This window comes from Camponotus vicinus, unplaced genomic scaffold (assembly GCF_025532165.1).
Source record: "Camponotus vicinus isolate PSW18456_S1 unplaced genomic scaffold, iyCamVici1.0 SCAF_6, whole genome shotgun sequence".
NCBI classification, from domain to species: domain Eukaryota; kingdom Metazoa; phylum Arthropoda; class Insecta; order Hymenoptera; family Formicidae; genus Camponotus; species Camponotus vicinus.
In genome coordinates, this window is record NW_028141978.1 from 18,617,464 (window position 1) to 18,736,989 (window position 119,526).

The 119,526-nt window shown below is 34.2% G+C and overlaps 8 protein-coding genes, 1 long non-coding RNA gene and 2 pseudogenes across 9 annotated transcripts; 4 read left to right on the plus strand and 7 right to left on the minus strand.

Annotated features, from left to right (window-relative positions):
• The first annotated feature begins 19,114 nt into the window (after positions 1 to 19,114).
• LOC145973790 (uncharacterized) lies at positions 19,115 to 24,042 on the plus strand. The gene is made up of 3 exons (XM_083103364.1): positions 19,115 to 19,666; positions 19,846 to 23,716; positions 23,834 to 24,042. The coding sequence occupies exons 1-3, from the start codon at positions 19,115 to 19,117 to the stop codon at positions 24,040 to 24,042; spliced, it is 4,632 nt and encodes a 1,543-aa protein (XP_082959490.1).
• A 7,159-nt stretch (positions 24,043 to 31,201) lies between these two features.
• On the minus strand, positions 31,202 to 33,728 carry LOC145973791 (uncharacterized; annotated as a pseudogene).
• A 2,914-nt stretch (positions 33,729 to 36,642) lies between these two features.
• LOC145973792 (uncharacterized) lies at positions 36,643 to 37,483 on the plus strand (annotated as a pseudogene).
• Positions 37,484 to 47,374: 9,891 nt separating this feature from the next.
• LOC145973107 (uncharacterized) lies at positions 47,375 to 49,703 on the plus strand. The gene has a single exon (XM_083102300.1). The coding sequence runs from the start codon at positions 47,538 to 47,540 to the stop codon at positions 49,701 to 49,703; it is 2,166 nt and encodes a 721-aa protein (XP_082958426.1). The 5' UTR covers positions 47,375 to 47,537.
• Positions 49,663 to 53,807, plus strand: LOC145973108 (uncharacterized). The gene is made up of 8 exons (XM_083102301.1): positions 49,663 to 49,787; positions 49,870 to 49,943; positions 50,402 to 51,187; positions 51,288 to 51,329; positions 51,427 to 51,574; positions 52,145 to 52,307; positions 52,383 to 52,582; positions 53,279 to 53,807. The coding sequence occupies exons 1-7, from the start codon at positions 49,773 to 49,775 to the stop codon at positions 52,580 to 52,582; spliced, it is 1,428 nt and encodes a 475-aa protein (XP_082958427.1). The 5' UTR covers positions 49,663 to 49,772; the 3' UTR covers positions 53,279 to 53,807.
• A 5,463-nt stretch (positions 53,808 to 59,270) lies between these two features.
• Positions 59,271 to 61,809, minus strand: LOC145973793 (uncharacterized). Its single transcript, XM_083103365.1, has 6 exons — positions 61,739 to 61,809; positions 61,184 to 61,394; positions 60,774 to 61,092; positions 60,021 to 60,212; positions 59,898 to 59,906; positions 59,271 to 59,782 (listed from the first exon to the last, which is right to left on the minus strand). Exons 1-6 carry the CDS (start codon positions 61,807 to 61,809, stop codon positions 59,271 to 59,273), a joined length of 1,314 nt encoding a protein of 437 aa, XP_082959491.1.
• Positions 61,810 to 61,851: 42 nt separating this feature from the next.
• LOC145973109 (uncharacterized) lies at positions 61,852 to 63,528 on the minus strand. The gene is made up of 5 exons (XM_083102302.1): positions 63,237 to 63,528; positions 62,768 to 63,160; positions 62,444 to 62,645; positions 62,171 to 62,342; positions 61,852 to 62,094 (listed from the first exon to the last, which is right to left on the minus strand). The coding sequence occupies exons 1-3, from the start codon at positions 63,490 to 63,492 to the stop codon at positions 62,599 to 62,601; spliced, it is 696 nt and encodes a 231-aa protein (XP_082958428.1). The 5' UTR covers positions 63,493 to 63,528; the 3' UTR covers positions 61,852 to 62,094; positions 62,171 to 62,342; positions 62,444 to 62,598.
• A 3,768-nt stretch (positions 63,529 to 67,296) lies between these two features.
• On the minus strand, positions 67,297 to 69,178 carry LOC145973794 (uncharacterized). Its single transcript, XM_083103366.1, has 3 exons — positions 69,128 to 69,178; positions 68,737 to 68,940; positions 67,297 to 68,479 (listed from the first exon to the last, which is right to left on the minus strand). The coding sequence occupies exons 1-3, from the start codon at positions 69,176 to 69,178 to the stop codon at positions 67,397 to 67,399; spliced, it is 1,338 nt and encodes a 445-aa protein (XP_082959492.1). The 3' UTR covers positions 67,297 to 67,396.
• Positions 69,179 to 77,128: 7,950 nt separating this feature from the next.
• LOC145973795 (uncharacterized) lies at positions 77,129 to 81,463 on the minus strand. Its single transcript, XM_083103367.1, has 5 exons — positions 79,903 to 81,463; positions 79,483 to 79,644; positions 79,231 to 79,347; positions 78,454 to 78,870; positions 77,129 to 78,243 (listed from the first exon to the last, which is right to left on the minus strand). Exons 1-5 carry the CDS (start codon positions 81,461 to 81,463, stop codon positions 77,129 to 77,131), a joined length of 3,372 nt encoding a protein of 1,123 aa, XP_082959493.1.
• A 658-nt stretch (positions 81,464 to 82,121) lies between these two features.
• Positions 82,122 to 103,909, minus strand: LOC145973111 (uncharacterized). The gene is made up of 3 exons (XR_014439365.1): positions 103,785 to 103,909; positions 100,208 to 100,347; positions 82,122 to 82,163 (listed from the first exon to the last, which is right to left on the minus strand). It is a non-coding gene; the product is annotated as an uncharacterized LOC145973111 (long non-coding RNA).
• Positions 90,466 to 91,221, minus strand: LOC145973110 (uncharacterized). The gene has a single exon (XM_083102304.1). It carries the CDS (start codon positions 91,183 to 91,185, stop codon positions 90,541 to 90,543), a length of 645 nt encoding a protein of 214 aa, XP_082958430.1. The 5' UTR covers positions 91,186 to 91,221; the 3' UTR covers positions 90,466 to 90,540.
• Positions 103,910 to 119,526: the final 15,617 nt, after the last annotated feature.

A 119,526-nucleotide genomic window follows, 5' to 3' on the forward strand; every position in this document is an offset into this window, starting at 1 on the left:
GAAGGAAGGCGAGTTATTCTAGTTGGTTATACACCTATGGGATATCAATTCTTAAGACTGGAGGAAGGAAAATATTACGAAAGTAGAGATGTAAGATTTAACGAAAAATTAGTATACCGAGACAAATTTGTTAAAAACAGTATTAAAGACTTCCCACAACCGAATGAAGATCTTAATAAAGAAAAGTGGTTCGTTCAGTTTGATAAAGGTGAGAATGAGTTAACAGAACTGTCAAAAACGGAGGGAGAGATTAAGAGGAAAAGGGATAGACCGAGGAAATCAGAAACAGAACACAAGAAAGCTAAATCAAATAAAGTGGACGAGACCATGAACGATAATAGCTTTGACAATTTATAGATCGATGAGAAATTAAAAACAAGTGCATTATTTACAAATTTAAGACACGGTGAGATAGAAACAGAGATCGATCAAACAAACGATGAAGTTTTCCATGCTATGCTAGCTAACATAAATTCTGATCCACTGAATTACCAAGATGCTATGCACACTAAAGATAACAAACTTTGGCAGGATGCTATTGATGATGAGTTAAGATCTGAAGAAAAACAAAGTATGGAAATTAGTTAAACGTCCAGTTCTAATGGAAAATGGTCAGAGAGTAAATATATTAGATTCTAGGTCTTTAAACGTAAAACTGAAGCCGATGGAAAGATGAGATACAAGGCACGCTTAGTTATTCGAGGATTCAAAGATAACAATAATTATGAATTGAGAGAAACGTATGCACCTGTGTCAAGACTCACCTTGGTTCGAGCTGTATTGGTTATTATCAACAAATACAATCTAATAACGTGTCAACTAGACGTTAAAACAGCATTTTTAAATGGTGAGATTAAAGAAGAAATTTACATGGAAATACCAGAAGGAACGTGTCACACAAACAAGGAGAGAGATGAGTACGTATGTAAATTACAACGAGCGATGTATGGGTTACGTATCAGTCCAAAACGTTGAAACGAAAAATTCACAGAGGTGGGACTAAGCTTAGGCGTAGAAAACTCAGACTTGGAACCTTGCTTATTTACGTGGCGAGAAGGAGAGAAATTTTTAATATTGTTACTATATGTAGATGATATTCTAGCTGCAAGCAATGATGAAGTCAAATTAGGTGAGGTAATTAAAAAACTGAATAAAGAATTTGAGATGTCTATTTTAGGTGAGACAAAAACGAAAGAAAAGGCTCCCTATAGAGAAGCTGTTGGAAGTTTACTATATTTGGCAGGTGCGACAAGGCCGGATATAATATATGCTGTCAATGTTTTGAGTAGACACCAACTAAATCCCACACAAAATGAATGGACTATGATCAAAAGAGTTTTTAGATACTTAAAGGGTACAAAAACAATGAGGTTAGTTTTTCGAGGTGAGATTGATGATATCCAAACTTACTCAGATGCGAGCTTCGGAGACTGTAAGAATGCACTAACAACTTGTGGATATGCGATTAAACTTTTTGGTGATACGATAAGTTGGCGTACTCACAAACAGCCATATATTGCTTTGTCAACGTGTCATGCGGAATACGTAGCTATGAGCGAGGCGAGTCAAGAAATGCTCTCTACGTATAACTCCTTGAAATTGATTTTAATCAAGCCCTTTCTCCCTATGATTCTATGGTGCGATAACAAGGCTGCATTAGCTAGTGCAGAAACTAACGGGGGAAATAAACTTAGACATATAATTGAAATTAAAGAACATCATATTAAAGAATGTGTAAACAGAGGGTTAATTAAGATAAAATGGATAAAATCTAAAGAACAGTTGGCTGATGTGTTCACAAAACCTCTGTCATTTGAATTACATAAATATTTAGTAGACAAACTAATGAATACTAACACTTGATTTCTTATGTTTACAGAAAATAAATAAATAAAGCAGCTGAACCGGGTGGAGTCAGAGGCACGGTGATTAAAGAAAAAAAAAAATGTGTAATTAAGAGAGCTCAAATAGATGACAATAGAACGGTCGGGAGGGAGTGTCAAAAAGAGATAGAATAATAAGACAGAAACCAAACAGATTGTGACGCCCGTCTATGTCCTCTTCTTTTAATTTTTTTTTATTTAATCATTATATATATACATGTGTGTGTGCTTCTTTGTCTAGGCGAGCGAGCGCTCTGCGAGCGCCCTCTCTTGTTCCTCACTCTGGCTCCGCGCGCTCAAGAGTGAAGACGTGTCTATAAGGCGTGATTAATAAAGCTATAACATTTTATATAGTAAAAGTGTCTCTTATTGCATCTAAAACCTTAAAACCTTTAACATGCAACAAATTCCACGTTGAAAAGGGCAACACTATTTGATTGCCTCGATTATCACCGAGAATCAGTTCCACGTAGGATACAGCTCCAACGCTTATTCCAATGTCCAAATACTTGTACGACGTTGGGGTTAGAGCGTATCTTCTTCCAAGTATGCGAGTCGCACGACGAGATTGAATACTATACAATATAAATAATTAGACCAATATTTTAAAAAATTTTAAACAAATAGAAAAATTTTTAAACGATCGAAACTTACGTGTCATATTTTTGCTTCTTACACGATGGAGTTTCACCGTTTCGAATCGGAACGTAAAAATTCATATCGATTTCTTCAACAGTGAACCTTTTACACGCGCGATTGATGTAATACTGATCGTATTAGAATTAATATCAATTCAAATAGTATCTCAAATTGCGATGTAGAGGGGATTATTACCGACGCATCATTTTAATTTCCTCTAAAATTTTGTCGCGCCGATGTACGGCTGCGATGACATCATCCTCAGAACAAAGATTTAGCTGAATATAACAAAAATTTTCAAGCGCCGATGTACGGCTGCTCTTGATGCAATCACGTTAGATTTTTCAAATGTACGTGACAAAACATGAAATTATCAAGGTTAAATTGCACACGCTACTCCGGGGAATTTTTTGTAAGATGAAATCATTCTAGAATGTTCGATGATAAAACAATGCATGAGACGGTATATAAATCATGATAAAGAGGCACACCCCGCCATTATTTTCGCTAAAGTACATCAGAATCATTGGAAACGCTAAATTTCGCAAGTGTGTTACAATATGGAGGAACAAAATTTGCAATCTATTTTGGTGAATTCATTGGAAGATTACATTGTGTGGGAACAACGATGTGATACGTATATCGAGTCGTTGGAAGAGCAAAGTCGAATCAAACGACCGCGATTATCGATCGGAAATCGACAATCGCTGATTGTTCGGATCGCGCGCCTCAAAGGGTTGAAAAATTCGGTACGTAGACGTTTCGTACACGCGGGTGCCGGATGTAGCGCGCGTCAAAATGGACCTGTGTGGCGCGAGATTGATACGGCGTTCGAGAGTCGCGTATCGACTGGTGCGGTGATAAACTATAATCACATCGAACCTCGTCAATTTCTCGAGGACGCCAAAGACATTGTGATAGAACATGTACAGGACGTTATAGAGAAACATTATAATGTGAAAGTGAACACTATATTTAACGGTGAATTCGTGACCGGAGATAAATGTGCCAACAAAAGTATCAATACGAGAAACTATGAACTCTTTCGCACGTCTGATTTACGCGAGTGGTACGAACGGTGCGTCATCGAGCCCACCCTAGCATTGCTGGAAGAGTTTCAGGAACGCGATAGCGGGTGGGCTTTGTCGCGAATACTAAATTTAACTGTAAATATAAATAAGTATAATCCTATGCGCGCGGGATGTCATATTAAATTGTCGCGGAACATTATGATGAAAAGAGCGGTGATTAACGTGCAATCAAAGGACAATGCGTGTTTCGCGTGGGCAGTGGTCGCCGCACTATATCCCGCTGAAAGAAAGACGGAACGGGAATCATCGTACCCGCATTACGCGACAGTGCTGAATCTCCGGGACATTGAGTTTCCGGTGACTGTGAACCAAATAAAAAATTTTGAACTTGTTAATGACATTTCTATAAATGTGTATAGCATCGAAGACAAGAACAGTATTGTCCCGATACGTCTTTCGCAGCAGAAGCGGGACAAGCATGTCAACTTGCTGTACATTGAAGACGACAACAGCGTCGGACAATTTGCGTGGATCAAGAATTTATCCCGGTTAGTGAGCTCGCATTGAGCAAACACAAGAATCCAAAATATATCTGCGATCGGTAAGTTTAATTTATATTATTTGAATAATTATAGGTTATACACTTTGTTATATAAATCTTAATTAAAATTTTTCTTTTACAGATGCTTACATTATTTTAATTCGGACGCCAAGTTGCAGTCGCATACGGTCGACTGCGGAAAGATGAACGATTGCGCTGTCCGATTGCCGAGCGATAAGGACAAGTGGTTATCATTCAACAACTTTAATCGGAAGGAGCGGCTTCCATTCATCGTGTACGCCGACTTGGAGTGCGTTCTGGTCAAGACGGAGGAAGAACAACAAAATGTGTACCAACATCACCAAGTATTTAGCATAGCTTACTATGTACATTGTTCATACGACGAATCTTTATCGGCGTATCATTCGCGTCGCAGTGCCGATTGTATAGCATGGTTCGCCGAAGACCTCAAAAATTTAGCAATTCGCGTTAAGAATATTTTAAAAACAAATGTCCCCCTGGTAAATTTGACGTCCGAAGAGTGGGAGAAATTCCATAGCGCCACTCAATGTCATATATGCGAAAAACCGTTCGCGGAAGACGATACACGCGTTCGCGATCATTGCCATCTGACTGGGCGGTACAGAGGTCTCGCACACTCAAATTGCAATTTAAATTATAAGGAATCTTTTTGTATTCCGATAGTTTTTTACAATTTATCCGGTTACGATTCGCACTTTATTATCGAGGAAATAGCTACAGCGTTCGAAGGGAGAATCGATTTACTTCCGATACAAAAGAGAAATATATTTCGTTTACCAAAAATGTTTGTATGGAAGAAGAATCAAAAACTCATGTAAAATTACGTTTCATCGATTCATTCAAATTTCTCGCATCGAGTCTCGACAAATTGGCATCATTTTTGGACAAAGACAATCTCAAAATTTTAAAATCAGAATTTCAAAATTTATCAACAGAAAATTTCAATTTGTTAACGCGAAAAGGTGTATTTCCGTACGAATACATCGATTCCGTTGACAAATTGCAAGATACGTGTTTACCACCGCGCGAATCATTTTACAGTTCCTTGACCGGTGACACTGTATCCGAAAGCGATTACACGCACGCCGAGAACATCTGGACGCGATTCTCCATTCGGACGCTAGGCGAATATAGCGACTTGTATCTCAAAATCGATGTCTTGTTATTAGCCGATATTTTTTAAAACTTTCGAGATAAATGTATCGAAAATTACGGACTCGACCCCGCGTATTACTATACTCTCCCCGGATACACGTGGGACGCCATGTTGAAGCATACGAAAATTACGTTCGAGTTCCTTACTGACATCGACATGGTTATGTTCATCGAACGTGGTATACGCGGCGGTCTGAGTCAATGTTCGGGTAGATACGCTCGTGCTAATAACAAGTACATGGAGTCGTACGATCCATCGAAACCATCATTGTACTTGATGTACTTTGATGTAAATAATTTGTATGGATGGGCAATGTGTCAACTGTTGCCTTACGCCGATTTTCGATGGGTCGATGACGTGACCAATTTTAACATATCATCCATCACGCTAGATTCGCCTACAGGCTATATCCTCGAAGTCGATCTCGAGTACCCGCAACATCTTTTCGATGCGCACACTGACCTACCGTTTTGCCCGACACGCGACAAACCACCTGGCAAGCGAGAGCTCAAACTGCTTGCAACGCTATACGATAAGAAACGTTACGTGATACACTATCGCAACCTGCAGCAGTGTACGCGTCACGGTCTTCGCATCACAAAAATACATAGAATTTTACAGTTTTCTCAATCTCCATGGCTTCGAAATTACATAGAACTAAATACACATTTTAGAACATTGGCTAAAAATGATTTCGAAAAAAATTTATACAAATTGATGAACAATGTGGTATTTGGCAAAACGACGGAAAATGTGCGGAATTGTGTAGATGTTAGGCTCATAACGCACTGGGACGGGCGGTACGGCGCAGAGGCAATGATCGCAAAGCCAAATTTCCACAGCAGAAGCGTCTTTTCGGAAAACTTAATAGCTGTGGAATTGCGCAAACTCGAGGTGAAATTCTACAAACCGATTTACGTGGGTATGTGTATACTCGACATATCCAAGACATGTTTGTACGAATTTCATCACGAGTATATGACGCCAATGTATCGCGACAAATGCCGGGTAATGTACATCGATACGGATAGTCTCATATATCACATTGAGTGCGCAGATGTGTATGAGAATATGAAGTGTGATATCGTCAGATTCGACACGAGCGATTATGCGGTGGATAATGCGTACAGTATACCGCTTGTAAATAAAAAGGTACCGGGCCTGATAAAGGACGAAAACAACGGCGCCATAATGACCGAATTCGTCGGGCTTAGAGCAAAGATGTACGCGTTACGAGTGAATGGGAAAAAGGACACGAAGAAAGTTAAAGGTATCAAGAGTAACGTTGTCGCGAGAACGATAACGTTTGACGATTACACGCGGTGTTTAAACGAAGAAATTGAAATGACGCGTCAGCAGTCGTGTATACAATCTAAACTGCACCAAGTATACACGATCTGCGAGACGAAAATTGCTCTGAGTCCGTACGACGATATGCGGTATATCGTACCCGAAACCACCGATACATTACCGTGAGGACATTATAGAATACCTTTGTAAATAAATGTATATTTTGTTTATTATTAATTGTATATTTTGTACATAACCATGTATATATTTTTATATTTTATACATTTTACATATTTTATATATTTTAATAAATATTTACAATACATTATTTTTATGTTTCCAAGAGTTGTGTGATTTATCCATTCCCAACCATTTCACGTATACGTCATCACCCTTTTCCCGCAAAATTTTTTCCACGAGATATACGTCGGGATTAGCGACGCGTTGTAATTCGTATTCGTAGAATCCTCCAGCGACGGGATTTCCACGCGAATCTTCGAGTATGAATGTCGCGGGATTAGTTTTCTGCACCTCGACAATCTTAAAAACTTCAGTCGTCCAATTAGGTATGAAACCTTTCTCAAAGATGGTCTTGTATTTGCTCACGCGTACCGAATCGCCTACTTTAAATTTTGCCGGAGCCGCAATTTTTACGTTGCTATACACCGTATTTATAAGTTTTTTGGCGATCGCCGGAGTGACGTCGACAGGTCTCATACCGATGGTGCGATGTTTTCGCGTATTGTACTCTGCAACGAGTTGAGATAGCTCGTCGATCCATTTGTAATTTCCATTAAACGTAAACATTTTCCACATATTGTTTTTCAAAGTACGATTGAATCGTTCCACGACCGAGGCTTTCATAACGGAATATGTCGAGTAATGATTAATGTTGTGTTTCTTCATGAGTTTCTGCACACTCGCGTTGTAAAATTCTTTTCCTCTGTCGGTTTGAAAATTTTTCGGACACCTTTTATCATCTCCAATAATCTTTGCGATCGTTTCGGACATTTCGTTTCCGCTCTTACTCTTAAGCGGTACGGCCCACGCATACTTGCTCAACACATCGATAACTGTAAGTATGTATTTATGACCCTTGTTGAGTCGAGAGTACGAACGCATGTCGACCACGTCCGCCTGCCACAGATCGTCGTATCCGCGTACAATGACGCGTCTTCGTGGAAAATTTCTTCTCGCCGGAGTATGTAATTCTTCGAGTACTAGTTGTCGCTTTTCGGAGGTGTTTTTCTTCTTTCGCACGTTTGATTGAGGCATAATTAATATTGCGATATTAGTATATCTCGTTTACTGTGCCGAGTCAGATGTTGCATATCTCAAGCACATTCTTTATCTCGTCCATCATTATTCGTAGCGCCTGCACGTTTGTTTCGAGCGCGATAATTTTTTGCTCAATTTCTCCCTGTCGATCTCTCAAAAGTTTATCCACGTATCGTTTGTTGACGGCGTCAGTATCAGCTTCCGGTTGCGCTACGCGTTAAATCTTGCGCGACCTTGCGTCAAAGCTGTTAGTAGTCTGGCAGAGAGCGTTATCGCGAACGTATTTTCTCAATAATCCATTGCATTAATAGTACAAATTATTCGACGTTCCGAGCGATAATCCAAATTTATTAATCGACATTTCGGTACCGAGAACTTTGACCGAATGACACGTATCGTCGACGCATAGTTTAATTTATAATAATGCCGGCCTCGCGAAGTTCTTCGATAATTGACAAGATTTCATTGCCGTGAACATTGTTGCCGGCTCGACGCGAGGCGTCCAGCAATCGCAAACGATCTACCAATTCGTTGGGATCGTTCTGTTGCGTCCGGTGGACTCCACGATTCTTTTCTTTCCTCGAAACGATTTCGTGGAAGAAAGAAATCAAGGATCGACTTGCATTTGGAATGTAAAGCGATTCTTCTTAGGAATAAAGATAACGCGTAGAAGAACGCAACCTAACCCGCGTGTATCGCCATTAAACTTTAACAAATCTAATTCAGAGAATGGCCAGTCGAGATAGCGCTAACGGAACTCTAAATAAATTCGTGAATTATAAGACGAAAAGTTGTTATAAGAAACTTCAACTGTCCCGTATCTATTGGTACGGCTTTATGTTCGAAGCCTCTCTATCTAAAGAATTTTTAAAATAAAGATCTGGTTCTCGGGAAGATTGTCAAAATCGAAACATACAGCAATATTCTTGAAATTGATAGTGCACGTGCGCTCGTTCGACAAGCCACCCTCAAGCGTTCTCCGAATCGTTAAATCATCAAGAACGATAAGCTAATCAACTTACTCCCACTCTCTACTGGATGGAGCTAAGTCTCGAACCAAAGGGCTTAACCAATAAAAATCTTAAGAAACGCCTCTCCTCCCAAAAATCAGCCTCCTTGTCCTTAAGAAGGGAGTATTAAAATTATTACAAAAGATTCCTACCATCCAGTAAGGAGGAGGAGTAATAACTTTAAAATGCAAGCGCAAGGCGCGACGCGGCGCTATTAACACTACAGTTGACAGTTCAGTACGCTAATTCTTCCAACGAGCAGCAGTGCAATTGACAGTTCAGTTCACAGTTCGAGTCAAGATTCAGTCATTCAATTTTAAAATTATATAGAATCGGGGATCCTTTTTTCTTGCATTATGCAATTGAGTTATTAATCTGTTTTATATCACAGTGAAAATGATTTTGTTAACATTTAATTGTGCATCGTGTGAATTTTCTGATGAACATCTCCATTACCCAGCTCTTCATAATTTATAACTAACTTCATAATTTATAACTAACTTCATAATTTATAACTATAAATTTAGTTATAAACCTCCGACCTCAGCCATTGCAATTTTATCAACGCACTCATTTTTGTGATGCCAACGAGTTGTGAGTAAAATTGAGTAATTTTTATTTTCTCCCTTTCCCATATCTTACTATCTCACAATTTAAAATCTATGTCTGACAAATAAATTTAAACAGTTTAATAACCATTAAATTTTTACTAATTACTATCAATCAATCAATCCTTGTCTCACCTCTCCTCCAGTCTCATTCCTTGTTCTTCCTAATTCGCATGGAATCTCCGTAAGGTGATTCGCAAACAATTCCCCGTTCGCCGGGAATCTCCGCAAGGCGATTCGCGAACAATTCCCCGTTCGCCGGGAATCTCCGTAAGGCGATTCGCGAACAATTCCCCGTTCGCCAGGAATGTCCGTAAGGCGATTCGCGAACAATTCCCCGTTCGCCGGGAATCTCCGTAAGGCGATTCGCGAACAATTCCTTTCTCTTTATTAGCTCTTTCTGATTTATTTACCGAGAATTTATATTGTTTTCTATCTTTATATCTCGTTTCAGCCCTTCTTTATATACATATATCTTTTCATTTCTACTTTTTCTTGACTCCCTTTCGTTTTCTTTTAATTTCCCATCCTTATATTATAATTTTTATTATTATTTTTTATTTTCTCTTTATATTATTTTCCTTTGAATTATCATTACTTTTGGGAGAAACCGTTGAAATAGATCAATAATTTTCGAACTTAGACTTGGCGAATCTCTTATCTTAATTTTATTATTGTATTTTAATTTAGACCTGTGTTTCAGCGAATTTAGAAAATTTTAATTCTAACTATAACACATATGCGCAAGCGACGAATTCTATACTTCCCTTAATGAATAAGCGTTATTCATATTTTTATTACACATTCACTTTTTATTTTGTTTTATTTCTTATATTACATTAATTATATGTATATTGTATTAACCAGTCAGAATTTAATTCTTAACGTAAATTCTTCCCTGTATATTCTGACTGATGACTTCCGAACGATTGTAACACCCGCGAGCATATATATATACACATACAGATACCCACTCACGCATACCTACAACTGCTAAGATGTATTTTTCTTTCATTATTTTTTTTTATAATATATGTTTTTTTAATTTAATGTATAATTTAATTATTTAAACCGTTCTCTTCCCTAAATCCTGAGATCGCACTAGGTCCCATCCCGCGTAACAAGGATTAAATTCCTTTACCGAAAAGGGGCCACCGAACGAATAGGTTTAAAAACGCAGTGTTAAAGAGACCTTCGGTCGCTGACCTGTGTCAGGCCCTTCACATTCGTTCGACCCGATCCATACACACGCCCGAATAAAGTGTGTCACGGGGTAAGTAAGTTGCGTCCTTCCATACGGCCCATCCATTCCAGGGTCTGGACGTAACATACTGATAAATTTTGGGGGCTCGTCCGGGATTGAAAAGTGCGATCTTGGAAATGGGAAAAAATGTAAAAATCTCGATAAAAATTAAAAAATCCTTTTAAAAGACAATTCTTTGAGAGTAAAATATATTCAAATTAAATTTAAACCCAAATTTATATCAGATAGTATTCAGATTTATATCAGATTTATATCTTTGAATTATATACACTATACACATCTATTCCGATAGCAACTCCTAAATCTATTTCAAAACAAATCTATTTTAGTTTGTGGATATTAGAAACAAACACTTTTTTTTATTTATTCATAATGTCAATATACATCCTAGCCAAAGTCTGATGATTTTCTCGATATAATTATTAATCAAAAACTAAAAAAAAAATTAAATCAAATTTGTATTACAGAAATTTATATTAAATTCGCATTAACGAAATAGGAAGTGATTCCAAAACAATGTCTTATCAAAATCCTTTCGCTACGCTAAAATACGCTGTTGAAACTGTTCCTTTCTTTGACGGCAATAACATTCCACTAAATTATTTCATTGAAGGATGTGAAGAAGCAAAATCTATGTTACCTGAAGAAGTAGAATCGCAATTTACTAAAATCATAAGAACCAGAATAATCGGAGAAGCTCGCCGAACTATACAAGATCAATTTTTTAATAGCATATCGCAATTAACGTCCTATTTAAAACGAATTTACGGTCCTTCGAAAAATGTTTATCAATTGCAAGGGGAATTAGGATGTATTTACCAAAAAGACGAAGAAGACGTAATTAGTTATGCTAGTAGAATTAAAACTCTTGGAAAACAAATCTTAGAAACATATCAATATCTAGAAAAAGTTTTGCCTGATGAAAATATTAAAATGTCATTAGAAAAGAACATGTGTGAATGTTTCATAAGAGGGTTAAAGCCTAACATAGAACAAAAAATTACCAGAAATCTAAACATAGAAGACGCCATTGCCGACGCTTTGAGGATTGAACGAGAACTTCGAGAGATAGTAAACTTACGACAGAAGCAAGGCGCTAATTCAAGTCAAAACGAGCTACATTATATTAAGTGGTTGCAGGAAACATGTCAAATCTGTTTTAAAAAGGGACATATAGCCAATAACTGTAGGAAACTCACTCAATTTTCTCCGCAAATTTACAATGGGACAAATTTGAAAACCGAAATATTAATATGTCAAATTTGCAAAAAACGCGGACATGGCGCTGATAATTGTCGCCTACATAATCTTTGATATCGTCAATCCATAAATATAATACGAGAGGAAGTTATCTCGTGTCAATTATGTTCGAAATCAGGTCATAATGCAAAGTCGTGTCTGCAAAACGATATTAATAATCAAACTAATAAAATTTCTATAATCTGTCAGTGGTGTGAAAGGCCTGGCCACTTAGTTAAAAATTGTTGGAGGAAACAGAATGAAGAGTATAATTTAAAAGATAAACAACAAATTATTTGTCAAATTTGTAATAATTTTGGACATACTGCCAAAAATTGTTGTTCTAAAGTAAGCCAAATTTCAACCTCTAAAGATAATTCATTTTGTCGATATTGCAAAGAACAAGGTCATCTCCTTAAAAATTGTCAATTACGAATTGCAACGAATAATTACCGAGAGAAAAATAATCAGAAAAATTACAATAACTTCTCGATGTCGGATATAGAGGAAGCTCAAATAGATTTCCCCGTCCTAAAGAATCAAGTAGATTATCGAATAATAAACGCACGGCCTGTAACAATAAATCTTGATAAACGCGGTCGCGTGCCTACTGTCCAAGTTAACATTAATGATAAACCCACTCAAACCATTTTTATGATAGATAAAGGAGTCCAAATTTAATTAAAGAAAATTTTATACCTAAAAATATAAACATTAATTATACAAAAATATTGCAATTAAATGGCATAAATAATTATCCAGTATATACGTTCGGGAAGATCATATTAAATCTTTTTAAGATATCTGTGCCTTTTCATATAGTATCTCACGATTTCCCAATCCCAGAAGCTGGAATATTAGGGAATGATTTTTTAAAACAAACTTCCTCAAAGTTAGACTACGCACAAGGATGTCTGGCCATATCTGAAATTAATAATATACCTTTCTTCACGCCGGAAATGATCACAGTGCCTCCACGGTCAGAGTCACTATTTTATGTAAGAGTGAAAAATCCTGAAATAAAAGTAGGATATATACCAAAATTAAAAATAGCACATGGAATCTATTTAGGAGATACCATCGTGGAAAACATCGCTGGAAAGGCATATTTAAACGTCCTAAGTACATTGAATGAAGAAATGGACGTCCACGTTGCTATTATACGTCTAACATCTTTGAATAATCTACTTGGTAATCAAGAAAAAGATTTTGAAGTTCTAAGGAATCAGGAACAACCAACGGATAAAAAGGAAGAAACCACGCACGAAGTATTTAATAAAATACTTAATGAGCTCGATGATCGTGAAAGTAAAGTAGAAATTGAAGACAAAACCAAGAACCATCAAAACGAAGATCATCAAGATAATATTATTACTAAAGAAGCTCGGAACGAAGATAAGAAAGAAATATTAAATCAAGAAGAGAATAAAAATATGACTCAAACCCAAAATAAAACCAAAATTAATTGTGAAAACAAAATAATGAATAAAAATGAGAAGAAAAATAAAGATTATCTAAACAATTTGAATAACTCCGAGTTCCTTGGAGGGGGAAATTACCAAACCCCTCCTGAAAATATTAATAATCCAAAAATCCTCGGAGGGGGAAATTACCAAACCCCTCCTGAAAATATTAATAATCCAAAAATTCTCGGAGGGGGAAATTACCAAACTCCTCATGAAAATATTAATAATCCAAAAATCCTTGGAGGGGGAAATTACCAAACTCCGCCTGAAAATATTAATAATCCAAAAATCCTTAAGGAGGGAAGCTTCCAAGCTCCCCCTAAAAGAAAAAATTCTAGAATTTCAGAGGGAAATTTCCAAACCTCTTTAGAAAATTCTAGCTCCGTCGATTGCGAGGAGGGAAGTTACCAAACCTCACTACGCAACTCGGCACGTTTCAAACCTAAAAATTTTAAGGAGAGAAGACGAATATCCTCTCTAAATATTAATTTTCCAAGGATTGGATTATCCACAAGAAATCTCAAGAATAAATTTAAATCTTCTCATGTCACAACTGATGACGTTATTGAAAGGGCTCTTTATGATCTAAGAATAAAACATTTTCGAAGCAAAAATAAGCCTTCTTCCAAACTCCTTTATTCCTCTCAAATTAAAACACAAGAAGTTATAGAAAAATTTATGCGAAAACGCAAATCACAGGAAGAGAAAAATATAGAAAATCGGATAATTAATCCCAATAATTGTAAATTGCAGCAATGTTTAATAATCTCCGAAGAAACGAAGGAGGATCAACCCAAGAAGATTATGGAGCTGCTATGATTGAAACATTCAAATGAAAAACAATACAGTATTGGAGACACGTTATCCAAAAAACCTGTGTTTCGAAGAGGTGAAATATAAAATGATGACAACCAAGAAAATTTTAAATCTAAACAACCCAGAAGACACAAAAGCAACCTACAAAACATTGACAGGAATTGATAACAAGAAAGAAGAAAATGATTATTTTTATTTGTGTTTTTCGAATACTGAGAAAATTGAAAATATCGTACCTAAAGGCAATTTATTCAATATTAATATTGATTCTTCATCATTTACATTCGGAGAACTAAGCAAATTTTTTGGATTACAAATATCAGAACAACCTTTAATTCACAGTTTTCTTAAACGAAACAAAATACAAACAAGGAGCCAAACAGTGAAATTAAAGGATAATATTAAAGAACTTAAAAAAAGAAACGACCCGCCGGATAAAAACTATCACGTAAGAAAAAAGGATGAGAAAAGAAAAGAAATGACAGAAGAGGAAGCAGTTGGAGTCAAAATAAAGCAGCCTATAATAATCACCGATATATTAAAATTTTCTTTCAACAAAATAACTGGAAACATCGTGGAATCTTCACCAAAAACCGGGAGAAATAGCAAAAATATTTTAACACTTCAAGATCAGTTGACAAAATTTTGCATGAGAATATCTCTATCACATCAGAAATCTAAAATCACCGCAAGGATTTTTGCAGTCCGATTTACTCGTACACTGGAAGCATCGGAAACGATATTAATATATTCAGAAAAAATTTCCGCTAATAATTTAATGAAGGAAATTTCTAAATCATTGAAAATTTACAAATTTTGTACCTCTTATCTACAATCAAATGAATTATTAGAAAGATCTGATCATATAATAGAACATTTTAAACAATGTACAAATGAGAAGAAACAATGGAATAGATGGATCGATTTCACAACGTTCAATTATAATATCAACATATACGAAACAATTAAACATACTCCATATGAAATGAGTTTTCATAAAATAGCACGAGTTTCATCACACGAGTTTTTCGTCCCAGAAGATAACTTAATAAACTACGATAAATACTTAATAAATTCTGTAATATATCTTTCAAGAAAGTCTTTTTACGCAATTCAAGAAAATATCAAGGCAGAACTCAGATCTGAAGAGCATTATCAGACCACTCAAAATTTTAAATCAGAAAATCAAGTATTTTTATTGAAGAGATCGAAAGCGAGAAGATTCAGAGATCAGTATACAAGACTTCATAAAACATTCAAGAAATTAAAAAAGAATAATGCAAAAATTAAAATAAAAATAAACAATCTAATTGCGCACTTTAACCGTTTATGGATTTTCTACATTAAATCCAAATCCAACGAGATAATCTTCAAAGAATTAAAGGAGTACTGCTCTTTAACGCTGAAGATAATAAATAAATCTAGTTCAACGCATAGACGAAAACAATTCTCAGAATCAGGAGATCCTTATCTTTCACCACCTTTAAAGGAAACTTCTATCTACACTACAATCCAAGGACTGAAAACTATAAAGTATGACCAGCTAAATATAAGCCATGACGAGAATACTTTCTATTAATTATGCTTATATATAAATAAGATCTCTAGCGTTATTAATTGTAATCGTAACCACCACTCTTACATATATGTATACTTTCTATTATATTTTATATTTCCCCTTTATTATATAGGTTATTATATATTGTTATACTTCCCCGTACAAATAATTTTTAAGAAATGTTTAAATATTACGATATATTAAGATAATATATATACATATTCTGAGAATTATCTCAAATTTTTTCCTTTTCCAATATATATGTATAAAAAAAAACGTAAAAAAAAAATTTATATACCAAATATATATTATATTATACATATACAATATAACTATCATATGAAGAGAAATTTCTTTTAAAACTTTCTATCATTATTAACATTATTTTTATATATATTATCTTAACTTCTTATTTTTCCTTTTACTATAGATAAATTTAAATATATAGTTATAATAATATTAAGAAATATTAGTTATATGTATATTGAGAAAGAGGGAATAGAGAACTATTTTTCCTTGCATTGCTTTTTTCTATCTTATTTAAAGTCGAGTGAAGACAACTTGATCATCAATATAATATAGAAATGTTAGCATATCATCGTCGTATCCAGTGAAGTCTCGTAATAAAAAAGGGGTAAATATCTCTTACATACATGGATAATACATAGATCAACGGTATGCAGCATGCATGAAAAATTCACTTCGAAACCGTTAGAAAATCTAATGAAAATGCATCATGACCATTAGATCTGCTATTAATATCATCCCAACACGTAAACAGGATGGAATCCGGATATCCAACTATTCTATAACCTACTTTACATAAAATTTCTGCTCATACTAAAAAATAAGCTGTATATAAAAATTACGGCATAATAAAACTAACTCTGCAAACAAATGCGGAAACTGCATTGAAAAAATATCCATATGTCAACAAGTCATTCTCAATTGAAGTAGTGCCGAAAATCGCAAAACGAATGGAAAAAGAAAACAGGTTCTTCAACAATCCCTTTGACACTCAACATACAGGGTGACCCATTTTAACTTAGGCAGCCAAATAACTCGAAAAATAAGCAAGATAGAGAAAAATGTTTTAGACAAAAGTTGTATGGTTTCGAGGGGGCCATAAGATGGTATCATTGGTTTGACCTTGAAGAGTCATTTGAAGGTCACGTGAAGGTCACTTCAATTTTTTTAAATGGAACATCCTATATATTTTTGTACATTCTTGTAGCTCATCTCGAGAGCTTTCCAAAACACTATAATTAAGTACATTTTCGTTAAGTACTTTTTGAGTTATGAGGCTTGAAATAATTTCTTAATTTTACATAAACCGTAAAATATCTTGTAAAATATTCATTTTTCGATTACCTTACCTTAATAGTTTTATGTACAAAATAATGAGAGGAATCAATTGGTGTAAAGAAAACACATAGTTGTTTCGAAGAAAAAATATGTAATTTGCAATTAACAATTCCATATTTTTTCTTAAAAACAACTATGTGTTTTCTTTACACCAATTGATTCCTCTCATTATTTTGTACATAAAAGTATTAAGGTAAGATAATCGAAAAATGAATATTTTACAAGATATTTTACGGTTTATGTAAAATTAAGAAATTATTTCAAGCATCATAACTCAAAAAGTACTTAACGGAAAGGTACTTAATTATAGTGTTTTGGAAAGCTCTCGAAATAAGCTACAAGAATGTACAAAAATATATAGGGTATTCCATTTAAAAAAATTGAAGTGACCTTCACGTGACCTTCAAATGACTCTTCAAGGTCAAACCAATGATACCATCTTATGGCCCCCTCGAAACCATACAACTTTTGTCTAAAACATTTTTCTCTATCTTGCTTATTTTTCGAGTTATTTGGCTGCCTAAGTTAAAATGGGTCACCCTGTATATATTTTTTTTATCATTGATGATCAAGTAGCTATAATTATGTATATTCTTTAGTTTTATTTCTTCACATGTTAACGAAGAGGAAAAAGAGTTCTATAAAATTTTTATTACGTAATTATGTATAATATTACATATATACACAGATTTCTACTGATATCCATATGATATAAAATAAGTCAGAGAATTAAAATTCTTTTTATGCTCGAACTTATAAAGGAAAGATGAAAAAATTAAGATAGCAGTTCTGTTAAGGATTCAAATTATATCACGTGACGATCTCCGAAATTCTAGATTAAAAGCGCCATCGCATATGAAATATTGTAAGTACTCAAATTCCACCGGTCTCCGGCAGTCTAAGTCGAACGCGGCATGTGTGTACATCGCCTATGCATAAATTGTTAGCATTTAAAATCACGTGCGCAATTAATTGAATTTGAGAGAAACTATGTACAAGTGTGAAAGCATTGTGTGGATGTGCGAGTAAGAGTGCAGCTTTGGCTAATTAATAAATTCAAGACATTTAAGTGAATAGTGTTGTATCTAATTTGCGTTTTATGACGCAAATTATCCTGCTATTCCTTTCTCCAGTAGATAAAAACTGGGATCCTGAAGACCATTTCATCATCTATTCCTCTACAAAAATTTGGCGATCCTGCCAGGATCAAAGGGAACTGCATCATCAATTTTCTTTCGACTGCAACGCTATTCAAAGAACAAAGGAAAAATTCCAATCTCGTGACATCACAACGAAGCAGCCATCGTTATTTGCTTCTTCATACGACGAACCGCTCATACTCTTCGAAACGATATGCGCACACACACAATCAACGCTTAAACCAAAACATACCGAACAAATAGACATTTTCGATAGACTCGACCTACCAGAGTTTACACTATTATGTAACGCATTGCCGCCCAATATGATATTCAGTACGAGTCGACAATAGAATGTCCCATCTTTCGCTCAATCAATCTGGATCATCGTTCGACCAAACAATTATAGAAAAAAGCTTCAAACAAGAAAATATATCAACCAATATGGAAGAATTCCAGGATATGGATTTAGCAGACTTGCTCTCTGATCAAATGCAAGATTTTGAATCTCTGAAACGCCAGATAGAACAAATTGCATCTCTTATACAAAATAACAAACCAAGCTCAGTTCTTTCATGTAGAGAAGGATACATGAAACACTTGTGGATTAAATGTCAACATCGAAATTCTCAAGCATATCGCATCGCCACTGACGAAGAGAAAAAGGCACTCACATACTTCACTAGGAAAGAATTTGCCACCATGGAAAACCTCATCTTCGAGGCCTTCGACTCTCTTGCTGAACACGCAGAGCTACAACCACGGGATGTTCCAGCAGCGACACCTCCCATGGCAGCTACAAGCCTCGGCGAATCTTATGTAAGGTTAGCTCGTATCGAAATACCGAAATTTTCCGGCAAACAAACCGAATGGCAATCTTATCGTGATACTTTTACCGCACTTGTAAAGAATAATCGCACATATGACAATGTAACAAAATTGTGGCATTTACGCACTTCTCTCAATGGAGAAGCCTTTGATCTGATTTCTACTATGGATGTAACTAATGCGAATTTCGAAGTAGCATGGGATTTACTTGTTCGACAATATAATAATACAATTGCATTAACAAATGCTCACTTGAATGCGTTATTCGCTATTGATCCTATAAAAAAGGAATCGCCTGCACTACTTAGAAATTTGCGTAACTCAATTACAAAGCATCTTGGAGCGTTGAAACAATTAGGCCGCAATACGGATGGCTACGACGACATTTTGATTAATCGCGCTGTTGTTTTGTTAGATTCACGCACCAAACGTGATTGGGAACTCTCGCTTACTTCCAATACAGAGTATCCAAAATTCGATGATCTTGATAAATTTCTCTTAGCTCGTATACAAGTACTAGAGTCACTCGAAACATCGTCGTCCGAATCAATACATGTAAACAATCAAATGATTTCGAAGTCGAAAACAAAATTCCAATCATCATCGATCAAATCACATTTAGCTTCTAATACAGAAGATTCCTGTCAATTATGCAAAGAAAATCATAAGTTATTCAAATGTAAAAATTCAAGCAAATTAGTCCAACAGAACGATTTGACTTAGTGAAAACGCATAAATGGTGCATCAATTGTTTGAAACCAAATCATAAAGTAACAGATTGCAAAAGCGATAAAAGTTGTTATAAATGTCAAAAACGTCATCATACATGGTTACATAGAGATGTAGAAATTAAATCAAAAGACGATAACTCAAACGCGACACAGCAACTATCTTGCGAAAGCGGTATGCAGATCGTAAACAAATCTCCAACTTTGTCACACTTGTCTTGCTCGACAACAATATCACATACAAATATTCAGCTCGGAACAGCTCGCGTTTGGTGTTTAAGTCCGTCGCAAAGAGCAATAAGAGTTCGAGCATTAATCGATCCTGGATCAACGTGGTCGTTCATATCCCACGATCTCGCACGCGCGCTTGGCGTAAAGACGGAACGAATTTCAGAATCACTCTCTAGCGTTGGAGAATCCAACGCTGGGCCTGTCTCATCAGCCGCGCATATTCGCATTTCCGCTAATCATCATGGCCACTCATCTGTTCATACTACTACTATGATATTGCAAAAAATTACTTCATACAAACCTCAATACACGGGTGATTTATCCTCGTGGTCCCACTTGTCGAACCTCGATTTTGCAGATGACTTTTTTAATGATGATCCAATACATGTACTAATTGGTGCTAATCTTTATGGAGCATTTCTTCTCGATGGCGTACGCAAAGGTAAAATTGATGAACCCATTGCACAAAAAACAATCTTCGGTTGGGTTGTATCTGGTAATATGCAATGCCCAACCAAAGGTTTGAATAATGCAATTACTATTAATCATGTAATTACAAACTCAATGTTGAATTCAAATTTACAACGATTTTGGGAAATCGAGGAATTTCCACAGTCCAAATTACTTTCAGTAGAGGATGAAAATTGTGAAACCCATTTTCGACAAACGCATAGACGGACTGATGACGGACGTTATATTGTACAGATTCCATTTAATTCGGATCTTCCACTGCCAATCGGCAAATCTCGATATGTCGCTGAATCATCTCTGAAAACTCTCGAATCTCGTCTAGCAAAAAATGATACTTATCGCCTAATGTACTCGGAATTTATGAAAGAATACGGAACTATGAATCATATGAGAGAAGTTCTCCCGTATACACAACCATCTAAGTTATCAGTCGAACCTGTGTACTTACCACACCATGCCGTTTTCAGAGAGAGCAGTCAAACGACCAAATTAAGAGTGGTTTTCAATGCATCCTCGAAAACTTCAAATGGCATGTCATTAAACGACTTCATGTACAAAGGCCCTGCTTTGCAGGCAGACCTAATAACAATAATGATCAATTGGCGTTCATATAAATTTGTATTTACTGCGGATCTCGCTCGAATGTATCGCAATATCTTATTAGATGAAAATCATGTAGACTTTCAACGCATTTTATGGCGTTATTCTCATACTGAGCCTGTGAAAGAGTATCAACTCATGACTGTCACGTATGGAACACGTTCAGCGCCGTTCCTCGCGCTTCGTGTTGTCAAACAATTAGTAGAGGACGAAGGAAAGAGTTTTCCTCTCGCTTCACCAATACTTCTACACGATACATTTGTCGACGATCTTCTTTTTGGAGCACATAACAAGTGCAATGCGTTAGCCGCTCAAAATGAACTAATTCTATTACTCGATAGAGGAAAATTCCAAGCTCGCAAATGGACAAGCAACTCGCATGATTTACTTTTTGGTATAGATTCATCAGATTACGGACTTGCCTGGACAGCGCCTACAGGTGAAAATGATGGCATTAAATTACTTGGGATTAATTGGAATCCATCTAATGACATGTTCGGATTTAAAGTAATTATTGACATTCCAAAGCGAATTACTAAACGCACTACACTTTCGTTAATCGCAAAGCTATTTGACCCTATGGGCTGGCTATCACCTATCATCATTATTGGAAAATGCTTCATTCAAAACTTATTCCGTGAAAATTATTCATGGGATGATCCATTGCCGAAAAACCTAACTCAATCCATTCTCGATTATTTCCATTCACTGAATCAAATAACTTCAATTTCTATTCAACGATGGACTGGCTTTTCACCAAGTGTCCGTTCTGTACAAACCCACGGATTCTCTGATGCGTCAAAAATAGCTTACGGAGCTGCAATTTATTTACGAGTTGAAGATTACAACGGCCAAATCACTGTTACTTTATTAATGAGCAAATCAAAAGTCGCTCCAATAAAATCACAAAGCATTCCTAGACTTGAGCTTCAAGCAGCCTTACTGCTAGCTCGATGTTTAACTTCAATTCGAAATGCAAGAGCCCTAACTCATGTACCCTTTCAATGTTGGACTGATGCAAGTATTGTTCTCACTTGGCTCAGTCAACATCCAGCAAAATGGAAAACGTTCATCGCAAATAGAGTGTCTGAAATACACTCATTACTTCCTGACCATACATGGCGGCATGTTCCTACTAAAACTAACCCTGCTGATCTTGTCTCTCGAGGAATGTCCGTCAGTCAACTGATTGACTCATCACTCTGGTGGCAAGGACCACCGTGGCTATCACATTCACAATCTGACTGGCCCGAAAATTTAATTCAATTGCCCTCTAATATAGATCTCGAAGAGAATAGAAAAATTCATGTCACTTTCACTGTATTCGTTTTCGATCAATTATCCGAATTGTATGAACGTTGCTCTAAATGGAGTAAAATTCTCCGAGCAGTAGCTTACATTCTAAAAGCAAAAGAAATTCTTTCTCACAAAGTAAACAAACATACGAGTGATACAAAGCTCCTTACGGCAAGCGACATCAACGCAGCAGAACAACTAGTTCTAAAACATTTACAAAACATCCTATTTCCACTTGAATTATCAAGTCTTCAAAACAATTTACCATGTCCAAAGAAAAGTAAGCTCCCGTCTCTCACTCCATATTTGACAGATTCTCTTATTCGAGTCGGCGGTCGCTTAGAGAACGCTGACCTCACTTTCGACAATCGGCATCCAATTATTCTAGCTAAGCATAGAGTTACAAAATTGATAATCGAAGATGTTCATAGAAGATGCCTGCATGGAGGCGTACGTTTAACTTTGAGTACTCTACGTGAAAATTATTGGGTGATCAATGCGAGAACTCTTGTGAAGTCTGTTGTTTACAATTGTTTGGAATGCGCAAAAGTAAGAGCGAAATTATCGCATCAAATTATGGTAAACTTGCCAAAGAGACGAATCACTCGACCTCCGCGTGCATTTATTGATTGCGGAATCGACTATGCAGGTCCGCTTCAGGTACGTCTTAGTTCTGGTCGCGGCCATAAATCCCAACCCTGCTACATTGCTCTCTTCATTTGTTTCGCAGTTAAAGCAATTCATCTAGAATTAGTATCGAATTATTCATCTGATGCGTTTATCGCGGCCTTCAAACGCTTTACTTCGCGTCGAGGATTGCCCGAGAGAATGTACAGCGACTGCGGTACGAATCTTCGTGGCGCTGATAGACTTATGAGAACTGCATACGACGAGGCAATCTCAAATACCGAGTTTCGAACTTTATTAACTAACGATCGAATTATGTGGATTTATAATCCACTTGCAGCCCCTCATTTTGGAGGATTATGGGAAGCGGGCGTGCGCAGCGTTAAAGGACATCTTACGAAAATCTTGAAAAATCGAACTCCAACGTTTGAGGAACTAACAACAATACTTTGTCAAATTGAAGGTGTTTTAAATTCACGTCCACTTGGACCCTTAACTGACGATATAGAAAGCTTTGAAGCTCTAACTCCTGGTCATTTCTTGACAGGCAGTAGCTTGATATCAATTCCTCAACCTTCTCTAATCTATTTAAATGAAAATCGTTTATCACGTTGGGAGGCCATGCAACAATGTTTTGAAATTTTTTGACGTAAATGGTCTACTGATTATCTAAACTCACTTCAGCAACGCACAAAATGGCGTCTTGAACAACCTAATATAAAACTAGGACAACTAGTTTTGTTGAAACAACCAAACCTTCCAGCCTCGAAATGGCTTTTAGGAAGAATTATCGAATGCATTCCGGGTCGCGATGATAAAGTTCGCACTGTTCGAGTAAAAACTGAGAACTCAACCTTTCTACGTCCAATAACTGAGATTGCACAATTGCCAGTAGCTTTAGAGTCTGATAACACCGATTCCGAATGCACTCGTTAATATAATATCGATAAGTTAAATTTATAAAGGTTCACAAAGAATTATACTTATGAATCATTATTGTACGATTGATTGATCAGAATTCACCTTTATCTTCTGTCTATGTAATTAACTTTCACTGAAATTCTATCTGTTCAATCAACTTCGATGAACTTGAATAATTAGTCACAAACAGCGAAACTCATTGTATTATGTACCGCACCGTAATATGTAACGAAAGTAAGCAACTACATGTAATATTCATCGAATCGTCCTATATTATTCGTTACTTTGATAATTATTTGAACCAGACGGTTCAAGGCGGGCGGTTTGTTAAGGATTCAAATTATATCACGTGACGATCTCCGAAATTCTAGATTAAAAGCGCCATCGCATATGAAATATTGTAAGTACTCAAATTCCACCGGTCTCCGGCAGTCTAAGTCGAACGCGGCATGTGTGTACATCGCCTATGCATAAATTGTTAGCATTTAAAATCACGTGCGCAATTAATTGAATTTGAGAGAAACTATGTACAAGTGTGAAAGCATTGTGTGGATGTGCGAGTAAGAGTGCAGCTTTGGCTAATTAATAAATTCAAGACATTTAAGTGAATAGTGTTGTATCTAATTTGCGTTTTATGACGCAAATTATCCTGCTATTCCTTTCTCCAGTAGATAAAAACTGGGATCCTGAAGACCATTTCATCATCTATTCCTCTACAAGTTCTGAAATTAAGATTTCCTTCCTCCATTTTAAATAAAAAATATATAGGATACATGTATAATACAAATAAAAGATAATTAATAAAGGTTTAAGAAAGAATAATTAATCATAAATAAAAAGAGAAAAAATATAATCATTACATAATCATATATTCTAATCATTATATGCTCTAATCATTAAACATTATTATCATTTAAGAATATGTTATAAGAAAATCTGTACAAGAAGGATGAGAGAACAAAGAAATAGTTTTGGAAGTTGCCTATTCTTTTCTCCTTCTTTAAATAATAAAAGAGAACTAACTTATACTATTATAATTACACTATACAGGGTTTACCAAAAGTGTGGAAACCCCTTAATATTTCGAAAAATACGCATTTAAAAAAAAATGTTTCATACAAAAGTTATAGGGTTTTATGTGGCGCATTACACAGCAACATTATTATGACCTCGAATAGCGTTGTCAAGGTTATGTGAAGGTCACCTCCAACTTTTTAAATGGGACACCCTATATGCTTTTGCATATTCTTGTAGCTTATCTCGAGAGCTTTCCAAAACACTATAATTAAGTTAGTTTTCATTAAGTACTTTCCGAGTTATGAGGTTTGAAATCATTTCTTAATTTTACATAAACCGTAAAATATCTAGTAAAATATTCATTTTTCGATTATCTTACCTTAATACTTTTATGTACAAAATAATGAGAGGAATCAATTGGTGTAAAGAAAACACAAAATTGTTTCGAAAAAAAAAATGTAGTTTGCAATTAACAATTACATTTTTTTTTTGCTATATGGGAAAGGATGCATAATGCGATTTATTTATGTATAATAAAGAATAATTTTTTACATACGATTAAATTAGGTCAAAATCCATACATAATTATATCTACACAATTATACATAATTAAATATAAACTTTTTTCTGAGTTTATAAATTTTTGATGTTTATTTCAACAATAATTTGGAAGAGTAGGGCACTGAAAATGACGTCCATTTTAGGTCCTTTTTTGAGTATTATTTTGAACGTCCGAAGTTGTGACAAACCGACGCCTTATGGGCGTTCAATGGATGTCCGTCGAACTTAATTCACACATCTTTTGGATGTCCAATGTCCGAACTCGGACATCTACTGGACGTCAATAGGACGTCCATGTGCCATTTGGGTACTAATATACAATGCTCTCTTTATATGCTTATTTTGCTTAAAATAATTTTTTTAACAAAGAATGATTATATATTTTCATATTTGTTCAAAGATTTATAAACATAAAATATACGTAATAATAAATATATAAATGTATGTAATAGTAATTGTAAATATATATAATAAACATAAACTGCATCAATCTAATTAAAATAAATTTAACACTGTGTATCTAATAAATTACAGCTTATAAAATATGAAACGTTTTAAAGAAAGAAGAATCAGGCTTTTAGTATTATTTTTGTAGTTAAATTATTTCTTATATCAAAAGTTGTGCATCTGTAAAAATGTCATAAAATGATATATATACAGGGTGACCCATTTTAACTTAGGCAGCCAAATAACTCGAAAAATAAGCAAGATAGAGAAAAATGTTTTAGACAAAAGTTGTATGGTTTCGAGGGGGCCATAAGATGGTATCATTGGTTTGACCTTGAAGAGTCATTTGAAGGTCACGTGAAGGTCACTTCAATTTTTTTAAATGGAACATCCTATATATTTTTGTACATTCTTGTAGCTCATCTCGAGAGCTTTCCAAAACACTATAATTAAGTACATTTTCGTTAAGTACTTTTTGAGTTATGAGGCTTGAAATAATTTCTTAATTTTACATAAACCGTAAAATATCTTGTAAAATATTCATTTTTCGATTACCTTACCTTAATAGTTTTATGTACAAAATAATGAGAGGAATCAATTGGTGTAAAGAAAACACATAGTTGTTTCGAAGAAAAAATATGTAATTTGCAATTAACAATTCCATATTTTTTCTTAAAAACAACTATGTGTTTTCTTTACACCAATTGATTCCTCTCATTATTTTGTACATAAAAGTATTAAGGTAAGATAATCGAAAAATGAATATTTTACAAGATATTTTACGGTTTATGTAAAATTAAGAAATTATTTCAAGCATCATAACTCAAAAAGTACTTAACGGAAAGGTACTTAATTATAGTGTTTTGGAAAGCTCTCGAAATAAGCTACAAGAATGTACAAAAATATATAGGGTATTCCATTTAAAAAAATTGAAGTGACCTTCACGTGACCTTCAAATGACTCTTCAAGGTCAAACCAATGATACCATCTTATGGCCCCCTCGAAACCATACAACTTTTGTCTAAAACATTTTTCTCTATCTTGCTTATTTTTCGAGTTATTTGGCTGCCTAAGTTAAAATGGGTCACCCTGTATATATGTATATATATATATATATATATATATATATATCATCAGCAAATCTGATCTGAAATGTATAATACTAACTGTTACTTGGTGTTTGCTGGGATATATACCCAGCAAAATGTTAGCAGGTTGGCAGCAGATTGGCAGCAAATTCGATCAGAATCCCACACCAGAATCGTAGCATCTGTGTCTGCATTAAGGTGAAAGCATATAAAATTGCATAGGCGCATAACCATAAGCATAAAGAAATTGATCCACAAATATACCCACAAATTGGTCCACAAATATACCCACACAGCACATTATACTAAAAGATAACGAAAAGATGTTTTTTTAAGTTATCTTTTCGACAAAACGAAAAGATGTCTATAAAGACATCTTTTCGCTTTGTCGAAAAAGATGACATAAAAAAGATATAATAGTATGTGGCACGTGTTTCTTCGCTTGCCGCTACGCGGCGAGCCATTCTTAACTTATCTCGTATTTAATATTTATCACGAAATGTATATAAAGAATTAGTAATTAATATAAGATCTGAAGCATATTTTTGCCTTTTACGAGCAGTAATGCCAGAAAGAGGATACTGCTCGCACGCATCAATCAGAGAGAGCCACATACATGTGCTACGCAGAATGATTGTATGCGTGTGAGCCAGATTCTTTTCCTGACATTACTGTTTATCTGTTTAATTTCTGACAAATTGAATTTAAAATAATTTATTTAATAATCTGGATTTCTTGTTGGGATTCAGAATATTAAACAGATTATTAGAAATTAGGTGGATAAATGGGAGAAATAGCCCATTTATTGCGTGTATTGAAGTATTCCTACTACCGAATGTCGATAATCTATATAGAATGAATCAAGTCATCTTTTAGTCATCATATGGACAAGACTAAAAAGTCACTGAATCGGGTCATGAGATGACTTTTAGCCATCTTTCCGTCGGCTTAACGATGTCAGTAAAAGATGTCTGTGACAAAAAAATGTCCAGTTAGGGTGTCCCATTTAAAAAGTTGGAGGTGATCTTTACATAACCTTGACAACGCTATTCGAGGTCATAATAATGTTGCTGTGTAATGCGCCACATAAGACCCTATAACTTTTGTATAAAACATTTTTTTTTAAATGCGTATTTTTCGAAATATTAAGGGGTTTCCACACTTTTGGTAAACCCTGTATACTTATATTATACTATTACACATTACCATAAGTACATAAAAATGCGTATAGTAATTCTTCTTTTTCAGAAAGAAAAGAATCGAATATATCTATTATTTGCAAATGTTGTGTACCCCCAACATTTGTCTAAGGCGGGGGGTGTTACAGTAGGTACAAGGCGGGTTCTAACCCTGGGATCTCAGGGGGGTGAGGGGCGAGGGGAACCGGGGGGAGGGGTAATGACGTCACGCGGGGGGTTGATGACGTCACGCGGGGGGGTTGATGACGTCACGCGGGGGGGTGACGTCACGCGGGGTGGGGTAATGACGTCACGCGGGGAGGGGGTAATGACGTCACGCGGGGAGGTAATGACGTAACGCGGGGGAGGGGTAATGACGTCACGCGGGGGAGAGGGACCTCCCCGGTACACCCCTCACCCCTCACCCCAATATAAGTAACAGCTCTCGCGGTAGCCCACCCCCTCACCCCCTCACCCCAAATCGCAAGTAATATTATATTACATGCCCGGTTATCGCAATGATAAGTAATTTTATCGCAATGATAAGTAATATTATATTACCCGGTTATCGCAAGTATAAGTAATATTATATTACATACCCGGTTATCGCAATGATAAGTAATTTTATCGCAATGATAAGTAATATTATATTACATACCCTAACGCGTCGGGACATGTTTTCGCAAACAAATGGCGACCCCCAGAATCATCTTCCACGATTTTTTCTCGGAAGGAATGCAACGCGTATCAGCGCCGATGTTCGGCTGCTTCGCGCCTTTGTTTCAAAGATAAGAAAGGATTAGATGAAATTTATATAAGGAGAATTGGATGTTTTATCGCAAGTATAAGTAATATTATATTACATACCCGGTTATCGCAATGATAAGTAATTTTATCGCAATGATAAGTAATATTATATTACATACCCTAACGCGTCGGGACATGTTTCTTCGTGGATATTACATTACGGTGAGCGCCGATGTTCGGCTGCTGGAATTTATAAACAATATAAAATAGATAGTGCCTGATTTCATTACTGTGATATTACTTCATGGAAGTTTTGAGAGGAATGGGGGCTGAAACTTATGGAGAGGGTCTGTCTCCACGTCAAAAAGTCTTCAGCTTTCGTGCAGTGAACGTAAGAGTAAAGTGCATAAAATGAATATAGAAGAAGAGGTTATTATCGTCGAAGATAGTGATGAAAATGTGGAGGTTGTGGATGTTGAAGACTCATCTGATGATGAAAATATGGAAATAGATGTTGAAAATGTGGAGGTTGTGGATGTTGAAGACTCATCTGATGATGAAAATATCGAAATAGATGTTGAAAATGTGGAGGTTGTGGATGTTGAAGACTCATCTGATGATGAGATAGGACATTTGGAAGACTTTGGCTACGACAGCGAGTGCAATGAGGAACTAAGTGAGGAACTAAGTGAGATACAGGTGCGAGCGTTAAAACGAGCTGACATTCGCGATATCGACTTAATTCAAAAAATGTGCTGCATCTTCTTTTATTATGAAACACTTAACAGTGAAACACTTAACAGTGAAAAATTTTGCACAGCGTGTTTTCTACGAGTAACAGACTTGTTTTCACGTGCTCGTGCTGTGCGTATACATGAGACTCAACGATACGTTTTCCTATTAGGAGAAAGATGCTGCGAATGTAAAGCCTCAGTGTCTCAAATAGTTTCATGCGGTCTGTGTCCTATTTGCATTCAATAAACTTTCAAAGATTGTGCTGGCACAGTGGACATTTATGAATGTGAAAATTCAGCAAGTGTTGTAAAAATGGTAGCTAAAAAAAAATCAATGAACATGTCTTCGGTGTTGCAATATTTAAGAAATCGCGAACTTGGTGTAGGAAATTCTCCAACCGCAACCTCCAATCTACAATGTTATATACGGATTACAGAGAGGAATAGATTAGAGGCAGCCATTTGCAAAGATTGCTGTTTGCCAGGCGGGAATCGACAAGCGTGTTCTAAAAGGATGCAAGAAATCCATCAACATATCCATTGGTTGCTATATCTAGAATATACCATCGGTTATGATTCTGATTCTGATTCTAATACGGATGCTGATCATTAATTGGAGGTAGGTCGCATGTGTAGGTATTTATTTTCAAATTATTAAAATAATTAATAAATTTTTTTATGTGCAGAAGGAGTCACCGACCATCACCCCGCGCCGTCACCTCTCTTCCACCACCCAGCCGCCCCACCATCGCCTCTCATCGACACCACCACATCGCCGTTGTCGTTGCCCTCCTATTCATTTATATTTTTATATTTTAAATCCTTTTAAATTTTTCTTACATTATCTTTTACACACACACACACACACACACACACACACACACACACACACACACACACACACACACACACACATTGTATAATACACATTTTATTTTTATTAAAAAAGTATTAATATAAAAAAAAATCTTATTTATTTTCAAAATTCCTCTCTCTTTCCTTTGCTCCATTTATTACTAAACTATAAAAAACTATTAAACAGAAAAATTATATTAAATTATCAAAAATAATTTCATTGCGCTATATCTCTCACCGCGCTCTTGCCGCGTGCGCTTCTTTCTCACCGCGCCGTATCTCTCGCCGCGTGCGCCTCTCTCTCGCCGCGCCGCGCTATCTCTTCTCTCGCGTGCGCCGTATCACTCCTTCGCGCTGTCTCTTTCTTTCTTTCCTAGTGTTTGCTCTCTCATGATAACTCTCTCGCAAAGAGTTATGCATGAAAGCTGGGACGGGAGAGCGCGCCAAACGCAAAGAAAGTACACCATGACATAGACTTATAACTATTTATTCTGCTTATATTTAGTATACAAATATAATTTTTGTCTTACATATTAAGAATTAAAAGCTAAAGCTGCCAGCTCGCAATCGACGAGTTGATGCTTGTTGAAGGTGTCGCTAGCGCGTATTACGTCGATACTTCTTTCGGATCCGTTACAGTGGACGCGATATTGGAGAATAGCGTAAATTTGACATCAACTGTCTCGGTCACTCTAACCAATCGAGCAAAAGTTACATCTATACATTGATCGAGATCGAACATAGGGTGTAACGTCGATTCGATCATCATCATGCGTACGTCTGAAGATTCGAGACTTATGAGTTTAGCGTCGTTAATCGTATGAACTCGCACTGTTAGCGGTCCAACACTTATAAAATTGTAGATGTCTTGAGAGCCGTTCCGAAGGAGATTTAGAATGTTATGACGTTGCTCACAGAGTCCCTTCCACGTTTCGAGAGATAATATCAGTTCCTTTCCCCGATGATCTTTTATGGCAATTACCACGTAACTCGGCGGACCCACGTTGATACCAATTTCGAGGAATTTGAATTCCGTAGCAGTCAATGCGTATCGTCTACCTAGTATACGAACCGCACGACGCTCCAACGAAATGCTACGGGAAAAATTAAAATTAAATAATAGTAATAATAATAAAATGTGTAAAAACAGAAAAAATAGAAAGAAGTTAAACGAAACTTACTCGTCACATTTCTTCTCAAACAATGGAGTTTTATCACGACTCGGCACGTAATTATTCACGTGTCTTCCGATGCCGCCGCCGCCGCTGCTGCTGCTGCTTCTTTCGACGTAGTACATTTCTCTGGGGGGTTATGAAAAGTGAACCACCAAGTGAACGGTTAACGCGACACTGATCGTACAGGAATTAACCGAGTATACGTGACGCTCATCTTCCAAAAGTATAATGTGGTGGGGGATCAATGCTTCTAACGCTTTGAAATTTAGGAGAAGGAGGAGACGGCGCTCGGACAAAAGAATTCTTAGAAACGCAAGGAAAGGATTAGGGTGGGGAAATAAGAGATAACACATATTAATGTTTACATATTTTATTTTTCTTGCAATTCTTTCTGGCGTTGCGACCACCAGTTAAATATTTTGAATATATTTTGTAATGCGCAATTCTTAACATGTTTTCCACATCGCTTACTATTGGTAATATCTAATTTATTTAGAGAATCAATATCTTCGTAATCTGGATCCAAGGTTTCAATGATATAGCCGTTTCCCGCATCGTCTAGTATATCGGTCAGCCATTCTCGCTTTTCAAGTCCTTTAACGTACACGACAGACGATTCTTCTTCTTCTTCTTCTTCTTCTTCGTGTATCGTACCAACGACAGCTGTTGTAATTACACGCTGAGCCAAGCCATACGGAACGTTTCCGTCTTCCCATTGTAATCCGTGATGATTTCTAATCAGCCATGAGACTTGACATCGCTCAGATTTTGTAAGCACTCTCCACGGTACGGGACTTGCGAAAAAGTAATGCGAGAGAACATATCCCTTTCTCAGGATTGCCGCTTCCTTAACGACAAAATTTCTCCCGACAATAAATCCTTGCAGATCCACAAACGTTGGTACGGACATGACGAGATCTCTCTCTCTCGTCGCGAGGAATGACTACACTCTAAAACCAACGCCTCGCAACACTTTGATTTATATATCCTGCTCCTCTTCCCCTCTCTCTCTTGTGTCGCGAACACTTAGGTGATTTTGCGTACAACGTTGGTCAACGGATTGTACTGGATCACGCGATCGTGTATGATGAGACAGTACGCAGTGGTATTCGTCGGCACGTTCTCCTTACACTCGAATTCCAATCTCACATCCACGGTTGCGCTCTTGACCGATTCGTTTTGTCGAGAACAATCGAACGCCAACGAACGGGCTAGGAACGTCTATCGAAAGTCTATCAAACGTCTATCGAACGCCAACGGACGCCAACGAATGGTTCAAGAACGGCAGTGAACGACTATCAAACGTGTAAGGAACGTCTATCGAACGCCAGCGAACATCCATTGAACATCTATCAAACGCCAATGAACGCCAACGAACGGGCCAGGAACGTCTATCGAATGTCTATCGAACGTCTATCGAACGCCAACGGTGAAACACTACCGGATAGCAAACTAGGCAAAATTTCATGTCCTGAACCCGTCCGGGCATTTCTAAAACGCGACCATAGACCTTAAAGCACATTGCATTACGCAATCCGCGGAGTAGCGGGTCGAACCGCGGGGCGGGTCTATATAGCACTGGGGGGCACATGCTAATATGAAAAAGATAAATAATATCATTATCCTTTGTATTATTTCTTGTTCCTTATTTTCTTTTTCTTTATTTCTTACCTTCCTTCTTTTCTTTTTTTTTTATAATCTATTTAATCCGATATATAAGACTTCCTTCTGTTCGCTCGACACTCTTTTCAACCGTTCGCTCGACACTCGCTCGATACTCTTTTCAACCGTTCGCTCGACACTCTTTTCACTGCTATCCAATTCGATACTGACAGTTGCTCTGTTTCTTAAACGCTCATCACCTTCATCTCTACCATAGACCCTTTCCACTGATTTCATTCCAATGTGATACTTGAAACGTGCTTACTCTCATATATTTATTCTAATTATCATCCATCGCTATCCATCTCTCTTTCTCTCTTACAATATTTCACGATTGTGTGTGTGTGTGTGTGTGTGTACTATTAGAAGAAATATTAATAAAGATTTTTGTATTTTTTCATATATATATGTATTTCATATTTCATATATTGTATTATATACGATTATTGGGAAGGATGTATTAATAAAGATTTTTGTATTTTATATATTTCATGTATATTTTTATATGCTGTACATATTTTTTCTTGAAAATGAAAAATAAACACTGTATGATTAATTAATCACATTGTCCTTATGTATCCAAGAGTTGTGCGAATTGTCAAATCCCAGCCATTTCACGTAAACCTCGTCACCCCTCCTGCGCAGTACTTTCTCCACGAGATATACGTCCGGATAATTCGCGCGATGCAACTCGTGCTCGTAGAACGCTCCGGCGATAGATGTTTTGCGATAGTCCTCGAGTAAATAGCTTACGGGATTAGTATGCTGCACTTTTACAATTTTAAACACCTCGGTTGTCCAATTTGGCGTGTAACCCTTCTCGAAAATTGTCTTGTACTTGCTAACGCGTACCGAGTCACCTACTTTGAATTTCGCCGGACCCGCGATATTTACGCGGTTGTACACCGTAGTCATGAGTCTTTCAGCGATCGCGGGGGTAACGTCGACGGGTTGCATACCGATCGTTCGATGCTTGCGCGCGTTGTAATCCGATACGAGTCGCGGCAACGCGTGGATCCACTTGTAAGATCCGTTCAGCGTAAACATCTTCCACATGTCGTTTTTCAGCGTGCGATTGAATCGCTCAACGATCGATGCCTTCAATACCGAATACGTAGAATAGTGATTGATGTTATATTTTCGCACGAGCTGTTGCACGTCGGCATTATAAAATTCCTTTCCTTTATCGGTCTGTATGTTTTTCGGACATCTCTTGCTATCTCGAATTATCTCGGCGATAGCGTCAGCTGTCTCGCTTCCGCCTTTACTCTTGAGTGGTACGGCCCACGCGTGCTTGCTCAACGCATCGATGACTGTGAGTATGTAGCGGTAACCTCTGTTGAAACGAGAGTACGGACACATCTCGACGATGTCAGCTTGCCACAGGTCATCGTATCCCCGCACTATGACGTATCTTCGGGGAAAATTTTTTCTCGCCGATGCGTGCAGTTCGTTCACCAACTGCCATTTCTCTAAACTATGTTGTTTCTTCGCTTCCCCGGTTATTCCCGATCGCCGATCCATCGTTGACGTTCGATAGTCGTTCGATAGACGTTCGATAGACGTTCCTGACCCGTTCGTTGGCGTTCGATAGACGTTCGATAGACGTTCTTTGGCGTTCGATAGACGTTCGATAGACGTTCCTGGCCCGTTCGTTGGCGTTCGATAGACGTTCCTCACACGTTCGATAGTCGTTCACTGCCGTTCTTGACCCATTCGTTGGCGTCCGTTGGCGTTCGATAGACGTTCGATAGACGTTCCTGGCCCGTTCGTTGGCGTTCTTTGGCGTTCGATAGACGTTCGATAGACGTTTCTGACCCGTTCGTTGGCGTTCGATAGACGTTCGATAGACGTTCCTGGCCCGTTCGTTGGCGTTCGATAGACGTTCCTCACACGTTTGATAGTCGTTCACTGCCGTTCTTGACCCATTCGTTGGCGTCCGTTGGCGTTCGATAGACGTTCGATAGACATTCGATAGACGTTCCTGGCCCGTTCGTTGGCGTTCATTGGCGTTTGATAGATGTTCAATGGATGTTCGCTGGCGTTCGATAGACGTTCCTTACACGTTTGATAGTCGTTCACTGCCGTTCTTGAACCATTCGTTGTCGTCCGTTGGCGTTCGATAGACGTTTGATAGACTTTCGATAGACGTTCCTAGCCCGTTCGTTGGCGTTCGATTGTTCTCGACAAAACGAATCGGTCAAGAGCGCAACCGTGGATGTGAGATTGGAATTCGAGTGTAAGGAGAACGTGCCGACGAATACCACTGCGTACTGTCTCATCATACACGATCGCGTGAGTACAATCCGTTGACCAACGTTGTACGCAAAATCACCTAAGTGTTCGCGACACAAGAGAGAGAGGGGAAGAAGAGCAGGATATATAAATCAAAGTGTTGCGAGGCGTTGGTTTTAGAGTGTAGCCATTCCTCGCGACGAGAGAGAGAGATCTCGTCATGTCCGTACCAACGTTTGTGGATCTGCAAGGATTTATTGTCGGGAGAAATTTTGTCGTTAAGGAAGCGGCAATCCTGAGAAAGGGATATGTTCTCTCGCATTACTTTTTCGCAAGTCCCGTACCGTGGAGAGTGCTTACAAAATCTGAGCGATGTCAAGTCTCATGGCTGATTAGAAATCATCACGGATTACAATGGGAAGACGGAAACGTTCCGTATGGCTTGGCTCAGCGTGTAATTACAACAGCTGTCGTTGGTACGATACACGAAGAAGAAGAAGAAGAAGAAGAAGAATCGTCTGTCGTGTACGTTAAAGGACTTGAAAAGCGAGAAAGGCTGACCGATATACTAGACGATGCGGGAAACGGCTATATCATTGAAACCTTGGATCCAGATTACGAAGATATTGATTCTCTAAATAAATTAGATATTACCAATAGTATGCGATGTGGAAAACATGTTAAGAATTGCGCATTACAAAATATATTCAAAATATTTAACTGGTGGTCGCAACGCCAGAAAGAATTGCAAGAAAAATAAAATATGTAAACATTAATATGTGTTATCTCTTATTTCCCCACCCTAATCCTTTCCTTGCGTTTCTAAGAATTCTTTTGTCCGAGCGCCGTCTCCCCCTTCTCCTAAATTTCAAAGCGTTAGAAGCATTGATCCCCCACCACATTATACTTTTGGAGGATGAGCGTCACGTATACTCGGTTAATTCCTGTACGATCAGTGTCGCGTTAACCGTTCACTTGGTGGTTCACTTTTCATAACCCCCAGAGAAATGTACTACGTCGAAAGAAGCAGCAGCAGCAGCGGCGGCGGCGGCATCGGAAGACACGTGAATAATTACGTGCCGAGTCGTGATAAAACTCCATTGTTTGAGAAGAAATGTGACGAGTAAGTTTCGTTTAACTTCTTTCTATTTTTTCTGTTTTTACACATTTTATTATTATTACTATTAGTTAATTTTAATTTTTCCCGTAGCATTTCGTTGGAGCGTCGTGCGGTTCGTATACTAGGTAGACGATACGCATTGACTGCTACGGAATTCAAATTCCTCGAAATTGGTATCAACGTGGGTCCGCCGAGTTACGTGGTGATTGCCATAAAAGATCATCGGGGAAAGGAACTGATATTATCTCTCGAAACGTGGAAGGGACTCTGTGAGCAACGTCATAACATTCTAAATCTCCTTCGGAACGGCTCTCAAGACATCTACAATTTTATAAGTGTTGGGCCGCTAACAGTGCGAGTTCATACGATTAACGACGCTAAACTCATAAGTCTCGAATCTTCAGACGTACGCATGATGATGATCGAATCGACGTTACACCCTATGTTCGATCTCGATCAATGTATAGATGTAACTTTTGCTCGATTGGTTAGAGTGACCGAGACAGTTGATGTCAAATTTACGCTATTCTCCAATATCGCGTCCACTGTAACGGATCCGAAAGAAGTATCGACGTAATACGCGCTAGCGACACCTTCAACAAGCATCAACTCGTCGATTGCGAGCTGGCAGCTTTAGCTTTTAATTCTTAATATGTAAGACAAAAATTATATTTGTATACTAAATATAAGCAGAATAAATAGTTATAAGTCTATGTCATGGTGTACTTTCTTTGCGTTTGGCGCGCTCTCCCGTCCCAGCTTTCATGCATAACTCTTTGCGAGAGAGTTATCATGAGAGAGCAAACACTAGGAAAGAAAGAAAGAGACAGCGCGAAGGAGTGATACGGCGCACGCGAGAGAAGAGATAGCGCGGCGCGGCGAGAGAGAGGCGCACGCGGCGAGAGATACGGCGCGGTGAGAAAGAAGCGCACGCGGCAAGAGCGCGGTGAGAGATATAGCGCAATGAAATTATTTTTGATAATTTAATATAATTTTTCTGTTTAATAGTTTTTTATAGTTTAGTAATAAATGGAGCAAAGGAAAGAGAGAGGAATTTTGAAAATAAATAAGATTTTTTTTTTATATTAATACTTTTTTAATAAAAATAAAATGTGTATTATACAATGTGTGTGTGTGTGTGTGTGTGTGTGTAAAAGATAATGTAAGAAAAATTTAAAAGGATTTAAAATATAAAAATATAAATGAATAGGAGGGCAACGACAACGGCGATGTGGTGGTGTCGATGAGAGGCGATGGTGGGGCGGCTGGATGGTGGAAGAGAGGTGACGGCGCGGGGTGATGGTCGGTGACTCCTTCTGCACATAAAAAAATTTATTAATTATTTTAATAATTTGAAAATAAATACCTACACATGCGACCTACCTCCAATTAATGATCAGCATCCGTATTAGAATCAGAATCAGAATCATAACCGATGGTATATTCTAGATATAGCAACCAATGGATATGTTGATGGATTTCTTGCATCCTTTTAGAACACGCTTGTCGATTCCCGCCTGGCAAACAGCAATCTTTGCAAATGGCTGCCTCTAATCTATTCCTCTCTGTAATCCGTATATAACATTGTAGATTGGAGGTTGCGGTTGGAGAATTTCCTACACCAAGTTCGCGATTTCTTAAATATTGCAACACCGAAGACATGTTCATTGATTTTTTTTTAGCTACCATTTTTACAACACTTGCTGAATTTTCACATTCATAAATGTCCACTGTGCCAGCACAATCTTTGAAAGTTTATTGAATGCAAATAGGACACAGACCGCATGAAACTATTTGAGACACTGAGGCTTTACATTCGCAGCATCTTTCTCCTAATAGGAAAACGTATCGTTGAGTCTCATGTATACGCACAGCACGAGCACGTGAAAACAAGTCTGTTACTCGTAGAAAACACGCTGTGCAAAATTTTTCACTGTTAAGTGTTTCACTGTTAAGTGTTTCATAATAAAAGAAGATGCAGCACATTTTTTGAATTAAGTCGATATCGCGAATGTCAGCTCGTTTTAACGCTCGCACCTGTATCTCACTTAGTTCCTCACTTAGTTCCTCATTGCACTCGCTGTCGTAGCCAAAGTCTTCCAAATGTCCTATCTCATCATCAGATGAGTCTTCAACATCCACAACCTCCACATTTTCAACATCTATTTCGATATTTTCATCATCAGATGAGTCTTCAACATCCACAACCTCCACATTTTCAACATCTATTTCCATATTTTCATCATCAGATGAGTCTTCAACATCCACAACCTCCACATTTTCATCACTATCTTCGACGATAATAACCTCTTCTTCTATATTCATTTTATGCACTTTACTCTTACGTTCACTGCACGAAAGCTGAAGACTTTTTGACGTGGAGACAGACCCTCTCCATAAGTTTCAGCCCCCATTCCTCTCAAAACTTCCATGAAGTAATATCACAGTAATGAAATCAGGCACTATCTATTTTATATTGTTTATAAATTCCAGCAGCCGAACATCGGCGCTCACCGTAATGTAATATCCACGAAGAAACATGTCCCGACGCGTTAGGGTATGTAATATAATATTACTTATCATTGCGATAAAATTACTTATCATTGCGATAACCGGGTATGTAATATAATATTACTTATACTTGCGATAAAACATCCAATTCTCCTTATATAAATTTCATCTAATCCTTTCTTATCTTTGAAACAAAGGCGCGAAGCAGCCGAACATCGGCGCTGATACGCGTTGCATTCCTTCCGAGAAAAAATCGTGGAAGATGATTCTGGGGGTCGCCATTTGTTTGCGAAAACATGTCCCGACGCGTTAGGGTATGTAATATAATATTACTTATCATTGCGATAAAATTACTTATCATTGCGATAACCGGGTATGTAATATAATATTACTTATACTTGCGATAACCGGGTAATATAATATTACTTATCATTGCGATAAAATTACTTATCATTGCGATAACCGGGCATGTAATATAATATTACTTGCGATTTGGGGTGAGGGGGTGAGGGGGTGGGCTACCGCGAGAGCTGTTACTTATATTGGGGTGAGGGGTGAGGGGTGTACCGGGGAGGTCCCTCTCCCCCGCGTGACGTCATTACCCCTCCCCCGCGTTACGTCATTACCTCCCCGCGTGACGTCATTACCCCCTCCCCGCGTGACGTCATTACCCCACCCCGCGTGACGTCACCCCCCCGCGTGACGTCATCAACCCCCCCGCGTGACGTCATTACCCCCGCGTGACGTCATTACCCCCCCCCCCCGCGTGACGTCATTACCCCTCCCCCGCGGGACGTCATTACCCCCGCGTGACGTCATTACCCCCCGCGTGACGTCATTACCCCTCCCCCCGGATCCCCTCGCCCCTCACCCCCCCTGAGATCCTAGGGTTAGAACCCGCCTTGTATACCTACTTGTTACGTCCGGTGGCCTCCACGATTCTTTTCTTTCTTCGAAACGATATCGTGGAAGAAAAAAATCAAGGATCGGCTTGCATTTGAAACACAAAACAATCCTTCTTCGGATAACGCATAGAAAAACGCAACCTAACCCGCGTATATAACCATTTAAACCTAACAAATCTAATACTGAGAATGGCCAGTCGAGATAGCGTTAACGAAACTCTAAATAAATTCGTGAATTATATAAGATGAAAAGTTGTTATAAGAAATTCCAACTGTCCCGTATCTATTGGTACGGCTTTATGTTCGAAGCCTCTCTATCTAAAGAATTTTTAAAATAAAGATCTGGTTCTCGGGAAGATTGTCAAAATCTAAACATACAGCAATATTCTTGAAATTGATAGTGTACGTGCGCTCGTTCGACAGGCCATCCTCAAGCGTTCTCCGAATCGTTAAATCATCAAGAACGATAAGCTAATCAACTTTCTTCCACTCTCTACTGGATGGAGCTAAGTCTTGAGCCAAAGGGCTTAACCAATTAAAATCTTAAGAAACGCTTATCCTCCCAAAAATCAGCCTCCTTGTCCTTAAGAAGGGAGTATTAAAATTATTACAAAAGATTCCCACCATCCAGTAAGGAGGAGGAGTAATAACTTTAAAATGCAAGCGCAAGGCGCGACGCACTATAATAAGCACTACATTTGACAGTTCAGTACGCTAATTCTTCCGACGAGCAGCAGTGCAGTTGAAAGTTCAGTTCACAGTTCCAGTCAAGATTCAGTCATTCAATTTTGAAATTATATAGAATCGGGGATCCTTTTTTTTGCGTTATGCAATTGAGTTATTAATCTGTTTTATATCACAGTGAAAATGATTTTGTTAACATTTAATTGTGCATCGTGTGAATTTTCTGATGAACATCTCCATTACCCAGCTTTTCATGTTATAAACCTCCGACCTCAGCTATTGCAATTTTATCAACGCACTCATTTTTGTGATGCCAACGAGTTGTGAGTAAAATTAAGTAATTTTTATTTTCTCCCTTTCCCATATCTTACTATCTTACAATTTAAAATTTATGTCTGACAAATAATTCTAAACGGTTTAATAACCATTAAATTTTTACTAATTACTATCAATCAATCAATCCTTGTCTCACCTCTCCTCCAGTCTCATTCCTTGTTCTTCCTAATTCGCCTAGAATCTCCGAAAGGCGGTTCGCGAATAATTTCCCAGTTCGCCTGGAATCTCCGCAAGGTGGTTCGCGAACGATTCCCGTTCGCCTGGAATCTTCGCAAGGTGGTTCGCGAACGACTCCCCATTCGCCTGGAATCTCCGGAAGGTGGTTCGCGATTACTCCTTAATTCTTATTTCCTTTTAGTTGCCTTTTCTGATTTATTTACCGAGAATTTGTATTGTTTTCTATCTTTATATCTCGTTTCAGCCCTTCTTTATATATATTTAACTCTTCATTTCTATTTTTTCCTTACTCCCTTTAATTTTCTTTTAATTTTCCATCTTTGCATTATTATTATTATTTTTTATTTTTTTTTATTATTATTTTTTATTATTTTTTTTCCTCTTTATATTATTTTTTTTTGTATTATCACTGCTTTTGGGAGAAACCGTTGAAATAGATGAATAATTTTCGAACTTAGACTTGGCGAATCTCTTATCTTAATTTTATTATTGTATTTTAATTTAGACCTGTGTTTCAGCGAATTTAGAAAATTTTAATTCTAACTATAACACATATGCGCAAGCGACGAATTCTATACTTCCTTTAATGAGTAAACGTTATTCATATTTTTATTACACATTCACTTTTTATTCTGTTTTATTTCTTATATTATATTAATTATATGTATATTGTATTAACCAGTCGGAATTTAATTCTTAACGTAAATTCTTCCCTGTATATTCTGACTGATGACCTCCAAACGATTGTAACACCCGCGAGAATATATACATACACACACAGATACTCACTCACGCATATTTACAACTGTTAAGATGTATTTTTCTTTCTTTATTTTTTTTATAATATATGTATTTTTAATTTAATGTATAATTTAATTATTTAACCCGTTCTCTTCCCTAAATCCTGAGATCGCACTAGGTCCCATCCCGCGTAACAAGGATTAAATTCCTTTGCCGAAAAGGGACCACCAAACGAATAGGCTTAAAAACGCAGCGTTAAAGAGACCTTCGGTCGCTGACCTGTGTCAGGCCCTTCACATTCGTTCGATCCGATCCATACACACGCCCGAATAAAGTGTGTCACGGGGTAAGTAAGTTACGTTCTTCCATACGGCCCATCCATTCCAGGGTCTGGACGTAACAAAGGATAATGACAGATAATTTAGCTGTACAATATTCTTGGAGTGGACAAAAATATACTATCCGATTTAAAGATTTACTTATTTCAAAACTTATTCTGAGTAAGTCGTAGAAAGATTATTATTATAACATTCATATTATACAGTTTAAATATTTGATTATATATACAATATTTTTTTTGTCAATTTCATGTGTATATACGTAACATATTTTCCAAAATTAATAATTAATAATTACTAATAATTTGTTACTTCAATGCTTCTTCTCATGCACATTTTTTTTCTGCAAAATTTATTCTACGTAAAATATTATTTAATCTGTTACAGATTCTGTTGCTTCTCTGCATACATCAGCAAATCTGAAAATAATGGAAGATGCCATACAGTCGTGGCTGAATCATGCATCAGATCGTTAAAAGAAAGCAGAAAAGAAAGAGAATCGTCGTGAGTCGATCGATGTTTATTAAAATTTTAATTTCTTGATCCTTATATGATTGATTACCTGATATGCGATTCCAATTATGTTTCGAACATTTAATTGTTACAAGTTGATTCGTATGCCGCATTTATTGTACTAATTATTTGAAAAAAACTTGTTGATATAACTGACGTCAGATTGATGGCAGAAATTGAACAGGACCTGTGCGGCGCAATTTGACAACAGATTGTCGGCAGAAACCGACCAGGATCTGCGCAAATTTGATGTCAAATTATCGGCAGAAATAGAGTAAAGGCTGCAGATATAACTGATGGCAGATTGATGGCAGAAATTTAACAGGATCTGTGAGGCGCAATTTGATAGCAACTTGATAACAAAAATCGAGCAGAATCTGTGCACACAATCTCTGATAGCAGATTAATGGCAGAAACAGAGTTTGCATGATTCGATAGTTCCTTCGCTTACCCCTACGTGAGCTGTACTTTCTCGTAATCTAATTTCTGTCAGAAATATATATAAAGTCGCGAATATTAATAAAAGATCAGAATATAGTAATTATCATTTTAATTTCTATCATTTAATTTCTGATATCTGATAGCAGATAAAATTTAGAATATTAAACTGATTGGAATCAATATGATAAATGGAAAATTATTCATGTACTGCCTATTTGAGGCATAAAGCAAGAATTTAATTCTAAATAAATTACATCTCAAGTTTTATAAGTTAAATTTAATTATTTTCACCATTTACTTTATTATTAATTTAATTAAATTGAATTAGTCCTTCGCTATATGAGATATAACTACGATATAACATATATTACATTAACATATATTACGATATAACATATGACATATATGTCATTTTAGAAGAAAATTATAATTAACTTGTCGATAATATTCTTATTTAGCACCTGTAATAATCAATTTTGTTGCATTTATATAACATTAATAAAAGTAAGCGCAAATCGTGTTCAGTTTCTGCTGTCAATTTGCCATCAGGTGGCATGCGCAGATTCTGCTCGGTTTCTGCTGGCAATCTGACATCAAATTGCGTCGCGCAGATCCTGCTCGGTTTCTACCGACAGTTGTTGACGGGTTATGTTTTACAGACTCTATTTTCAAAACAAAAGCTTAAAGGTGGAAGCACATAAAATTGCAGGAGCACATAACCATAAGTATAAAAGATTGATTGGTTCATTTTCTTATGCATACCCACACAGCACCAAGTCGTCTAAAAGTACTACTAAAACTGGACATTTTTTTGTCACAGACATCTTTTACTGACATCGTTAAGCCGACGGAAAGATGGCTAAAAGTCATCTCATGACCCGATTCAGTGACTTTTTAGTCTTGTCCATATGATGACTAAAAGATGACTTGATTCATTCTATATAGATTATCGACATTCGGTAGTAGGAATACTTCAATACACGCAATAAATGGGCTATTTCTCCCATTTATCCACCTAATTTCTAATAATCTGTTTAATATTCTGAATCCCAACAAGAAATCCAGATTATTAAATAAATTATTTTAAATTCAATTTGTCAGAAATTAAACTGATAAACAGTAATGTCAGGAAAAGAATCTGGCTCACACGCATACAATCATTCTGCGTAGCACATGTATGTGGCTCTCTCTGATTGATGCGTGCGAGCAGTATCCTCTTTCTGGCATTACTGCTCGTAAAAGGCAAAAATATGCTTCAGATCTTATATTAATTACTAATTCTTTATATACATTTCGTGATAAATATTAAATACGAGATAAGTTAAGAATGGCTCGCCGCGTAGCGGCAAGCGAAGAAACACGTGCCACATACTATTATATCTTTTTTATGTCATCTTTTTCGACAAAGCGAAAAGATGTCTTTATAGACATCTTTTCGTTTTGTCGAAAAGATAACTTAAAAAAACATCTTTTCGTTATCTTTTAGTATAATGTGCTGTGTGGGTATATTTGTGGACCAATTTGTGGGTATATTTGTGGATCAATTTCTTTATGCTTATGGTTATGCGCCTATGCAATTTTATATGCTTTCACCTTAATGCAGACACAGATGCTACGGTTCTGGTGTGGGATTCTGATCGAATTTGCTGCCAATCTGCTGCCAACCTGCTAACATTTTGCTTACTGGGTATATATCCTAGCAAACACCAAGTAACAGTTAGTATTATACATTTCAGATCAGATTTGCTGATGATATATATATATATATATATATATATATATATATATATATATACATATATATATCATTTTGTGACATTTTTACAGATGCACAACTTTTGATATAAGAAATAATTTAACTACAAAAATAATACTAAAAGCCTGATTCTTCTTTCTTTAAAACGTTTCATATTTTATAAGCTGTAATTTATTAGATACACAGTGTTAAATTTATTTTAATTAGATTGATGCACCCTGTATATATATTTGCATTTATATAATTTATACTATAATTTTATTTTATTATATTATTGTATCTTAAGTTAATCAACTGTGATTTGATGTAAACCGGAAGTTCATCCTAAGCCAAAAGGCAAGGAATAAAATAACTAACTATAACTATATATACCCAATAAGCAAAATGCGCGCAATTTGCCAGCAGATTGGCGACAGATTTCCACAAAAATTGCTAGCAGATTGGCATCCGTTATGTCTGCAATAGGCTCACGATTTGCTAGCAAAACCTGCTCACAGAATCTGACAGCAGATTCTCAACAAAAACCGAGCAGGATCTGCTAACATCACTTGACGTCAAATTGTCGGCAGAAACCGAGCAGGATCTGCGCGCGCGTAATCTGACGGCAGATTGGCAGCAGATCCCGAGCAGAATCTGCAGCTTCTGAGCATTCATATAAATAAGTAATATAAATACAATAAAATTAATTAAGTCAGATGCTAAATAAAACTATTATCGGTGAGTTATCGGTTAATTACAATTTTCTTTTAATACAACATATAATATGTAATATGTTATATCGTAGTTATATCTCACATAGTAAAGGACTCAATTTAATTAAATTAATAATAAAGTAAATGGTGAAAATAATTAAATTTAACTTATAAAACTTGAGATATAATTTATTTAGAATTAAATTCTTCCTTTATGCTTCAAATAAGCAGTAAATGAATAATTTTCCATTTATCCTATTGATTCCAACCAGTTTAATATTCTGAATCTTATTTGCTTGTATCACATATCAGAAATTAAAGTGATAGAAATAGTTACTATATTTTTGATCTTTTATTAATAATCGCGACTTTATATATATTTCTGACAGAAATTTGATTGCGAGAAAATACATTACATAGCGGTAAGCGAAGGAACTATCAAATCAAATGCAGTTTGTTGCCAATTTGCCATCAGATCACGCATGCAAACCCTGTTCCACTTCTGCTGTCAATCTGCAGTCAAATTGCAGATACGTACGCAGATTCTGCTTGATTTTTGTCGACAATCTGATATCAAGTCATGTTAGCAGATTCTGCTTGGTTTCTGCCACTAATCTGCGTCAGATTCTGTGAGCAGGCTCTACTCGATTTTTGACATCAATTTGTCAACTTAATTGGTAATAACAGCTTCAGTACCAAATTTGTAGCCTTTTGGGTAACATTAATTGATAGCAGACACTTGGTATGATATGTTTTCTACAGACTTTGCTATCTGGGTACATATATAAAAAGAAAAATTTTTGGTAAATCCATTAAAAGAAACAACCCAGCTAGCCAAAAGTGATAAAATCACGTTTCGCTAAAGCTTTGCGGCAAAGTTTGCTTTAATTTTAACAACAATTTTCTGGCAAACATTTGCCTTGCTTCGTCTTGTCTAAATATTTCGAGCAAATTTACGGCAAAACTTTTCGTTACATGATGCTGCAATTAACAGAAAAAAGCTTGTTCGTAAATTTTACTTATAGAAGAGAGCAAATGATGTTATCATGGTGAAATACAAACTTTACGTCAATAATAGCAAATCTTTTTATACACGATTTAAAGCAAATTTGTGACAAAAACAGAGCAAATCTTGCCATGCACGGTATAACAGACAATTTACGAAAAAATAGAGCAAAGTTTACTCTAGTACGATAAGACGCAATATTCATGCAAATAACAGAGCAAATCTTGCCGTGCATGGCGTGATAACAAATTTGTGGCAAAAATAGAGCAAGGTTTGCTCTGGCACGATGATACGCAAAATTTACGCAAATAACAGAGCAAACCTTGCCGTGCATGACGTAGTCATATGTGTCACGTACGTTTGCGCGCGTTTAATGCGCGCTACTACGCATGCGCGAATTTTTGTCCTATAACCTCCAGCACTGTTTCCGCGTTCTTCTGAATTCAACCACCGTGAGTGCTACCACGTGCTTCAAGGTTATCGCAGAGGTCATAATTCTAGAAGAGTCTGAGACTTTCGAGACGAGCTTTCGAGTTTTGAGTGTCGCAAGGTTATCGCAGAGGATATAATTAGAAGATTTTTCAGGCGAGTATGAAATCAGTTAAATATTCTATTTCGCGTAAATCTTTTCACCGGTTGTCTGCGAGACAACGAAGGCGAATTACTTTGGAAATTAAAAATACTTTACATTTAAATGTTTCACAAGATCCTGTTACGCCCGAGCAGCCGGATAATGCTGCTTCCTTTCACGTTGCTGATTCTTTTCGGACAGACAATGAAGTTTCTTTTACGGATAATGTTGCTAATAATATCTATAATATTACAGATACCAATAATATCGATAATGGTATATTGTCTAATAGTAATAGTAATGACAGTGAAGATTCCACTTCCTCATCTCTCAGTATTTCTTCCATTGAAGAAACATTTCAAGATCGTTTAGCCGCGTGTTTTGTCAATAATAATTTTACACATGTTCAGAGTAATAATATTTTATCTGTTCTTCGAACACACACATGCTTCTCTTCGTTACCAAAAGATGTTAGAACTCTTTTAAAAACTCCACGAACACCTGTTGTCGTATCCGAAGTAGATCCAGGAAAATATATTCATTTCTCTCTTGAGGCAGAAATTGTTAAAACATTATCACGTCTTCCTTCGGTATCTGTACCATATGAATTAGAAATCGATTTTAATACAGATGGATGTAGTTTAGATAGAGTAGGAAGTAATCACATCTGGCCAATTCAATGTAGACTTGCAAATATTAAATATACAAGGCCAATAGTAATTGGAATATATAGTGGCGCTGAAAAACCACATGATCCTAATTTATTTTTTGAAAAATTTGTTACCGATGTTAACAATATAATAAGTAACGGTGGTATAGATTTTGCTGGTAATAAGATACCAATACGTTTAAGATGTTTTATAGCCGATGCACCAGCTCGTGCTTTTGTTCTTAATCACAGAGGTCATACATCTGGAAATCCTTGTTCGAAGTGCAAAGTTTCTGGTTTGCGATGTGAAGGCAGATATACATTTGGTGGTATTAATCATCTTCTTCGAACAAATGAAGAATATCTAAGATGTATAGATGAAGATCATCACAAAGATGGCAAAAGTCCATTGTCAATGTTACCCATAGGTATGGTTTCACAAGTTCCCTTTGAATATATGCATCTAGTATGTTTGGGCGTTATGAAGAAACTTTTATCCGCATGGATATGTGGTAAATATACACCTTTCTCAAAATTACCAGCAAAATCCATTGCTGTAATATCTCAAAGATTAGATAATCTTAAAACATATTGTCCATCAGATTTTGCAAGACGTCCTAGAACAATTAATCAATTTTCTAAATACAAGGCAACAGAATTTCGTCAATTTTTATTGTATACAGGTCCAGTAGTAACATACGGTCTTCTGAATCAACAAGTATATACTCATTTTTTGTTTGTGCATACTGCCATAAGAATATTGATTTCTACTTCACCATCACAAGCATATTTAAACTTTGCTGAGATTGCTCTACAAAAATTTGTTGCGCGATGCGAGAATCTGTATGGTTCAGCATTCATTTCATATAATGTGCATGGTCTTCTTCATCTCACAAATGACGTGAGGCAATTAGGTCCCCTTGATTCATTTTCTGCTTTTCCTTATGAAAATAATATGCCACTTTTCAGAAAATATTGTAGAAAACCTAATTTTCCTCTTCAACAATTTTCTAATAGAATGTCAGAGATGGAAGCTTGTGAAACAAATTTGCATCGTAGTCAAACTTATTTTTCCAAACTCACTGATTCTTCTACGCAAGTATTTTCAGCGCATAATAAAGGTCCTCTTCCGCCTAATATTAATCCAAACAACTGTCAATATCGGAAATTGATATTCAACAGAATTTTGCTGAGTTTGGATACACGAGATAATTGCTGTATTTTACATGACGGATCGATTTGCCTCATTGTTAATATCTTCATGGACAAAACCACATATTATCTGGTTGTAAAAAAATTTCAAAAGATAGATTCATTTTATGATATTGGCATTTTATCCTCAGCACTTCAAATATTTAAATGTTCCGCAATAAGTAGTGAAATTTTTTGTATTCAAGTAAATGAGGTACGCTTTAAATGTTATAAAATGCCTTATTGGAGTGGTTCATCAATAGATAACAGTAATAGTGATGAAAATGAATCAGAAGTTAGCAGCGAGTATATAGTTAGTGCAATTATACATACAGATAATCTGTAAAAAAATAAAAACACATTTACAGCTGTTCCGTTAGATATAATTTACAGGAAGAAAAACAAAATCTCCAGGATGACTGGAATACAGGTTAGTATAATTGTGTCATATAATTTTCACTCAGTTTAATTATAATGGATATAATAATTACTGAATTCTTCAAATATTTTAGATGCTCTCTACATTTCTGCGCTTGAGGAAAATCAAAACAGGAATCATACTTAAAACATATATAAATGTAATTATGTAAGTTATATGATTATTCATTTGCTTTTTCTGTCGTTTAATTTGCTATTTTCTGATTTTCTTGCATAAAATAATATCTAATTTTTTAATTTTTTCTAGGAACTGTTTTGCATGTATTGATTTTCTTGAATGTTCTATATATTCTCCAACTACTGGTGACTTCTGGTTTCCCTCTTTAAGAATAATATTTGAATATATATATGTATACTTTTTTATTTCACTTTATTGGGTGCTTTCCATTCAATGACACAAATTTAAGGTCTGTTTTTTTTAGCTGCACCAGTTTAAAGTTTATTTTTTTACTCCACATTGGAAAGGAAAAGATAAACTCTGAACTCTGCAGCTAAAAAAAACAGACCTTAGATTTGTATCGACTTGTGTCACTAAATGGAAAGTACCTATTATTAATCCCATATATATATATATATATATATATATATATATATATATATTTACAGAAAGGATATGGAGAATCGTCCCAAACGGAATATCATCAAACCGCGACGATTTCAAACGACATCTTCGGACGAGGCGGAAGATTCAGGAAGAAAGATGACGGAGCTACAGGGCACTCAATTAGAAAAGGATGTCGCTGAGTTACGGGGAGTATTAGAGAGTCATTCGCCTGATACTAATATGCATGCTAATCATTCACTCACTAACTCACAATCATTTACAGTCACTCCCACAACACAAGTACCTTTTATGCATGAAAGCATACAGTCATCCTATGCCCAACCATCAACAGTCACTCACACAACACAAACACCTTTTATGCATGAAAACACACAGTCATCATCCTACGCACAACCATCAACAGTCACTCACACAACACAAATACCTTTTATGCATGAAAACACACAGTCATCATCCTACGCACAACCATCAACAGTCACTCACACAACACAAACACCTTTTATGCATGAAAACACACAGTCATCATCCTACGCACAACCATCAACAGTCACTCACACAACACAAGCATCTTTTATGTATGAAAGGTCACAGTCATCATCCTACGCACGACAAAATTTTCATGATACAACGCAAACATTCACACACAAACCACATGCTGCCGCTACTCATACACAACACATTGGTAGCCGATTAAATACACCACATAACACTCAGTTACAGGCTTTAAACATCTGGCCAACTTCATCGTCAAGTCATCTGCCAAGCTCTTCGTCATCAATACAAGCTTCAGAAGAATTTTACAATTTTCATGTGAGACCGGAAATTCAGTGAGTGTACATTGAACAGAAATTTTTATAATTGAAATATATGTACGCTATAATCATCTACAGAAATATAATAATATATTTATTTATTTAATATATTTAGAGCCATATATGGAAGAATGGATCAATTAGCTTTGGAAATTCAGTAAGTTTTAAATGCATTACGTACATAAACAATGTCTGTCATTTTATATTTTAACATATAATATTATTATATTATTTATATGATGTGCTTTTTACAGACAAATACATCAAAAATTGGACAGAGTATTAACGCAGATGAGTAATAACCGAAGGCATGTGCCGGAGAAACCAGCATTTTTGCCAATATCATCAGTTGAAGATGTTGAAATATTTCAAACTGCTAATGATGAAGAATATATGAAATTGGTATGTAAAATAAAGTTTTATCATTTATATATATGTTATAGAGTGTTTGTTTTGACAATTTGGAAAATTCTTCTGGGACCTTCTCCAACTTTTTAATCGATAAAAAAAGAAAAATTTTTATTCTTAGTAAAACATAATACGATGAGTCTAAGGGTTCCCACATAGACTTTAAAAATTTCCATTTAAAATACATTTAGTTTTTTCAACATTTAATTTAAGTTTTCTGTTGTATTTAAACGAGATCAATATTTTGTATTCTTGTAATTAAAACCTAACTATAAAATTGTATAAAACGTAATTGTATAAGACATAATAAGCAATTCTAATTTGTTATAGTCTTTTAATTTAGATAAAATGTAAAAGTTTTTAGTTTTTTAATATTTTATTTATTTAAAGTTCTCAATAGTTTTTATGTAATTAAGTTTTAGATAATTACAAGAATAAAAAATATTGATCTCGTTTACATACAACAGAAAACTCAATGTATTTTTAATAGGAACTTTTAAAGTCGATGTGAGAACCCTTAGACTACATGTAAATAAAAATATAAATGCAAAATATTCTTTATAGGTGAATTATTTGATTTTTATTGGTGGTTTTAATGCCAAAGAGAGTGTTAATTTATGCTTCAAAGAGATATTTCAAGATTCTTTGATGAACTTATATACTTGGTTCGGGCGTGAGGATAATCAACGACCACTATACAATACCCGTTTGGTGAACGCTATTTACGGTATGATATACTGTTACACATAATGCTACAGTTGTGTTATCAATGGTACTATTTTATATTTGTTTCCTTTTACAGATGCCATCTGCGAAAATAAAAATTTTGAAAGACCAATGCGGGCTGCATTCCAAACATATATGCGGGATGCTCTGCGAACGGCCAAGCAACGACACAGGAATAGGGCCCGCAACAATTTGCATCGTCCGGAAGGAAGAAATAGAAATGAACGAGCACTATGGAGCGATGAACACGACGAGATGCAACCAGAAGAAAATTAGGTCAGTTGTATGAAACTAAATATACATTTTGGGCTGCTTTCGCAACATAATTAAAATGATCCTACGCTGTGATTGGTCAAATCTGAAATTTTATTAGAGCCATCATAATGAAATTTCAGATTTAACCAATAATAGTGCAGGATCATTTTTATCTGGATCATTTTGATTCTGTGGCAAAAGCAGCCCTTGTACATGACCAAAATTTACTTTTTTATATTCCTAATCTAATTAACAATGTTATAACATACATGGTCAGAACTTAGTGAATAATTCTCCATCTGTTTCAAAATTTTTAACTTTTTTAAATGATGCTCAGCCTTAATTTCACTACTCTTTTTTTTACTCTAATATTTTATCACTCACTCACTCACTTTCTCTCTCTCTCTCTCTTTCGACTATTTATTTTACATAAATAGTTGCGTATGAGAGAAAGAGAGAGAGAGAGAGAGAGAGAGAGAGAGAGAGAGAGAGAGTGAGTGAGTGAGTGAGTGAGTGAGTGATAGAATATTAGATTAGAAAAAGAAAAGTCATGAAATTAAGGCTGAGCATCATTAAAAATAGTTAAAATTTAGAAACAAAGTTACTGTATAAGTTCACTATAAGTTCTGACCATGTATATATGTTATAACATATTGTTAATTCTTCATAATTAATCTTTTTCATTTCTCAATATTAAAAGCTGGTCGACTGTTGTAGATTTACAGGAAAGATGCATGAAGAAAGAAGATCAAAATCCCAATTCTTGAGCATATACAAACAACTTTCATACGAACAATGATTCGTATTTGAATGAATATTGTTTCCGTATACGAAAATTGTTCGTGTATGCTCGAGAATTGGAACCAAGAAGAAAATGGAAGTGGGAGAAGATGGAGTGACTCTGAAGACGAGGACAAAAAGAACAAAAAGAGAGACAATGATGAGAACAAAAATGAAGAAACAATAGGCACTTTTTAGCGCCAACTGGCACTTTTCATTGGCTAAACAGCATTGAAAAGTGCCACATTTTTAATTACTCACAACAGTGGAATTAATCTCGATTTGCATTAAATCAGCACTTTTCAGTGTCAGATGGAATTCACCTCGATTCACATTAAATCGGCACTTTTCAATGCCACTGTAGGCCTATTCTATAAGGCCTATTTTTTTAACGAAAATACATGTATTTTGACATGCGCAATAACACGTAACGATAGCGACATTGTCGTTAAATGTTACAGAATAGGTAATATAGATATAATATAGATATCTAATATAGATATTACAAATACTTTCATCTCCGTAGACCAATAAGGACAAAGATTCTTTTATCCTGATTAGTCAATCAAATTACTTTTGAATACTTTTTAGTGCCAATATAAATTCAAATTCGTGTTTGTTTCCTAGAAAAAGAAACGAGACAGATTCCGCCAATTATCTAGCATCAAATATCAAATGCTTTCACATTGGAGAAGTTTGAGTGCCTGCTTGGAGAATCATCTACAAATTACCCCAAGGATAAAGCACTAGAAGATATAGAAATCAACCACATTCAACTGCTACCAACAGAAGTTCACAGAAAAACAGAGCTACTAAAGAAGCAGCTTAGGAGAAGGAGCATAGCCTACAATTTGGAATAACAAGCAATGTAGGTAATTTTATAAACTTGCATCTCACCAATATCTGGAACTTATAGAGTTCTGAATCAATTGCAATTTGAAATAAAAATGAAACTTTCTAACATATTACATTTAAAACGTAATAAAATCTAAAATTTTATTGTTTTTATTTTTTAAAACAAAATCACATATTTATTTTCTCTCTATAAAAAATGTTTATAAAAATAGAACAAAACTCTACACACGTATTAAATATATTCGTATTATATATTTCAGATGTTGCTGTTATTATTACTTGAGAACTCCCAAGACGAAATTGATGCTGTTCAACTTGGCTCAGCGTCCAATGACATCGTCAAGATAAAACCCAATTAAACCCGTTTCCGCTATTTAATAATTAGATATATCACCGATCAAGCCTGAAAAACTCAATTAATCAGATGTTGCAGATGAACTGACAGAACTCAACCTTTTTTTTCGCTATTAGACAATTATGCTTTACTTCACGCGTATATAGGCAGCGTAAAAATTGATGCTATTTATTGCAGAATTATAATGACTTTAATATTATCAACATATATAATTAATTTAAAATCTTGATCCTGCAGTTATTTGATATGTTTAAATTTTTAATCTCTTTTCAAATATAATAATTATAGACAAATATATAAATATCTATAGACAGTATATTTATATTTATACATATAGATAATATATTTATATTTGTCTATAATTATTATATTTGAAAAGAGATTAAAAATCTAAACATGTAAAGAATAATTCTAAGACTCAAGATTTTAAATTAACTATGTTGATTATATTAAGTCATTATATAATTCTGCAATAGATGGTGTCAATCTTCCCGCCGTCTAAATACGCGTGAAGCAAAGCACAATTGTCTAAGGCCGATATTACATTCATACTACAAAGTGCTGGTTGTAACGATTAAATATTAGATAGAGACTCTAGAAATTCTCTATTTGTTAACCAATTGCTACATTCGACAAACTCGTCGTACGATATATGTAATATCATTCTAATAGCGAAAGAAAAGGTAGCTTCGGTCAGTTCTTCTCGTAACGTTGATTGATCGAGTGTTTCAGGATTGATCAGTGATATATATATATATATATATATATATATATATATATATATATATACTAATTAAATAGCGATCTATATACATATAAAACGCTTATATGTATATGGTTATAAATTATATATCTGATTTTTTTTAAATAAAAATATGAAGATAAATATGGATATAAATATAAATTTTTGATAATAGAAACTTTAAAGAAATTGCTTAAGTATTATCCCTCTATTTAGAGAGATTAATAGTATTAACTCAATTTCATATAATCAAATATATAAGCAAATTTGTAGTAAAAACAGCAAAGGATGTCGTAACAGTGCAGATTATAATTAATAATTAATTAATGAGCTCATTAAAAGGATTTTAATTAAAAGCATTAATTAAATTTTATATAAATAAATAAATATAGAAATAATTAAAATTCTATATATTTTTTATTAATATTAATAATAAAATATAAAAAAAATGTAATTATTTTTATCTATTTATATATAAAATTTAATTAATAATACTATTAATTAAAATCCTTTTAATAAGCTCATTTCATTTATTATTAATTACAATCCGCACTTACGACAACCTTTGCTCTGTTCTTGCTATAATTTGCTATTATACTATGCACATCAAGGTTTGCTTTGTTATTTGCGTGAATTTTACGTCTCATCGTGTCAGAGCAAACCTTGCCCTGTTTTTGCCACAAATTTGCTATCACATCGTGCACGGCAAGGTTTGCTTTGTTATTTGCGTGAATTTTGCATATTATCGTGTCAAAGCAAACATTGCCCTGTTCTTGCCACAAATTTGCTATTACATCGTGCACGGCAAGGCTTGCTCTGTTATTTGCGTGAATTTTGCGTCATGCTGTTGTCACAAACAGCCTTGCCAACAAAAGCTAAGCTTAATGCGGACACACCTTGTCGCAATTTTGCTGCAAAGGTCTGCTCGAGTTTGCTGCAAACTTTGTGCAAAGTTTGTATCATTTTGCTAGCTGGGAATAAAGGTAATATATTTAAATCGTATTTCCACGAATTTGTTACTCATCTTAAATATTAAATTTTAACTTGTTTGTATTTTCTAATTCTTCAATTATATCTCACGTATGAGCATATAAGAAATGAGCACAATATGATTTTATCATCATTAAATAAAAAAAAGAAAGAAAATTGTGTTATAAATTGGAGGATATTATAAAATAGAAGATATCATACAAAAAGATATGGAATACATGTGCGCATGTTACATTTATTATACTCATATAATCAGTATAATAAATAAAATACAATACTCCAATACACAGAGAAAGAAATTTCGTCAACGCAACTATTTGTGATTTGTTAAAACTGTTTCTTTCATAACTAATAAATTTCTAAATTATAACAAAATGGTTTATATTTGCATGTAATAAGTACAAATAAAATAGCAAAATATGCATGTTAGAACCACATCGTGTTGTAATATAAAAGTAGCCTATCGAAACTAACAATCTAATATCATTATAGGAAAAGTATTTGTAACGACAAAAATGGAAATATAAAATAAAATAGTGAAAATCGTAAGATTTTATAAAGTAAGTTTATAGACGTTATATATATACAGGGTGTCCAATTTTAAAAGTTCCACCCTCATAACTTTTCAGGATCAACGTTTGAAGGAAAACAATTCGGATAAAAGTTGTAGGGAACAAAGGGGGCTATTTAATAGTGACCTTGGATTCGACATTAAAGGTCATTTTCAAGGTCATTTGAAAGTCAACTTCCGTTTTTTAAATGGAAACCCCTATTTTTTATTACTTATTCTTGTAGCTTATCTCGAGAGCTTTCCAAAACACTATAATAAAGTATTTCTTCATTCAGTACTTTTCGAGTTATTCACAATTTTCGAGTTTATTCGAGGCTTGAAATAATTTCTTAATTTTATATAAACCATAAAATATCTAGTAAAATATTCAATTTTCGATTATCTTACCTTAATACTTTTATGTACAAAATAATGAGAGGAATCAATTGGTGTAAAGAAAACACATAGTTGTTTTTAAGAAAAAAATATGTAATTTGCAATTAACAATTACATTTTTTCTTTCGAAACAATTATGTGTTTTCTTTACACCAATTGATTCCTCTCATTATTTTGTACATAAAAGTATTAAGGTAAGATAATCGAAAAATGAACATTTTACAAGATATTTTACGGTTTATGTAAAATTAAGAAATGACTTCAAGCCTCATAACTCGGAAAGTACTTAATGCAAACTAACTTAATTATAGTGGATTGAGAAGCTCTCGAGATGAGCTACAAGGATATGCAAAAGCATATAGGGTGTCCCATTTAAAAAGTTGGAGGTGACCGTTACGTGACCTTCAGGTGACTCTTCAAGGTCAAACTAATGGCACTATCTTATGTCCTCCTTGAAACCATATAACTTTTGTATGAAACATTTTTCTGTATCTCTCTTAGTTTTCCAGATATCCGCCTTTTGGCGATTAAAATGCCCCACCCTGTATATACAGGGTAGGCCATTTTAATCTACGCACTGAAATATCTCAAAATCCATAAGTTTAAGACAAAAATGTTTCAGACAAAAGTTGTCTGGTTTCAAGGGGGACATAAGATGATGCCATTAGTTTGATCTTGAAGAGTCACCTGAAGGTCACGTGAAGGTTACCTCCAACTTTTTAAATGGGACACCCTATATGCTTTTACATATTCTTGTAGCTCATCTCGAGAGCTTTCCAAAACACTATAATTAAGTTACTTTTCATTAAGTACTTTCCGAGTTATGAGGCTTGAAATCATTTCTTAATTTTACATAAACCGTAAAATATCTTGTAAAATATTCATTTTTCGATTATCTTACCTTAATACTTTTATGTACAAAATGAGAGGAATCAAATGGTGTAGAAAAAACAATTGTTTAAAAAAAAAAATGTAATTTGCAATTAACAATTACATTTTTTTTTTCGAAACAATTATGTGTTTTCTTTACACCAATTGATATATATGGTATCTTAATATTATTTTTGCAAGATACATTAAGTTAATTATTATATCAATTATCTTATTATATAGTCATTTTTGTTATAAAATAATATAAAATAAAATATAAAATAAAATATAAAATATAAAATATAAAATAAAATAATATAAAATAAAAATATTAAATATTTTTGTATTAATAAAAATATTTTAAATTATTTCCGTTAAACACTGCATTTTATTAGTAAATAAAATATAAAATTTTCCAATATTAAAATTTATATTTGTAAAAAAATTTTATATATTCCCTGAACAAATTATTATTATTATTATTACTTTAACAAAATTGTTTTTTTATCACATTTAAAAAACAAAAAATTAAATATAAATTTCTTTATATACATAATTTTTAACAAATTTGTTATTTCGTTGATTACCAAGATAAACTTTTAATGCTTGCCAAGAACGAACTCGCGAAAAAGCAACATAAAGTTGTCCACGATTAAAAACATCTTTGCGAAGATCTAATCCAATTCTATGAAACGTCTGTCCTTGTGATTTATTAATCGTCATGGCAAAAGCTAATTTTATTGGAAATTGTCTCCTGGAAAAAGTAAATGGAAATACATTTTCACAATATAATGTTATGCGATTTAGAAAAACAATATCTCCTGTCCTTTTATCACCTGTTAAAATTTTACACTTCAATAAATGATCAGTAAGTTCCATAATCATTAATCTAGTGCCATTACAAAGACCTTCATTGATACTTAAATTTCTAATTAACATAATAATACAATTTGGTCTTAAACGCAATTCATGAGGAGGAAGAGACGATGGAGATAAACTATTTAAATATTCTGGTAACAATGCTTCACTCATGTCACCATTCTCATTATTTACGACAGTATCTACACTTGTATAAATTCGTTCATTATTTATATCTAATAATTCCACAACTTTCTTATTAATTTCATCTACATCAACATTTCTTGCAGAAAGTATGGCACATTTAGACATTTTAACAAACTCTTTTTTTCTTATTAATCACCATATAATCTTCCACAATATCAGCATTAATAGATGCTATACAACATTCAGGAATTTGCATATTATCATTAAGATCATTTAATGTACCATCTCCAACATTCAATAAAAACTTTACAAATTCAATTTCTTCTGGAAGAACTCTCATATTTTGTATTAAAGAGAATTTTACGAAATGTTTCCAAAGAGAACTAAACTTAATAGAAAGATTTACAATTTCACTTCGAGTAGCATGTACTTTAATAGGCAAAAGTTGTCTAAAATCACCACCTAATAAAACAATTTTTCCACCGAAAGGAATATCATTATTCATAATATCACGCAATGTTGGGTCCATTATTTCTAAAGCATATCGTGGTGCCATTGGTGCTTCATCCCAAATAAAAATATCAATTTCTTTTAAATATTGAGCTTTTTTTGATTGGATTTTAATAGTTGATGCTGAATCAGCAAATAATGGAACTGGTAATCCAAATATCTTATGGACTGTTTTTTCCAAAAGGTAATAATGTAGCTGCAATACCTGTAAATGCCATTGTACATACACGTTTATTTTTAATTCTAGCTAAATAATAGATAGTTATGTATATATATGTTTTACCTGATCCACCTGGACCATCAATATAAAAACAATTATTAGAGATAATATTATTTTCTAATTCATTTAATATAAGATCGACGATCTCTTTCTGCTTATTATTTAATTGTTTATATTGTTTGGTACCTATTTCCATAGCTTCTTCAAATGTCATGCAATCCTCTTCTTCGTCATTTTCTATTAACTGTTCCATTTGTGGAAAATCAGCAAGACTTTTACCTTCAGCACGAAGCATACTATTAATTTGTACATATGCTTTATTTTGTCCTTGTAACGTCCTTGTAACGTATTCGAATTCATCTAGAATGGATATAAGGTCTACAACAAATTATTTGTTTAATAATCTAGATCTCTCATTAGGATTCAGAATATTAAATAAACTAAGTCAGTTTATCAGAAATTAAACTGACACAAGACAAGAAATATAATTACTACATTAGTCCTTTGTAGACCTTATATCCATTCTAGATGAATTCGAATACGAGTTAGTTAAATTTGGTGTCGCCGCGTAGCGGCAAGTAAAGAAACACATATTATACATTTTCGCTATGTTAAAATTATGTTGCTGCAACATTGCCAAAGTAATATTACAAAATAATGTCTCTACATTATTTTTGCAACATTACACGGCAGTGAGCAATGTTGTAACATTGCAGCAATGTTGATGCAAGCTTCTGTGCTGTATGGGACATGCCGCTGAAAATGATTGACAAAATTCTCCATTTACAGTTCTTAAATCGTTAAAACTTGTGGCCCCTTTTACTGTGAGTAACAATAATCGTAAATGAAATAATTTTATTTGTGTTGGACTAATGGAATACATTCGTCCTATACAATTATAATGACTTTTGCGTTTGACCCAACGTGATACATTTTTACCATTAACTTTCTCTTTTTTAAATGTATAATAACTTGGAATTTCTATATACAAATACTGTTTTGCTTCTTCATCGCGTAAGTTTAATGAAAAATAATCTATTAACATAGTAACTTGATCTAAAGCAGAAGTCATTGCATCGTCAATATTTTCACTTTCAATTATAATATTTTGCTCATTAGGAAGATGAACTGGTAAACGTATTATAGCGTGACTTTTATCTTGTAGTTTTTTACCAAGAATACCAGCTAGCTTCAACAGATCCAACATAACGAGCTTCGATGTAATTATGTATCTCATCATGATCAATAACAATACTTTCTGTTATTGGTTCAATAGTTATAGCAGCAACATCATGTCCTTTATAAATATATTTATATAGATATTTAACTGATTTAATACTTGAAACTACTTCAACATTTATATGACTATTAAATATAATTGATAAAGTAGAACAATATGGAACAACATAACGATTATCAACTACATATCCAGGACGTTCAAAATGTCTTCCATTATTTCGTCGACGATAATAAGGATAAGCATCTTCATCCATTCTAGTTTCTTCGAGAAAAGGTTTCGGATAATGTTTCGAACAACGTCCATCTACCAAACACCAATCGCTACAAGGTCCATGAATCATATGTCTCATAACTATATCATGTAAAATACGATTCTTATATGGATCAGGAATTTCAGCAGAAATGTATTTATCAACAATTTCTGGAGTTATTATTTTAAAATTATATTTTAAAGTAATTAACACATGAACATGTGGCAAACCACGTTTTTGAAATTCAATAACATATACAAACGCTGCTACCCAGGTAGAAATCGTATCTCGGCACAACCTAGTCCCTAGCTTTCTTTGCTAGATTGTTAGCTAGTGATGAGCTAGCAAAATGGCAAAGGTACGAGGTGATTCTGTTACGCAGAAATAACCTAGTGGCTGTCTAGTTAAACGAACCTGCCCCATGATGGTGTCCTGAGCTCAGGCCAGGCTTTTTTAATGGGAATGGGTCCGGCTATTCTTACCATCTTGTTCTGGGGTTTTTCAATAATAATTACTTTTCATCGGTTTAATATTTTTTATTGCTATTTTTTTTATAAAATAATTATAATTATTTATTAATATAAATTTTGAAATTAATAAAAGTAATAATTAGGCAACTTCTTCATTTGCAATGTCTTCTTCATGATGACTTGTATTATTTTTTGTTCTCCGTGTACGATGTTGGTCCCAATCCTTAGAATTTGTTAAGACGGTGCCTATTGCAGATATCACCTCTGCCTCTGTTTTTTTGTGTGTTGAGCTTAAGACTTCTGTAAAGAAATTTGTATTCTCTCAGATTTTTTCACATATGACGTTAATTAAATTGAACCACACAACTTCACTTACCTTTGAGGCAATTAAAAAACGTAGGAGTGTTCATTTTCATGACGTATTTATTCTCCATCTTCTTCGTTGCCGTGTACTGCGTTGCTGTGTTTCTAGACAGAAATTTTTTTTAAATGTACAAAGCACTTTTTGTTAATTTCTCCTTGTCGACCAACATCTTCATGGACACCATCTGAAAATTTAACGCATAAATATTATTATATAGTTATTACCAATTATATATATATATAAAAATAATACGTTATGTATAATAAGTATTGTAGTAAGAAATACCATGTCGTTCCTGCAATTTTCATTTTCCCTTAATTTTTTTCAAAATTCATAAGATCCAAGGGAGTTTCAAGAGGAGTGTCACATCGTATTTTTCTGGCAATGCTATTTCTGCTGACAGTAAAGATTGTTTCGAATGCAGCATTTGAAATATTTGTTCAACTCTTGATGAAGTTTGCTTGCATTCTTCTTCTATGGAGATTACCTTTTCCAACAAAATATCAAATTCTGATACATAGATAAGATTTTTTTTTTGCCCAGAGATAATAAGATATAACAACAAGAAAATTCTTCAAGAAAAAAGACATAATTGATAGATATTCTTACCAGTCTTAAATGTGAACACTTTCTGCTCACTGGGTTTCGGTTTTTGTCGACATGAAATGGACGATTCTGCAGGCGTTTTTTGCAATATCCCTGTGTCGTCAATAACCCCGTCGAAAATCACATCAGCTTCCATAATATTTGTTTCAAAATCGAAAGCTCCTGGATCTGATTCTCGTGAAGTTCCTGGCTGAGGTGACAAATCTAGATCCATCGATGAGTCCCGATTAACTAGATTTGCCTTTATATTATTTTCTGCTTCTTTTAACTGCTTCATTAAAAGAGCTTGAGCGATTCGAGCAGATTTCAAAGCACCATCCTCGTCAGTGTCGGTTGCAAAAGCATATGGATTGGTTTCCAATTTTTTCAGATACTTTATTGCCTTTTTATAACTTGCTAGAATTAAAAACCGGTCACAAATTAATTGCTGTCTCACTTTAACTCAAAATACAAAAGACGTTTCTATACATACACGCTTGACCTCTTATGTGCACATTAAATGTTGACCAGCTTTCTTCGTAGTTCACAAGATTTTTAACCATTTCGTGAAGTCCGCTGTAATCCGGGCCTGGAGGGAATCGACACGTCACTTTTTTCTTTCCTTTGGCAATCCAAGATTGAGGAACAATATCAATCGCTTTCATAGGTGGTTTTCTGCCTCTTGATATAAATTCAACTAATTGATAGTCGAGGACATCGATTTTAGTTTCCTGACTTTCATCTGCCATATCTGAAATATTTTTTGGGAAAATGTTATTAATTAAAATCAGTTTCTTTCAGTTTTTACTAGTACAAATAACACTGAAATTTTAATTTTATTGCTATGTAACACTTACCGTTCAAAAGTTATTCTGTTATAAATAATTCACAAAGTAAAACAAAGTAAAGTAAAATAAGTCACAAAGTAAAGTGTCAAAGTATTCACAGTTTCAGAATTACTAGAATGCTCCTACCTTAAAAAGGGCATATTATTAACTTTTGAAGACTTTTTTCATTGTCTATCGCGAAGTTTGTCATTAGATTATTTGTTCAAAACTATAAATAATAATCAAAAATCAAGAAAAGTAAAATTAAAAATGTAGAAAAAATTAATTCTTTATTTATAAATGCATATTTTTATTCCTAATATTTATTCGATGAACAATATTATGACCATAATATTTACTCATGTAACAAAGAAATAACAAAAATACGCATTTCTGATTGTATAGAAAAATTTAATATTAATTTAATCATTTTATTTTTTATGTCGCTAAGCAATATGGTCATACGACGATCTGATTCACAATTTCGAAGTTCCCACATATGCATCTCATCCGACGAAACTGGATAATTGTAGATTAAATTATTGCGTTTATCCCAAACCGTTCCTTCTAATTGGATTAATTGTTCTGTACGCCAAATTTTTTTGATTTCGAGAATAGTATTATTCTTCAATAGAACCATGTTATCTGGAGCCTTTGTGGTTAGTGAAGTCCCTTTATATTGCATTTTTTTAATTTCTAAATGGTTCTCTTTTCTTATTTTTATCTCGGGAATAAGCTTTACTTGTTGTGATATTGCTGCCTCTTCATGCAGACGACGACACAGTTGAGCTATTGTATGATGAGGTGATCGTAATTGTCTTTTAATTTTGCCTAACATATTTTCAAATGGAAACGCGGTTATCTCGCTTAAACTACACCCCATATTGGAAACATCATCGGCCACATGAATTAAATTGTGTGTATTTAACGTGGCAGACTGCTCTTCATAAATCGAGATGAATGATGCACAAAAAAGTCTGAGGTACAGCTTAGCGATTACTGTACTTCGTCGAGCAGTTTTCTTACTCCATAAAAGTCGCGATGCAACATGAAATAATAAGAAATGTCGATACATCTGTTTATTTAAAATATCTTTCAATATGATTGGACCCACGTAAAGTGCAAAAAATTTCAATTCGGTTGCTTTGTATTTCGTAAATTCTGCAAGAGTCCTAATTTTGCGTTGAAAATCACTTAGTATCTGCGCTCGCAGTTGTTCCAGTCTTCTTGATATCTCTGATTTTGCTATTTGGCTCTGCCTGGTTTTTGCATCACTCAGAAACCAATAATTTAGTAATTTACTCATTGCCCCCAAAAATCCCAAGTGCATAAAGTCAAGAATGAAGACGCTGATCATGTTGATGGGAGGAACGATGAATAACAGTGGCGAAGGACTATTGTGATGATCCGGATCATCAAAATTTCTGAATGAAGTCAGTACGTGGCTCACCTTCCATTAGAGGATAAATTGTCATTCTCACTTTTCTGCCAATGACATTACAGCGTTCACAAGCATGAAACCCAACATGTCCTTGTGTGCCTTTTAGAAATGCTCGAGCTGGTGTATCACATATGAAACATTTTATGCTAATTGTGAAATGCTTATCACCAATATTTAGGCCATTTTCAAGTAATTCGTTCATTTCTAGAATAAATTTTTTTAAGTAATTATTAGCTGTTTTCGGTTTAGTGGATCCAAAGTATAAACCAACAACAAATGGTTCGTAGAAGGCTAAATCAGAATGCACTTTACACAAAATAGGCCAGATGTGGCGTAAACTGGATTTCGATAATGACAAACCATCACAATTAATTTGTAACTCTATAACTCCAGTTTCATGTGCAGATTTATTTATACATGATAGCAGCCCTTACGGAAAAAACACTAAAATATTGAGTATTTACACTCAATATTGCGAATATACTCTCAAAATTCGGAGTATACACTCAAATATTGAGTTTATACACCGAAGATTGAGTATTTACACTTAACAATTGAGCGTTCATACTCAAAAGTTAGTGTGTACACCCACTGAGTGTTTACACTCAAGTTTGAGTATAAACACTGAGTATGTAAAAGAGAGTTTACTCTCAATACTTGGATGTAACATTCACTAAATGAGTTTAAACGTTAAATTCAGAAATGCTTTCAGAATATGCTCAAGATGGATGATTATACTCTCAAGAGTCATACTTGAGTATTAATATCCATAGTAAAGTATTAAAATTGAAATATAGTTGAGTGTATAAATGTTCTTTAACATTTTAGTCCTAAAGATGATTACATTAAAGTTTTAAAGTTAATGTAAATTAAAGAGTATTGATACAAAATTTGTTCTTAAATTAAAAATATATATTGTAAATGATATATATATATATATATATATATATATATATATATATAATATTTTTTTCAAGCAATTAATGTTTTTTTAACTGTTATTTTATATGTTGATTACAAGAATCCACAATAATTATTTGTACAAATAGAAAAATTTGAAAATATGCGAAAATATTTCATCATATTTGAATGATATTTAACGATATGAAAAATAATGTGCTTTGAGGTATATTAAAAATAATAGGTACAATTTATAATTTACATTTGTATTTATTTACACATATATACATATAAATTTATTTATATTTTTTATATGTATGACTATTAATACATAAATTAATAACATAACATTCCTTATGTTATCATTGCAGTTACACATTAATCAGTTTCCATTTTATTTGCCAATTTCGTTATATAAAATTTATCATTACATGGTAGAAGAATACATTTTGAACGAATATCTTGTGGTAAACAAGTCATAGTATTATTAGTTTCTCTAACTGAATAGGAGTAGCTAGAAGATGAAATATAATTATACGTATACAAAACGTCATTTAATACTTCAAACGATTTTCCAACAATTATATATTTTTTCTTTAGTTCATTCAATGTTATCACACAAATAATTCCCATGATTTTCATAAATCCAAATGTTGTCTCGACAATACTATTATTTCGTTTATACAATTTTTCGTATGTACTTGCATGATATAACACGTCATTAAAAATAAATTTTTCATAACAGACAGCGTCGTCTTGAATATTTTCTGTTATAAGCGCTTGAATCGATAATTTTTCAACAAGATTTAAGGACACAACCTTGGCATTTCCAAATATAATTAAATGATTGTTATCAATTGTCCTATGTCCAGTTCTATTTCTATAATTTTGTAACATCTTCAAATACAGATTTTTGCTTTCTATATTACAATTTGCTTTAGAAAAAGTATCTATGTATTTAATTGTTTGAAATCTTAAGTATGATTTGCAAATTTGTTGCAAAATTATTTGAGAACTATGTAACATATTTCTTAAAACAGAATTATAATTTTCATAAGGAAAAGCAGACCATGCCCACAAAGCTCCAAAATCTTTAACGGAATTTGGTATATGCAGCAATAAATGTACATTAAATTTCATTAATTCCATACCATATAATACTTCAGTGTTTTTCACAAATTTGTTTATTGCTCTTTTAGCTTTTTCAAAAGCTTCAGATTCAATTTTTTCACTATCAAATACATTAATAACATATACGAGTAAAGACCAATGTTTGTAAAAAGTTAAAGGAAGCAAATCTTTTAGGCAAGGCATAGAATAATGAATTAAAAAATGCTTGAATTCTGAAGCTTTCCATTGACTTATATTACTCACAGATTGTGGCGTACGTGTTATTTCACATGGTGGTAATATTTCTGATAATCTATTATCAAGGATTTGCGATGTTCCAAGGTACCACGGCTTCTTGCAGTTTTTTGGATCAATCTAATTTGACAGAAATAGTTTTACTACTCCAAGTAAAACGCAATGCATATACTCTGGAGGGAAAGATCTAATTATATTAAAAACAGGTAAAAGCATTAATAAAGAAACACCCTTAACTCCGTTGACAACCGTATTTTCTGTTTCTGCTTTTATAGCATCTCTCCTATGCTGATTTTCCGTTCTTTTTACACTTTCTTCTCCTCTGTATACGCATGTATAACCATTTCCTACGGGAACATGTTCTCCTGGATTTAAACACAATGAGCAGCCATATCTACCATTGAATTGGTGCATATTTTGCAATGCACACCTCTCCACGGAGTCTACAGGAGCGAGAATCGTATGTACTTTGATAATAATTGATTCAATAAAATTAGGTGGCAAGCATTCCAATCCATTAGTATGCAGATCTATTAGTTCGTCAATAAACGGCTTTAAAAACATATTTAGAACAGGTTTTTCTGTAGCAGCCCATATACCAGCAAGAAGAATGTTTTCTTTTCTTAGGCGATAATTTAATTCATTAATTGATACTTGTAATGGACACATTGATACTTTTGATGATTTAAAAGTCTGCACACCGTCAGCATTCCATTGAAGAGATATATCATAATTGGCTATGATTCCTTTTTTTCTCAATTTTTTATGTACTTTGCCATTCGTTACATCAGAGAGCATATCTTCCTGGCAATCTCTTTGCAATTCATTAAATAGTGGTCCAGATAATAAATTTCTCAATTGATCCTTTAAAGGTATATGTAAAAAAAAATGTCCATTACGTTTTAAAGAATTCTGAAGAAATATTTTCTGACAAGACGTACATGTTACGTATTGAGAAATTCGAAAATTTAATAGGCTCAAGCAGTCTGGATAGTAAAATGTTTTTATATCTGCAATATTAGGAAACGCTTTCAGAAATTTATACTTTGAATCATTTAATGTTCTTGGAAGATGACAATTAATAAGTTCCAAAAGATCTTCTAATGCAACATCTGATAAATTATGTCGGATCATAAAACTCATTATAAGAAGATTACTTTCTTCTTTAGTAAGTGAAGCTCCTGGATAAATAGACACCCTTTCCTAAAAAATATACATAAATACTGCAGTTAAATTAGAAATCGATGGAAAATTGAAACTTTTTTTAATTAGAGTATGTTTCCACTTAATTATACACGATTACATTTATTATTTCCAAATATAATTAAATTTAGAAAAAATTTATTAAAAAAAATTTTGTTAAAAATGTATGCTCCAGTTTCAAAGAACGTAAATCAAATTACATTAGTGTAATTAGTGCATATAATCGATGAGTAAATAATTGGTGTAATTAAACTCACTTCATTTCTTCGATCTTCACGATCATTTTGAATATATACATTATTAGGAATATCGTGTAATTCAATATTTATTTGCTCATTATCTTCTTCATTATTTTCATTTTCTTCACTTTCAGTAGTGTCATCATAGAATAAATTATCTTCAATCATTTCAGCATTATCATGCATGTCGAATTCATCTTCAAATATATTTTGATTTAAAATCTATATATGAAAAAGATAAGATTAAAAATGCAAATTAATGTGCTACTTATAAAACTATATTTTATATCATTTTATATATAAGTTTAATATACATAATAATTGATAATGCAGAACGACACAAATCAAGATAATATATTTAAGTATACATGAAATAAGTATACACGAAATGTTATATGATATACAATACCTCTCTATCATGCAGATTGTTATTTTGATGAAATTCATCATCTATTTCCATGTTTAATTGTTCATTTTGTTGCTCTTCATTATAAATTTCATTGTTTCTATTATTTATTTCCTGCTAAAAGAAAAGACAAAAAAATATAAAAACACTTCAATCAATATAAAATTTTAAGGGGGGAGATGGATGAGGAGAGGAGGGGCAGGCGGAGTGGTAGAGTGGACGACAGTGGAGTAGAGGTGGTGGAGGAGAAGAAGAAGGTGAAGGAGGAAGAGGGGAAAGAAGGGAGGCGGGGGGAAGAGGTAGGTAGGGAAAAGAAGGGACAGGGGGTAGAGAGGGAAAGGGAGAGTGGAGGAGAAGAGAGTATAGAAGATGAGGAAAGGGAAGAGGAGTGGTGGAGGATGGTGGAAGAGGAACGGGAGGAAAGAAGGAAGAAGAGGAAGGATGAGGGGGGAGAAGGATAGAGGAAAGGAGAGGATTTAGGAGAGGAGGGCAGGGGGATAACAGGAGGGGAAGTGTGGAGAAAGTTTGAGGAGAGGAGGGAGAGGGTGAGAAAGGAGAGAGAGAGAAGGGAGTTGGAGAGGAGGGAAAGAATGAGAGAAGGAGAAAAGGAGAAGAGGAGAGAAAGAAGGAGGAATGTGGTGTGGAGAGGGGTAGAGGGAGGCAGCGCGGAGGAAAGGAAGAGGGTGATAGAAGGGATCATGATGGAGGAGTTGGGGAGAAGGGTGGAAATTGGGGAGGTTAGTGAGAGGAGGGGGAACGTAGGTGTAGTATTAATTGTGAGGATGAGGAGGATGGAAGAGAAGAAGGAGTTGCTAGAAAGGGGATGGGAGATAAGGAGGAATTGGGGGGTGGGGGTAGACGAGGACCTGACGTTGGAGGAGAGGAGGGTAAGGTGGAAGCTGGTGGAGAGGGCAAGGACAGAAAGGGCGAGGGGGAGGGTGGTGGTAGTCACAAATAGAAGGATATGGGTAGATGGGAAGGCTTGGGGGTGGGATGTGGAGAAAGATAGGTGGCATGAGGAGATGGAGGAAACAGAGGATGAAAGCGATGAGTAGTAAGAAGGGGGGGAAGGGAAAGAGGGTGAGGAAGGTAGGAAATGGAGAAAGGGAAGGGTAGGAGGAGGAAGGGGGGATGAGTAGGGATAGGGAGAAGGGATAGGGGTGGAAGAAGAAGGGTAGGGAGGGATAGGAGGGAAGGCGGAAGGGAAAGGGTGGAAAGGGAGGGTGGCGAGGGGAGGAGTTGATAGCCTTTGTTATTTGTTTCTGTTTTAATTTGGTATGGTCTAGTCTGTGCAGTCATTTCTGATGCTGGAAGGATAAGGAAGGAGAGGATAAGAGCGAAAGGAAAAGTACGAGGGAGGAAGAGAGGCCGGACGGAGGAAACAAGGGACAGGAGAAAAGAGAGAAGAGGGAGAGGTGCAGAGGATGCAGTCAACCACAAGAAGGGAACAAAGGCGGGAGAAGGAGGGTCTGAAGCCAGGCGGGTGATAGGGGGGACGAGGGGGGGAGGGCAAGGAGGGGGAGGATGCGTAGGGTGGGTGAGGGTATGGTAGTCTGTAATGGTCGCAAAATGGCCAGGTCGGTGGGGAGAAATGATATAATTTTGTTAAAGGTTCGGGAACGCTCCTTGTAAAAGCGCCTTGTAATCCCCAAGGGGCAACAATAAACTATCAATCAATATAAAATTTTAATTTTTCTTCTTTTAAAAAGATGCTTTATAATTAAAATTATAATAAAGTTTTAAAAGAATAGTAAAATAGAATATAATTTTTTTTTACATACCTGTAGTTGACGATAACGATCTATAGCAGTTGTATATGGTATAGATATAGATGTATCTCTTAAATATTGAAAATAAGATGAGCCACGTCTACTCATATTTTTATTAGCACTGTTATTTCAAATAAAATGAAACTGAAATGATTACACAGTAAGAAATAATAGTTCAGAAAAATGATTATTAGATGTCTATATGATGATAAGATGTCTGTATAGACGTCTAAAATAGACTCTAAACGTATTTTCGATCTGTATTTCTCACTGGATAGGCGATAGAAGATATATACACACGTATTAATTGGGAACGCGATAGTACATGAGAAAATACAGTAATTGTCGACGAAAACACGTTGTATATAATTTCAATTAATCGACTCGATGCGAGCAACTCACGCAATGACTGAGCAAATAGTTCGACAAGAAAGAAAAAATAAATATTTGTGATTTAAGCGACCACTTTGATTTACTAAACCCAAAATTGGGAACAAAGAAAATCCGAATTTATTTCCGAAGCTTCGAGCAATGATTTTCTGGTTACTAGTTACTGGTTACGTGTTTTTGGGCATGTGCGTTGTTATTAACCAATCAGAGCAAAGTAGTTTGCCGGCTGATTCGGCCAATCCGCAATCATCAATCATAACCTCAACCGACCTTGCAATCCATAGTGCAATATAAAAAATTAATTTTGCTAAGAAAAATGAATAAGTGAAGTTTTTTTATTATTAACACTTTGATATTAACATTTTTTTAATTATATAAGAGAAACAATGGCAAAGAGACTTTTAGTTGATAATAAGTCGTGCGTATTAGTTGAATTTTTGAATGAAGAGGAGGCATTAGCTATAGGGTATACGTGTTGGTTAAATGAAACTGAAGAGGAATTAAATAATATTATAGAAAATAAAAAAGTAGTGCAAATAGTCTGGCCAAAATGCAACATCCATCCAGCTCGGAAAATGAGAAATATTTTAAAAGGTTTGACAGACGAGCACTGGGAGGTTCACGCAGTAAAGATCCTTGGATTTGGTAGTGAGTGATTATATGTATAAAAATAATAAAGAATTTTAATAAACCATGTAGTCTAAAACGATCATATAGATTATACATACATACATATATATATATATATATATATATATATATGTATATAAACATATATAAGTATTAAAGCTGAAACAAACAGTCTTAGCAAACACCAAGTAACAGTTATATGACTTGGTGTTTGCTGGGAGTTGAATAATCGAGTCGTATAAACTTTTTAAATAACACATTATTAATGACAATCATAATATTTTTCGTATTAGACTGGACAAATATGAGTTCAGAATTAGATTCATTACAAAAAAATAATGTCCTCTGCACAACAAAGGAGAATAGACACATGATAATGAAAAAATCATTTGATGATGAAGAATACACTGTACCTGGAAGCAGTAGGGCAGACAATAAATCTATTAAAAAGGTTTGATTATTATTTATATTTTAACGTGACAAAAAAATAACTTAATACATCAAACATGTTTTTGCTAAAATTAAATTATTTTCTGATTATTTTTTCTTGCATCATCTTATGTATAATTTGTCTTAATTTATATACAAACTTTGTTTATTTTTAGTCAAATAAAAATGAAAAACAAATACTTAGAAAAGCGGAAGCCCAAAAAAGAAATAACAAAATTTTGACTGAAGTACTAAAAATAAATAAAAAAAGAAAATATGATGATGAGGTATTCTTTAAATTTGAAAAATATAATAAATTATATCATATAAGTTTTTAAAAATATGTTTGTATTTATCAAACAAATCTGTAATTTCAGTTAGAAAATTTTTCCAGCAGTGACAGTATTGAAAGTGTAACATCTAAGGAAGATTATGTTATAAAAAAAAGCAAATCGCAATTACAGATAAATTTAGAAATTTTAAGAATGGAAAATAAAAAATTAAAGGAAGAAGTTACATACTACAAAAGTACTACTAACTCTACACTAAAAATATAATATTTGATACATTTATTATGTTACATATTATATATTTATAAAATTTTATTTTATTCATTTATAAATTATATTTATTTTAATGTAGATATATCGCTCGCTCAAAAGGAAGCTCAGAACCTGCTCTCTAATTTACAGTCAAGCACAATTATACTAAGCAAATGCAAACTTAACTGCATCTGTCAAAATGTTCAGGTATGAATTATAATATGTTGAAATATATATAATATATATATATATATATATATATATATATATATATATATTTTATTGAACTTGTCGACAAAATACAACAGTTGTAACAGTTTTTAATATAAATACTAGAACAATACAAGCGCGCGCTACGCGCGCGCCATTTATTTTATGTACATAAATATAAACAAATACAAATCTCAGTTCCAAATTGCTTCAGAAAAAAAAATATATATAGGGGAGACCGGGAACAAAAGTAACATTTTTTGTATTACAGGTCAGCTATTAATTATCGACAGAGATATAATAAAAAAGATTATATATTAAAAAACTATTTATTATTCTATTATTATACTTATGTTTCAATCTCAAATGATAGATATTTAAAGAGCTACTATAGCTTTTCGCAAGTACGTTGATTGTTACTTTTATCCTGGGGTCTGGGACGAAAGTAACATAGTCTGGGGATAAAAGTACCAGTTCTTATTTTCGCGAAAATATAATAAATATGACTTTTTTTCAATTTAAGGCAACTTTTATTATAATCTTTTATTAAACAAGATAACTTTTATTATAATTTTTATTATAAACTTGTATTATATTAAAATAAAAAATAAAATAAATATTTATTTTTATCATCTTTGAAAAACTTAAAAGAAATAATCTTCGTTAAGCAAAATAATTATAAATAATATTATAAAATAATTATATTTAATATCACATCAGTTTTGTGCTTTTTTAAGTCTAAATAATAGTTTAATTCTAAGTAATAGTGTAATAATTGTATGATAACTACTAATACAAAAAAGATTGGTATCTATTCCGATTCACAATTATGGCATACGTAATAAGAATCGCCTTTGGTACAGTTATTATGGGACCAGTCCTTACACTCTAAGCATCGAAACATGTTACTTTCGTCCACAGAGTGTCGTGTTATTTTTGTCTTCGGACACATTTTTTAGAATAAAAGCATTATAACCCAAATATGATGCAAGACTTATCCAAATCATCTATAAATACTTAAGAATATATTTTAGAAGAATGCACCGGCAAATAATTATATCAATATATACACTTTAATTAGGCATAGATACAAAAAAACTAAAACAAGAAATATTTACGTGAATAATGCAAATACACTAATTTCACTCCTGCATGTGCAACTGGAGCGATCGTTCTACAACAATTAGCTGAAAAGGAAGAGCATTAGGGCGTATGTGTTTAACTGTATAGTACAAATTATTCAATATATTGTGTAGGTTAGTAGTAGGCTTATTACTTTCATGACACTATTACTTTTGTCCCCAGTCTCCCCTATATATTTATTCATATATTTTTAATTTTTAATATTATATATATATATATTTTACACACACACATATATATTCATATAGTTTTAATTTTAAATATTATATATATATATATATATGTGTGTGTGTATATACACACACACACACACACACACACACATATATATATATACATATAGGTATTCCTTTTCTTCATCTAGCAAAGATAAATTCGCGTTCCTTTTTTATGTATTTATAGAAATACAGAATTAGTAATCAAGGAAAACTTTATATTTGATCAATGATTAAATTATTGAAAATTATTATATTATATTGAATGTATTATATTATTTTATGTAGTTGTTTTTGTTATTACAATATACAATTTCCTTTTGTCAACATCTATGTCACAATATTTCTTATTATTTATATTAGTATACTGGGTGTGCTAGGATTCGCGAACATGGAATATATATAATATATACAGGGTGACCCATTTTAACTTAGGCAGCCAAATAACTCGAAAAATAAGCAAGATAGAGAAAAATGTTTTAGACAAAAGTTGTATGGTTTCGAGGGGGCCATAAGATGGTATCATTGGTTTGACCTTGAAGAGTCATTTGAAGGTCACGTGAAGGTCACTTCAATTTTTTTAAATGGAACATCCTATATATTTTTGTACATTCTTGTAGCTCATCTCGAGAGCTTTCCAAAACACTATAATTAAGTACATTTTCGTTAAGTACTTTTTGAGTTATGAGGCTTGAAATAATTTCTTAATTTTACATAAACCGTAAAATATCTTGTAAAATATTCATTTTTCGATTACCTTACCTTAATAGTTTTATGTACAAAATAATGAGAGGAATCAATTGGTGTAAAGAAAACACATAGTTGTTTCGAAGAAAAAATATGTAATTTGCAATTAACAATTCCATATTTTTTCTTAAAAACAACTATGTGTTTTCTTTACACCAATTGATTCCTCTCATTATTTTGTACATAAAAGTATTAAGGTAAGATAATCGAAAAATGAATATTTTACAAGATATTTTACGGTTTATGTAAAATTAAGAAATTATTTCAAGCATCATAACTCAAAAAGTACTTAACGGAAAGGTACTTAATTATAGTGTTTTGGAAAGCTCTCGAAATAAGCTACAAGAATGTACAAAAATATATAGGGTATTCCATTTAAAAAAATTGAAGTGACCTTCACGTGACCTTCAAATGACTCTTCAAGGTCAAACCAATGATATCATCTTATGGCCCCCTCGAAACCATACAACTTTTGTCTAAAACATTTTTCTCTATCTTGCTTATTTTTCGAGTTATTTGGCTGCCTAAGTTAAAATGGGTCACCCTGTATATACAGGGTGGCCCACGTAAAGTGTTACAAATTTGTATTTCGGAAACGAAGCAATTTAGAGAAAAATATTTCAGACAAAAGTTGTATGGTTTCAAGGGGGACATAAGATGATGTCATTAGTTTGACCTTGAAGAGTCACCTAAAGGTCACGTGCAGGTCACCTCCAACTTTTTAAATGGGACATCCTATATGCTTTTACATATTCTTGTAGCTCATCTCGAGAGCTTTCCAAATCACTATAATTAAGTTAATTTTCATTAAGTACTTTCCGAGTTATGAGGCTTAAAATCATTTCTTAATTTTACATAAACCGTAAAATATCTTGTAAAATATTCATTTTTCGATTATCTTACCTTAATACTTTTATGTACAAAATAATGAGAAGAATCAATTGGTGTAAAGAAAACACATAATTGTTGTTTTTTTTTCTTTTTTATGTGTTTTCTTTATACCAATTGATTCTTCTCATTATTTTGTACATAAAAGTATTAAGGTAAGATAATCGAAAAATGAATATTTTACAAGATATTTTACGGTTTATGTAAAATTAAGAAATGATTTTAAGCCTCATAACTCGGAAAGTACTTAATGAAAATTAACTTAATTATAGTGTTTTGGAAAGCTCTCGAGATGAGCTACAAGAATATGTAAAAACATATATGGTGTCCCATTTAAAAAGTTGGAGGTGACCTTCATGTGACCTTTAGGTGACTCTTCAAGGTCAAACTAATGACATCATCTTATGTCTCCGTTGAAACCATACAACTTTTGTCTGAAACATTTTTCTCTAAATTGCTTCGTTTCCGAAATATAAATTTGTAACACTTTACGTGGGCCACCCTGTATATATATATACATATATATATTTCTCATATATTTTTTATTTTTTTAAATTAAAACCACTAAAAATATAATTTTAATTATGTTTAAAAAAATAATTATATTTAAGATTATAAATTATTTCTGTTTTTTTTAATTTTATTTGTTAAATATCAATTAGAATTACGTTGTATCATTTAACTAAAAATAATATTCTTTTTAAAAAATTACGTTTTTCATACATTTATAAATTGTTACTAAGAACTTTAAACTTTTATGAGAAAAAATGCTTATAAATTTATATCTTTTATGAATCTTTTTTTATTTGAAATTTTATTATTAATTTAATTTAAAATAGAGAAATTTTGCATCTTTCTATTATATATTTCTATATTTTTATTACATATTTTTATAAATCAAATCAAATAAAAAATGAAAATATCTAAAATATCTAAAATTGTCTATACATATAAATTAATATTTTAAAGTTTAGAAATATAATTCTTTATACACATAATTTTTGACACAAGCATTATCTCTTTGATTACCTAGAAAAACTTTTAATGCTTGCCAAGAACGAACTCGTGAGAAAGAACATAAAGTTGCCCATGATTAAAAATATCTTTGCGAAGATCAAGACCTACTCTATCAAACGTCTGTCCTTGTGATTTATTAATTGTCATAGCAAAAGCTAATTTTACAGGAAATTGTCTTCTTGAAAAAGTAAAAGGATAAACGTTTTCACAATATAATGTTATGCGATTTAGAAAAACAATATCTCCTGTTTTATCACCTGTTAAAATTTTACACTTCAATAAATGATCAGTAAGTTCTATAATCATTAATCTAGTACCATTACAAAGACCTTCATTAATACTAAGATTTCTGATCAACATAATAATACAATTTGGTCTTAATCGTAATTCATGAGGAGGAAGAGATGATGGAGATAAACTATTTAGATATTCTGTGTGTGGTAACAAAGCTTCTCCAATATCATTGTCACCACAATTTACAGTACTATCTATACTCGTATAAATTCGTTCACCAGTTATATCTAATAATTCTACAACTTTTTTATTGATTTCATCTACATCAATATTTCTTGCAGAAAGTATAGCACATTTAGTTATTTTATCAAATTCCTTTTTTCGTATTAAATCACCATATATATCTTCTACAATATCAACATTAATAGGTGCTATGCAACATTCAGGAATTTGTATATTATCATTGGAATCATTTAATATACCATCTTCCATATCTAATAAAAATTTTGCAAATTCAATTTCTTCTGGAAGAACTCGCATATTTTGTATCAAAGAATAATTTACAAAATGTTTCCAAATAGGACTAAATTTGATAGAAAGATTCACAATTTCACTTCGAGTGCCACGTACTTTAATAGGGAGAAGTTGTCTAAAATCACCACCCAATATAACAATTTTTCCACCAAAAGGTAAATCATTATTCATAATATCACGCAAGGTACGATCCATAATCTCTAAAGCATATTGTGGGGCCATTGGTGCTTCATCCCAAATATAAATATCCGTTTCTTTTAAATATTGAGCTTCTTTTGATTGGATTTTAATAGCAGATGATGAATCAGCAAATAATGGAACTGGTAATCCAAACGTTTTATGAATCGTTCTTCCAGCAGGTAATAACGTCGCTGCAATGCCCGTAAAAGCCATTGTACATACGCGTTTATTTTTAATTTTAGCTAAATAATAAATAGTTGTATATATAAATATTTTCCCTGATCCACCCGGACCATCGATATAAAAACAATAATTATTATTAGTATCACTATCTAATCTATTTAATATAAGATCGACTATTTCTTTTTGTTTCTCATTTAATTGTTTGTATTGTTCGGTACCTATTTCCATAGCTTCTTCAAGTGTCACGTAATCTTCCTCTGTACTATTTTCTGTTAACTGTTCCATTTGTGGAAAATCGGCAAGACTTTTACCTTCAGCACGAAGTATACTATTTATTTGTTCATATGCTTTATTTTGTCCTTGTAACATACCAAAATGTCGGATGTAATCTTCTGACATTGCTATTTTAAAACTTTCCCATAACTGTTCTGGCTGTAATGGCTGACAGTGTAATAATATACGAACAAATAATCTACGAAGTTGTCGTGGCATCATCCATTCAACAGCTTCATTCATAGCTTGTTTCCATTCATCATCATCTTCGATTAGACCTAAAGCTAAACATGTCTCTGAAAATGATTGATAAAATTGTCCATTTACAGTTCTTAAATCATTAAAACTTGTAGCGCCCTTTACTGTAAGTAATAATAATCGTAAATGAAATAATTCTGTTTGTGTTGGACTAACAGAATACATTCGTCCTACACAATTAAAATGACTTTTGCGTTTGACCCAACATGATACATTTTTACCATTAATTTTTTCTTTTTTAAATGTATAATAACGTGGAATTTCTACATATAAATATTGTCTTGCTTCTTCATCACGTGAGTTCAATGAAAAATAGTCTATTAACATAGTAACTTGATTTAAAGCAGTAAGCATTGCGTCTTCAGTAGATTCATTTTCAATTATAATATTTTGTTCATTAGGAAGGTGGACTGGCAAACGTATTATAGCATGACTTTTATCCTGTAATTTTTTACTAAAAATACGCCAGGTGGCTTCCACAGGTCCAACATAACGAGCTTCAATATAATTATATATCTCATCATGATCAATAATTACGTTTTGTGTTGTTGGTTCAATAGTTATAGCAGCAGCATCATGTCCTTTATAAATATATTTATACAAATATTTAACTGATTTAATACTTGAAACTACTTCAACATTAATATGACAATTAAATATAACTGATAAAGTAGGACAATATGGAACAACATAACGATTATCAACTATATATTTACCAGGACGTTCAAAACATTTACCATTATTTCGTCGACGATAATAAGGATAAGCATCTTCATCCATTCTAGTTTCTTTGAGATAAGGTTTTGGATAATGTTTCGAACACTGCCCATCTACCAAACACCAATCGCCACAAGGTCCATGAATCATATGTCTCATGACTATATTATGTAAAATTGGATTCTCATAGGGATCAGGAATTTCAGCAGAAATATATTTATCAACAATTTGTGGTGTTGTTATTTTAAAATTATATTTTAATGTAATTAATATATGAATATGTGGTAATCCGCGTTTTTTAAATTCAATAACATATACAAACGCTGCTACTTCACCAAAAAATTTTTGTTTCACAATCAAATCAATTAAATAATCTTTTTTAATGTTAAAAACACGAGCACAAATGTCAGGCCTATCACAAGCTTGTTGACCAGGCAAGAGATTTTCCTCAATTTCACGCCATTTTGGATTACAAGTCATGGTAATAAAAAGATCTGGTTTACCAAATTTACTAACAATTGCCATTGCATCTTGATAATGTTGTAACATGTTACGTGGTGACCCAATAAACGTAAAAGGAAGTATAATCATTTTTCCAATAAGTCCACTTAAGTTATTCGCCATAGTTTGTATGTAATCTTTTAAACTTTGATATGTTTCAGTACGTAATTCTTTTTGATGAGTTTTGCAATAATCAATTCTATCTTTTTCAATTTTTACATAATTATCAACGAGCCACTGTTGAAATAGACGACGACCTAATAAAACAACATTAAATTCATCACGAATGGCCATGCGATATTTAATATATTGTCCCCTGGTTATTCGTCTATTACTATTTAATTTTGTTAAATGACGATGCCATCCTTGAGTACCAAATGGATAAAACAATGGATATATCCATGGTTCAACTTTGGGATCCATAATACTAACTTTTTGCAAAGTTTTAGTATTTTTATTACGTATTATAACATATGAATCTGGAATTTCTCCATCAGCAGTCGTATAAAAAACAGCAGCAACTTCATTAGTTCTTTGAGCATTATATCGACGTCGATCCATACCTGGTTTTAAAGTAAATAATAATTGTAATTCCGGTAATTTTTCACCAGATTCCATTTCTAATTGTTGATTTTTTAATTCTTCACCCATCATTTGATAAGAATGAGCAAACACATTACAGTCCCGCATTATATATTCAAGATTTTGAACGATTTCACAATCTAAATTTGAATTTTGATTAAGACGATAATTTATTGCTTCATTTGAATCAACAATAAAAAGCTGACCATAAGTTGGACTCTCATTTTGTGTAGCATACAATGCTGTATTAATTTGATAATAAATCTGTCCTTGTATTTTAAAACAATATGGACCAGATCGCCAATTTTGAAAATTAATCAAGTTAGCATTAAATGATGCAAACGAAAATGAGCTATTATAACTGCGAATATGTTGAAAGAAATTGTTTGATTTTATATGACTGCCATCAAATAATGTTCGAATAAATTCAGGAAAATCAGGCATTGGTTGCAAATATACTGAACCATGATTACAACAATCATGAAATGAATTTCCTTTATTAGATGTCTTTTCAGGAGCGAAATGTTTTGCATTACAATGAATACAATTCACATCCATAGGACCAATATAATATTCTACTATATTATCCATCGATGTTATATTATTTATATTTAATTGAGGTTGTCTTTTTTTCCGTAATCGATATTGAGATTGATATTCTACACGTTTTTGTAATGAAGTCACATGTGTTGTTACGTGATTATCATGTACTTCACTAACACTTGCAAGATCAATAATATTATATCCTTGGTTAATTTTGTTTTGTAAACTATTATCAACATTTGTTATTCTCATAGCTTGTCGACGTTGACGTTGATTTTCAGCTTTTTTTTCACGACGTTGTTGTTTTAATTTTTCTTTTTCCTCTAAATTCCGTTCTATTTTACGCCTTGGCATTTTATTAAAATATAAATATGTAAATTTTAAAATGTTTAAAAATATGCACTATATATATTATAATTATTTTAATTAAATACAATTAATAATTTAATAAAACTAATCAAATTAATTTTTATTATTAATTATAAAATAATTATTTAAATTAATTATTATAAATTAATTTATTTTTTTGAATAATATTATTTAATAATTATCTTTAATAGTTATTTTTACTATCATAAGCATTTATTATTATTATAATTATCATTATCATCATTATTGTTATCATTATCATCATTATCATTGTTATCATCATCATCATCATCATCATCATCATCATCAATCTTATAATTGTCATCATCATCATATCATTATCATTATAATTTTTATTAATATTATTAATAATAAGTATTATACTGTTAATATCTAATCCTTTATTTTAATTTTATATAATTTGAATATAATTTCTTACATATATTATATTTCTTACATATTTAATTTTTTACATATATGTACACACAAATCAAATTAATAACTTAAAGGTTTATATTTAAAATAAACATATACAATATAATTTAAACTTAATTTATATAGAAGTTAAGAATACACTTAAACTTAATTTTTATAGAACTTAAAAATATGTTTAATTTATATAGAACTTAAAAAATATACACATGCACAAACTTCTTCTATTTTTTTAAAATTGTTTTTCATGTACCTGAAACAAAAAATTATAAAAGTTAATATATTTTAATTTAATAAAAATTATTATTATATACTATTAAAAAATAATAAAAAACCTTTTTCATACACTAAAATTTGCGTTATTTTTAAATCGCTGGAACTCTAAAAAATCATTGTAGATGAGGAATTAAAAAAACGTTTCGAAGTTTAAAATCTCAAATTTAACACGCTAGTTTTCGAAAATTTATTTATCTTCTTTATTCTATGCTTTAAAAAAAACATTATTTTGTTCTTTAAAATTATATGTATTTAGTACTATGTAATTCGATAAAAAATTTCTTCCGAAAAATCTAACATAAGTAAAGTTCCATAAATTATAATATTTTATTTACATTTTTTTTTAATTTTTCTTAAAAATAAAAAAATTTTTTAAACAATTGATAGTATATTGAATTAGAAATTTCAAGCTTAAAAAATTTACTTCTTTAAATTTTTCTATACAATGATTTTTCACCTAGTTTGAGTACTCAATTTTTAATGTACGAAAAAACGTTTTTTTTTTAATAATGTATTATAAATGCATATATTATTAAAATAAAAAAAAAACTATATATATATATATATATATATATTATACATATATATACAGGGTGACCCATTTTAACTTAGGCAGCCAAATAACTCGAAAAATAAGCACACTACGAAAAAATGTTTAGAATCAAAATTTTGTCATTTCGAGGGGGACGTACAATGACGTTAAAATGAGCCCCCCCACCCCTCCCCCTGGGCGGTGAGGGGGGGCAAGTTTGAAATCTTAAATGGGAACCCCTATTTTTTATTGCATATTCGGAATCTTTGGCTAAAAACACATACAATTTGTCTGAAACATTTTTCTCGATTCATGATAGATGGCGCTGTAATCGACGAAATTCAATTTCTTCGATTTCTCTTACTGAGAACCCATGCTTACGATTCTGCAATAAATTAACAATAAAAATACCACGTTTTCATTGTTAATACTCGAAATTAGTCTTAAAACAAACTTCTCATTATTTTTTATTACTCATTAATTACTTCTCAAGAAACTGCTTTTAGCGTAACCTGCCCTTTAGGCAACTTGAATGGTCCAAAGTACCGAGACATTTTGGACTTTCCATCTGATGGAGTTCCTCTAAGTATCCCTCCAAAATTTTGTCCATTTAGTGCCAAAGTCACAAGTGTTTATGTATTTTTTTAACATTTGTACTCTGATAAAATTCTGGTAAAATGGCAAATTATACGCCTACAGAAGTAGTCGATATTCTTATAACCTTTGGCGAATGTGGTAGAAATTACAGACTTACTGCCCGTACTTATGCGGAGCGATTCCCAAATCGCCGCCATCCTACTGATCAACAAATTATAAACATTGAAAGGAGATCTCGTAATAATCCACTTCATCGCGAAAGGCGAAGGAATAGACTTCATAATAATAATGACCCTAGATTGCTCGCAGTTTTGGCTATGGTTCATCAAAATCCCCATATTAGTACCCGTCAAATAGAACGAGAACTGGGAATCCCTCAAACTACGGCACATAGATTGTTACGATCAGTCAATTACCATCCGTATCATATTACTCTGGTACAGGAATTAAGTGAGGCCGACTACGTACTCAGAGTACAATTTTGTAGATGGGCTCTTGAGATGTTAGATCAGAATCCAGATTTTTTTAGTAATGTTTGTTTCAGTGATGAAGCAACATTCATCAGCAATGGTAGTCTCAATAGGCATAATTGCCACTATTGGTCACCAGAAAATCCACATTGGTATCGTGAGGTGCTTAATCAACATCGTTGGAGTTTATATGTATGGGTAGGCATTTGCAATGGCCAAGTCATTGGACCTCATTTTTTTGAACGTCCAATTAATAGTCCAATGTATTTAGAATTCCTCGAAAATGATTTGCCAGCATACCTAGAGAATGTTCCCCTTGCAGTTAGACTAAATTTATGGTATCAACAAGATGGTGCTCCTGCTCATTATGCTCGTATTGTACGGATGTTTTTGAATCAAAGGTTCCCAAATCGGTGGATAGGGCGGGGTGGACCAGTTCTGTGGCCTCCGAGATCACCGGATTTGAACCCCCTTGATTTCTTTTTATGGGGATACGTTAAAGATGCAGTGTATAGTAAAGCTCCAACGACAAGATTGAATATGATGGAAAGAATAAGAAGAGCTTGTGAAGCTATAACTCCTTTAATGCTAGAAAATGTACAACGTAACTTTCGCTGTCGATTACTGTTATCCTTAGAAAATAATGGTGCACACTTTGAGCATCTCCTCCATGCGGAGAGAGCTGATAACAATGCAATCTTGCCTTAACTGGTTGGGTCACCACACGACCTTGCCTTCACTGGCTGGGTCACTACTTGACCTTGCCTTAACTGGTTGGGTCACCACACGACCTTGCCTTCACTGGCTGGGTCACTACTTGACCTTGCCTTAACTGGTTGGGTCACCACACGACCTTGCCTTCACTGGCTGGGTCACTACTTGACCTTGCCTTAACTGGTTGGGTCACCACACGACCTTGCCTTCACTGGCTGGATCACCACACGACCTTGCCTTCACTGGCTGGGTTACCACACGTTCAAGCACCCCGAATTGTGAGAGGCGAAGGGACTCACGTTAATCAAGCACCCCGAAGGGAACAGAAAACTGCTACGTCCACGACGTTGTTCCTGGGTTACGCTAAAAGCAGTTTCTTGAGAAGTAATTAATGAGTAATAAAAAATAATGAGAAGTTTGTTTTAAGACTAATTTCGAGTATTAACAATGAAAACGTGGTATTTTTATTGTTAATTTATTGCAGAATCGTAAGCATGGGTTCTCAGTAAGAGAAATCGAAGAAATTGAATTTCGTCGATTACAGCGCCATCTATCATGAATCGAGAAAAATGTTTCAGACAAATTGTATGTGCTTTTAGCCAAAGATTCCGAATATGCAATAAAAAATAGGGGTTCCCATTTAAGATTTCAAACTTGCCCCCCCTCACCGCCCAGGGGGAGGGGTGGGGGGGCTCATTTTAACGTCATTGTACGTCCCCCTCGAAATGACAAAATTTTAATTCTAAACATTTTTTCGTAGTGTGCTTATTTTTCGAGTTATTTGGCTGCCTAAGTTAAAATGGGTCACCCTGTATAGACAATTATTTTTTTTATATGTATATGTATATATTAAATGTTTTTAAAATCATAAAGGTTTTATTATAGTGTACAAAATATTCCATTTAAATCCTCTTTAGTATTAATGTAAGATTTCAATTTACTTATTGAAATTAAACAGAAAAATCTAACAAAATCAAGTAATTAAAGATAGTAAAAAAAAAGTTTAAAATATCCAGTATAACAATTAATATTATATTCATTTCTTAGATTGAATATTTAAAATTTAATTAGTTATAATTATTTATCATAAATTAATTTCTTAAAGATGTATTTTACAAAGAAGATTTATCATCAAAATTTAAAGAAATTTGAATAACATATTTTTCAGCAAAAACTGAGACGAAAATTCTAATATAAAAATGTTGAAGCTATAGTTGAAGTATTAGTTTTTGAGTTATAAGCGATCAAAATTTGCCAATAATGTCGCGTAGAATTCGCGCGCTCAGGTCCGTAACTACATTTACACGTATACCGATCTGTCATTTGTTATTTTTTCATGTCAGGTTATATTGATTTCTATTACACAGCTGATTTTATTTTATCGTTTCTTATGTATGTGTTTATTATGTACATTATACATTATGGTGATTAATTAGTATTATATATAGTATTAACGAATTATAAATAATATACAGAAAACGTTCTTTTTTAAATAAAAATTTAAATAATACTTCAATTATTACATTTAAACAGAATTATAAAATTTAATGTTTCAACAACTTGAAAAATAAGATACATTTCTTTTTAATCAAAAAAATATTTGTAGAAATTAATCTATTATCATTATAAAACAAAATAAAAAAAATGAAATCAGATGTGCAGTAAAAATCAATATTACCTGACATGAAAAAAATCAATAAGAGATGATATCAGTACACGTGTAAATGTAATTACGGACCTGGATGCGCGAATTCTATACGATATCATTGTCAAACTTTGATCGCTTATAACTCAAAAACTATTGTAGCTTCAATATTTTTCTATTAGAATTTTTGTTGCAGTTTTTGCTCAGGAATATGTTATTAAAATTTCAATTGCGAGTTGTGGGACACCCTGTATATTATTATATTTATTATTATTAATATTAAAGCGCTATGTATACATATTCGATACATTAAAGCGGTAGAAATACATATTTAAAAATTCAATCAATTTTAATACTTTAACTTTTTATTTAAAACTATATTTCAATTTCCGCATTTATTTTTATGATAAATTTTTATTATTGTTTTGCACGTTAAAAGTATGCAGCAAAATTTTCTTCCTTCTTTAAATAAAATTACACAAATGTTCCATAAGAATGTATTTCTTTTGAACTATTTTAATTATGATATTATAAAATGTTTTTAAAAGTATTTTGTTTGTAACTAAAAATTTTATTTAAAATATTAAAATTTAAATTTATTAATATTTTATTTTATTGATATTCTCTATTTAATAAATTAATTTTTAAACTTATCCATAAAATAAATTAAAATGCCTGTTTCAAAAAAATATTTTATAATTTAATTAATTTCTCAATTCTGTTGTTCCTTTTTTTTATCTTATTTTAAACATTGAGATATTTCTTTATTAAAAAATTTAACCATTTCTTTAAAATAATAATTAAATTTATAGTAATTAAATTTATATTAAATTGATAAATTTAAATACTTTAACAAATTATCCAACAAACACCAAGTAACATTTATATAACTGTTAGTTGTAATTTCCCATTCAACAATATAACAGCTACATAACATATCTGTTATGTAACAGTTATATTGTTGAGTGGGAAATTATAACTAACAGTTATACTATATAACTGTTATTTGGTGTTTGCTGGGTACATTAAATACGTTATCTTATTTTTTTTTAAATATTGAATATCAGATTAATTGCTTATTACAATTCATACTTTAAACAAACTGACAAATAATTAAAAACTCAAATTTTTAAACATCGTAATTATAAAGATTGAAACTAAATTTAATTTAAAATAATAATTTAAAATAATAAAAATATAAAAATAATAAATTACAAAATTAATAAGAAATATATTATTCTTATCGCAAATTTAACTAACAATATACAAATATAAAATGATTCAATCAATCAGTGATTTTTACACACATATTTCTAAATAATTTCTAAATAATTACATAATAAATATTTTGGAAATACTTTTATCTTAATATTCTATTTTCTAACCTCCTCAAAAAAGTTTTCATTAGTTGCTTTTGTAATTTAATTAAAATATTTTAATTTATTTTTTTATTTTATTATTAATATTTTATTATTACCATTTTACTTTAAAATCTCGTTTATCACTGAAATCTTACTTTATTATTAAAGAGGATTTAAAAATTTAAAACCGAAATATTTAATTATACAATAATTTACATTTACGTATATTTTTCATGTAATATATGTTTGTGTGTGTAAATATATGTATTAATGTAAAATATGTTAAACTTTTTTTATTATTTGTATATATTGCGACGTCTTTTTATTTTTAATTTTTCGATCCTCCTCGGGTGTTGGAGAGGAGGATGTTAATGGGGAGCGAAAACGCCGTCAAAAAAAAGACACAAGGTGGATAGAGATACTCGCGCTCGGAGGAACTCGGATGGAGGGTGTTCTCGCGCGAGCCGCGGCGAAGCGAAGGCCGTCTCGAGATCTCGAAGTTGGGCGCCAGATACGGTCTTCCACGTACCAGTTCGCAAAATCGTCAGAATAACGCGAAGAACGTTAGCCTGTTTCGCCACGGGCCGACTAGCTCACCTAACGGTAGAGGGGCAGGGTCCGTTGAAAAGGATCTTGAATTATTTTATGCGAAGCTGTCGGTGACTACTAGAATTGACGAACACGACGGAATTTAACACACACGAGAAACGAACACTCAAATAAATTACGCGAATTTAATATAAAAGAGAATGTAACACATTTATTTAAATAAAAGAAATATAATAGAAAGGAATATAAAGTGAAAGAAATAACAAGTTCTAGAAAGAAATAGTAATAATGACATAAATTAGCGAGACTGAATTAACGAAATATAACTGAGTTTAACATAAATGCGAAGATTTGAAATAACGTACAACAGATCGACAGCGATGATAACAATAGCACGAAATCGAGATCATAAGACGGCGGAGATATTTATCGTCCTCCAGGCCCGTTTTTATGGCCGGACTTTGCGATACCGAACGGCGTTTCGAGAGCGTAACGGAAATTTCGACAATCTCCTCGAAAACGCGTTTAACAGATCTATTCTCTTTGTTACTCGCTCTTTTAATCGACAGCACTATGTTTGGAATGAGGCTTAATAATTGAACGATAGTAATCAAGCGATTTGCGAAGACGAAAAATCTCGCTTGCTACGGGCAAGATCGATTCGCTCGGAATTCGATAGCCGTCGGACGTCGCTTCGCCTCTTTTCGGCGTAACGCTTTCTATCTACGCGAAACCCTCGAATTTCGACACTTTCTTAATCTATTATGCACCGCGACACACTCTAACGTACGACAAATACCACGCAACTACACGCAATAAACGCAATTCGTACCAGTATCAAGAGCGACAAGGACAGCACGACATTTGCCACGTCGTCACACGCACACGGTCACACGCTCACATACACGCTAATTACAGACGAAAATTGCCCGGAGATCGATTGCGGGGATGTCTTACGCGGTTTCGACAACTCTTTTCGACAGCACGGATAGCGGACGCATTCCCCGCGATTTACCGCGCACGTGGTCGATATACGAGAGCCGGTCACTACGCGTTTTACGACACCCCGAATCCCGGAGAGAGACGAACGGTTCCTTATCAGCTACGGCCTGCGTTACGATCGTCCTTGATGCCTCGGTCGCTTGTCTCCGGTCGCCCGAAATACACGAAAATCGCGAGCTCGGTACAATGCCCGAGCGACAACGAGACACGAAAATGGCGACGGCGACAGAACGGCCGGTCCGCGGACGGAATCGCGTACGTGGCGTACAAGATAGCGATGGGCAACCTCACCGATACTTTCTCCCGTGACCAGGGGATGATCCTCGGCTCGTCCTCTCGTTCGGACCTTGGTGACGACACAATTACGACAACGACAGACTACGACAAGAGCGACTTTTCGTTAAGAGCGACCGCACCAGAATGAATCCCTGGATCTCGCGCTCCAGGGTCGATAGCGGCGTCAATTCTGCGCGCAGGGGTGCGCGGATTAGCGGCCAATAGCGCCGCGACACGCGAGGTATTACTGCGCCCCGCGACAACGCCGTATCGGGGGCCGTAACGGCCCCGATAATTTAAAATTGCTGACTTTCGGCGATCCTGGTATCCGTGATCGTCCGGAGGTAGATTTTCCGTCCTCCCTCTTCTGAGGGTGGCGCCGATCCGGCCCGGTTATTTCGGCCCACAAGACAGCTGATTTCCTTCCTTTATTTGAAGGGGGCGGTCTCTACCCGAGACTCTGTTCCTCCGGCGCTGTCGTATCAGCTGTCGTAATGATTCCTCTTGGGCCTCTTCTGGTTTCCCTCCGGCGGGTTGCCCGACGTACAAAAACGATACAAAAAATAATTAGTACTAGCGCGAAAAAGGATAACGGCTCGTCTCTCCGGAGATTTCGACACGGCTCTCTCTCAATCTTTTTCTGGCGCGGCCGCTCGGCTCGCGCCCCGTGAAGATTCCCGGGGTGGATGGACGCGCGTCGGGACGGCAACGTCACACCCCCCCCTGCCAAGAGAGATCGTATCGGCTCCAGCCACCCATCATGGCCACAAAATCGGACTTTCCGTTCGTCCTTTCGCACATGTTCGGGCGACCAAAGTCTCCGGAGCCGAGGCAGACACCAATACAAATCCACAATGGGACGAAACAAACCAAACAATAAACTTTCCGTAACGAGAAGCTATAGGGTGCCGTCTCTCACTAACTGTTGTTCGCGCTGTCGTCTCTCACGGGGGCCCGCGGTCCCGTTTGGCGGCTGGACCCCCCCGTTCGACATTCGCGAGCTGTCTCACCAAAGGTGGAAGTAGGTTGTAAGGAGGAAAATTACAAGAATGAGGAAAGAATGTTGCCGCCACTCATTTATTTCCCCTGAAACATATGTAGGCCTCGAACCGAGCGACAGCAAAAAAAAAAATTGATGGTCTCGGCAAAACCCGTATCAAGAAAAAAATAAAATAACGGCAGTGGAGGAGGACCGCGAGCGACAGCTGTTAATAGGGTCCTAGGCGGGATCCACCCCTCGCCCGGCGACCTCGTGGGGGTTCTGGTCCCCGGTGGCCTCGGCCTTCCACGTACGGGCCTTGGGCCAGCCAGCCCTGGCGACAATGGGGGCAGGTCCGGACGGTGTATCCCCTGGTGCCGCACCGGAAACAGTAGGCCCCCGTTATCGCGCGGGGGCACTCCCGGGCAACATGGGTCCTGGACCCACAGTTCCAGCACCCGTCTGGTGGGTTCGGGTCGCCCGGTGAAGGCGGTCCATCCGGAGGTCTCGGCCATTCCCAGGGAGCTGGGGAAGACCGTCGTGCCTGAGGGCTGTCCCAGGGGGACTCCATGATGGGAGCCTCTTGGTCGTCGGTGGATGTGGAGTTCAGTTCCGGGTCCTCCGGTCCGGTCTGAACCGCGGCTTCACGCGCGGCCCCGACAGTCGTCTCGGTGGCCTCATCCCGGGTATCGACGACCACTTGAACCCCGGCCTCTCTGTGCGCCGGAAATTCGCGCACCACGGCGCCTCTGGTTGTAATGCGCCCCTCCATCATCCTGCGCAGCTCATCGGCCATCGCCGTCCAAAACCCGGGGCGCAGCTCGTCGACAGCATTTAGTACGTCGCGATATCTTTCGCGAAATTCTCGCGACATTCTTAGTGGGTTAATGGCCTGGAGGGTCAGGTGGAATATTATAGGGTTTCAAGTCTTTAATGTGCACCTTGCCTATTGATCTATTAGCGCGGTCTTTTAATTCGTATACTACCGGCGACAATATTTTCGCGATAGTAAACGGACCGTGATATTTAGTCGCTAACTTAGCCGAAATATTCTGCGCGGCTGACGACAACACATGCTGTCGCTTTAGAACTTGCTCGCCAATCGCAAAACGATGATCTCGTCTTCGCAAATTATAATAATGCGCCTGTTTACTATGCGCTGCCTCTATGTTCTCTACTACCCAATCTCGCAAAGCCTGAATTCTTTCCATGCGCTCTTTCCAAGTCTCGGGATTCGCTTCCGCGACTTCGACAGCTGACTCGTGTCTCCCACGCACGGTGTTAACCGGCGGGGGTTCCCTACCGAAATTTAAGAACGCCGGAGTAGCCTGTAAAGAGGTATGGTACGCCGTGTTGTATGCGAATCTGAACTCAGCCAAGTGAATATCCCATTCGCGATGATCGTTTTTGAGAAACGCCGTAATCATAGTTTTGAGTACCCTATTGACGCGTTCTACCGGATTTGCCTGAGGATGATACGGAGGTACGGTCGAGTGAACGATGCCATATTCTTCCGCAAACGCCTGTAATTCGCGGTTGATGAATTCAGTGCCGTTGTCCGTACACAGTATCCGCGGCGCGCCCCAACGGTTAACGACTAATTCATTTAAAAGCTCGCGAATCTTTTTGCCCGTTGCTTTCCGGAGCGGGCTACATTCAATCCATTTGGTGAATAGGTCTTGGATTACCAGAATATACGCGTTACCGTTTTTGCTCGGCGGAAAAGGACCCATAATATCCGCCGCTACGACCGTCCACGGAGTTTCGACAGCTCGGCGTCCCATTAAACCCATCGGCACATTCTGTTCCACCTTTGTCCTCTGACAAACGTCACAATGTCTGACATAATCCGCTACCCCACGAAACATACGCGGCCAGAAATACCGAGTCGCTACTCGCTGATATGTTTTCTCGACTCCTAAGTGACCTGATTGTGGAACATCGTGAGCCTCCCTAATAACGTTCGCGCGCGCTTCTTTAGGAAGTACTAGTTTCCATTGCTCGAGATCGTCGACAACTTGAGAAACGACAGCGTTCGGCTTTCGAAAATACAGCTGATCGTTTTCGATTTTCCAACCCGAATTCTTACGCGGATTAGTTTCCACGTCTCGAACGCGTGCATCATACCAAGTGTCTCCGGTAATCGCAACAGCACATAATTCGTCGGTAGTCTCATACATGCGCGACAACGCGTCTGGAACATGATGTAACGCTCCTTTCCGGTGTTCGATCGCGTAGTCGTATTCCAACAATTCGAGAGCCCATCGCGCTAATCGACCTGTGGGGTTCTTTAAATTATGTAACCAGCGTAAGCTGCTATGGTCCGTGATGACTTTAAAAGTATACCCCTCGAGATACGGTCTAAACCTTTTAATCGACCAAACGACAGCCAAACATTCCTGCTCGGTCGTAGAGTATTTCTTTTCGGCCTCCGACAGCGCTCTACTAGCGAACGCGATGACGTGTTCTACGCCTTCCGTTTCTTGGGTCAATACCGCTCCCAAACCGACCGAACTCGCATCCGTTTGTAAAACAAACGGCAATTCAAAATTCGGACACGACAGCGTCGGCGGTGACGTGATGCACGATTTAATAGAATCAAACGCAGCTTTTTGCTCATCCCCCCACTCCCAAGAGAAACCCTTCCGGAGGAGACGAGTTAGCGGTTCTAAGCGCGTCGCACACTGCGGTATAAATCGGCGATACCAAGACGCCATCCCTATAAATCGTCGCAATTGCTTTAAGTTCTTCGGTGGCGGATATTCGACAATCGGCGCGGTTTTATCAGGGTCAACCTTGAGCCCCTCCTGTTGTATCAGGAACCCAAGATATTTCACTTGTGACCGACAGAATTTACTCTTCTCAGGATTTATTGTAAGGCCTGCCTCTCTTATCCGATCTAGTACGCGTTTCAACCAACTCAAATGTTCTTCAAAAGTACGGGTTACGACAACGATATCATCTAAATAAGCGAAAGCATGCGGTTCCATTTCAGGACCTATAAGCCGATCAAGTAAACGCTGAAATGTCGCGGGGGCACCGGTGAGACCATACGGCATTCGAGTAAAATGAAACAACCCCTTCCCCGGTACCGTAAACGCCGTTAACTCGCGACTATTTCTCTCGAGCGGAATCTGAAAATAGGCCTGACTTAGATCGATAGTCGAAATATAACTAGCCGATCGTAACTTATCGAGAATTGCGTTCATATACGGTAATGGATACGCATCCTTTTTCGAAACGCTGTTTAATTTTCGAAAATCCAGACAAAATCGATAGCTTCCATTAGGTTTCTTAATCATTACGATCGGACTAGACCATTCGCTTTTAGATGGTTCTATAATCCCCGCCGCTAACATTTTATCTACTTCCGCGTAAATCGCTTCCTGAATTTTTGGCGAAACGGGATAATACCTCTGTTTAATCGGAGCATGTCCGCCGACATCAATTTTGTGCTCCGTCAAACTAGTCGCTCCCGGTTTATTCGGATCGCCTACGATATGACCCTCTAAGAATTTTTCTAATCGCTGGCTTTCGCGCGACGACAACTCACTCAAACCGCAGCAAATAAGCGGATCAGATTTCGACAGCCGAGCCCGTTGTATTTTGTGAACACGGGTCGTTTCCGCGGGAAGACTAATTTCTCGCGGGCCGTCATCCGACTTTCGGTCTGCTAATTTCGCGATTTCGGACACGAAATAATTACTTGATTCACGGCTAGCCGAATTCTCGATCAAATTTAAGTGAAAAATGGGGTCCACTGGCTGGTTCTCGAAACGATACACAATGGCGGGTTCATCCTCAAAGTACCATTCTTGGCGTGGAAAATTGACCACCATACCAAATAGCCCCAAAAAATCAAGCCCAAGTATGCATGGTATTGCTAGTGACGGTAATGCATACGCTCTCAAAGAATTTGTCCTATCAAACACCGTAAAAGGAAGATCCACCTCCCCCCTAACGCGTGTCGTTTGGCCGGTCGCCGTAACTACTCGTCGGCCATCCGACTTTCGAAACTTTAATTTCAATTTGTCCACCAATTCGACAACGCTAGAACCTAAGAAAGTTCGAGTAGACCCACAATCCACTAGAGCGCTAATCTCGTTTCCTAATAATTTAACACGAATAAATAACATCGACGAGATGTCACGACAACCAAAAGCACTGAACGAAAATTCACGAGAACAATTAACGACACGAAAAGGGGGTTGGGTTTGAATAGGAGTCGGGTCCCCCCTATTATTCGACTCCTTTATTCTTTTCCCGAACAGTCGGGACACGTTCGTAACGTTACTTTCGCTCGACCGCAACGATAGCAATGTAGTCGCGGAGCGGCTGAACAATTTCTCGAAATATGACCTACACCCTCACAATTCCAACATTTTAATGCGGAATTTCGCGAAGCATTTGATTCTGCGGCCGTTGCCCCTGAAGACGACAAACTTGTCTGAGCGGCCTCCGTTCTGGTCGCGGCTCGAGTTGCGCGATTTTTGTTTTTCCTCTCCCTGCGAGAGGCGGATCTCGTTTCTGATTCCGCATTAGGCGTACTCAACGCGGCAAGAGTTTCCCGGCCTCGTGTAGACTGTTTCGTATTGCGCGGTGCGTGGTACGCGAGATCCGGAAACAGAGATTTCTCCGGAGTCGGGGGAGCCCGATAGCGTTGCGACAGCTGATAACTAGCCTCCACGCGAGTCGCCAAATCCTCTAAAGCGTCTAAATCTTCTACCTCATTTCGACGGATGGACTGTTGTATGCGCGGCAATAAATTTCGAAACGCGCTGCTTACTTGCTCTGATTCAGTCCACGGTGGCGACAACCGATCGAATATGGCTCGAAGACACGTCAAAAAATCAGCGACAGACTCATGTTCCCCTTGAGTCCTTCTCATTATTTCTTCGCGAAGAGCAAATTGAAAATCCGGGTCCCCGAACCGCGTTCTCCACGCATTTTTAAAAACGGTCCAATTCGACAGCCGATCGCGTTTACTACGGAACCAATGAAGTGCTATGCCCGTTAGGAAGAATGGCAAGCAACGCAAAATGTCTTCGTCGGGTACGGGAATTAACTCGCGACCTTCCTCAATCCTAAGTAAAAATGTTTCCGCGTCTTCCCCTCTCGCACCCGAGAATTTCAAATTCCACTTCCGCATGACGTTGTACGCCGTCATCGCGGAATTTCCCGCGTTTTCGCGCGAGAAATCCCGCCCCATCGAGCGCGGAGTATCGCGGGAGCCGGAAGGCGCGCGAGATCTCGCCTGATCCATCGGGCTATCAGGTCGAGCCATCGCATCCGTAGGGACTTCTAAAAGCTCCTCATCCGACATCTTGCCCGTATTAAATTTTCGATCTTTGCGCACGCGACGCAGCAAACGCGCGGTCTGAATCGAATAACTTCCTTCCGTTGAAAGTTTACGCCGCTGTAATTCCTCAAGCAATTGTTCGCGATTTAACACGAAAATCCAGTCGTCCTCTGGGTCGACTTGACTCATGCGATAACGAAAGAAAAACTCGAAACAAAATAAATAAGCTCGAACTCAGTAAGACGTGGCAAGATCACCGTGATCATAAACGTCGATAACTCAATAACACTAGATAAAGCCGTTATTGTCCAAACGATCGAAGGTCGACAACAAACACGTAAAGGTCGGCGAAAGAAAAGAATTTCAAACGAAAGCGTTAACGACAAACGAAACGAATATACGACAAAAGCAATCATTCGACTAAATAATTTAATTCGTATTAGCTCCCCGAACTTTTTCCTTCTCAACGCGTGGCCCCACGTTGGGCGCCAAATTTTTGCGACGTCTTTTTATTTTTAATTTTTCGATCCTCCTCGGGTGTTGGAGAGGAGGATGTTAATGGGGAGCGAAAACGCCGTCAAAAAAAAGACACAAGGTGGATAGAGATACTCGCGCTCGGAGGAACTCGGATGGAGGGTGTTCTCGCGCGAGCCGCGGCGAAGCGAAGGCCGTCTCGAGATCTCGAAGTTGGGCGCCAGATACGGTCTTCCACGTACCAGTTCGCAAAATCGTCAGAATAACGCGAAGAACGTTAGCCTGTTTCGCCACGGGCCGACTAGCTCACCTAACGGTAGAGGGGCAGGGTCCGTTGAAAAGGATCTTGAATTATTTTATGCGAAGCTGTCGGTGACTACTAGAATTGACGAACACGACGGAATTTAACACACACGAGAAACGAACACTCAAATAAATTACGCGAATTTAATATAAAAGAGAATGTAACACATTTATTTAAATAAAAGAAATATAATAGAAAGGAATATAAAGTGAAAGAAATAACAAGTTCTAGAAAGAAATAGTAATAATGACATAAATTAGCGAGACTGAATTAACGAAATATAACTGAGTTTAACATAAATGCGAAGATTTGAAATAACGTACAACAGATCGACAGCGATGATAACAATAGCACGAAATCGAGATCATAAGACGGCGGAGATATTTATCGTCCTCCAGGCCCGTTTTTATGGCCGGACTTTGCGATACCGAACGGCGTTTCGAGAGCGTAACGGAAATTTCGACAATCTCCTCGAAAACGCGTTTAACAGATCTATTCTCTTTGTTACTCGCTCTTTTAATCGACAGCACTATGTTTGGAATGAGGCTTAATAATTGAACGATAGTAATCAAGCGATTTGCGAAGACGAAAAATCTCGCTTGCTACGGGCAAGATCGATTCGCTCGGAATTCGATAGCCGTCGGACGTCGCTTCGCCTCTTTTCGGCGTAACGCTTTCTATCTACGCGAAACCCTCGAATTTCGACACTTTCTTAATCTATTATGCACCGCGACACACTCTAACGTACGACAAATACCACGCAACTACACGCAATAAACGCAATTCGTACCAGTATCAAGAGCGACAAGGACAGCACGACATTTGCCACGTCGTCACACGCACACGGTCACACGCTCACATACACGCTAATTACAGACGAAAATTGCCCGGAGATCGATTGCGGGGATGTCTTACGCGGTTTCGACAACTCTTTTCGACAGCACGGATAGCGGACGCATTCCCCGCGATTTACCGCGCACGTGGTCGATATACGAGAGCCGGTCACTACGCGTTTTACGACACCCCGAATCCCGGAGAGAGACGAACGGTTCCTTATCAGCTACGGCCTGCGTTACGATCGTCCTTGATGCCTCGGTCGCTTGTCTCCGGTCGCCCGAAATACACGAAAATCGCGAGCTCGGTACAATGCCCGAGCGACAACGAGACACGAAAATGGCGACGGCGACAGAACGGCCGGTCCGCGGACGGAATCGCGTACGTGGCGTACAAGATAGCGATGGGCAACCTCACCGATACTTTCTCCCGTGACCAGGGGATGATCCTCGGCTCGTCCTCTCGTTCGGACCTTGGTGACGACACAATTACGACAACGACAGACTACGACAAGAGCGACTTTTCGTTAAGAGCGACCGCACCAGAATGAATCCCTGGATCTCGCGCTCCAGGGTCGATAGCGGCGTCAATTCTGCGCGCAGGGGTGCGCGGATTAGCGGCCAATAGCGCCGCGACACGCGAGGTATTACTGCGCCCCGCGACAACGCCGTATCGGGGGCCGTAACGGCCCCGATAATTTAAAATTGCTGACTTTCGGCGATCCTGGTATCCGTGATCGTCCGGAGGTAGATTTTCCGTCCTCCCTCTTCTGAGGGTGGCGCCGATCCGGCCCGGTTATTTCGGCCCACAAGACAGCTGATTTCCTTCCTTTATTTGAAGGGGGCGGTCTCTACCCGAGACTCTGTTCCTCCGGCGCTGTCGTATCAGCTGTCGTAATGATTCCTCTTGGGCCTCTTCTGGTTTCCCTCCGGCGGGTTGCCCGACGTACAAAAACGATACAAAAAATAATTAGTACTAGCGCGAAAAAGGATAACGGCTCGTCTCTCCGGAGATTTCGACACGGCTCTCTCTCAATCTTTTTCTGGCGCGGCCGCTCGGCTCGCGCCCCGTGAAGATTCCCGGGGTGGATGGACGCGCGTCGGGACGGCAACGTCACAATATATAGAATCATACATATAAAGTAATAAAAATGTTTTATTTAAATAGGAAGGAGATCAATTAACATATTTATAAAAAAAATAAAACAAACAATTTTTATTTAAAACAATTTTCTTTTTGATATATTTTTAAAGATATAGTACATAATTATTTTAATCTAGTAGGTACACAAAAAGACAAAGATCGATTGAATATATAAAGAAGAAAAATAATATATTAAAAAAATTTTCTCTATAAAAATTTTAAAATATAAAATATTAAATTTAGAGATGATGTTGGTTTAACTTTGAATAGATATACTAAAATTAAGTTAAATATAAATCATTTCAAATTTGTATATGTATAAGTGAATATACATATACATATATATATGTATGTGTTACATATATAAAGAGAGATTCCCAGGTAGCAAACACACGTCATTTGGCGTTCCAAACTGGTCATTTTTGGTCATATGTCGTCAAAATGACTGATTTGTTACATGACTTTATATTGACGTCTTGATATAACGTTATTTTGACGTCATTTTTCAGTCATGAAGTGACGATTATTTTATTATTAATGTCATTAGTTAGTACATCGATCCCATAAAAAATTTTTTTAAATTTTTTATATAACATGACTTTTGCGATCAGACTTTAACAATTGTTAAAGTAAAATTCACTGTAAAACCAGTAATCGCTAGTTTGTTCGTTTACCGCTATGATCGCTATCTCTCTCGTATTTAGTTTTAGTCATAAGAATTATATAAAGTTTGCAAAGAGTGTCAGATAAAATTAGAAATATTACTTCGATTTAATTTCTGATACAATCTCAATAGAGAGGCTTCAGATATTAAATCGATCTTATAAGTCGGACAAATAAATGTCTGGCTACTTAATCAAAATTATTCGTTCGTTATCTATTTAAAATAACAAGTTCAATATACATGTAATATAAATAAAATAAAATTTTTAATATAATAAATATTTAGTAAATATAAATAAAATTTTTAATTTTATATATATTTATTTATATTTATATATATTTATTTATTCTTATATTTATTATATTTATATTATATTTATGAAATAGATAGAGAGATGAATTGTAGTTTAATATTACTGGCAATAACGAAAGAAATATTACTGATATTGAGAAATATTACTGAGATATTACTGATTGAAATAGTCAAAATTTATTAACTGATTCTTTCAATAAAATATTACTGATTTACAGTGCTGTACTTATAACTGCTGTAATCTGTGACTATTTACTGTTTTTCAGTGATAATACACTGATTCACTTTTAGAGAGTGCTTTATTCGACAACACTATTAAATATATTATTATGCTAAGAAAAAGACGTCAAAATATGGTACATTTTATGACGTCAAAATTCGGTACATGTCATGACGTCAAAAATCTGTGACATTGTTACTTTTACGTCATAAAAACGTCAATTCGTGACGTCAAGAATAGTCAGTGAATGACCAATTTGAAACGTCAAAATGACGTGTGCTTGCTACCTGGGTTACGACTCTATAGTTCATTTCTTTAGTATTTAAAAGCCTCAAACTTTTTTTATTTAAAATTTTTTATCGACTCAAAATTATTCCGAGAGAAACAAAAAACGCAATAAATAGAGTAACACTGTTAAATGAATTTCTTCAAATGATATAATTTTTGTAGTGTTTTTGTAAATTTAAAAAAAAAATACAAATACATTGTTTGCGAGTTATTTAATTGTTTCTATTTTTTATCATTTCATATATATATATATATATATACAAGCATATTGCGTATGTGTGTGTGTATATGTATGCGTACATGCATGCATACAATATAAAAAAATTTGTTAATATTTAAGATTTTAAATTTAACTTACCTAAAGAGATATTTATATATACATATATATATTTATATTTATATTTTATAAAATTTTTCTTTAAATCCAAAATGAACAGCACACAATATTCTTATTAACGGAAAGTGAAGAAATTAAGATCGAAGTAGTTGAAATAATGCCTGAAACAAATAGTTGAAAAAAGTATTAAATATTAAACCAAAAGAACATTCTTATAAATAAAAAAATATTTATTTTAATATAAAAATATCCATGTAAAAATATTTTATTAATATTTTTTTATATTATTTAACTATAAGTTTTAGTTATATATATATAAAATTATTACTAATCTTAAAAAATAGTATATACTAAATTATATGTAAAAATTAAAAATTGTATATTATTTTTAATATACATTTGTAATGCAAAATTTATTAAATTCATTAAATATTTTGTAAAAAATAAGATATATTTAAATATAAAATATAATATGTATATTTAAATTAATCCTTTTATATATTACATAGAAAATAAATTTATTTAATTTTAATAATTTCGCATTAAATATATATGTATGTATATATATATATATATATATATATATATATATATACAAAAAGTAATATACAAAAAGATTAATTTAAATATACATATTATATTTTATATTTAAATATATATCTTATTTTTTACAAAATATTTAATGAATTTAATAAATTTTGTATTAGAAAATCAATTTATTTAATTTTAATAATTTCGCATTAAATATATATGTATGTATATATATATATATATATATATATATATATATATATATATACAGGGTGATTCTAAATAACTTTATGTTTTTGCAAAAACATAATCTTGACCGAATTCTAAGACGATTTTTTCTTTGGCAAAATTTCGTCCGAAGCTTAGTTTTTGAATTATTAAAGGAAGTAGTTAACGTATGACGGGTCGAATACAAGAGGCAGGCAAGAGTGGCGCGATTCACCGTCAGACGCGGGTGCTTACGCGGGGCGCCTGCTGCAATCAGCTAGTCGCTATACACATACAGACACACATGCGAACACATACATTCTCTCTCTGTCTGTCTGTCTGTCTGTCTGTCTGTCTGTCTGTCTGTCTGTCTGTCTGTCTGTCTGTCTGTCTGTCTGTCTCTCTCTCTCTCTCTCTCTCTCTCTCTCTCTCTCTCTCTCTCTCTCTTTCATTCGCTCACTCACCTGTAATTTTTTTTTTTTTTTTTTACGAGAGAGGGGAAAATGCATTTTATGCATACCCACCGGTCGATCCAGTGAGTTATGTGGGACTCGAATACCAAGTCGAATTACCAACTCGGTACTCCCTACCCACTAAAAACCCCTCTCTTTTCACGAATTTCCTTTGACACACTGTCCCTCTGACTTCCCGAGATCTGTTTTCACATAACGTCAAAAAATAGTTATTATTACCTTGTTCGATGACTTTTGATGTATTGCAGTAATTGCTTGAAGGAGAAATGAATTTTCCGATAGATCGTACGTTCTCAAATTTAACGTAAATATCACGTTGCAAAAGACAAGAAATCCACACTAAATTATTAACTGAAAGTTTTTCTCCTTTCATGAACTGTATTCTTTTATAAACTTTAACGTAATCACATTTATTTACTCACTCGATGAGACGAGAAATTTACTAATGACTCTACCACTAATCACTATTAATCACTGTCGAATAATAACTGTTGGCGATTAAAAATCAAATCATATAAAATATTAATATTAAATATTTATTTAAGATAATAGTAAAAGTAATAAATATTTTAAAAACACTTATTTAATCTAATTAATTTTTAAGTAGATATCATACGATGTATGGATATCACACACATCCATGATAATAATAATATTAATATGTTAAATGTTTATTATGTTTACCGCATTCTTCAATCGAACACATGATCGCGTTCGATAGCGCCAGTAGTACCTTAACCTATCGCAACCTACCATGACAAAAAACTGCTTGCAGTCGCCGAGTAATTATCGTCGCATTGTCGCGTCGTCGCGTCGTGTAGTAACGTGTCCGCGCGTGTTTCTTTCATCGAGTGATTTTTAATCGCCAACAGTTATTATTCGACAGTGATTAATAGTGATTAGTGGTAGAGTCATTAGTAAATTTCTCGTCTCATCGAGTGAGTAAATAAATGTGATTACGTTAAAGTTTATAAAAGAATACAGTTCATGAAAGAAGAAAAACTTTCTGTTAATAATTTAGTGTGGATTTCTTGTCTTTTGCAACGTGATATCTACGTTAAATTTGAGAACGTACGATCTATCGGAAAATTCATTTCTCCTTCAAGCAATTACAGCAATACATCAAAAGTCATCGAACAAGGTAATAATAACTATTTTTTGACTTTATGTGAAAACAGATCTCGGGAAGTCAGAGGGACAGTGTGTCAAAGGAAATTCGTGAAAAGAGAGGGGTTTTTAGTGGGTAGGGAGTACCGAGTTGGTAATTCGACTTGGTATTCGAGTCCCACATAACTCACTGGATCGACCGGTGGGTATGCATAAAATGCATTTTCCCCTCTCTCGTAAAAAAAAAAAAAAAAATTACAGGTGAGTGAGCGAATGAGAGAGAGAGAGAGAGAGAGAGAGACAGACAGACAGACAGACAGACAGACAGACAGACAGACAGACAGACAGACAGACAGACAGACAGAGAATGTGTGTCTGTATGTGTATAGCGACCAGCTGATCGCAGCAGGCGCCCCGCGTAAGCACCCGCGTCTGACGGTGAATCGCGCCACCCTTGCCTGCCTCTTGTATTCGACCCGTCATACGTTAACTACTTCCTTTAATAATTCAAAAACTAAGCTTCGGACGAAATTTTGCCAAAGGAAAAATCGTCTTAGAATTCGGTCAAGATTATGTTTTTGCAAAAACATAAAGTTATTTAGAATCACCCTGTATATATATATGTATATATATATATATATATATATATATATATATACATACATATATATTTAATGCGAAATTATTAAAATTAAATAAATTGATTTTCTAATACAAAATTTATTAAATTCATTAAATATTTTGTAAAAAATAAGATATATATTTAAATATAAAATATAATATGTATATTTAAATTAATCTTTTATATATATATATATATATATATATATATATATATAAATCGTTTCTTTCTTTGTAATATACGTAAAAATAAATTATAAAAGAATATAATATAAGTTGAAGAGATAAACGATTCGAAAAGTAAGCAAAAATAAGATGATTTGAGAAATGATATGTGTATTCCAAATTTCAACTGGTCAAGAATAAAATTAATATATAGTATATAATTTAATGAATAAATAATGTTTGGTTTAATAAAGATAAGAAAATTTATAAGAATGTCACAAAATTTTACATATATAATATAGTTCACATGTAATTGTACATTAATTTTAAAGTTATACAATAAATAAAAATAAATATAATTTATAAAATTTTACCTGTGTAATTATACAAGTAACGTAAATATGTTAAAAGAATATAAATATATGTGAAATGTGTTATAAATCAAACGTAAACAATCATTATGAAATAATTATTTTAAAAAAAGAATTTATTACCTTTTATATAAAGTTGAATCTTTCTCAACTCTCTCTTACGTGTCTCGCAAACTTCTAATAAAAATCATTAACAAATCGTCTATCAATTATTTATGTTTATTTACATAGCAACTTATTAATCGCATAGCAACATTATAATATAGTGAAATTTGCAATAAAATATGTCACGTAAATCGACTGCGATAAATCGATTAACATACCGTACACTATGAAATTATTTATTTTTATTTTATAAACATATACAAGGAGTGACTTATTATTATGATCTAAATTGTTTTTCTGTTATATGTAAATTTGTAAAAAAATATTCTTAACGAAAGTTTTCTTTATTAATGCAAAGAAATCTAACAAATTAAAATTATCAAATAAACAATATTATATGAAATATTTCATTTGTTATTTTGAAAATTTTTTTGTTTATTACAGAAAAAAATGTTTATTATTCATTAACTACTTAATAGATGCAATTTTAAAAAATGCATTACAGATGATGAACTAATTGAATCTATCTACTCTATCTTCTCTATCTACTCTATATCTTCAATCAACTCTTAAAAAATAATTAATAAAAATAAGTTAAACAATAATACCATTTTCTTACTTGTAAGACATATAAATTAAAAAATAAAAAACAAATTAGTTATAGTATAATATGTATATATATGTATACTATATACATATTTATACTTAAATAAAGTATATAAAAATTTGTAATAAAACTTATCTTTAGAAATGTTCATGATTTTATCTAATATTTTTCCAATATTTTCCGGAAAATCCATAACATTTAGAGTTAATTAAGAAAATTGAGAAAAGGAAACATGGAAATAAGTAACTGAAAAAAGTAAATTATAATTAAACAGTATTAAAAGATATATATATATATATATATATATATATATATATATATATATAATGTATAATGTAATGAAGAGTATAATAATGTATGATTTAACAAAGATAAGAAAATTTATAAGAATATTACCAAAATTCACATATATATGTAACTCACTCGTATATTAACCTTATACAATGAATAAAAATAAATATCATTTTTAAAATATACTCCTACAATTTTTGACATTTTAATTAATAAAATATTAGACCTATGTTTAAATATATTTAAATTTACATATTATATTCTCTCACTTGAATTATAAAATGTTTATTAAAAATATTTTTTGTTATACTTACGTATAATATTGCAACATAAAAAAATTATTGAACTAAAAATCAATAATAACATATTTTGGATATTAACTCTATAAACAAATATCATAACATTTGTTCCTCTATTTTCGTAAGATTCTTTTAAACTTTGTAATAAGAAACACATATTATATATATATATATATATATATATATATATATATATATATATACATATATTAATCACATATATATACTTCATAATAGGTTATATTAAACTATTAACCTTCGCGATGACAGAGTCGCTCGATATTGTGAATATAACACATAATGAGAGAGAACCGAGACAACCAATCAGCATCGCGGAAAAATGGCAACAATACATGCGAGAATCGATTTAACATGCCTTTTTTAATAGTGGATACGTATATACATACATATATACAGGGTGGCCCATTTTAATACATCCAGTCGAATATCTCGAAAACCAAGCCCGGGAGAGAAAAATGTTTCAGACAGAAGTTGTTTGGTTTCGAGGGGGCCATAAGAAGGTACTATTGGATTGACCTTGAAGAGTCATTTGAAGGTCACGTGAAGACCACCTCAATTTTTTTAAATGGCACCCCCTATTTTTTATTACATATTCTTATAGCTGACCTCGAGAGCTTTCCAAAACACTATAATTAAGTACCTTTTCGTTAAGTACTTTTTGAGTTATGAGGCTTGAAATAATTTCTTAATTTTACATAAACCGTAAAATATCTTGTAAAATATTCATTTTTCGATTATCTTACCTTAATACTTTTACGTACAAAATAATGAGAGGAATCAACTGGTGTAAAAAAAACACATAGTTGTTTTGAAGAAAAAATATGTAATTTGCAATTAACAATTCCATATTTTTTCTTCAAAACAACTATGTGTTTTTTTTACACCAGTTGATTCCTCTCATTATTTTGTACGTAAAAGTATTAAGGTAAGATAATCGAAAAATGAATATTTTACAAGATATTTTACGGTTTATGTAAAATTAAGAAATTATTTCAAGCCTCATAACTCAAAAAGCACTTAACAAAAAAGTACTTAATTATAGTGTTTTGGAAAGCTCTCGAGATAAGCTACAAGAATATGCAATGACAAATAGTAGGTTCCATTTAAGAAATTGAAGGTGACCTTCATGTGACCTTCAAATAACTCTTCAAGGTCAAACCAATAACACCATCTTATGGCCCCCTCGAAACCATAAAACTTTTGTCTGAAACATTTTTCTCTAAAATGCTTTGTTTCCGAAATAATTGCGTGCGTTAATTAAAATGGCTCACCCTGTATATATATATATGTATATATATATATATATATATATATATATATATACATATACATATATTTATATTAAAAACTGTTGCACTTGCAAAAAATTGTATTTGGTCAACAAGTTTAACAAAAAAAAAAAAAGAAAAGAAACTATCATTCAAATCACATAAAAGGTATCAGATTATCTATATATTTTTCAATTTATTTTTAATTTTTTAAATTTTTAATTTCTTTTTTTTTATTTTTAATAGGGTTCTTATTCGAATACTGCTGTGCAACCTGCACATATGGATACAAATTTTCTTGACCTAGATAACAAAACAAAAAAAGTACAACAAAAAAAAGTATGTATTATTATTCCTATAAATTCATGAAAAAAATATCAAATAATTATTATGCATTTTTAAATTTTAAATTTTAATTTCAATTTTATTTCAGAGTTCTTATTTGAGTACTACAAAATATATAAGTAATTCTGACAATTTTATCGACCTAGATGAAGAGCCAAAGGAAGTACAACAAAAAGAAGTGTGTATAATTATTCATATATATATATATATAGGTATATATATTGCGACGTCTTTTTATTTTTAATTTTTCGATCCTCCTCGGGTGTTGGAGAGGAGGATGTTAATGGGGAGCGAAAACGCCGTCAAAAAAAAAGACACAAGGTGGATAGAGATACTCGCGCTCGGAGGAACTCAGATGGAGGGTGTTCTCGCGCGAGCCGCGGCGAAGCGAAGGCCGTCTCGAGATCTCGAAGTTGGGCGCCAGATACGGTCTTCCACGTATCAGTTCGCAAAATCGTCAGAATAACGCGAAGAACGTTAGCCTGTTTCGCCACGGGCCGACTAGCTCACCTAACGGTAGAGGGGCAGGGTCCGTTGAAAAGGATCCAGAATTATTTTATGCGAGGCGGTCGGTGATTACGAAAATTGACGAACACAACGGGATTTAACGCTCACGACAAACGAACACTCAAATAAGTTACGCGAATTTAATAGAAAAGAGAATGTAACAAATTTATTTAAATAAAAGAAATATAATAGAAAAGAATATAAAGGGAAAGAAATAACAAGTTCTAGAAAGAAATAGTAATAATGACATAAATTAGCGAGACTGAATTAACGAAATATAACTGAGTTTAAAATAAATGCGAAAATTTGAAATAACGTACAACAGATCGACAGCGGTGATAACAATAGCAATACGAAATCGAGATCATAAGACAGCGGAGATATTTATCGTCCTTCAGGCCCGTTTTTATGGCCGGACTTTGCGAAACCGAACGGCGTTTCGAGAGCGTAACGGAAATTTCGACAATCTCCTCGAGGACGCATTTAACAGATCTATTCCCTTTGTTACTCGCTCTTATAATCGACAGCACTATGTTTGAAATGAGGCTTAATAATTGAGCGATAGTAATCCAGCGATTTGCGAAGACGAAAAATCTCGCTTGCTACGAGCAAGATCGATTCACTCGGAATTCGATAGCCGTCGGACGCCGCTTCGCCTCTTTTCGGCGTAACGCTTTCTATCTACGCGAAACCCTCGAATTTCGACACTTTCTTAATCTATTATGCACCGCGACACACTCCAACGTACGACAAATACCGCGCAATAAACGCAATTCGTACAAGTATCAAGAGCGACAAGGACAGCACGACATTTGCCACGTCGTCACACGCACACGGTTACACGCTCACATACACGCTAATTACAGACGAAAATTGCCCGGAGATCGATTGCGGGGATGTCTTACGCGGTTTCGACAACTCTTTTCGACAGCACGGATAGCGGACGCATTCCCCGCGATTTACCGCGCACGTGGTCGATATACGAGAGCCGGTCACTACGCGTTTTACGACACCCCGAATCCCGGAGAGAGACGAACGGTTCCTTATCAGCTACGGCCTACGTTACGATCGTCCTTGATGCCTCGGTCGCTTGTCTCCGGTCGCCCGAAATACACGAAAATCGCGAGCTCGGTACACTGCCCGAGCGACAACGAGACACGAAAATGGCGACGGCGACAGAACGGCCGGTCCGCGGACGGAATCGCGTACGTGGCGTACAAAATAGCGATGGGCAACCTCACCGATACTCGCTCCCGTTGACAGGGGATGATCCTCGGTCTCGTCCTCTCGACAACCTCGGCTGCGACACAAAACGACAACGACAAAATACGTTTCGCAGAACGACTACAAGCTGAGAGCGCCCGCACCAGAGTGATTCCCTGGATCTCGCGATCCAGGGTCGATAGCGGCGTCAATTCTGCGCGCAGGGGTGCGCGGGTTAGCGGCCAATAGCGCCGCGACACGCGAGGTATTACTGCGCCCCGCGACAACGCCGTATCGGGGGTCGTAACGGCCCCGATACTTTAAAAATGCTGACTTTCGGCGATCCTGTTATCCACGATCGTCCGGAGGTAGATTTTCCGTCCTCCCTCCTCTGAGGGTGGCGCCGATCCGGCCCGGTTATTTCGGCCCACAAGACAGATGATTTCCTTCCTTTATTTGAAGGGGGCGAAATCCACCCGCGACTCTGTTCCTCCGGCGTTGTCGTATCGGCTGTCGTAATGATTCCTCTTGGGCCTCTTCTGGTTTCCCTCCGGCGGGTTGCCCGACGTACAAAAATGATACAAAAAAATAATTAATACTAGCGCGAAAAAGGATAATGGCTCGTCTCTCCGGAGATTTCGATACGGCTCTCGCAATCTTTTTCTGGCGCGGCCGCTCGGCTCGCGCCCCGTGAAGATTTCCGGGGCGGGTGGACGCGCGTCGGGACGGCAACGTCACAATATATATATATATATATATATATATATATATATATAAAATCACATAAAAAAATATCAAATCTTTTTAAATTTTCAATAGAGTTCTTGTTCGAGGAACGCAGAACGATGTATAAATACTTTCAACAATTTTGTCGATCTAGATGAGCTAAAAGAATCAGAAGAAGTACAACAAAAAGTGTGTATGATTATATTTATATAATCATATAAAAAAAATATCAAATAATCTTTATACATTTTTTATATTCATATAATCACATAAAAAAATATCAAATAATCTTTATACATTTTTTACTAGGGTTCCTGTTCGAGTACAGAACAATGTACAAATATTTCTGAAAGTTTCGACTTAGATGAAGAGAGTACAGAAGAAATACAACAAAAAAACGTGTGTATAATTATATTCATATAATCACATAAAAAATATCAAATCTATTTTTTAATTTTTTTTAATTTTCAATAGGATTCCTATTCAGAAATGATAATCCGACCTGCAACAGCATTATGTGGCAGTACTGATGATGACAAGGAAAATTGGACAGACTGCAACGTAGCAGTAAAAAAGGCGTCCAATTTGATTGAAAATATCAAATCCGAAAACGTATTAGTAAGTTACAATTTACTCATTATTATTTGCATGAATTTTCCAATTGTTTAAAATAATTTTTACATTATTTAGTAAAATCTATTATTTTTCATAAAAAAATTCTTAAAAGAGTTGTTGAAAATAATAGCATGTTTAGAAATGTAAAAAGAAAAGATGTAGGAACAATTTCCGCCTTCAAAGCGTTGCACTTTTTTACAATATTTAAAGAAATTGTTTACGACTTAGTTTTATAATTACGATTAAAGCCTACGGCACACGGTACAATTTTTCGTACTGGATTTGATAAGATTTAGTAAAATATTAGAAATGCTGCATTCTGATTGGTGAGTACGAAAAATCGTACCGTCGGCTTAAGTTTCATTATTTGTATTCTCATACAAAATAGGTGGATCTTGGTTATGGCGTAAAAATAGATGCAAACATTCTTAACGAGAAAATTCGGAAAAAAAATGATCGACACCTTTTACTAGACCTGCTAAATGCTCTGTACACAAAAGCGGACTTTGCATCTTGCTCGAGAAGTGGGAAAAAGGGAAAATATGTCGAAGCACCAAAGCCTGAATTGGATGTAGCAAAACAAAAACCTATAATTGGTAAGTCTGAATTTATATAAATTATTTATTAAAGAGAATTTCCACTTAAATTCTCACTTAAATTTTAAATCTAATACAGAACTTATTAAGTACTTCGTGAATTATTTTATTTATATAAATATAATAAATATGTATCATTTCGAGAATATGATAGAATTTCTTCTTGAAAAATCACTGCATGTAATGTTTCTATATTATTTTTACCCGTTGATATATGTTTGATTAAAATTTATTAATTAAACGAAACGTCTTGTAATGAGTTTTAAATAATTACACTTTACACATTAAGTACAGTATTGTAAATATTTCTATTTTCATTCTTAAATAGTAACATGCTGTCTATTAGATATGAAACATTCCATTGATATTGATATAGTTTATAAATCAATTTCATATTTAATATAAAATTAATTACTTTTTATAATTATGTATCAATAGTAATAATAAAAATTTTATATGTAATAGTAAAAATTTAAATAATAAAAAATAGCAAAAGTATAATAATAAAAAATTTTAAAAATTGATTTAATTTTTTTCAGATTATGCAGTGAAGCTATTGCCCGACAAAACCAAAGAACAAATCGAATCGCTTTTAAAAAAGCTAGTAGAAAATAAATGTAAAAATGCTGCAAAACAGCTGAATAAGATACCGTTATAAAAAATTTTTATTATCAAAATTTATATTTTTATTTTAAGTTATAAAATTAATCAAAATTTTATTTTTATTTTTAGTTATCAAGATTTATATTTTTATTTTAAGTTATCAAAAAATTTATATTTTTATTTTAAAAGTTAGAGAGAGAGAGAGAGAGAGAGAGAGAGAGAGAGAGAGAGAGAGTTTATAAAAATATATGTTCTCATCTCAAAATCATCATCTCATCAATAAATGTGCACTTCAGTGTCTAACTATACATTTAGTTTATTGCTACCCTAATTTATAAAGCATCATCCTCGCCTTGAATGTTATTCTCAACTTGAGAATTAATTTGAGTGTAACACGCAATTTAAGAGTAGCATTCAAATTAATTCTCAAGTTGAGAATAACATTGAAGCTAGCTGTTATTTTGAGAGTAACGCTGAGAGTAACACTAAAGTTTGAGAGTAACACTAAAGTTTGAGTGTCAAGTTGAGCGTACGAAATAACACTCAAATTGAGTGTTATTTTCAGTATCTTTTTGAGTATTATTTTGAGTGTTTTTTCCGTAAGGGTAGTCCTTGTTTGACACCAATATATGCGAATTCGCCCTGTGATTCGTCTCCGTCTTCCATATGTTCAATGCAGTAGGATGCTTTGCTGTTTTCAAAAAAGTTTTAGATGACAAGGGTAAACTCGGTAGCAACCTTACTCGCAGTATACGAAGAAGAGGATCTAGATGAGCTTGAGGAATTCGATATTTAACTGCCCATTTGCGAAGTTGTTTGATTTCTGGCGTTATATTATTTCTTTCATTAAAATCTGGTATTACGTTATTATTATCATCACTATCACCATCATCATCTTCATGTTCACTACCATTCAATGATAAATTATTTGGGTGTCCCTGGTGAAAAATATTCTCAGAATTATTCATAAAAATTTTTAGATTTTCTATAAAAATTCTAAAACTTTCTCAGAAAATTTTAAGATTTTCTTTACGAATTGTGGCATACTTTAGAAATATTTTGAAAAACTGAAAAATATGAGAAATAATAAGTACATTTGAAAATATCTAAAATATTTTCACACTCTGAATGTAAAATATTCTGAGATTTATTATTCTATAATTTTCTGGACAAAAATTAAAAAATTAATTATTTTTTTTTAGAATTTTTCATAAATATAAGTTCTGAAAAATTCTTAAAATTTTCTAAGAATTTATGAGATTTATTTTCACCTGGGATACTTCCATCACTTCAGTACGTTGAAGAGGTAATGGCGGACACGGTAGCTCTAATTCATCGCAGGCATCTCCATATAATCTCTTATTGGAGTCTGTTTCTGAATTATCATCAATATCCATTGCGGACATTGATTCATCATTGCTGATTCGTTGCAATCTTCTTTTTATTTTCTTTAAGGCTCTAAATTTCCTCATTCTCATTTTTGCCATGAAGGCTTGTTGGCGTTTTTTCTCTCTCGATTTCTCCATTTTGTACTATTACATTAATTAATGTTTGAAACAAATTAATGTTTGAAATACAATCCTTGAATCGTGTCTACTTCGATTTTTTAATATAAGGAATGCGGAACTCTTTTTAATTTTTATCAGAAACTGTAGAACTATGAAAAGTGCTATTAGAACTCTTAGTATTTTTTTGAAATTCGTAGAACGTCGTGCCAACTTCACAACCCTTGAATTGCTCCAATCTGCGATTCGTGTATCACTACGTGTTTTCAATCTTACGATAATTGCAAAACAATAACATTTATATTATAATAATATTTATATTATAATCGGAAAACTCAAAGCGCGACCAAAAGTATAAATTCAATCTTATTTAAAGAAATAATTATCAACTGAAACTGTGATTTATAATACTTATCGCTTCTATTTGTTTCTAAAACATATGTACATTGCCAGTCATTGATTCGTTCCCTGAGGGGTAAGGGGTACATATACATATACATTTAGAACACACACAAACTTCTATGTACCCCCCTTACCTCAGGGAACGAATCATTGACGCGCACCGTATACAGGGTGACCCATTTTAACTTAGGCAGCCAAATAACTCGAAAAATAAGCAAGATAGAGAAAAATGTTTTAGACAAAAGTTGTATGGTTTCGAGGGGGCCATAAGATGGTATCATTGGTTTGACCTTGAAGAGTCATTTGAAGGTCACGTGAAGGTCACTTCAATTTTTTTAAATGGAACATCCTATATATTTTTGTACATTCTTGTAGCTCATCTCGAGAGCTTTCCAAAACACTATAATTAAGTACATTTTCGTTAAGTACTTTTTGAGTTATGAGGCTTGAAATAATTTCTTAATTTTACATAAACCGTAAAATATCTTGTAAAATATTCATTTTTCGATTACCTTACCTTAATAGTTTTATGTACAAAATAATGAGAGGAATCAATTGGTGTAAAGAAAACACATAGTTGTTTCGAAGAAAAAATATGTAATTTGCAATTAACAATTCCATATTTTTTCTTAAAAACAACTATGTGTTTTCTTTACACCAATTGATTCCTCTCATTATTTTGTACATAAAAGTATTAAGGTAAGATAATCGAAAAATGAATATTTTACAAGATATTTTACGGTTTATGTAAAATTAAGAAATTATTTCAAGCATCATAACTCAAAAAGTACTTAACGGAAAGGTACTTAATTATAGTGTTTTGGAAAGCTCTCGAAATAAGCTACAAGAATGTACAAAAATATATAGGGTATTCCATTTAAAAAAATTGAAGTGACCTTCACGTGACCTTCAAATGACTCTTCAAGGTCAAACCAATGATACCATCTTATGGCCCCCTCGAAACCATACAACTTTTGTCTAAAACATTTTTCTCTATCTTGCTTATTTTTCGAGTTATTTGGCTGCCTAAGTTAAAATGGGTCACCCTGTATAAATTGCGAAATACTTACCTCGCTAAATAGTCGACCTCGATACAAAGTCGTCGAAATTGATTAATCACGCGGACTCACGATTTCTAATTATATAGAAGATGATCACGTTGGATATATTTTGTACCACTTCTCACGATCACGAATCTACGACGACTGATGCAATAAACACACAGAGCCGTCTCACATCGCTCAAGTATCGCCGTGTAAATGACACAAAGTCACCGCGCCATATAAACAAACGCTACACTGCCGCGAGCGCCGAATTTTTTATTATCATAAAAAAATACCTAGCAGCAAGGTACATTAGCGATGTTATACCGAGTTAGTGGGGACGATGTAAGTCATGCTAGGTACAAGCTAGCGAAACATCGCCATCACGAGAGTCGCCCTTGCGAGATAATGCAATGCTAGGCACTGGCTCGCCGAAACTCGGTATCTCAATATTAATTTGACGAACCAGAACCAAGCTAGCGCCAGTCTATTCTTATATCGTATTTTCGAACATTGGAAAAACTAGCCAGCCACAATGTTTAATCTCGCATTGCCAAGACTAATTTCTACCTGGGTACTTCATCAAAAAATTTTGATTTAACAATTAAATCAATTAAATAATCTTTTTTTATATTAAAAACACGAGCACAAATATCGGGTCTATCAAAAGCTTGTTGACCGGGTAAAAGGTTTTCCTCAATTTCACGTCATTTTGAATTGCAAGTCATGGTAATGAAAAGATCTGGTTTACCAAATTTACTAACAATTGCATCTTGATAATTTTGTAACATATTACTTGGCGATCCAATAAATGTGGAAGGAAGTATGACCATTTTTCCAATACGCCCATTTAAGTTATTCGCTGTAGTTTGTAAATAATCTCTTAAACCTTGATATGTTTCACTACGTAATTCTTTTTGATGATTTTTACAATAATCAATTCTATCTTTTTCAATTTTTACATAACTGTCTACAAGCCACTGCTGAAATAAACGACGTCCTAATAAAAAACCATTAAATTCATCGCGAATAGCTATACGGTATTTAATATATTGTCCTCTAGTTATTCGTCTATTACTATTTAATTTTTTTTAATCACGATGCCATCCTTGAGTACCGTGTGGATAAAATAAAGGATATACCCATGGTTCAACATTTGGATCCATAATATTAACTTTTTGTAAAGTTTTAATGTTTTTATTACATATAGTAACGTATGAGTCTGGAATTTCTCCATCAGCAGTTGTATAAAAAACAGGAGCAACTTCATTAGTTCTTTGAGCATTGTATCGACGTCGATCCATATTTGGTCTTAAAGTAAACGATAATTGTAATTCCGGTAATAATTCACCAGATTCCATTTCTAAACGTCGTTGCTTTTCTAATTCTTCACCCATCATTTGATAAGACTGAGCAAATACATTAAATTCCCGCATTATTTGTTCAAGGTTTTTGTACAATTTCAAAATCTATGTATGAATTTTGATTAAGACGATGATTTATTGCTTCATTTGAATCTACGATAAAAAGTTGGCCATAAGTAGGACTTTCGTTTTGTGCAGCATATAATGCTTTATTAATTTGATAATAAATCTGTCCTTGTATTTTAAAACAATATGGACCAGGTCGTCTACCTTGAAAGTTAATTAAATTAGCGTTAAATGAGGCAAATGAAAATGAACTGTTATAACTACGAATATTTTGAAAAAAATTATTAGATTTTATGTGACTACCATCAAATAAACTACGAATGAATTGAGGAAATTTAGGCAATGGTTTCACAGATACTGCACCATGATTACAACAATCATGAAATGAATATCCTCTATTAGAAATTTTTTCAGCTGCAAAGTGTTTTGCATTACAATGAATACAATACACATCCATAGGACCAATATAATATTCAATTACATCAATAAGTGATATTGTACTAATATTATTTAAACGAGGTTGTTTTTTCTGCCGTGATCGATAACGAGTTTGATATTCTACAGATGATTGTAATGTTGATCTAACACTTAAAGGATTTTCTTCAATTTCCCAATCTAATTCTATTACACGATTATCATTTGATGTACCACAATACAAATAGTTTGTTGATTTGACTTTTTTGAAGAATTTTCAACTAATTTGTTATTTTCACGACGGCGTCGTTGATTCTCCCTTCTTTTTTCTCGATGTCGTTGTAAAAATTCTTTTTTCTTTCTTCTAAAGTACGTACAATTTTACGTCTTGTCATTTTACAAGAATTTTCTATATTAATATACTATATATCTTAAATATATACACGTAATGTTATTAATAAATATTAATAAAAAGAAAATAATTTATACAAAAAATTTTTTATTATTGAAATATCTTTTACTATTTAAAAAATCTACATACTATTATTATATTAATAATATATTATTATTATTATTTATATATTATTATTTAAATATTATTGTTACTTATAAATTATTATTATTATTAGATTAAAATCAATTAAAATAAAAATTAATATTCTTTTTAGAAATGGAATCTGGCGAATTATTATCGGAGTTACAATTATCATTTACTTTAAGACCAAATATGGATCGACGTCGATACAACGTTCAAAGAATTAATGAAGTTGCTGCTGTTTTTCTCACTTTAAATAAATTAGCTTACATAAATGAGTTAATTATTATGGTTATTATAGTTATTGTTAAAATTATTATTTTGTTATCATCATTATCATCATCTTCATTGTCATTATTATCGTTATCATTGTAGTTATCGTCAATATTATAATAGTTTATATCATCCGTATCATCATTCATATCATCGATTATCATTAATATCATAATTATTATTAATAATAATATCAATACTTCTTAATAATATTATTTATTTATTAATTACACACATAAAAAAATATAAAAATAAACTACAATATATAATAATTAATAATACCACTGTAATAAAATTAAATATTAATTAAATTTTTATAAATACAATATAATTAAATATATTATAATACAATAAAATTAAAATATAATTAAATATAAAATATTAATTGTAATTAAATTAAAATAACTTATAATATAAAAAGTTTTCTCAAATAATTTTCTTTCTTCACTCTTCCTTCTTCTTTTCCTCTTTTTCTGCTATTTATTTTGTCACTTTTTATAGCTTTCTCACCTTTCCTGAAACAAAAGAAATAAATATTAATAATCTACATTTATTTTAAAAAATAATATATAAGAAATTATACAAATAATACATACATACATACATACATATGTATAATTTATATATACATATCTATATGTATACAGGGTGAGCCATTTTAATTAACGCACGCAATTATTTCGGAAACAAAGCATTTTAGAGAAAAATGTTTCAGACAAAAGTTTTATGGTTTCGAGGGGGCCATAAGATGGTATTATTGGTTTGACCTTGAAGAGTTATTTGAAGGTCACATGAAGGTCACCTTCAATTTCTTAAATGGAACCTACTATTTGTCATTGCACATTCTTGTAGCTTATCTCGAGAGCTTTCCAAAACACTATAATTAAGTACCTTTTCGTTAAGTACTTTTTGAGTTATGAGGCTTGAAATAATTTCTTAATTTTACATAAACCGTAAAATATCTTGTAAAATATTCATTTTTCGATTATCTTACCTTAATACTTTTACGTAGAAAATAATGAGAAGAATCAACTGGTGTAAAGAAAACACATAGTTGTTTTTAAGAAAAAATATGGAATTGTTAATTGCAAATTATATATTTTTTCTTCAAAACAACTATGTGTTTTCTTTACACCAGTTGATTCCTCTCATTATTTTGTACGTAAAAGTATTAAGGTAAGATAATCGAAAAATGAATATTTTACAAGATATTTTACGGTTTATGTAAAATTAAGAAATTATTTCAAGCCTCATAACTCAAAAAGTACTTAACGAAAAGGTACTTAATTATAGTGTTTTGGAAAGCACTCGAGATAAGCTACAAGAATATGCAATGACAAATAGTAGGTTCCATTTAAGAAATTGAAGGTGACCTTCATGTGACCTTCAAATAACTCTTCAAGGTCAAACCAATGATACCATCTTATGGCCCCCTCGAAACCATAAAACTTTTGTCTGAAACATTTTTCTCTAAAATGCTTTGTTTCCGAAATAATTGCGTGCGTTAATTAAAATGGCTCACCCTGTATATGACGCAAGACTTATATATAATTATATATTAAACTAACAGAAATCCATATATAATTATACATAAAACATTGTGAACATTATATATAAGTATGCAAAATGCGCACTTATATATAATTATATGTAACAGTTATTTTTCGATCTTTTCTCGATATATGTCTGTAAGATTTATATTTTAAAATATAATTAAGAGTTGCTTCAAACATTTTTTTACTCGAATTTATGAATATTTTTGAACGTAACTAAGCTAATTTTTCAAAAATTGTTATAATTGGTACTAAAGCTTGTAAAATCAATTATATTTTAAAACATAAATCTTACAGAGATATATTGAGAAAAGATCGAAATTTGAAAATTCGTTGATGTTTGCATTCTATGTGGCATATTGATATATTCTGACGGTATTGATATCGATTCGACATCGAATTGATATTAGCTTTCTCACTGGGATACCCTTATAAATATATCTTAAAATGATTAACTTATTTATTTGTCACAATTTGTCATCGGCCGCTTGCCAGTGGCAGGCTTGATAACGAGATGAACATGACAGTATATGAGTACGTAAAAGCGAGTGAAACAATAACAGAAGCGAGCGAGATAGTAATAGGAGCGAGCGAGAGAGAAATAGTATGCCAGGCTCATTGAACTATAGAACTAACTGGAATGAGCGCTCCTTTGTTACGAGCTGAGCCTGCCTGTGCGACGAAGGCCATCGCTATTTAGAATCGCTGTTTCTATTACACTAACATGCTATAGTATATTTCTCCTATAGTTTCATGACGTACTATCTGTGTCCATACCTTAGTCAGTATATGTTCGAACAATGAATATATAAAAAATATTATTGTAATGAAATGGATTATTTAAGGAAATATAATGACGACAATAAACGAAATAAAATAATGCTTTATTTTGCTAAATTTTTGGTGAAAAAATTCTGTACACAACTTTAATGCGCAGACGTATATTTTTAGCTAAGGTAATACATGAAAAAGAGAAACGGCAATACCAAATAGATACTGTCTCCCTCGGCTCCGGGGTCACCGGGCAATAACAAAGGCAGCGCTCGTTCCAGTTAGTTCTATAGTTCAATGGCCAGGCTGCAAGAAAGACTCGATTTCCGAGTCTTCGTTGCTCGTGCTATTGCTATCTCGCTCGCTCTTATTGCCATTTCGCTCTCTCTTATTACCTTCTCGCTTGCTCACATAACTCCCGTATACGCTAGACACACACACACGCGCGCGCGCGCGTGTGTGTGTGTGTGTGTCTAGCGTATACGGGAGTTATGTGAGCAAGCGAGAAGGTAATAAGAGAGAGCGAAATTTCAAGTGAGCAAAGTTATATATATATATAACTTTGCTCACTTGAAATATCTACGCTATTTTTACAGATATGAAAAAATTGTAATTACGAAAATTGTACGATTAAAAGGACCATGCTATATATTGTTTTCGTAAATGGAAGCGTTTCAGAGATTTCAAGATTATCTTCATATTTTTTAATGGAACCATCTTAATTTTTTAATATAAATCGATTCCTCGCAATAT

Excerpts from the sequence above, each read along its gene's own strand:
- LOC145973110 (XM_083102304.1), bottom strand. The coding sequence starts at position 91,185 with ATGTCGCGAGAATTTCGCGAAAGATATCGCGACGTACTAAATGCTGTC.
- LOC145973107 (XM_083102300.1), top strand. The coding sequence starts at position 47,538 with ATGAAATCAGTTAAATATTCTATTTCGCGTAAATCTTTTCACCGGTTG.
- LOC145973109 (XM_083102302.1), bottom strand. The coding sequence starts at position 63,492 with ATGGCAGATGAAAGTCAGGAAACTAAAATCGATGTCCTCGACTATCAA. Across the intron at positions 63,161-63,236 it reads GCACATAAGAGGTCAAGCGT|CAAGTTATAAAAAGGCAATA; the intron begins GTATGTATAGAA and ends TTTTAATTCTAG. Across the intron at positions 62,646-62,767 it reads AGTGTTCACATTTAAGACTG|GTAATCTCCATAGAAGAAGA; the intron begins GTAAGAATATCT and ends TTGTTGGAAAAG.
- LOC145973793 (XM_083103365.1), bottom strand. The coding sequence starts at position 61,809 with ATGGTAAGAATAGCCGGACCCATTCCCATTAAAAAAGCCTGGCCTGAG. Across the intron at positions 61,395-61,738 it reads AGGACACCATCATGGGGCAG|CGATTGGTGTTTGGTAGATG; the intron begins GTTCGTTTAACT and ends TGGACCTTGTAG. Across the intron at positions 60,213-60,773 it reads TAAAAAAGAGAAAGTTAATG|ACCTTATATCCATTCTAGAT; the intron begins GTAAAAATGTAT and ends AATTTGTTGTAG.
- LOC145973108 (XM_083102301.1), top strand. Across the intron at positions 51,188-51,287 it reads CATGTGAGACCGGAAATTCA|AGCCATATATGGAAGAATGG; the intron begins GTGAGTGTACAT and ends TAATATATTTAG. Across the intron at positions 52,308-52,382 it reads TTTGGTGAACGCTATTTACG|ATGCCATCTGCGAAAATAAA; the intron begins GTATGATATACT and ends TTCCTTTTACAG.
- LOC145973795 (XM_083103367.1), bottom strand. The coding sequence starts at position 81,463 with ATGCCAAGGCGTAAAATAGAACGGAATTTAGAGGAAAAAGAAAAATTA. Across the intron at positions 79,645-79,902 it reads CTTGCCTGGTCAACAAGCTT|TCATGAGACATATGATTCAT; the intron begins GTGATAGGCCTG and ends TACATAATATAG. Across the intron at positions 78,244-78,453 it reads TGAAGAAGCTATGGAAATAG|CGACGTTATTACCTGCTGGA; the intron begins GTACCGAACAAT and ends CGGGCATTGCAG.
- LOC145973794 (XM_083103366.1), bottom strand. The coding sequence starts at position 69,178 with ATGGAAATAGATGATGAATTTCATCAAAATAACAATCTGCATGATAGA. Across the intron at positions 68,941-69,127 it reads ACAATCTGCATGATAGAGAG|ATTTTAAATCAAAATATATT; the intron begins GTATTGTATATC and ends TTTCATATATAG. Across the intron at positions 68,480-68,736 it reads GTGAAGATCGAAGAAATGAA|GAAAGGGTGTCTATTTATCC; the intron begins GTGAGTTTAATT and ends TATATTTTTTAG.
- LOC145973790 (XM_083103364.1), top strand. The coding sequence starts at position 19,115 with ATGGCAGCTACAAGCCTCGGCGAATCTTATGTAAGGTTAGCTCGTATC. Across the intron at positions 19,667-19,845 it reads TTCTCTTAGCTCGTATACAA|CAAATTAGTCCAACAGAACG; the intron begins GTACTAGAGTCA and ends TAAAAATTCAAG. Across the intron at positions 23,717-23,833 it reads AAATGAAAATCGTTTATCAC|GACAACTAGTTTTGTTGAAA; the intron begins GTTGGGAGGCCA and ends ATATAAAACTAG.